Source organism: Phaenicophaeus curvirostris, chromosome 1 (genome assembly GCF_032191515.1).
Source record: "Phaenicophaeus curvirostris isolate KB17595 chromosome 1, BPBGC_Pcur_1.0, whole genome shotgun sequence".
Classification (NCBI taxonomy): Eukaryota; Metazoa; Chordata; class Aves; order Cuculiformes; family Cuculidae; genus Phaenicophaeus; species Phaenicophaeus curvirostris.
Genome location: NC_091392.1, coordinates 95,343,347 through 95,486,988, shown reverse-complemented (window position 1 = coordinate 95,486,988; position 143,642 = coordinate 95,343,347). Strand labels below are relative to the sequence as shown.

Below are 143,642 nucleotides of genomic sequence, written 5' to 3'. Positions count from 1 at the left end.
CTGAGGAGTGCTTCCAGGAAACCAGAAATCTGTTCTAGTTGGTCCCATTAGCTGCTTACACCATTTGAGGTTTCCACATCTAATTTTTCACTATGGCTCCATCTTCCCTGCATTTATCATGAGAATTTTTCTAGATGATGAGGTGTCCATACCACTTTCTAGCACTAGTTTTACTCCCAGGGTTACATTAGCTAGATTAACACGCAAAGCTGTGTCACAAGGGAGAAGGAAATATCTGGGTTGGTTAGCAGAGAGACATTTCCTATGCCTGTGGCAATGGAAAGATTCTATTTTTCTGTAGACAGGCATGCTGTTTACATGCCAGAAAATAAATGCATAATGAGCTTTTTATCTCGACAGTCAGGTGCTACATTTATCCCATAGCAGAGAGTTTTACTTCCCTAAGTCCAACATTAAAGTTTCGCACCCAAATTTGGGATGCACAGCACTGAACAGAAATGTGTCTGAAGGCTCAGAGTCCAGATGTCATGTAAACCTGATCAGCTAAGTGTAGCATTGAACAGTGCTGGTGGAACACTAAAAAACAAGCTTTTCATAGTCCCAAAAGCACTTTAGGAAACAACTGGGAAACTGCAGCGAAACTCTCAACTTCAGGTGTTAGACAAGGTCGGCTGAGTAACTCCTGAAGCCTGATGCTGTAGGTCAGTCACAAGGTGTCACATCACATCCGCTGCCTTACTCATTCAAAGGGGACAGGATCAGACTGGAGGGGATCCCCCCTCAGCATTTCTCAGTCTTTGTAGACACCCAACCACCTCCTGTGTCCACCATATGAACTCGTGTTGCTACACCTCCCTAACACTGGGATTTCTGCTCTTCCAGAGAAAACATTGTTTAGGACGTGGCAAATCTGCTCAAGAATCCAAGCTTTTCTAGTTCCAGTTTTCCAGTTTCTCAAGTGGCTGGTCTGCTTCTTCTCAAACATTGGAGTTCTGCCAGGCAGCCAAACAAAATGTGTCTTATGAACATGAGCAGATTAACAATTTCTCTTCCCAGGGAAGCAAATGGTAAAAGCATCAGTTCATGGTTACTACGGCAAGTTGCAATAAGATTTAGCCCCTCTGGTGGCCAAATCAGTTTGGAAGGTGGGATTCTAAGCTGCAAATTAGGAAGGGCTTCACCAAGACAGGAGTGATGGAGGCAGGAGAGAGAGGAGCTGTTCACTCTAGAAAAATCCTTGCCAACAGCACTCCTATCCTATCAACAATAATATTGCAACTAAAATTCCTAAAATTAAGATACTGATCTCATATCCCAGTAAATACTACACAGATCAGTGGAAAAATACTCCTAAATAGTTCATTTGAGATCCTATCATCACTCCAGATCAAGCAGGATGAGTTTACCTTCATTTAACTCTGAATTCCAATCCCATTCTTCCAAACAGACTGGAATTTTTTTCTTACATCTCTTTTCACATCTCGATATCTGTAATAAGAAATAGTTGTTTAAGGAAGAGTTAGGAGCACAAGGCGGGGAGGAGCACTGGGCTTGCCTGGAGGTGGAAGGATGGAATAACCACTGCAGCTGCATGGTAGCAATCAGACAGTCTTTTGGGCTCCTGTCCAATACATGTGCAGGTTTGCACCCACGGCAGTCAGGACAAAAGAAAAGAACAGCTGAGCATGTGCAAGCAGCTACTTGAATCTGGACACATGGTTTGGAGGCAAAGCAGAACACGAGCAACCTCTCCAGTACAACCACTCTTGTGCACATTCCTGCCAGGACATTCAGGGTTGACAAGGAAAAAGCCCAAGTTTCTCTCATCCTGAGACTTCCCATCTCTCATTCCCCTCTGTTTTCTGTGCTGTCCAAGAAAATATTCTCCACTATTTCCATCTAAGCCTTGTGCTTTTCCCTAGCGCTGTTGTCATCACCGCAGAGTGCTCACTTCCAGGTTGGTTGGTCCAGCAAAGGAACAAACCTTACCAGGTAGATGTCACAGTTATCTTTTGATTTTTTATCCCAGATCGTGCTGTGATAAGGGAGGCAGAACAATGCCATTATTTATCAGCCCTACCTAAGGGTGAATTAGCTGAAATCCCCAGCAGCCTAATACAAATTCCACACAGTGAAATACCAATCACATTTCTCAGTCAGGCCCATAGCTTCACATTCTCTTTTTCCATGCATCTTGATGGGACGATCATGACGCCCTGCAAAGGAAGACAAGACACATCAGTGGGCTTCTCACAAGCTCCAGGCAGTGTGTGCCCAAGGTCTGGTTTCTGTGGAGATGCTGCAGACAGTCACCTCCTGTTTTTTCCGAGGCCTGCCTACTGGTGCCCAAGTTATTTGCCTTTCTTAGTGCAGCTGCCTTCTGATTTGGAAACAAGGATGAACTTTCACCAGAGCTGCTTTCACTGTGTGGCTACTATGACCCAAGGAGATTACGCCTTCAGATGATGGAGTGACTGCTGTGAAGTTTTGGGTATCAGAGAGGGAAAGGGAGCAGACAAGCAAGAAAATAGCAGTCTTCAGGCAAAATCCCTTGCAATGAGCAAGAGAGGGATCAGGAAGTGACTTATCCAAGACTGAGAGGAATAATGAATGGGTCAAGGAAGTCTGAACAGAAAATTCACAATCAAGAGGAAAGGAGCTGAAATAAGAAACACTTTAAGAGTAGGTGAAATCAAATTAAGCCACCACTCCCTCACCGTATGCATCCTTGCTGAAATAATAGTTAATTAACTGACCACTGCCAGAACAGGCAATCTGTTACATGCTTCACCTGCCAAGGAGCACCCTGCTTACATCTTGTTTTAAGTAAGCAGTGGGAAACACCCTGCTTCCTTTTGTCAATACTCAGATACATTGTTTTCCAAAAATGATTTACCAGGCTGCAACTAGTAAGGAAATCCATTTCCTTAAGGAAACCCAGATTAGCAAGGCCAGAGCTGCAATCCTATTCTTCCTGTTTGTCCAGGCAGCCACACTTTCCTCTCGCAGGCAGAGCGACTCAAAGCACTGAGCTCCTTTCATTCTCATTTCCATCAAGCCATCTCTATGTATCTTGTGGCAGAAGGCCCCTTGTTCCCTAAGGGAGATACTGATCCTTGCGACACATGGGAGCTCCAGATTGCCTCTCTCCCTTCAGCAGCCGGGGTGTTGACTAAAAACCATGCTACCCATGCATTTTCCTTCTAAGGCAGGGCAGACAGCCTGCTTCAGACTTGGTCCAGGCAGATTTTTTGTGAAGATAATGCACAAATGTCAGGAGATGTGCTTGCCACCCCAGCACCAGCACTGGTGAGCTTTCAGACCCACTGGAAACACCACAGAGAAAGCTTCTTCTGGCACACAAAATGATCGGCACACCATTAGACAGCTGATTGTACAGAAGCAGACCTGCAGAAGGCTGTGAGGGTTTCCAGCTGGATGTAATGATATTATGGCCATGAAAGTAGGAACATTCTATTCAGAATGAAAAATGGCACCAGGCTCTGGAGAGGCGGCAGCAGGTGATACGGAAAGTGAATGTTGCTCACTGCACATGGTCTCAGAAAACCACATTTAAGTGCTTATAACTTAAAGGCTGAACACTCTTTAGGCCTTTGCAGGTAATAAATACTGGTCATCAACGTGTAAATTCTTGTCCAGTGCCGATTCTGTCACTAAGTTCAGTCCATCTTAAGAAAAATAAATCCAGACAACACCCCCACTCCATACATCCTCTTAGCTTCTAAAATTATCCTGCACTTCCTCTCCTGGCATCTTGTTATGCAGCAGAGTTTGAGAAGAACAGCTGCTGCTATGCTTTCAAAGTAAACAACATTATTGTTAGCAAGGGAGAAGCCAGGTGACACAGGAGAGAAGCAGGCAGGCACGTAGGACAGCAGGACAGGGAAGAAGTCACCTGGACGCATCCAGAAAGTCTGCTTTTCAGACTTGGAAATTGGAACTTTGGTGTGCAGAAGAAACATTCATGGATTAATGAAAGCAGAGGTAAGGATACAGGAAAAAAAAAAAAAACACAAGCATGCATTCAACACTTCTTTGGAGGCAGCTGGAACAGCTGCCTCCAAAAATGAAAAGTCATCATCATACTGCCATCAGAAGTGATAGTTTTTTGCAAAATCCCTCTTTCCTAGAAACCAAGCCTTGCCTCTTGAGGTTTTGAATACCCTCTCTTCCACCACCACAGCAATGCATGGAAATTGTTAGCTCTAGCAGACGCTTTACCATCCTGCCCTGTATGTCAGCACAACATAAAACTAAGAAGGACATCCTTGAGCATACTCAGGACAAAAGCACACAAAAAGAGGACACAGATGTAGGAACTAGACAATGTACTGTGATTCAAATAAAAGAGCAAACATCTTGACAGGTTCTGAGGAATGGGCTGTCAGCCAAAAAAACCAGCTTTTTATGGAAACCTTGAGGTTTCCCTGAGGAAACCTGCTCTTCTGCATTTGCTTAACTTTTGTAAAGTTAAAGGTTGCAAGTTTACTTTCTCTAAAGTAATTCAATGCTACTATCATTCCTCAGCCCTCACTGTTTTTCTCCTACCCAGCTCTGCCAGGACAACTTGCCTGATGGTTGGTAGCACACAATTCTTGACCTAGGTTTGTCAGGAGCACCTGAACCATGGCAAGCAGCCTTTCTGCATGGCAAAAATTCCACTTCTGCCTGGGAGAACCACAACTTGCTCTGTACCATGCTCAGGAAAATGATCCTGCTGGCTCTCTCCCTTCCCTTTGTGTGTGGAGAGGTGACCTGGCTGATCCCAGAGCACCAAATTCCCAGAAGAAGGAACTACTAACTCTCATTACTCAGAGTGACATATATCAGCAACAAGACTTGCACTTCTGGCACACAGATAGTGGAAAGTTCTTCCAAAACCATCAGTAGCAACCTCAGTTGTTCAGTTCTCAGTTTCCCTGAGAAATCAGGAGCAGGTGTTTATGTTGCAACCTCAAAACCTCCAGAGATCATCATCTACTGGCAGAACTCAGATATACAATAAACTGCTGCCTTTCACTCATATTGCAAGACCTAGGAAGTAATCCCATGACACTCAGCTCATTTAGGGAGATGACAGCGTTGCCATTTGCTTTTAACTAGATCCAAGTTTCTTACTAACATCTTTTAAGAAGAAAAGTGCAAGCTGACACCATGACAAACAAAAATTATTGTGGTTTCACAATTCACCTCAAAAGGTCATGTGTCTTAAAGAATACACCAGGTCACTACACTTCCAGCTCATGTGTGACGATTCCCTTGTGGATTTATAAAAGGTCACATGCAGTATCCTAAAAATGAAAGAAATCATATTGCCTTAACATTAAAAGTTTCTTTATTTGGCTTCTTTTCAGCAAAGACAAATACATAAAACAGGATAGTCAATACATCAGTAGATCATATAACTCCAGATAAAGAATAATCAAGCAACAAACGTGACACACACAATACTCTTAAAAATATAAAATACTTTTTTTTGTTTGACTGGTTTTATTTTCAAATCTGAAGTAAACCCCAACTGCTGTGGTCAAAAGTACTTCTGTAAGTTTATCTTTAAAGTTGTTTTGCCAAACCAAGCCACCCTACCAAAAAACCCCGAAGTCCCACTTTTGATACAAAAAGGAAAACCAGCTTGCAATGAGGCATTTCTGGTGCCCCAAATAAGCAGGGAAAATAATGGACCAGTTGATGTTTGGGCTGGATCAGTTTTTTTTGTTTTGTTTTGGTTTTTTTTTTAATTAAAAAATGTGAATCTATATAAATAAATAGTTCATATTGCACCTAAGACAGTAACAGCAACATCACTCCTTGCACCCTCAACGATATATGCAGATATATATGCACACACACACACACAACTTTTTGTCAGACTCCAGAAAAGCCCTTGCTGTGGAACCAACAAAATACTAGTTATGAACACTTAGTCATAAGTCTTGTATATGCCAAATCTTCTCTGCCGATCTTTTCAGATTGACCATTTGTACTCTTCGAGGGCATATGACATCAAAGGCACAATTCAAAACACTATGCACAGAGTAAGACGGAATATCTCAGTTGCACAAAAGACAAGTGGATACTGGTAGCAATCTCGATAGGATGACAGGCATTCACACAGAAGGAAGACTGAGAAACACCCTAAACATTAGCAGTTGTCAGCAGAACAAAAATCACCAGAAGACCCCCTGCAGTCCTCCCATCTGTCAGTAAAATGGGCCACAAAGTCAGTATGCCCAGAGGTAGGATTGTTTTTAGCAACCTTCACCCTGTTAAGCAGACATAGAGCCCTGGCAGGTGCCAGGCGGCAGAGGGTATGCCCTTCACAAATACAATATGCTGCAAGGCAGGGCTCAGGAGCGCTCTGCTCTCACAAGCAGCCTGATGCTGCACAGCAGGCAGTGGGGGCACACAACTGGAGTGTTAAGTCTGGAAATGATCGCATCAGCAGGTTTAGGCAGGCAGTGAGGGCCAACTAGGGGTAGGGACGGGGGGAGAGGAGCTCCAATCCTACCTGGGCAGGTCCCAACACATAAGAGCAGTGCAGTGTCTTTATCTGCCATCAAAACCACGGCTAAGCAGTAGGTCCAGCCTCTGTAAGACTTCCCACTGATGGATGTCATTGCAATCACAATAATGACACATGACAGTTAGCATATAACATCCCACACAACAAGATCCAAGTACAGAAAAGCAGATTTTGATCAGAAGAACAATATGTCTGTATTTAAAAAGATTATAAAAAGGTATGAAGACAAGGAGACTATTCCAAATACTGCATAAGATGACCATGAGAACCGCTGACAAACCCAGCCCATGCATTTTGACAGCTAAGCAAGAAGCAGGCTAGGGTATTAACAGAATTGTTTTGGAGAAAACAGAGAGAGAATGACAGCAAAACATAAAGGAAAGATCGGGATACCATTACCTCCATTGCTGGGCTTTGCTTCTATTTCCTCCTTACTTATATGTTAAAAAAATTCCACCCCAATGTTAGAAAGAAAAGCCAAATAAAATAAAGTACTCATAACTCTTCTTTCCCAGTTGTGGCTGCTACTGCCTTTAATCTGTCACCTGCTTGTAGCCCTATTGCTCTTCCCCAATAATTTCAGCAGATTTGGTGGGGTTTGAAACCTATTTTTTTGAGTCCAGCAGATCTCTTCAGAGAGAGTGAAGCAATAGTGTTGTTGAGACATTCACACACTCACTGAGGACAAGGAGTTGGATCAGCTGGATAAGAGAAGGAAAAAAGGATAATAGGAAGAGCGTGATGAATGCAGTGTTACTGCGTGTGAAATTGCAGACGTACGTTGGTAAAAATTAAACCCCTCTTTACTGCAAGAATAATTAGGCGGGCACTGAAAGAGGATCCTCAGAGAGTCTGCAGAGCTGAAAAAAACTAACTGGAAGAAGGCAAATACATTTTGCACAATAGCAGTACCAGTAGTGGCATGAGCAATGTAGATAGTGTCTGGCAGCAGAGGAGTGGTCCCTCTGGTCTTACTTTTTATGATTAAGTGTCCAGACTGGATAACAAACGTTGTGCTAGTCTTTTCAGTGGCGTCTAGATAGGGTAGTAGATGTGATGTATTTCCCCTTTACTGCTGTTTCTTTCCAGACAGTTAAGTAACTTCTTGTAATGTTGACTTCAGGCTGCTGGGCTGTAACAATCTGGGATGTCAAAGGAAATCTCCTAGGATCCTAGAAAGGAAAGAGAAAACAGGTAAAAGTATGAATCATACCCATTGTGTTGCTGCCTCAGGTCTTGCTGAGCGGTGTGATTGCCACTGGGGCTGTGGCAAGAAATGGACAGTGGGAAAAATGAGGAGGAACAGTCACAAAAATGCCCTTTGGTGATCAACTGTAGGACCTACCCTGCTGTATGACAAGTGTCACACCTTCCTAAAAGATGATGAAACAGGCTTCAGCCTGTGTTTCTCCTTGCTTCCTTTGTTCACTACAGATGATATCTTACCTTAAATTTAAGAACCTACCTTACCTTTAATAGAGACACACCTACCACACAATGTGTTGTTACATAGAAGGATCTGTGGCTAAACTCAGAATATCTCAGCCCAGGACCGTTTGTCTCGAGCACCACAAGAGATGCCTTCAGAGTCAAAGGCACCACCACTCCCAGTGGTCAGTACTCACTCCATCCAGCTTGCCCCACACTAACAACATCCCCTCCCAACTTATCTAAAGGAATACTCAGAGGAATGTTCAGTTCCCTCATTATTTTATTATGCTCCACGGAGGAATATTCTTAAAACTGCTGAGACTTTTTAGCTTCTTTTTCCTCCTCTTTTCTCCTTAAAAACCAGATTTTTTTAGAGAGCATATTTATGATGAAGTCTGAAAACAACAGTTATGGAAATGTCGTGCTATGCTACGCAACAGCATTTCCTCCTTGTTACCTGGATAAGTTACCTGGCTCACCAATATTCAAAGGCATTTATTGCCAGCAGAAGGACAGGAGCTGGCTTACGAACTGTTTCACCCTGGGAAGAAAACAAGTGATTCTGCTCAGCAGTAGCTGCCAAAGGACATTACCAGCGTAGACGAAAGCACAGTATTGATAAAGATGTTTTAAAACACAGGTAGTTTATATTACAGAAAATACTGATTTCTGTTTATGATTGCTGAACAAAAACCTGCAGTTATTACGGTACAACCACAAATGTTTATGTTTACTTAAACTAATGAAAACAGAGAAGGAGAAAACAGAATTACGCTGGAAGATTTAAATCGAAGCTTACTTCAATCACCAAGATTTAAAAATCTGTTGAGCTTACAGTACTTTACAAAAGGTAAATGCTAGATTTTTTTTTGTTTCCCCCTCCCAAAAGACTGTCTTCCCACCCTAAAATTATTCTAAATCACTCCACAGCTCTGACTACAGTGAGACAACGGTCTGAAGCAACGCTGCTATAAAACGATTCCTATCCTTTGCCCCATTGGCATTTGGAGCACACCCTGCAGACACACAGAAGCATGCCTTCAGCCAGTTTGCTGGTTATTCTGCCCTTTGCTTTCCTACCACTTTAAGCAACAGCCAGTCCTCCTCAGAGGCCTGGAAGAGGTCCACACAAACTTCAGAACTACATGCGCGCATCCCACTATAACACGTAGGGTGGGAGTTTGCAAAGATTGGCCTAAAATCCATTCCTGCCTGCAGGTAAATACTGGTGCAGAAAGCATGTTGCAGCACTACATGGCATCATCAGCCAGCTCTGAATCTGGCCACAGCCATCAGAGCTACTGCTAGACAGCACGCCCCACAACCTCGCCCATTGCCTCAACACAAGCACAACTTGAGATTCGCTTTCTTGGATCTCCTGAAAATTTAATTAAGCACCTTGGACGTAACTAGACAATTCTAATGCCCCCTTTTGAATGCAGAAACTGGCAGCTGAGCGCAAAGCCTCACTGTGTATTTAAGCATTAGAAAAAATAAGAAGGCATTTCCAAACAAGAGACATAGAATATGGTGTGACAAATTTTGTCAATTAGCATTAATCAGTTTGCATATAATAAGGATGACTTACTGAAAAAAGGCAAAACAAAGAAAAAAAGGTGGTCTCCATTCCCTACTAATACAATACCAAATTAATCAGGAAAGTTATTACACTGTTCTTTGTTTTTGTTAAACTAAGACCATCAACACCTGTTCAAACAATATTTCAGATTTAAAAAAAAATTCTGAAGTCAAAATTACATGAACATTTTTTAAAAAAATTGCTGCCTACCTACTACTAAACCATTTTTGTTAAATTCTGGAAACCACACACGCTGCAGAATTCACACTGTGACAGGGACATAAGGAACATACAAAGCCCTAAATGGATTCATAAACTGTGAAAAGCAAACTAACCTTCCTGGTTGATAACAGACAAATAAGTTTATTTATTGAGTAAATAGTTTAACATTTGGAACATTTTTCTGATGTTTGAGACCTAGATTATGACACTATCTTTATGTGGCTTGGAAAAAAATAATAAAACATACGATATCCTTAATTTTCACATAGAAGCATAAGAAAAACGTTTCCATCTCCTCATCTAATAACCCTGTATACAGCAAAGTATTTTGCAAAGAAAAAACATTTCAGAACTGAGCACATAACTATTTTTTACCAAGAAAGTAAATGAGAAATCAAAACAGGAAGGCAACTATCATTTACCACAGAAGTGCTTTTTCCCCCTCCGTTTCAGCTGCCAGCCATTTTATTTCCTGGTTAAATACAAAGCCCCATTGTTGGATTGACAAGGAGAATGAAGGACTAGAAAATTACTTCATAAAGAAATATGAGCACAAATATCATGCAAAGGATAGAAACTGTGTTTACCACACATAGTAAAGGCCTCCCTATTTGCAAAGAAAGGGCTCCAATTTTAGTAGCCTACACCTTGACACGTCTCCTTTAAATGGGCAGGACAAGCTCCAAGATGTTTCCTACACCGATACCTTCATCCAGTTGTTATCAAACAGTATTTATTTCATTATTCCAGACAAAAAGTCCAGTCGTACCCCAGGAGACCTGAATTCATCTGTGCGCCTTCCCCTCCTTCCTGCCCTGCTGCTCCTTCTCCCAGCTCTTCTCCGAAATGCAAAGCAGGATGAGGAGTATGCTTTCCCCAGCAAAACATGCTAGGGGAAAACACAATGAGAAAAAGAAAAAAGCTGCAGCTGTCTTTGTCCTCTGCAATGAAAACAGGTAGCACTAAATCACAGAAAGCTTAGAAAGAGCACCCATGCGCTCTATACATGATGTAGACTGGAGGGTACTGCCAGGCACATTTCTGCGAATAGAAAATTAGGTAACTTACTAGGGAATAGGAGTTGGCTGGAAGCAGCATGTGATTAAATCCAGAAAATATCTTCACTTGGCCTGCAAAATATTTTTATCTGTGGGAAAGCTGATGGGCAGTCTGCTAACAGAATTACCCCTCTGCTGACATGTCTTTGTGTGGTTTGTTTGTTTGTCCTTTCTCCCCTCATTATCTCTGTTTAAATACAACATTTGTACCATGTTTGGATTTTTGTTTAATGGATTTTTGTTTAATGTATTTTTGGGTGTTCTTTTTTTTATGTAGCGCTAAGAAGGGTAAAGGAATGAGGCTGCTGTAGCAAAACAACTTCCACTTAAACCACCACATATTTTTGCTATTTTGGGAAGTTCAAAATAGGACAAATATAACCTTCTACTCATGATAAAATCACATATGAGAGGAAAATGAGGAGATTCTAAAATGAGCCTACCCAGCTGGAACACTACTGGCAGTGACCCATTCTTCTGCAAGCAGGGTGCGTTATATCTGTCTGTGTCATGGAACAGGGAGTCATGACCCAAGTTCATCATCTGAGATGCTGGTATTTAGTTGGCATTTCAGGAAAACTTAGTCTGAAAAGTCCCCTAGAACCAAGCTGCTGCTATGTTGTTCTCAACTACCCAGTGTCTCAATAATAAAAATAACTGTACGTGAAAGTAAATCCACTGAAGAAACAAGCCAATTCATATATATAAAATAAGAATTCACATAATTCTTAAGTCAAAGCTTAGAAACACAGCCTTCCTCGAACTTATAAACACTAGAGGATACTGCTATGATGGCTCTTTCAGAAATAATTCCCATCTTTACTGTCAGCAAAACAATGGAAAGCTTGTAAGAACGTGCTCTTGCAAAGTTTCCCAAACAACTGAAATCTCCTGCATAAGACTTCCTTGTTTCCCAACTGTTCAGGACAACTTTGGCCACCAAAAATTAGCTTTCTGATACTTCCGTAGTACAGCTGATCAGCCAAGTTCCTAGTTGCAGCTTAACAGACCTGAATATAGTATTTTTAGCAGCCTACAAACTTCAAAATGTAATAACTGGGATGTCTTAAACCCCTATCCAGGTTATTGATTTCTAGCTAGCAACAGAGGTATTTTCAATCTTTCTTGTAGAACTTCTGTAATGTTCAAGGTACACTGAGGTTCAGTAGCTCTTTGAAGTATGGATAGTTGGCTGTATTCAGACAGAAATGCCTTGAAACAAAAACTTTATTGTTGCTTAGCCCAAGTTCTGTAAAATCTCCACCAGAAAGAAAACCAGAATGCTTCAATTTCCAAACAAGAAAACCCCGTTGCTATGTTGGCATTTTCTGCAAAATGTATTTTTTGGTCTGACTTAGTCCCTTCTTCTATGACTCTTTAAGTTTTCTTCTTCCAGGTTCACATTATCTGCTCAGTGTTCCTAGGTTGTATCATACATATTCAATAACAAGCTCTAAGAACTTTTTCTTGTTTTTATAGCATTTTAAACACAAATACACTATTTGACCATTTCTAAATCTTTCTACATGGCAAAACAGGCATAAGCTACTCAAGGCAGATGAACATACCAATGCTTAAAATAAATAAATAAAATCATTCTGGCTTTTATATCCACTTGTAAAATAGTTCTTTGTCACAGACTTCCATAAACCTCCAAGAAACTGTTTGTGTGGAATTTTATCCCCCTGGAGACTACTGGGTCCTGAGAACTGACTATCAAGATTTTAACTGACCATACTGAAATGTGAGTACCCTGCAAGCCTTGAGATATACAACTGATGCTGTGGAAAGCATTCAGGTTGAGACATGTATGTGCTAGCTAAGTCACAGGACTTTATTCATAGAATCATAGAATCATAGAATAACCAGGTTGGAAGAGACCCACCAGATCATCGAGTCCAACCATTCCTATCAAACACTAAACCATGCCCCTTAGCACCTCGTCCACCCATGCCTTAAACACCTCCAGGGAAGGTGACTCAACCACCTCCCTGGGCAGCCTGTTGCAGTGCCAATGACCCTTTCTGTGAAGAATTTTTTCCTAATGTCCAGCCTAAACCTCCCCTGGCGGAGCTTGAGGCCCTTCCCTCTTGTCCTGTCCCCTGTCACTTGGGAGAAGAGGCCAGCACCCTCCTCTCTACAACCTCCTTTCAGGTAGTTATAGAAAGCAATGAGGTCTCCCTAAAAGCCTTTAAAAGACTAAAAGCCTTTATTTTGCTTTCATCCAGGCACTTAGCTTGTTAACTGGACTGCTTTTTGCTGGCATGTTCCACAGTTAAGTTCTGTTAGTCAGACCAGGTAGGAAAAAAGGGTAACTTTTTACCAAAAGAGTAGCACTGAGAAACCTCAATGAAGTTAGGTCTGGTAATTCACTGCAGCCTGCTTGATGCTCTTAAATCAAGTTATAGGCACAATTAGATTTGCCTCTCTGAGTGGCAGAAGATGAAAATGTGAGTTTTTCCCAAAGCTTTTGCATCAGCTCTCATCACAAAGGCTATTCAGTTTGTTTCCAAACAAGTTTTTTGCTAAATATTCTGAAGATGCTTTATTTGGGATGTTTTCAGGGAGAACAGAAATGTATATATGCTGGTACACAAGGCAAATGCCCGAGGGATGAAACTTCAGCTTTGAGCCCCAGCTCTTCATCTGACTTCAACCATGGAAATGGGGGAAACTACAAAATAAAATAAAATAAAAAAAAAGCAAAAAAACCACCATACTCTTAATGGGAGAAGCATAAGAGAAAAAGCTTTGAAAGGGAAGGGTCCTCAGCCACTCCGATAAAATGCTACTGTTTTGCTTTAAAACCCAGTCATTTTGACAAGACTGGAAAGACTTTGCTGGTTACATAGCACAGAATGAAAAGTACTGAAAGCCCAGGTAACAGCCTCAGACAGACACTGGTATACTCCAGCCAGTGCCATTAGCTCTCTATTGAGCTGCTACAAAAAGTGAGTTCAGAAATACGTAGATAGGTGTTGCTCCTCATTCCAAAACAATGTGAGGATAACAGGGGACAAAACAAGAAAGGGCTTTCTGCAAGATGTTATTCTCTTTTGGGTTAATCGCCTGCAACCAATCCTTTAAACAGCACAAACATATTTCACAAGAGAGGGGGGAAAAAACAAGTCACTGCAAAAAAACCAGAGTACGATCCAGTGTGCTGCGTAGGTGGAAGGTGGCATCTCAGTTAATCAAAACCTATGATAAACGGGAAGGAACACAAACGACTCGTGCTCCTCAAATCCTGTTTTTGTTAATGACTATAATGAAACAGACTTCCACTCACTGCTAAGCACTGCTTGCCTAATTTACTCCCCTCTGCACGGTGAGCAGGTAATTACATGAATTATAGACCCTGTGACATGCTGCCACATGCCTGCAACAAGGAATTCAGACATCCTCCCAGGCAGTGGGGTGCAAGACCCCACTTCTCTTACTGGCACATGAGGGCTACAAACTCTGAGTTATTAGCTAAGGAAGAAAGGGCAGTGTTTTCAGTTTAAACACAAAATGCATTTTTGTGTTTTATGCTTTCCTTTCAAGGCAGGGATAAAGGGCTCTGTTTAAAGATTCCAAAACAATGTGTGGGGTCTGTTGTGTATCACAGCAGTGCCTCCACAGCCAGAAATCATGTCTTTCATGACCCTCGACTTGGCATAAGGATGTGTGAAATGGCTTGAGGGTTCCAAGTCTGGTACCTAGTAGGTAGTGCAGGGCATAGGAAACCTGCTGTGAAGCTAATCGCACTACCTGCTGCTAGCAGTCTTGTTATAAGCTATCACTGGAACCACATGCAGACATTGCCTGGGGAAGCACTAATACCCAAGGACCAAAATCATGCCAGAAGATATGTTAAAGTCCTCAAACTAGGTTAAGCATGAACAACATAGTCTTGTCAAGCAACGTTTCACTGAATGACTCTGCTCCTGCTTCAAGGCATCAGTACAATCAGTACATGGTTCTCCTCTGGCACAAAACAAAAGGGCTTCAAAACTCTGCAAGGCAGTACCTGCACTTTAGTGCTCTCTTTGCATGGCCACTCTCTGATCGGCTCTAGTGAGCAATCCCACACCTCTGCCCCATCAGCTCTACCTCAAATTTTCTCCTTCAAGGTCCCCTTAGTACAAGCTCATTTGTGTCTGGAAAGGTGGTTCTAGAATAAAGAGACATCTTTGCTCTGAACATTTCACCTCTTTCTTCTGATTCTTAAAAAAACCACCCCAAACTACTTAAGAATTAGCTACCTGCCCTTTACCTTCCAGGCTGGTCTGAAAATTCAACAGAAATTTCCTCTTCTGAACTGGTTATAGGATCAGAAGAAAGCTCGTATATGTTTTACAATTAAGAAGTTATATTTGAGGTGTAAGAAGCATTAATTTCTCTTTCTTCTCAGTGAAGAATTTTGTGTTGCTGGCAATAGCATTTTTACTAGATCAGCTCCTGTCAACAGCAAATGCTGTATGTTTAAGTTCACAACAGAGCTCCAATACTCCTGGAAATACTTCTTTAACTTATATCACATTATCATCATGAAAAAAGTAACTAAATAGTCAAATCTAAAGCCAGACACAGCATTTTGATCTAGTTAAGTAAGAGTGAACTACCAATGACCATGAAATTTCAGGATTTCTGAAGCCCAAGGCCTCCTACTTACTTGATTTTTTCCTTTCATTCTGTTATTATAATTAAGACTAGAAAGTTGAGTTGATCCATAATTAGGTTGTCACATATAAAAGGACGTTACACTGACTGAAATGTCTACTTAATTCATCATTAGGAGGCAGACTCATAGGCTGAGTTTCAGTGCACTTCTCCATCATAGTATACTGTTCATCTTAAAAATAAAAAGAGGGTTCTGTGGCCAGAAGAAAGCCTTTCCTTTCAGGGCACCTCACTCTGCACGAGCAGGTTTCTCTCCAGCATACCTTTTCTGCCAAATATTTTCTAAGCATACTCACTCTTGACACTTTTGTGGCCCTCCATAAAACCAAGAAAGACCAGTGAATTACTTCCACTGAGACTTCTGCATGAAAGCAAACCACAAGCAGCATGTTCTGCTCTGCTTGGATCCTTCCCTTATAGTTTGTATTCTCATATTGTCCCTCAGCAGTGGGGAAAACAGCTCTTAAAACTGTATGTAACTGAGGCAACCTCTAATAACTCTAAACACATTATCATAAAATTTACTTCTCAATATGACAGTCCCATGGTCCCCAATGGTACCTCAAAGTCTGTTCTTCTCTGCAGATGACCAGACTTGATTGAGCTGTACAAAAACCGTTGGTTTCCAGGCATCAGTGACTCACCACTTCAAACCCTTCTGCATATCCTCTTCCTCCAGCACAGTGTGATCAGAATTAGAACTATGATGACAATTAAAATCCCCACAGTAATCGTCAGCCAAAGTAACAAGGAACCCTTTTCTGTAAAAACAAAACAACAAGAAATACACCAAACTGAGCTAGTTTATAGAGGTGGTGGTGGTGGGGGAAGCAAAGAGTCAAGAGGATGTCTGATTAATGATAAAGGTTTCTCATCAAGATTGTGAAAGTTATTGCTAAACTACATGAAAGCAACAATTGCTCAAAAGAGAGAGTGAGCGTGTATCTCTTCAAAAGAAAAAACCACTTGCCCACAGAAAATGCTTGGAAAATGGAGAAAAGATGTGCTCGCAATCACCCATAGAAAAGAAAACTTATTTCCGTATCTGATACGGTACTTGATGCTCGTACATTAGCAGAACTTTATACAAGTCTTATGCTTTCTGAAAATTTTGTCTTGTTCATCCAGAATATGAGGTTTTTGTTTGTAAATTAAAAGTTACTCCTTTTACTCTTAGCACTGTCACAAAGGCTAAATTAACTTTCAGAAAAGACAACAAGCTATGTTTTGATGCCTACATGTAGTTCTTCTCAACATCTGAATGTAAATGTCCTTCCCTGGCTTGACATTAACCACTTAATTTGACTGCCATTAATCAAACTGATAATAAGGTGGCTTGTTTCAAATGTTCACTGATGTTAGTTGGAAAACTTCCTGAATTAAAATTTATTTGAATCAAACCAAAACTACCATGGCTTTTAACAAAACTAGGTTGAAATATTCATTTGAATTTCTTTTTCTCTAAAACAGCAGACTATTAAAACAACAAAATATTGGCTGATTTTTCATTCTCCTAGCAAGGAATAACGGTCTTAGTTTCCTGCTTTCTGAGATACACATTTCACTTTTAAGAACCCAAAGCAAAACAATATTGCATTTGAGACAAGGCAAAAATATTTCAGTGTCACTCAGAATTACGAACTCATTTGCTCTTCAGCTTTTAGAAAAAAGATACTAAAATTCAGATGTTATTCTTCTGCTGTTCCTATAGTAATCACTTCTTAAGCATGTACTTCAGGAATTGACACACAATCCTAAGCTGCTTCTCCTGTATTCCTGATTTCCAAGTGGTCTTCCTTTTAAGACTCCAGATTTGGAGAAACGTGAATTTTAAATCACCTAAGTCAATGTTCCTGTGTGAACTGAGAATGGTACTTCAGGTTTTAATGTTTCTATTTCTCATCATATAGAAGTGGAATGGAATGTTAGATGAAAATAAGTTAGCACTACAAAGTATTCAGATGTTACATTGATGTACTTGAGATTTCCTTATAAAAGTGTCTTCAACTGATCATCTTCCTATCTGTCTGAAAATACTGTTCCTCCCTGCCCATTACTGCAAGGTACCTCTATCTTAGCAAAAACATCAGAGAAACTAAAAGGTAATACACAGGTTAACTGTACCAAAACATGTAGTCAGTTTAACTGAAATGTTTCGTTAATTTTTGTTCAAAGATAGTTTGTTATTAATTTCAAAAATTCCACTTCAGTGTTTTTTAAGCAACCCAGAGTTTTATCTTCATCTATATAGGTATCAGGTTAGAAATATTTATATCTAACTTTGGACTGTCGAAGAAACTATGAAGGCCTGCATGACAAATGAAATTCAACTTGCTGTAAAACACATGGTACCTCTAAAACCCATACATCCCTACCTGACAAGTTTTGACTTTTTTCTCTCTTGGGCATGACCTCAATCTGTTATTGTCTCAAAGACAACAATGAAAGCAAAGTAAGATTTTCTTTCTTTGTTTGCACATGCACCTTCCATTTCCTCCTCTTTTCAGCAGATTTCTATCCAGCCACATGATTGCAAAACACGGAGGCAAAGACGATGCTACCAAGTAGCTTGTATCATTCACCTACCTCCTTTCATTTCCACTGGCAATTCAATGTTTTCCTTCGTGTTGCTTACTTTGCAGGTCAAGTCCTGCGCACCAATGCTCTGTGTGCTGGAGATCTCCAGTTTACTGGTGATGGACACTATCCCACTGGCGTGCCTAACTGTCTTTTGTGTAGGAGTAGAATTGAACAAGTTGTTCCAGGTGACAGTGGGCTCTGGGAGGCCAACAGCATTACAGATGGCTATCAAATGACCTTCGGAAATGTTGTAATGGACAGATGCATTGAGACCTTCCAACACACAAATAAGACAATCCATCACCACAGGGAGCATGTGGTTATGAGCAGTATTAGCAGTTAAACCACTATCAATAAGAACAAAGCTTACTGGGTCTGCACTGAGCCCCACGGCACAGGAATACAAGAAGAGTTGATTGGGTCAGATCCACCTCATAAGTGAAGTTATATACCCCAAAAGTTTCACTCAACCTGAAAAGCCAGGTTTTAAAATAATCTGTTAAAATAATATCATTTCTTAGTCCGTGCTGTTGTCCTGTCTGCTAATTCCCTATCAAAGGTAGGGTTTGGCACAGCAAATCACACCATTGGGGTTCTACCTGGCCCCGAGAGAAAACTGCAACAGACAATGTTGGTTTGCTCAAGTTCCAGCTGCGACTGCTCAGGGGCTTACAGAGATCCCACTCCTTGCTTTTTAGCTGCTGCTCACAGAATAACAATCAAGTACAGCCACCAGCCAAAACCACTACAACAGGCTTGAATATGACCCCACAGAGTATGGCTCACAGCAGTAATGCTCTGTTTCTACACCGTGTTCCACTGAGGGATGCTCCTACCACTGCAGTTCCTGAGTTTGCTCAAGGAAATGCTGTGGGTGGGAGAACACCTTTTTCCACTAGAGACATATCCCTGCAGAGAATCTCACCAAAGACACTCAGGCAGGTGCGTCCCGAGAAGGGGCCATGAGGAAAAGTGTTGAAGAGACACGTGTAACAGCCAGAATCATCCATTCTAGTGTCCCAAAAAGTAATACTTGTGTTATTGAGTACTAGACTTGTAAAATTCATTCGGTCTTGATAGGGCTTGTGAATCTTTAATCCATTTATGGCGCTGTATGTAGCTATATTATTGTGTGATTTTTCAGAGTCCTTTTGCCACGTCACTTGCAGAACATCCTTGGGTTCTGTTAGGGCACAGCTGAGAGTCACATTGTCGCCCATTACCACGTTTCTGTGTTCAGCCTGTGGAACCACTGCAATGACATGAAATAGTGAAATGGGCAGATATCGCTCATATTCAGAAGCCTAACACCAATTCTAAGGCCTGGTTTAAATACAGACACAGAATTTCCATCAATTACATATTGTTTCTAGGGTTTTGCCTCACCAGAAAATCCTTCTCCTGCATCCTCATAGAAATCATTGAGTTTAGGTTGATTTATATTGGCTGAGCTCTGGTTTTCTTTTAAACTGTTTAAAACAACAAGATATTCCCTATTTCTGCTCCCATCCCTGCAGACTTCCCATTGAATTTTTATCAAATCAGCTCATGGCTTCCTATTCTCAGCAAAGACTCAAATCTTGTTTCCTAAAAAGCCAGAAGAAGATTGAATGCACAAGGGAAGTGCACACCATGCTATTCTTCGAGAACCGAGCAGCAAAATGAGCTAAAAGGAATTTCTGGACTATGTAGCTTCAGATTTTACCGTGCATTTGAGAGAGAGGGAAAGAAAAAGAGGTATCCACTATATGAAGTCGTGAACTCAGGTGAACAATGGTGCCCAGTATCATCATAGACATGGGATGCTGTGTGTCCCTCCCATCTCCAAATGCTGCCCCAGGAGGTTTTGTGTCACATCTCTCAGCTCCGTGTCTATGTCTCAGTTATCTAACTTAGGTCAACTAACGCCAGCAATCTGTATTTCACCTATTTTTGCCTCTTACTCTGACTGTTGAAACCTCGAGAATCAGAAACCAGTTCCCCAACCATTTCCAGGCGGATTTCTGGAAATTCAACTTACCATTTGTCTTTCCAAGCTCAGCACAAGCCAAGCACAAAACCAGAGCTCGGAGTGTCATTTCGGAAGGGAAAATCTGCTTCATCTGAAGAAACATAAGGAGAGATGGAGGACTCAAAGACAGATCATCTACCAGTGATATCACGTCTCTGGGGTGCAAACATTAATGCTTTGTCATGTGAGAAAAATGTAGTTCTGGGGGCAGATTGAAAGTTTTGACAGATCTCATTATACAGCACAGAAAGAGTTCTGATCATGGTGGGAAAAAAATTGCAGGACAGAAATTAGAAAGGCATTAATCCACCAGTACCATGATGTACTGTTGCTCAGGATTAGCTGTGGCACTGGGAGAGAGGTAGGGTTAGCTTGTGAGATCAAGGAATAATTGAAAGTAACTCCTCTGAGGACTTCAGGGCTCCCCATCTGTTCAAAACTGCATGGATTGGAGAAATTTTGGGGCACACTGCACCTGCTACATAGAAATACATATTCCGAGTTGGGAAAGGGTTGTGTTGCTGCTTTTCCTAGTGAACAGCTTTGACCTTAATATTGCCACAATACAACTGATGCTTCTGTATTTAAGTAGAAAATTTATTTTGAACAAAATACCACTGTAAAGCACATCAGCTACACCTGAGCTTTTTGGTAATATCTGCAAAACTAGCTGGTGTGTCTTGGGTGTGTCTTCTGTCAAGAGCGTAAGTAAAGCCCAACTTTTTAAAGATTTTCACAACATACAAAAATAGATGGGAGAATCAACTGTAAAGCATTTTCTATGTTATCAAATGTCTTAAAAAAAGAACAGTGATGATGGAGGAAAGAAAAAATCTATTTAGGGAGCAAATTCCCAGCAAACTTGTGCACACCACGCATACACACACAACCAGAAGCCTGCCTTTAAATTTTAAACACACTGTGCTGAAACAACTCCTGATATAACTCTGCAGCTAACAAGCATGAATACAGACCAAGTTCTCATGTGTAAAAACAGGAAGAATCCATTAACAACAAGCTCAATGAATAATGAATTTTCCAGATAATACAGGGTAGCCAGATACTTGAGCATAGCTGTAAGAAATCTAGATAGACATTACTAAAAACGTGCAAAAAACAAGGACCAGCACAGCAAGTGGGAAATTTTGAGTTACAGAAGCATTGATAAATCAGTAAAATATACGCCAAGCCTGTACAAAATCACAGTTTTCAATAACATCCTTCTATTTCATTGCCTTAATACCTGTTGAAGTCCTTAGCACACCATTGCTCACATCCAGCACAGCTACAAGCTTTCATACAATAAGGAACCGGGCTATTGTGTAGCCGTATCAGTCACAGAAATAAAAAAAAAAAAATGTCCCTTTAGGTCACAAGCCCAATCTAGCACGTTACAGGGGAAAAGAAGAAGGGGATACAAACATGCACAAAACAAAACAAAACAAACAAAAAACAAAACCCACCTGAAAACACAAAAATCCTATCCGAAAAAAAAAAAGCCCCAAACCTAAAAGCATGTAAAAGCAGGGCAAGTAAAGATCAAATCCTTCACTGTGCCATCCATGCCTTCCCAAACCGCACCTCAGAGGTCTCCTGAGCCACTGGCTGCATCCCTGTGCTGGATTCACTAGCTCTCCGTGAGCTCCTGGGAATCTTCTCCAACTTCTTAAAACCTTATATACTTCTAACTACCAGGTCCTAAAACTTATCCCCGTTGACGTCTGGTGTCACACAAGCTTCAGAGGGCAATTGCTTTGTGAATCCGTTACCTTGAGGATCCTCTTGGTTAGAAAAGGCAGGGGAAGACTCCAGCACCCGTCGCAAGAGCTGGGAGCAGCCAGGACCTTCTCCCTCGATGCGCCTCTGCCTCCCGGAGCCGCCACTCGCCTTCCCAGTAATTAGGATGTTTTTTTTTCCTCCAAAAACCCAGCTCAAATCAGTAAACGCCCCCAGGAACGGCAGCCAGAGGGATGCTTACTCACAACTAGGTAGCTGGAAGAAAGGAGGAAGGGGGTAAACGTGTCCGAGAGCCTCAGATAGGCGGCAGCTCCTGTCCCCGACCCTCCCGGCGGCCGCCGTCTGTGACCAGCCCATCCCGTTTGCACTCGGTTCTCCATCCAGCTGTAAAAACTCAACGCCCATTTGCCCCTGGAATTGGCTTCAAAAGGTTTCCTCCCCTAACAATTTTCTCTTTCCCTCAGGGGTTATTAATATCAACCAAATTAACCAATTGATTTTGGAAGAAATGAAAAAAAAAACCTGACAAACAACTACTACTTGCTTAAAGCAAGGACGCACTAAACCCTGAAACACAGTGAGGTTTCAGTAATAGGAGGCTGTACATGCACAGTTCCAACAGCTCTCCATGTGGAGAGCTCCATCTTCATCACACTGCTCGTGCAAATCTGCAGCATCAAAAAATTCCTTCTAAGAAGTTCTAGTTCCAGGTTGCACCAGAGCTTTTTATTTTCAAAACAGGTTCTTTCCTGGTTTCAGTTCGAAAGTAATGATAGTCATACCAACAATGACTTTTTAGTAAAGACTTTTATGATAAAACACTAGAATTAGGATCCAATGGCAGGAATAGAATGTAATAATAATTATTATTATTATCATTATATAATTATTACATTATTATAATTTTTATATATTATATTATTATTATTATTATTATTACTGTTGTTACTAATAATAATGACCAAGAGCTGCAACATTCACCATCCAGATACTGGACTGTGAATACTTTGTGTTTCAGAAAGTTGTTGGGTGTGTGTTTGTTTGTTTGTGTTTTGTTTTTATCAGACCAGACCAGTTTCTTGAACGTATTTATTGTAAAGCTTCACTGGAAGTTGCATGACAAAGGTACCAAAGGTTTCCTCAACCTTGTAAATGTTTTGTGCTTAATTACCATAAACTGTAAGAAGTAACTGCTGATCAATAGTCCCTTTTTCCTGGATCGTCAACCCAGCTAAACAAAAAGTGCTTTTTTGCTTTTTTTTTTCCTGATGTTAGGCTATACGAAATTAGCATAAAAAAATCAGTGGAAGGTTTTATGGAAAGGAAAGGTCATTTTATTATACAAAATCTCCAGGCAAGTTGATTTATGCCAAATTTTGTACTCACAGGCTCTAGGTGTTCAAACGGTCTGGACAGAATCTTCTGTGTTCCTCTTCATTTGTGGCAAGAAGTTGTTTTTGTGATATGTCTCTTATATCACTGGGAGTGGTCTTCTGCTGCCTTCCTGTTGGACTGAGAGGAAAAGGGGCAGCACAAATGACACAAAGCAATCTCCATGCCACCTTCCTGTTGTTAGACTACAGGATCTTCCACTGATAAATTGTTTCTCTTGTAGCTTTATCAGGGTGATCCCAGGCTTCACAAAACCAACTTCTTTCTTAATGTGATTAATTAGAAACAGCATCCTTTACAATCAATACAGAATGCTTGGTGTCTGCTGTTTGCTGTTTCTTCAGCTGCTTTTCTGCGCACACACACGCATGTTTATATGTCATTAATACCAACTGTAATATTTCTCTTGCAAGGTCCTAGAAGGTTTCCTGTTTTAAAACATTTTTCCCATGGGAAAAATATCAGACTTGGCACAATTTCAAGTCCTGCCAAAATTAATTTACAAACATGCCCACACAGTGTCTAAGGGTCCATGTAAAATCAGAAATCCTTTCTTATTTAAGACATAGATATGTGGGAGTATTTGATGCACTGCTGCCCACAGGAATGAGGTGGTGTTTGTACATTCCCTAGGCCATCCTACGTTCAGCTGTGTATTAACCATGCCCGTTCCATTTCTGTCAGTACCTCAGTACACAAAGCACTGCTTTTTGACCTGCAAAAAAAAAAAAAAAAGCACCGTAGCACCCATCGGATCAGATCTAAGCTCTTGCTGGAGATCAGGAGAGCAGCTTTTCCAACTGGATACAGCCGTCCTTGGAGACATCTTCTCCACCATCGCACTGGATTTAGTGGAGCTCTTGCTCTGACAGCTAACAAACCAAAGCCCAAGTTCCACTACTTTCTTTTATTAATGTCATCTTCTGTCTCTGGGGACCAATGAAGTGGTCTCAAGTCACTTAAATTTCCTTCTGCTAGTCTTCCCCTTTTTGTTATGAGAAGAGAATCTGTTCCCTCTAAAGAAGCTCAGGCCTCATGCAACTTAACATAATACTTGTTATTTGAGACTGATGTTCCTATACTCTTCTCACATACTTTTCTTTTCTAAGAAAAATGTGTTAACAAGCTTCCTGCTCACCTATTTTCTCTGTTGTTGAGGGAATTTCAGAGGTAACTCCAGAGAACTGCAGACAATGCAGCTTAAAATAAATTTATCCAGAAGTGCCCTGTGCCATCAAAGCAACAAAAGCAGGGAAGTCCCAGGGACATCTTTTAGCCCTTTATTGCATGAAAATAAAGGGGACGTTTGAGGGACTTGAGTGATATTTTATATTAGCTCAGCCTGTAACTCATTTCTACTGAAGTGGAAAAGCTCTATATTTATCCAAATGTTACCACTCCTTCAGTGGGATGGGGAAACTTAGAGAAGAAAGAAGAAAATGATGAAAGGGTCTGGAAAGTAAGAAGGCTTTTTCTTTGGAAGAGAGGGAGGAAATCAAAGCTGAATAAGAGGAAATTAGAGCTGAGAAAATAAATGCTGATAATATATTTCTTGGTTCTTCCCTTGGTTTCTGGGCTAATGACCTCGTTTAAGCAGAACCATCTGAGAAAAAAGTGAAATGAATATGACACAGCTGTTGCAAGTTGCTGTTATTTCACAGGGAAAGAAAAAGCAGCAGAGGAAGACCAGGGTCAATGACACAGGTTCCAGTAAAACAGAACCCACTAAGTTCCACAGGGCTTGTTGCCTGCTGCAGGCTTACATCAGGACTGTTACACTCTGTTCCCTTAATCATTAAGTTCAGGCAACACTTCCTCAAGCCAAGAGTGCTCAAATAGGTTTACTAGGAGGTCCAGCCTGGCCCAGAGGACCTGCCACCAGGTGCCTACATTGCTAGTAATTAAACTGGATGATCATGGGTAAATCACATAGAATCATAGAATTACTAGGTTGGAAAGGACCCGCTGGATCATCGAGTCCAACCATTCCTATCAATCACTAAACCATGCCCTTCAGCACCTCATCCACTCATCTTTTAAACACCTCCAGGGCAGGTGACTCAACCACCTCCCTGGGCAGCCTGTTGCAGTGCCAATGACCCTTTCTGTGAAATATTTTTTCCTGATGTTCCTTTCTCTCAATCTTACTTCTATAAAACAAGGAACTGCTAAATCATTTACAGTTTGGTACCCTGGCCAATTTCACCAGCACAAACTGTACCACGCTTCCCAGCAGAGAAAGTTAATTGTGCATGTGGAAAAACCACCAAAAAGTCCTGGGTACCGTTACATGGCAAGAATGGGCTGAATACACTCTACATTTTACTTTGCTTTCCAGCTCTAGAATAGTTATGTAAAATGGAAGACACCTAAACTTAAATTTTGCTGTAAAAAGAGGTTTCATATTACATGGACTTAGGAGGACAGCCACGCATCTTTGGTACAGCTAAGATGCCTAAGCCCTGCCCTGCCCTCATTTTCCAGAGAAACCTGTTGGTCTTCTGTGTTAATGAATGTTCATGTCTCTCTCACTGATCTCTGTTTACATGCCTCTTCTCAACATGATTTTCAGAATACGGGAAGTAGTTGTCCTTTAATTGCTGAGCAATTTCTAGGTTAAAGCATCACTCAAAATCGACTTTTAAAGGTCCCCTGGCCAAGAAGCCTGGGATTGTTTTCTAAAGTTCCATTGACTTTGATGCCCAGCTGCACAAAATCCATCTCTCCAAGGAGACAGCCCTGCAAAGTTCCTTCTGTCAGTCCCTTTCAATACCTTCTCGTCCAGTGAGCACAGTCTTTGTCTGCCACAGGACAACTTTCATACAGTCATTTCGTCATGCTGCTCCTGAATGTCTTTGGATACAGTGGTTGTAGTTTCTTGATGCCTGGGATAAGGTTGCTGGAAACCAAAAGAGTATTTGGAAGTCCAAAGAGAAAAAAAAATTAGCACTCATGAGTTACTATTTTAACAGAAAACTCACCAGATGCGTTTTCACTTCCATTTGTGATCTCTCCCGCTAGAGGGTACTCTGCTATTACAAAAGAACATGCTGTTGCTGAGGCTGCACTGTGACACAAGCTGCTAAAAGAACCTCTGCACATACATTGGAAAGACGTTTCTAACAACCTGGTGTGAGGGTGCAGAGACCTGGAGTGGAAGCCTTCCAGCTTGAATCGTTAAAACCACGACTTTTTTCAAAACACCAATCTCGATACATTTCCATGGGTGTTGCCACATCTGCAGCACAGATCCCCTTGCTTGAGTCCTTGTGAAAAGTTAAAGAGCATCCTGGGACACGTCATCTACTCACTGGCTTGATCCTTGCTGGTGTTCACATGCTCATCTGTACTTGCTTCAGGTGCTGCACCAGGAACACAAGGGCTCTGACCCTCGTCTGTGTTGGTGGCCGTCACTTGGTTTCTCCCATTTGGATCTCTTCATCTGAGCCCTCCAGCCTATGGTACTGACACAGCTGCTGGCACCTGGCCCCCATACACACATGCACACCAACTAGGGAGTCCCTCACCCAGAAAAGAGTTAGAAATTGAATTTAATGAGAAAATAAGAAAGACAGTGGTGATCAGGCAATGGACAGAGCCAGACAATTGTACTGTTCAGCCCCCTGTGTGTGTACAACCAGACCTTTTAGCACTTTATCTCTCCATTTTCCCAGGCTGTTTTCATCCCCACATCCTCTTGAGTCCTCCCTTCCTCGCCTTTGGTTCCTCCCCTAAGTGTCCCATGATAAGTCTTAGGCAGTCCCAAAATGCTTTTGTCCTGCATTCCATACCCCTTTCTGCAGTGATCCACATCAGTTCGAAAGGTGCACCACTGACGACTCATCTGGATGGGATTTACACCCACACCCTGGGGTTGAAGATCTCCTGGGACATCCCTGTGAGGGATCTGGGCAAAGCACTTTTTCCTCTGAGTCCTTAGTCTGGGTTTCCCATCTGCCTTTGGGCCCCTGTGCTTCTCTGGGCTTGGGGAGGTGGGTCTTTAGTGAGCTGACATCTTTCCTTCCTGTGCTGGACTGAGGAGCAGCTGAAGCAGGGTGTTGTTTGGACTCCCCCATCTGCCATTGTCTCTGTGTCCTCCTTTATGGGTGTGCAGCCAAGCTCTTCGGTACACAACCCAACAGGTTCCCTCCTATACACGCTGTGGACACTGTTCAGGTTTTCTGCTTCCTCAGAAAACAAGCGCTTACATTTTTTTTCGTCTCTTGGGTTTTTCTTCACATCTTGTAGCCTTTTGTGAAGTGAGGAGCCTGGTGTCTGCTCCTGCAAAAGACCCAACACAGCAATGTGGTAACTGTGACAAAGTTCTATGTTATGTAGCAGGGAGAAGTGACAAGAAGACAAGAGCGCTCCCCTTCACAGCACAGGACTAGGATGAGCTTGCAAGGAAATCAGGGAACCTGTGGGATGTCAGAGGAAAGTAGCTGTTGGAAGTGACTCCCAGCTGTGGCCATTTACTGGTTTTGTCTGTGTATGCCACCAGTCATGTGTGTGCATCCCCCTCCTGCCCCGAGCTTCACGCCTATTTAACCAGCAGGGCAGGACAGACTTTTTTGGGGGAACTTCCATGTGAGGCTGCTAGTTACAGCACCTGAGCTCTGCCACGCTGCCTCACCTTTATCCAGAAGGGTTATTCCTAGGCATTTCAAATTCCTCTTCCATATCTTTCTACTCAACCATTGACTGACTTTTCTTCATGCTCCAGCCCTTCCCCAGCATTGTTAGAAATTAGATGGAGCACATATGGTGTCATCTACGTGGTGTGGCTACCCCATGCAATGAAGACGTGGCTGCAGGAGCAGACCCCAGCTCTCAATAGAAGGGTGTTGTCACATTCCTGGTAAGTGCTGCCAAGGCATTTGAATGATGTGGATAATTACTAGAAGCCTTAGGTGTTTGCATTACCTTATATCGATAAGCAATGTGCTGGTCTTTTGGCGTGTGCAGGCTCATGGCTCTCTCGTTTATATTGTGGTGTAAGCCCCTCTCCTCTGCAGCTGTTCGACCTCTCTTCAGTCTGAAAAAAACCCCAGACCATTAAGTAGTCACACAATGCCTAGAAACCTCCTAATATTTAGAGTGAATCTTGCTGCTTCAAAGATGCTGTTACCACCTGGATAAGTTTCCAAGGCAAGTGTATGAACACACCAACAGGAAACAAGACAAATTGCAAAGCGAACACAGACAAGCCATGTCATATGCAAGAAAATGAGAATTATTCTTACGATTTCCTTATTCGCTTGATTGGTCCTATGGCACAATGTATCAGGCATGCTGAGAACACCACGGTTGTTAAGACTGCCATGATGATTATGCTCTTCTGTGCATCTAGAAAAAGAAACAAGTAAGTTCACACAGAATGTAGAGGGATGTCAACATGTTTCTTGTATTCAGAGGTTGGGACTGGAGTGAAACATTCATCAATTTTTGCTCATCTATTCTTTGAAGAAGAGAAAGGATCAGTGTAGCGCCATAACGCTGTGTAGGTAAGGAATTATTATCTTTTTTAAGTAAGTACCAATAATTTCTCACATTTCCCTGGTATTGGGTGAACCAAACCCCAGAATTTTCACATCTGATCTATATGCATTCTTTTTCTGTATGAAGAAGCTTTATCATGAGGAAAGTCTCACATCCTTCTCGAGCCATACTCTCCTGAAGGATCTTGCGTGTGAAATGTTGTTCATCCAGCATTTCACAGCCAGGGACCTGTTCTGCTGGTGCACTTGTGGATACTGCTGGAAAGCTGATCGCATCTGCTCTAAATCAGTGACTGTGTAGAAACATAAGCATACAGAGACATACATACATGTGTACATGCAAATCTACATATTTATTAAATATATATGTGTACACACCCACCACACAGAAGCAAAGACACTACAGGGAGGAATCTTCTGGATGGCTTCAAATTGTGAAATCTTCATCCAGCACAAGATCTGAACTCCCAGAAAAATGTGTAGCAAGGCCTATGTAAACACCAGATCCACTCCCACAGCTTCACATCCTTTCGTAGGTGCTCCCCACTACATGCTGCACCTCCCCATACAAAAACAACCTACCTCCCCTTCCTTTTTCCAGGTAAACTGCTTTCATTTTCCTTCCCTGCAGGTGGTCAAGGAAGCAGGTCAAGGCACGGTGGTGGCTGGCAAAGAAGGTAAGTCTGCTTGTGACTGTAACTGTTCCATTTGCATTTTGGATATGGTGTACTTCAGGGGACTCATTCAGGTCTCTCTCACCCAGCCAGGTGATCTGAGGGGCAGGCTTTCCTGTTGCTGAGCAGACTGCAGTGAAGAGACCATCGGTGGGCAGGTGGGAATCATATTCCACTGTCAGCTCAGAAATTGCTGAGACCAAAAAAAAAAGAAGGTACTTTTTACACTCTGTAGCAAGTCAATGGTCAAAGCTGGACATGCTGCCCTTCTGTATGGGGGTTCTCACCCAAAAACATCTCTGGATTCTTTTACTCCACCTCGTCTGAGGAAAGATATGGCAATTCTGGGGACTATCCACTAGGAAATGCTGCTGCATGGAAAGTCTCCATGCGGTGGTGGGGATAATCCTTATCTACATCCTGACTACATCAGACTTGCGTTGAGTGCCAGAAAGTGAGAAGGTGTTAGCGGAAAACTTACTTTGGACATTGAGGTATATATCTTTGCTGAAAGAGCCATGAGGGAACACGTTGAAAATGCATCTGTAATAGGACTCATCCTCAAATGTGAGGTTTCGGAGTGTGATAGCTGTGGCCTTTAGGGTTGCTGTAGTGAAATGCACCTTCTTCTGAAATGAACCTATCAGCCTCAGCCCATGGTGTGGGCTGTAGGTGGCTATGTTGTGGAAAGAAGACCCATTTCTCTTCTGCCAGGTGACTTGCAAAACATCCATCGTGAGCAAGAAGTTACAGTAAAAATTTGCCTCTCCACCAAGGGCTGCTGTAACGATGCTCTCAGATTTCACAGCTTCCTTCAAACCTAGGAACAAATCAAAACCCAAAATCAGAGCAAGGGGGAAAAAGTCACCAGGGGAAAGCTAAAGTGCCTTGAAGCATCCCATCACAATGCTCTCATCTTGCGGAGTGCCGGAAGGAACTCCACTACAAGGCCATGTGGCACATGGAGACACCGCAGACTCCTTGGTCTCATGTGTGGCCATCACTTTATTAGCCTATACTGCACATTTCCTGTGGTGAAGAGGAATGTGTCACAGGAACATAAGGACAGACAGGCTTCTTAGCAAGCACAACAAACTGAAGACCTGGGCCTGATTCTTCCCAGTGCATTAATCTTAGCTCAACTTTGTCTCCAGAAGCTCAGAGGTGTCTTGTACAAACCCAACACACGGCAACCCAGTGAAAGTGACTCTTGCTCCTGAGAGTATCCCAGCTCCCCTCTTGCCATCACCTGTAGCAGGGTTAGAGGAGACAGAGCAGCCCAGGGCATCCTACAGCTGGGATGCAGTGCAAATGGCTGCAGAGGGATATCCCCCTGCCCCAACCCCTCCCAGGAGCAATGTGCAGCGCCCAGACATGTACAATGGAAACACAAATGTGCTCTATCCTTGTGCCAAATGGCTTAAAGACACACAAATAAAGGGAATATATAGGCTGAATATACAGCTTGAGTTAAAAGACACTGCTCTGTGCCCTATCTAACCTGCATTTCCCAGTTTTGCTGCTGACCAGATTATGAGCTACTGTTCCGGTCAACCAATTAGTATTTTTCAGTCAGGATGCCAAAAAAGGATGGTTCTGCTCCAGAGGTAACCTCATGCAAGGAAAGGATGCTCCACTTACCCATTTTTGGCTCCACCAGCTGATAGCCTCCACAGAGCAGCAGCAGGCAGATTTCAGCCCAGCAAAGCAGGGGGAAAAGCATTGTAGGACAGAGTAATTGTCCAAGAAAGCTCACCTTCTTTCCCCACACCCCTTCATGCCCAGGCAGACGGTTGAAAACTTCGCGCTTTTTTTCAAGAAAGCTCCTCGGAGGCCAATCAGCAGAGAGCTGTGACGGCAGTGCTGGCAAGGAAATGCCAGTTAGTTGGGAACCAGTCCTTTTTTTACTCCTAAGAGCCTGGTTAAACATTAATCACAGGAAACATGCTGCAGGTTCGTAGCATAGCATAGCTGTAGCATAATTTTGTACCCTGCTGACTGCTCCAATTGCTGGAACCGGAAACACGCAGCACACACTTTTTGCCCCTGAGTAGCAAAGCCTTGTTTCCCCCTTGTTAGCCCCATGCTGCTGAGCTCTGCTGTGAATGCCATCATGAGGACTTACACCTCACAAGGTGTAAATGTGAGATCTTCCAGGTAAGCATAGGCAGGGAAAGGAGGTTGGACGGGGAGGCGCTCCCAGCTGATAACCACCCCTGCAGCCTGCTCAGCACCACGCCGGGTGCCTATGCCAGGCTCTTTGGGGAGGTTGCTTTCCTCCCCTGGACCTGTCACAGAGAATCCACAAGCAAGAACAGGAGGGTGGCATGGGGACACCTGCAGATGCCACTGCTTCCCCTCAACCTGCAAGAATACCAAACCTACAAGTTATATTATGAAAAAGGTCTCTGCAGAGGGCAGGTTTGCCTGAAGTCCCCTCTGCCTGAGTAAATTTTTATCACACCCAATTTCAGAAGGAGAAGCTCGGGGTACAAAAGTGCTTCTGCACTCAGGGATGAGGTCTTGTGCCCAACTATTTCACTGCAAAACGACAGGGCACAGCTCTTGGCCACATGGTAATCCAGTGGTGAGATTAGGTACCATGTGAAGTTTCTAGTTGTATTTACAGAAGGATATCCCACATGCTATATCCAATTATTCTGGGTTTTTCTGTAAGAAGGGGGGAAGGCTAATTTACAGGAAAATATGCAAAACAATTACTGTATGCTTTCTGTGTTCATCTCTGCTATTTATGAATTTGTGTCTTCCCTCCATCCAGAGGGGCAGCATAATGCTTTAGGTTTCTTGCAGGCTTCTGTGGGTTTAGATTCCACACCCTGCCCCCAAACCTTGTAGATTAATTCATAAAAAGGCAAGATGGACTCCAGAACATCCTTCCTGGCATCTGCACTACAGGAAGGGTCTCTGTCTAAACTCTTGTTAGGCCTGCAGCACCAGCTCGCACTCCAGGCAAAGACCAGGGAAGTGAAGCCAACATACACCACCATGTCAGAGCTTTTCCACAGAGTCCCTTGGGTTTTTTTTTCTTTTCTCCCCATTGCTGGCTCCATTATTGCTCTCCAGCTCCCCTCTGCCTCCTGACTTTGCTTTGGGTGTAAGGGGTTGCCTTACCCCAGGAGAGCAGCCAGGCAGGAACATTTAGGACCCACCTTGCTGTGACTTGGAGTGAGCTCCCAGTGGCCTGCCAAGCTCTGACCTAGCACCCAGCCCTAGTTAGCACTTAACAGCCAACACAAATATCACTGCAACATATCGTCTGTGCCCGAGATACAATAGACAGAGCAGAGCAGATCTGCTCCACTCTTACATGCCCCTGTAACCCCACTGGAGATGGGAAAGCAGACCCACGTGAAGGGTCACACACATGAAGTGTTTTTCTGAAGGTGTGTCTTGAGTCTCTTTTCTATGTGAGAGGGAAGGTTGGTGCAATCATCTTAAATTGTGCCCAATTCTCCCCTTCTACAAACTCTTCCTCATCCAGGCAGCAAAACTGGCTCTGGTATTTTTATTACCCTCTGAATCTCACTGTTTTTTTACCCAAGCAATGATCCTATCAGCCAACTGCACACTATGCATCAAAATATGCACCCACCTTCTCGTATACAATATGACAACATTATAAAATGGCCTCTAAAAGATCTGGTAACCTCTAAAAAGATCCTGATAACAAAGCACATTACTGAAACGGAATCTGTTCAACTTCTTACATTGTTTCCCGCATCCTTCCTCCATGACTTTTACTTTATTTTATGTAGTTCCGGAACTTTGCACACAAAAAGAAACTGGCTGGTTTTTCTCCTCAGGCCTTTATTAAAGGCCCTGGAAGATACTGTTGTTTGTTTTAGAAGAACTATCCCATAGGACTGCTTGTCCAAGTCAGACCTCAATGCTTTCAAGTTTTCAGACAAATCAGCTTGTTTGGACTGTAAGTACTGCAGAGTCTGACCTTAATTAATTAATTCTCATTTGCTAGGGGGAGGGATGGGGGAAAACAAAGTCTGTAGGACTGCCCTAGGATTAAATTGAAACGACCACTTTCTAGGGGCCACACTTTTTTTCAAGCTTTAGTTTTGATATTTTTGCTAATGCCAAAGAGGAGAATTACTAGTAAAGAGAAAGACTGCTCATCAGCAGTTTTATGGTGCTATATTTTCTCCCAGTTTCTCTTGGTTCATGTTTCTTGCTCTCAGTTCTGCCCGAGACCAAGGGGCACCCTGCTGCTTATCACAGCAAGTAGATGGAAGGCTGAGGAAGAAAGGAGATGTTGGCTCACTCCTGGCTGCAAGCCCAGATACTCCAGCTGCTGGGCCAAGAGAGGCAGACATGAGCTGGCACTGTGCAGACACTCTGAGAGCAAGTTATCATCAAAAAAGTTCACCCCTTTTGTTTCCTGTTGGTAGCATGTTTATTTCAGTTCAGAAATTATGGGGATTTTATACTTTTGACCAGAAACTCACAGAAACAGAATGAGATGAGAGCTTGAGTAAGAATCAAGGGGCAGGTTAATGTGGGGGACACTGTTCTGGGTGCCTACTACAGGCTACCTGACCAGGAAGAGGGGTTTGATGAGTTCTTCTACAGGCAGCTGGAAATAGTATCACAATTGCAGCCCCTGGTTCTCATGGGGGACTTCAACCACTCAGATATTTGCTAGAAAGCTAACACAGATTGGCACACAAAGTCCAGGAGTTTCCTACAGAGCATTGATGAAAGTTTCTTACATAAGTTGTGGAGTTGCTGGTGAGGATTGCTGCTGGACCTTGCATTAACAAACAAAGAAGTCTAGTTGGTGATGTGAAAGTTTGGGACAGCCATGGCTGAAGTGACCATGAGACAGTGGAGTTCAGGATCCTGCGTGGAGGAAGCAGGATGATACAAAACTGGGAGGAGCAGTTGATGCACAGGAAAGCTGTGCTGCCATTCAGTGAGACCTGGACAGGCTGGAAAGCTGGGTGGAGAGGAACCTAATGGAAGTTCAACAAAGGCAGGTGTAGGTTCTACACCTTGAGGTGAATAATCTCCTGCACCAGTACAGATTGGAGGCTGACCTGCTGGAAAGCAGCTCTTCAAAGAGAGACCTGGGAGTCCTAGTAGACAACAAATTGGCAGTGAGTTAACAACGTGCCCTCTTAGCCAGGAAGACCAACGGAATCCTGGAGTGCATCAAGAAGAATGTAGCTAGCAGCTCGAGGGAGGTTATTCTGCCCCTTTTCTCTGTCCTAGGGAAGCCACATCTGGAGTCCTGCATCCAGTTCTGGACTCCGCAGTTCAAGAAAGACAAGGAACTACTAGAGAGAGTCCAGCAGAGTGCCTCAAAGATGATTAGGGGACCGGAGCTGAGCCTGTTTAGCCTGGAAAAGACTGAGAAGGGACCCTATCAATGCTTAGAAATACCTAAGAGGTGGGCGTCAAGAGGATGGGGCCAGACTCTTCTCAGCTCTGCCCACTGGTAGAACAAGGGGCAGTGGGCACAAACTGGAAAACAGGAAGTTCCACCGTAACATGAGGAGAAACTTCTTTACGGTAAGGTTGATGGTGTACTGGAACAGGCTGCCAGGAAACATTGTGGAGTTTCCTTCTCTGGAGATATTCAAAACCTGCCTGGACACATTGTTGTGAACCTGCTTTAGCAGGGAAGTTGGACTAGAAGATCCCCAGAAGTCCCTTCCAACCCCTTCCATTATTTGATTCTGTGGGGAATGTGGAGTGCAACACCCAGTGCCACTTCCCTCCTGCAACATCAGCTCTCAGCTGTGTCCAGCCCTCTCCTTCCCTGGCTGCATTACCTCTAGCCAATTTCATGCCATACACCAGCTGGTACCATCTGAGGAGCAAAAAAGAAAATGTCCATTGCTAATTAATTCTTCAGACTTTGCAGAACAGGACACTTATTCGGGTGCTCAAGTGGTATGCTTTCCAAGCACTCCTCAAATTCCTTTTCCCAAGCTCTTGGCACTCTCCTCTGTGGCTTGGTTGTCAAATTGGCCAACCTTTCCAAATGAATCTGTCGATTAATGCCCTGCAGAAGTTCTGAGGTCACAGAGCGGTATAGATCCCAGATAGCCTTCTCATTGAAAAGCTAATGTTGCAAGAAATGTTTCTCCTGGAAGCAGCCAAATACTATGGACTTGTTTTCTGACAAATTGCCAACTTGAAATAATTCCTTCATTTGGCTCCACTTGGAGCCCCTTCCCCTCCCCTCAGGCTCTCTGTGTGCCCTTTTGCCCCAGTCCCCTCTCCTTACCTCCTTACTCCCTAACTCCCACTTCCCAGTTCAGCCTCGTGACCGGCATGGGATGGAGATGGGCAAGGAAGGCGCAGCAGGGTAGGGGTAATCCAGGCAAGAGGACATCATCTTCAAAAGTGCAATGAGATGGAATAACACCAGGGAGAGAAAACAACCTTGAACAGACCAGGAGAGACAAACTGTGTGGCTGGGTCAAGTGTCAGGAAAGCAAAGAACAAACTTGCTCTTTTTTCAGCAGAGGTATTGCACTCGTTGGTAGCACAACATCAGGTCTGGATCCCATTGGCCAGACAAAGAGCAAAGGAAGAAGAGATGTGCTAAGGGAATGAAGAATCAAATACCGGGTCCCTAGACTGTCTTGCTCACCTTTCAGGAAAAACATTTGTCCCACTAAGGATGATTGATGCTGTTTCCTGGAGGCTTCTGGCTTCAGGTTTTCCAGGTTAGCCTCCAAATCCATGTCTGGCAGTTCCACAGCAGAATGATACAGAGTCAGAAATCTGAGACTAGAGGAGTTAAAACTGCACGATGACCACAAGTTCCTTCTGCTGGGCCAAAGCCCACTGGAAAGCCTGGACCATCACCACACTTTGGGCTGGGATATTATTACACATGATCCAGGATTCAGCCTCACTCCTTTTGCATTCTAGTGAGAAGATTTCCGCCTCAGAGAAGTGTGCAAGGAGCTCAGCACTTTCTGTTTGTGATGTAGTGAGGTCTTGGTGTCCTTATGCAGCCTGAGCTGGACCTGAAGGTGGCTTTCTGATTGCCTTGATGTGGTCAGAAATCTTTACAAGAAAAGATTTTCAGAAAGAAATGTTGAAGTCATATGCATAGATAAATACTGAAATACTGAGTAGAGAGCTGACACCTCGCTCTCTAGAAAGGAGAAAGCCTACATTTTATACTCTTAAACTTAAACTTTTCTGAAGTAAATATGCAAATATCTTCAGAAGACTATGCTAGGACATTGTTCATTTGTTTATACATTCTGGCATTGACAGAAAAACCTGTAGCAAACAAAGATTTATTGCTTTTTTTTTTTTACTTGGCTGATGGGCAGCTACAAATACTATTAAAATCTCACTTAGAAAAAAAACCTGTGTTCCTGTAGACAAGGAAGGCTCAAGGCCTGTGAAGAAATTTGGTTTCTTTAAGTGTAAAATGTAATCCTAGGTGTTTATGATGAGATGCTGGACATTCTGCAATTTATTTGAAGGATAATATCAAATTAAATATTCTGATTAAAAAAACTCTCTAATTTTTAGTTTAAAAGTGTAAGGGTTATTATCTGCAAGCTTTTCATTGCATCTCAGTCTTTCCTGTGCAATTTCAAGTTCTCTTTCACTAGACAAGCTGCTTTTTCTTCCCTTTTCCTCAGGGTCATTAAGAACTGCAGCTTCTGAAAGGGAAGTTTGTGTATGGATCTTAGACTGAGGATTCCTTCAAGCTTCCTGGAAATTTCAGGAGGATTTTTTTCAAAGCTGAGCAGATCACAATAGAGTCCACACGCAAACAGCTTGGACAAGAGTTCAGTACTCGTCTCACATACGGCTTTATGTGAGCAAAGATGAAAGCAGGAGAGACATGAGAAGGCCCTTTGTATGGCTTCCAAAATATGAGTAATTTCTGATATACTGAAAGTGAAAACAAAAGTATACTTGATTTTTATCTGCCTGATTTGATAACCTCATTTATGAAAGAGAAAAATGCACTCAATTCATGCGTTTCTCTTTTTTCAGCTGATTTGCCGGAACTCAGTTCTGAAAACTGAAAGACATACAATAGGTAATATTTTCTTCTCTGTCTGAGTTCATAAGAAAATTTACTGGTGTGGTATTTAGTAGATGAATCATTCCCCCAGGGCCACACAACAGAGAACTCATGAATGACGCTTTCAATGTTCTATCACCAAAACAAAGTACCTTTTCACTGTGTAGATTTAGTCCCATGCCTCTGACAGTAGTGGCTTCAGAAAAAGAATATTCTTCCAATTTCAGCCAGTAACTTATAAAATATCGATGGGCAGCGTTTCAGCTACATTTCAAAGTCACATCTTCAGCCAGAGCTTCTGGGGTGATTCCCTTAGACCTTACTACTACTCTTAGAACTGGCAACCCAGTACCCAGGCAGGGAAAAATACTGACGTGGTACACCTCTGAAATACCCTTGTGTGACAAAACAGGATTTTGGATGTTTTATGCACACTTGGTTAGTAGCTCAAAACATTCTCATGTAAAGTAAGCTTTGAAAATATGTTCTCCTTCCATTTACTTTTGAAGTTAACCTGCTTTATATCAATCATATCGGAGCAGCAACACAAAGCAGTTCATTTCACTTTAATTTCTTACCATTTTTAATTTTACTTCTCAAGATCTATTCAAAATTTACAGCATTTTATGACCTAGATACTATTTATTAAGAGAGATAATAAGTATCTGTATAAACCCTTCTGAAACATAACTTCCAAAGAATTACTACTAAATTGTTAGCAGAGAGAACTGAACAGAGAAGCACAAGACAATCACTAAGAAAGCTCAGAAAGGCAGTTAGGATGTTACTCACCCACAGTAAAAGCTTCTGATAACCTCAGTCACAGCTTGTTTGTCTCCTGAAAGGTAGTTTGTATCTATTTCATAGTCTTTTTTTCCTAGCTACCAGCCAGTTAATTATATATAGTCTACATTACACCCATTCCATTAACTCTGCAGCACTAGCATATGGCACTTTATGGCACTGCATTTTAGTAGCTAGCTTTGTATAGCATGAAGGCCAATACATATATTGGTTTTAAGTGTTCTGCCTTTGTTTGCTGTTCTCATTCTAATAATGTGAAAGACAGATGGGTAAGATCTTCCTTTCTTGTACAGCATGTTTGTAAGCTACCATACCCTACTCTTTCAGTCAGTCTCTAGTCCTATTGTGCTCTTAAGGAGAAACCTATGAAAGATGTTCACAGCTCTACATTTGGCTAAATAGTAACACAAATCAGAATTGTGCACATAAATAGATACTTTAATGACTCCAAACCCTGCTTTTCCCCAATCCAGGTGATCAGCATGTGGAAAATAAGCATACATAAACCCTGCAAGCTTCCTGGACTTAAAAAGGATCATTGCCAGCTTTATGCCTTTCTCTCTTTCCTCTGAAAATCCTTTTCATCACCCCTGTCCAGAATCTCCGATTCTGCAAGAGACTAATCTCTCTTTTTTTTCTTTTAAAAAAAAAAAAAAGAAAACCCACCCATTAGTTTAAACTTTAGTGAAAACCTTCTTTTAAAACTCAAAAACCCATCTCCAACCCTGGCCTTAAGTGCAAGTGTGGACCCTGCTGAGTGGCAAAGTCTGACGTTGCACAGCCTGTTCAGGAGGATTGCCAGGGGCTGATATCTGCCCTCTTGCCTGCATCCTGTTCCCCATGAACTGCTAACGTGGGAAAAATCTGCTTCTCCCTCCAGCCACTTTGCCCTGCAGAGGGAGTGGAAATTAAGCCACAATAGAAGGAAAGCTTGGACAAAATGTGGCTTCCTTCTTTAACAGTTATGGGGCTCAAGAGAAAAATTCCCAGTTGTGATGGTTGCAGCCATTTCCCCTTTCCTCACACTCACTAGCTGTTCTATTACTGTTAGGGAACCTAAAAAAGCATTTTATGACAAAAAGTGGGTTTATGCATTCTCAACTTACCCACGCTCTTTCATTTTAGGTTACTTGGACCTCTGGCTACAACTCAGGTGGATTCATCTTGGATCCACATTAGAAACAGATGGGCAAGGAAGAACCAGGTGTCATGCACCTGCTCTGAAAAGCCAAGAGAAGAGGAGACAGTCTGCACCAGCCATTTTCATGCTGCCCACAAGACCACATCAGCTGGGGAAAGTGGTCATTTATGCATCCCTGGTTCTGCTGGTAAAGATTTCATGAGCGTAGGGCAGTATTCAGGGAATTCCAGAACTGCTCACATCTGACCTATAGGCTATAAGGCATGTATTTTAGCAATAGGTAGCTCTTGTTGCCCTGTGCTGCTGTATATCTGCCCACACACAGAATCACCCCCCTTAATCCTGCCTGCCACCAGCCTCCTGCTTCCCACTGCACTCCCTAGCTACTCTACTGTAACATGCACAAGATTCCCTAGGCAGCCTACTGCCCCTCCAACTGTGCTTTTATTTCCCTGCCTCCTTCTGCAGGCAGGTGGGACGTCTGGGAACAAAAGGCATCTGTGAAAGATTAGGTAAATTAACAAGGGCACTGTGGAAGCTGCAAAAGAAGAAAAGGGGAGTGGAAACCTTTAAGTGCTCTCTGTTTTTACATTACTTTCTAGGAAAAGCTGATGAAGTTGACCTTGGCAGCTTCCTCCTTCCTGATGACTCCTGGCTTGAGGCACGTGGCTCCTGATGCAGGGATCACAAGTTCAGGCTGGCCAGTCTTGGCATGATCTTTCATGTCCTTTGGGGAATAAGTTCAAACCCCTGAAGCTCACAGCAGGGCAATAATCTGCTCCATGGGTCTTCTGCACCCTGGCTCCTGGTGGACTCTTTTTTGGCTATACTGTTCCAGACAGTCCCTCATCCAGTTTTGAGCTTACAATCTTAAAATATCAGAAAGGAATAAACATAACATTCAGAATCCCATACAATACAATGCATGAGTTTCATTATGCAGATCTACACAGCCAGTCAGAGCCTCAAATAAATATTTCATAGCTTTTTTTCCACAAAACAGAATATTATAGTGTAAAAAATAAATAAATATCTGTTATAAATTGTCCTTATTGATGTTTCCCTCAGAGTAAGTCACAGCAGGTTTGATGGAATCCCAAGGTGCTGCTGCAAGAAGTTTCTCTCTCACAAACATAGGGTGGGCAGCTGCTCAGTGTCACATCAGGGCTGGGAGGCACCGTTGAAGCCCACCTGCCTGCAGTTCTGTGCTGCCCACGCTTCTTGGCTTTGGTACAGGCATGAAGGACCTGGCAGAAAAGAGGTTGTTGGTGTTTGTTTTTTTTTTCTTCAAGATATATGGATATTTTAAGTGTGGGGGTAAAAATCCAAGCTGTGTGCATTACCAAACGGGTCCTCACATGTCTCTGTGAGGGGAGGCTACTGTTCTCCCCTTGCAACCCCCTCAGCAGGCTCCAGCTTGGATCTAGATGCATCGTGCTGTGGAAGAAGACATTTATCATCTTTCCTCCCACTATTTTTTTTCTCCAAAATACTCGTCAAAAGTCAAGGTGCATGCTCTAGGCATATCCCACATGGAAAATGAGGTGCCTTCATGCAACAGGCTGCAATTTTAGGTGATGCAGCCTTGCTTGGTTTACCCCTGCCTCAAACTTGCATCCTCCATCCCCTGTGCCAGGATGAACTCAGTGGACAACCAGCAGCATCGCAGCCCCTGCTGTGGAGTGGTACCCTGTGTTTTCTGCACAGGGGTACATTCTTCCTCTAAGACCCCATTGTGTTTGAGATGCATCCTCAAAGCTGCTTCCTCTGTGAGCTGCATTGGCTGTGCTGGAGGGTGATTGTTTTATGAGATGCAGAAGAAGGGTGCAAGGGTATGGCCACTGCTTGCACAACTATTTTGTGCATAAAGATAGTAACGGAGTGACACTTCTCCCTCAGCATATCTTGTCATTGAGAAAGTGAATGTTTTCTAGCTGTCATCGCTGTTCAGTGCCTGTGGGCCTGGCTAAGGACTTTCAAGTTTCCCCTTCCCATTGTGCTGCTCCCCAGCTGTCTGGCTGGGAGCTGAATCCTTCGTCTCTCTCCACCCCGGGTGCAGCCTGAGCTGGGCAGCTTGCAGCCAGCCTTGGAGTGTCTGGGCAGAGCTGGATGGCAGCATCGAGCCCTGCAGCCGGCAGGGGTGAGCCCTGTGTCAGCCTGGCAAAAGGACATACCCAACACGGCCACGTCAGGTTTCTCTCTGGCTCGCGTAGGTGTCTGAGGCAGCAGCGGAGGAGGCAGGCAAGAAAGAGAAGGGAAGTCAGGGGGACCAGCACCCCCAACACAGTTGCAATGGCTGGGGCTGTGCTGCTGTCAGGACCTGTGGGGAAAGCAGCAGGTAGTCAGTTTTGCAGGAAGGGGAAAAAAAATCCCAGCCCCAATTCAGACATCCCTTGGCCAGTTCCCAGGGTGAGACAGGGCAGACAGGGACACTAGGAACACGTGCTAGCTCACATACAAGTGGCACCACAGGCAGACATGTCTCTCTGGGGTCTGATGCCATGCTAACCCAAACCAGGATACTGTGTTTGTGCATCAAGCTATGTGACAGGAAAACCCTGCAAGTCCTTAGCAGAGGTAGAGAGGCTGGAGCACATCATGGCATGTCAGAGACCCAAAGAGCAGTTAGACTTTGGATGCCATCACCCAGAACGTCTGACTATTCCTTATCACCTCTACTGCCCCAGCCCCAGCTACTTTTCCAGATGCCTTCCCCACCTGTTCCCCAGCACTCGGAGGCATTTCTTGATCTATCCCAGGAAGGATTTCATGGTCTCCTCTCCACTCCAGGTCAGGAGCAGGGTTACATACTGACCTTGTGCCACGCTATCCATGGGCAGGACCAGCGTCCTGTTTAGAGAAGGATGTTGGATCACACAGGTGATGGGGTATTCCTGGAGGATTTTGGAGTGGGCATGGGTGAAATTGCTGATGACAGTCACAGTCTGGTTGCTGAGCCTGATGTGGTACTCCCTCGGCTTCTGCTGCAGGATCCTGGGGAGATGCCAGGTAATTTTTGGAGCTGGCTTCCCTGTTGCTGAGCAGCTAAACCCCACCATTTTCTCAGAGTCTTCAGCTGTGTCTGGACTGGGTATAAGCTTAGCCTCCACTTTGGGATTTGAGATCACTGCAAACGTAACAATAATATCTATTACTTCCTGCTCACTTTTGAGCAAAAAGCATCTGTATTTACCATTATCTTGGAGGACAACTTTGATATCTAATATTGCCTGCCCCTCCCCAAAGCCTGGCAGTGACATGAAAGTGATCAGGCAGCAGTCTGGAAATGAAGAGCTTGACAAATCAAATGACAAGAGAGTAGAAGCATCTGTGCCTCAGTTCTGTTAACAGCAGCACTGTAGCATCCCAACTGAGAAGTGGTGATTATGGCCAAGTAAAAAGCAACAGGTAGTGAAACCCTGAAACCACATGTCCTCCTTTCACTGAAAGGGCTGAATGGCTCCAAAGAGTGAAAATTCTTGTTCTTTTCCCTTAAACGTATCCACAGAATCAGCTTTATTACCATTTGAGATGTTCAGGCTTGTGGACACGAGGATTAAATGCATCTATTAATGCAAGAGAGTAATAGTGAATTTGTATGTGGCTACACTGCAGGATTTCACCTGTGGAGGTTTTGTGCTTGTACAGCTTCCTTCCCTCTAGTGTTGAGTTTTGGGGATGTAGCTGTATCCCTCAAAGCCTTCATTAAAGATCATTAGTTCTGAACTGCTTCTAACTCACAAAGATTTGTGGATGCTGTCATACTTAGTCATCAAGAAGGATGAACTAAAGGCATCACTCATGCTTATTCACTCACTCATACTAAGTCTGCTTGTTGATTCCTGTTTGTACAAACTCTATTTACAAGGAATAAAGAAAGAGAAGGAGTGCGTGAAGGTGTTTTCATCCTGGGTGGAACTCCAGGGGAGATCTGAACACATAAGGACATTTCTATGCCCTGTGAGAAATCATCTGTTTAATCCTTGGCCATAAAATGGTACCATAATCTAGGTCAGAATGGACCTCTGGAGGTCATGTGGTCCAAGTCCCTGCTCCAAGCCAGTCAAATTTGCTCAGTTTGCTCTATTCAAGATCTATAAAGGCTCCATTTGGAAGTTCAGTCCATAGGTTTCCATATGGCAGCTCACCAGCCTGCCTTCTACTTCAGTGCATGTGCTGATGGCATAGGGGTCCAAATCACACTCTACCTGTTTCCGAGAATGTTAATTTTTTTAACCATTTAAGTGCAGGGACAATCCTAGTTTCATTCAAGGCTGAGTTAATATGAATGCTCCCTGATTAAAAAAGTATCTGTTACTATAATAAGTAGTACTCCATGTGTATATTATTAATATTTACATAGTCAAAAATAACAATGGTCAGGGCAATATTTATGCTGAAATTACTTTTTGTCCCAACACTAGCAAACATGTCATAATCATTTACCAATCCTACTTTAAAAAGTGAAAATCAACTCTCCTTTTTATTCTTCTTAGGAAAAGTGGAGTTTTTTCCCCTTTTGAGAGGCAAATGAAGTTTTGCATATGAATGAGGTGTGGCAGGCTCTGCATGATTCTTTGAGAGGGGGAAAAGGTTTGTTCCAGTTGCATAATGGTCCTATAACCTCCTGGTACAATTCCAGATGCAGTTCATGAGGTTGTCTGAATCCTGCAAGCCATATCTATCAGAAGGCAGAAGCAAGATATTGTATACCATCAAGTTTTTTGGTTTGGTTTTATGGCTAGATTTTATTTATTTACTATAGGTTTTGCCTGCCTAGAAAAATAAAAGGGAGTTATTTCTTAGCTTTTGCATCTCCCATAGACAAAAGCTCAGACTCCAAAGGGTTAGTGAAACCCACTAGTGTTGATCTGTAAGCAAGAAGAAAAGTGTAGAAGGGGATTTCAGCTGGAACGTCTCAAAATCTCCCATGTGTGAAAAGTGTCACAGTTTATGTTTTGATTAACGAGAGATCTTTGAACTTCTTCTTTCACTCACGAGATGCACAAAAATAACATATCCACCCACAGCATTAGTTTCAAATAATAGCTTGCAACATGCAATAACAGTAAAGGAAAGATGTCACATATTTCCAGCAGGGATAAGAAAAACTGCTCAGTATCTTGGCAGAAACACATGCACTCCCACACCTGTTCTTTTGGTGACTAAGCAGTCCTCTTTCTTCCCACATTTGACCCCAGGGAATGATTCTCATGTGAAAAAAAAATCCTATAGGGTTGAGCTTTCCCTTAGCAAGTGCCTGTAGTAGATGTACAGTCGAAAAATGTAAGTGCTTGCTTTTACAGTAAAGTCCTGCTACACTGTTTGTTAACATGTGCCCACTGCTGATGCATACACTTAAATTAACTGCTTCTTTTGACTTTCATCAGTGTACTTGTTTCCAGTGAAAAAAGATATGTGCAAGTACTTGATTTAGTAGCTCCTGCAGAGCAGTAACATGAGTGTTGCAAATTCAAGCTGTGGCACTGTTCCTAAATACTGGACAAAGGGTCCTTCTAGTGAAGTACATTGGCAATGGCCTTCTGCAATTAAAGGGGGGCTGTCAGGTCATAATATGTTTTTTATGTTTAAAGGCTTGACAGTGGACTTGAAGAGACTGATAAAAGAAATTAGGAATTACAGGATGTCTCGTGAAGACAGAAAGCCATTTCTAGCCATATGGGTGTTCACCAACAACACTGTGCCTAAATTCCCCTGTCTAAGAAATAGCAATGGCATTTCTCTGCTGTGCTCAATACTTCCAGATGAACGGTGCCATCTACAATGAAGGCAGAAGGTCTCTGAAGAAGGCCCAGCAAATGCCTGGGGAATTTTGTGACTCAGCAAGTCTTGCCCATTCTCATGTGGTACATCCCACTCTCTCTGTACCTGCTCACTCAATCCCCTTTCTGGGTTTCATTTTCATCCTCTTTGGTGATGAAGGTCAGCAAGACATTTCCAAATCAAAATGGAAGGGGAAGGAGAGCAGGCTGTTCGAGAACGACTCACCACACACGCTTGAAACTACTCTGTTCCAACGAGAGTTTTGCTACAGGGTAGGAAATTTTTGCTTCTTCTTTGGTTTGCTGTTTTCTGCCAGACACGTCTGAAGTACCTCCACTCATACCTATTTCTTTTATTCACAGCGTTATATCCAGTTCTTATGCAGTTTCACTTCCCTTCATCATGCAGTGTTGCTGTCCATCCCGGAACAGTCCCTCTTGCTAAGGCTGTTGTAACCGGGCAATTACCAGCTTGTAAACTCCCTGGCAGTCCCCACTCGAAGGCAAAGACATGGCAGCATTTCATTTTCAGCTGATGACTCTGGCTCGCTCACCTTGCCCTGAATCACTGAGCCTTGGGAGATCCCTGCTGGCTTCATGGTCCATCCCAGAGCATCCTCTGGGCTTGTTCAGACAAGTTGTTCCCATCATTATGAGTTGAGGAGTAAGTCAGTAAAACTATGACTTTTAAGTAGCATCACATAAATTAGATTCAATGAAATAACCCACACGTGAATCAAAATCTTCCATCACAGTACTGACATAGTTTAGTCATGATGACCTCCAGGATATGTTCGACATATCAGGAAAGCAACCATGACGCCCATGAGGAAACTCCTGACAGTGGCCTGTGAGCCCATTCTGGTGCAGCAGGAGCAGTGGGCTCATGCCTGCCTGCGAGAGAAGTGCAACCCTTCTCAGTTGATTTGTTTTTGTCAAAGATGCGGAAAGCAATGCTCATAAGAGTGTGTCTAGCAGCAGAAAAACACTTTTTTTTTGTAGTAGTAGTGCTCTGTTAAATGATGAATCATAGCCAGAAAACAAAACTAACAAACCAAATCCAACTCTGTTCAGATTTACCTGATAAATGAGAAAGACATCCCTTGGCAAGGCACTTCCATATTTTCCACTAGTGTATAAATCAGTGTTTACCTTCTTACTCAGGGCTGGGTGTTTTCAGGAACACCTTCCTCTTCATATCTGAAATACTGAGTAAATTTCTCCTAACTTCTCTTTTCTGCCCTAGGAGCTTTCCCAAGAGAAAGGAAAAAGATTTTTTTTTTGCACCAGACTTGGTTTTCCCTCCTATTTCCCACCCTGCCTGTGCCTTATTGCTTAAGTTATCTTTCTGCTATAAGCCAGGGGCATCGGGGGTTTTTTCCACACTGAGGACTCCTGGAACATGCATGTGGGGGGGTGGGGGATGTGTCTGTGTCTTTGTCTGCAGAAGGTACTAAGGTTAAACAAAATATTCTGCAGGGTTCATACCACCAGCAGCAGGTCTTAGACACTGACATGATCTTTGGCCAGCATCCCCACAGCAGAGTCAAGAATGAGAGAGTCAAGTGTCCGCGGTGCACGTTTAATGTCTCAGCTTTCTCACAAGCAGTAAATCAAAAACCTCCCTCAAAAGATAAACAGCTTTTCACTCTGGTTCTTTTTGAGTTCTTCAAGTTTGTATTTCAGCTTGTACTTGCTAGCTGACAATTTCATATAGAGAATTTGTCAGATATTGCCACCTTGACTTATGATTTGGTTTAACTTTCTTCTCAAAGCTAATTGATGCTGACCTGCACAAGATATTCATGTGGCAAAGCCCACAAGCTGCACTGTATTTCAGCCCCTCCTTTTATTTTGCAATCTTTTGCTGAGACTAGCCTAACTTTTCATTTTTCTTACAGCTTCAAAAACAGTTTCCAGATACTGTGGTCATGCATATGCCTCTCTTCCTTTACAATACCTTTGATTCTTTTGAGATCGAAGGCAGAATAAGAAAAAAGTGCTTGATTTCCAGGCTTAGGAGGCAAAAGCAGCAGTTAAAGTGCATAGAGCAGCCTAGGGTTCACGGTTGTGGCAGGCCACCTGTCAGCACAGTGCATGGCTAGGGAAACATGGAGGACATCATGGGTTACACATCAGTTTTTGGATCTTTCTGTTGTTGACTTAAAAGGGAAAAAAAAATTAAAGAAACATTGAATGCTGGTTTCCCATTAGAGGCAAAACCAGAGGAAGAAGGAGAGCAAAGAGGAAGCTGAGCCACCTTTCCCACAGCAGTTTAGCAACGATCAGTCACCAGGGAAGGTTTCTTCAGGGAAAATCACTTGGTCCTCATATGACAGCCCATATGCAATTACGATGCCTTACCGTAAACCTTGAGACATGTCCTGCCGGTGACAGCCCCCAAGGGGAACGTGTTGAAGATGCACTTGTAGCATCCTTCATCTTGGAGGGTGACTCCACGGAGGTAGATGGCCGAGGCTTGTAACTCGCTCTGGGCAAAGCTCACATGGCCAACGTAACCCTTTGCTATCTTTTGGCCGTTCATTTTACTGTAAGTTGCTATGTTGTCTTCAGCCCCATCCATTTCCTTCTGCCAGGTCACCTGTAGCACATCTTCTTTCATGACTGACTGGCATGAAAATGTAACGTTTTCTCCTACTTGGACCGACTGGACCTTTCTGTGCATCACTTGCACGGAGCCTGGGGAAGAAGTGGGTTCTGCACTCAGCATTTCTTACCACCTTTATGCAATCCACTCCCAGCAGAGGTCCCCCCAGGCCCTCACCCTCCAGCAGCTGTGAAAAGTCACTCTGCCCCCTCTATCTAAGGAAAACATGAAAAGGCAGCTCTGAATTTCCCTGAAAGTTTCACTGGACTTGAAACCTCTCACACAAAGCAGCTTGCCAGCCTGACACCTGCACTGTAGAGAGGGCCACCAAGAAAGGCAGCTGGGGTTTTAGGAATGACAGACTTCTGTCTGCTAAGGCTTTTATCCTGGGAGAGGATGGAGAGATTCCTTAAATGTTCAGCCACCCTAATGCCCAAATAGCTGCCAGTGCAGGTCTCTGAGCCTTCCTACATAGCAGTGAGAAGCAAATCAGTAAAGCTGCTAAAAATTCTCACATGTACAGCTATACATCATGCATCCACAATTGTGAAACGCTGTTAAGAGAACAGAAAACCACAAGGAAAAAGCGAGGTAGGTAGGACCAGAGGCAAACTGCATCCATCCTCCTCTCTCAGGCTTGAGGCCATGGAGCTAGAAAGCAGCAAAGACCCTGCTGAAGGCCCACAGATGGAAGACTTCCATAGCATCAATGCCACGGTATTAGAGGTCTCCAGGGGAAAAAAAAATAACAAACCAAAACAAAACAGTCTCCTCTTCTGATTCACAGACGTGGAAAAACTATCAAGGGGACAGACAAGCAAAACAATACTGCTAGGTTTGACAGCTCAGCTCCACAGTCCCCTTAGGATTTTTTAAAATACGCGTATATTAGCATGGGAAGGGAGAATTCAGCAGGGTCAGTTACAGCACTGAAAACATAATTAAATTTACAAGAAACGGAAATATCTTTGCAGGTTTTAGAGGACTGAGGCTGTTTGCAGTGTTGAGAGGCACTCTTGTCTAACTTTCCCGGCCAAGTTCCCTCAGGTCCTGCCCTCCCCATGGCTGTGGCCATAGCCAGGCAGATCTCAGGAGGAGACCAAGATGCCACCTGTGAAGCTGTGCCAATCATTCTGTTTTTCAGAGCTCAGTAATGCCATAGGTGGAATACAAGTCACAACCAGGAAAGCTAGTTTGAAACAAATTCAGGCTTTTCTACATGATTTTTAATTACAGAAAGGAATGCTACACACCCACGCTTCTAGTGGCCTGAGTATACACCTGCAAGTACCATGTCTATCACTGCAGATAATTCTGTCCTGGCTAAAGCAAATCAGTGCCATAATCTGACCCAAACCCCAGCCACAGCAGGAGATGAAATCAAACTTCAGTCATAAAGGTCATTGGGTGCATTTGAACATTGCCATTGCCCATTATATGGATTGCAAATTGCAATAAATTCACACATCTGTCTGCAGCTTATAAATGTACTGGTAAATGGTAAATTAAGGAGAGGGTGTTGCCAATGCAGCCATCACTGACATATCTGTATACCCATGGGAGCAGTCGTGTGCATTGCCACAAGTACCTTGTTACTGCTGGGCTCAGCCTGGGGGATGCGAGGAGGGGACTGCAGCACCCAGCAGCGAAGCAACAGGCTTTCAGGACCACTGAGGTCCCTAAAGCCACTATAGTTACAACAATAGATAGATAGATAGATAGATAGATAGACAGACAGACAGACAGATAGATAAGGGAGTTACCTGATGCAACAGTCCAGATGCTGGAAAGGAGCAGACAAGCAACCATCATGGTTAGACTCGATGATCCAGTGGGTTTTTTCCAACCTAGTGATTCTGTGATCATCTTAGCTGTACTCTCAGCGAGACAAACAAACAACTGATCCATTGAGCACAGCTTCCCCTTTTTTTTTATACACTTCGCTCTTACTCTAGGGACATTCCCCCTCCCTGCAGATACCGTAAGACTGTCCTCCTAAGAACCTCCTGCCCTCTAGCACTTAGTTGAATAATAAAAATTTCAGGGGACAACATGTGTCAGAACCAGAAACCAAAGATTTCCCAGCTGGGCTGCTGGACAAACAGGGGTAACAGGTTACAAAACTGGGTTTTTCACAAACCCCTGTTCCGTTAGGTTAGGTTTCTGTAAACACCTAAATACAAGCCCAGATTTCTGAGCTGGCTGAGCGCCCAACATCTGCAGAAGGCACACCCCAACCGGAGATCAGGAAAATGAGCTCAGGCCAATAGTCATACTGCAGTGAGTAGCACAGCTGTCCCCAATATGTAATTCAGAGGACCTTGTTAGAGGTCTGCACCCCACATGTAAATCAATGAAGGTGTAGGATGCTACTGTAATGCATTTTTTTTCTCCAGGTAAGGAGACCAGAACAAGCCAAGCTCCCAATCCAAGGGCCTAGGTCATACATTACCACAGTAAAAAACAAAGTCTTGGTCTCCCCTCTCCTCCACTGAGGTTGTCTCCACCTCTGCAGGTCCCTTGTCCCTTGGAAAGGCAGGGCTGCCATCCCACAAGTATATTCCTTCCTCTCCATTCTCACGTGAGCTGACATAAAAATAGCTCACACAGCTGGTTTGAGTCATTGTTTCAGAGCATTTTTGCTTTGTCATTTTTATACACGTTTCTCTTTTTCTGCTGACTGTGATCATGTTGGTCACAAAACCCTCAGCCCTCAGGCCAGTTGTGCACCGCACAGTGGGGCAACCAGCTTGCAAGACCTGATTTGCTAACCAAACTTGTACTGGTAAACTAAGTTTCACTTTTCTGCTTTCTGATTAGGTAGCTAATGTTTTTGCAGATTCTCACTACTCCAAATTACTATGATTGCATTTAAAATGTTTTCTTTTAGTAGAATTGCTGCACAGATCAACCTTGAATCATGCAAATAGGTTGGGGGAATCCAATGGGCCTGAACCGTAACACGACAAAATAACTTTCTTGGACATGCTTACACATCCACAATTCTCCTCTCCCAAGGGTTAATTAATTATCTGAAAGTAGGAACAGCTCAGGTTATCAGCATTTCCCTAAAGAAACATTTTGGATGTGCTTTTGAGTAGGTTCAATAAATCATTGCCATCACTCTGCAAACTGTGATTGCTTCATACTGTAGTCTTTTTCCTTTAAGGTATCACATCTCATTTTCTTTTCCTTGAATTATTTTCACAGCTGCATTTTCCTGCAAGATTTCTGGAAGGGCATTCTGGCCTGACCAAAATGTGAAATTGATGAAAAATAGTTCTTGTGGGGTTTGCCAGATCATTTTACAGCCATTAAGCTATGCAAATACATACAGAAAGCTCTGGACCAAGGCTCTGGGCCAAGTCAGAGAGAAAACTGACAGTCCTGAAAGAGAGATTTGCAAGCAAACATTTAATGTCTGATTGTCAGACCCTCAGAATTTCCAAAACAGGAACTTTCTACAAGTTTGCAGATAGTGTTGAAGTTAAACTTCACCACTTAGTGATGACAAAGGGAACTGTACTTGATTTAAAAAAGAACTGCAAGCCCACTTGATATATTTTTCTGCTCAGAGAAAATGTTCTTCTAAGCTTTAGCCATTTTATTTTCTGCCAGAAAATAAATCTTCCAAAAGTATTTCCAAACAACCCTGAAAACCTGGGTGCTGCTACAGTAAATGCCTTTCAACAAAGAGCAAACCTGCAGTTTTAGCTACATCTAAGCAAATGATAAAGACAGCTATTGTAATTGGAAAATCAGGTTGACTTTAAATTGTTTATAGCATCCTCTGCTTGGTGATAATAAGCCATGCAAGCTGGGTGCTCCTCCCAGGTTCTGTCAATCCCTTGACAGCCCCTGACACCACAGGGCACCCAGGCAAGCAGGGACAATCCCTGGTCTATGTGTATGGGTGCCTGCACGAGCATCCATGAGCTGCTGCAGTATCTCTTTCTGACCTCCATTCTCCAGCCAATGCCTGCAGTTGATTCATTACTTTAGTATAAGGCAAACAGGAATATGAAGTCCACTCATGAACCTCACCACTTATTTCAGTTTTGTGAGTGTTAGTTTAAGTACATTTATTCAGACAGTTTCTGATCTGCTTGTCTTTGCATTGACTTATGGTGGATTACACACCTCCTCCTTGCTTGTCAGTTTAGATACCATGCTCTCTTGCTTCGGTTGCACAGCAGCTTCATTTCTGAGAACTGCACACTGTGCCTGAGCTTCAGCCACTTTCCAAAGCCAGTAAAAGCTTGGGAATAAATAAGGCAGAAGATAGTTCTGCTTCCACTCCTTGAAACATTCAGTGATTCACATTTTACTTTCCTTTCTGTTGCACTAGGATGGTCTCTTTAGTTTCCAGTAAATAAAAAAGGGACATGCAAGAATTAATTGCACAGTCACTAAATGACAACATTTCCACACAGCCCAAGTGAGTAATGATATTGATAAATCACATAGCTGAACTGGAAAATGTTGCCAACGGGAGCCACTCAGCCACAATTGTAGTCTAAAACATGGTTTTGTCAACCATCAATCTAAAACACTATTTTTTCAAACAATCAAACCCAGGGTAACAACTGGGTAGCTGCTACCTTGTCAGCAGGATTCAGCACCACCTCTCAAGGCATTGCCTGTAAAGAGAACAAAACTGAGATGGTTTCATCCACTGCTGAATTGTAGTGACCTTTGGAAGTTGGTCCATTAGTACTAGTAGTAGGTACCAATATTGGGAAGAAGCTTGTCAAAAGCAATTGAATTGGCCTGGCATCTTATAACATGTTCAAAAATAATGCCTGCATATGGCAAAGCCCTCAACATCTCAGCTGGATTGGGAGGCCTGCAATACACTGGGGTAAAGACAGCAGCTGCACCTACTGATGTGTGCTCCAGCCCATGTTGCTGCAACAGGGCAGGCTGTGGCAGAACCCACAGTGAGTAGCCAAGAGATACTTCAGGACCAGACGATGCTCATTTCGCCAGACTTACAGCCAAAGCATCATGTTTGTGCACAGGCTTTAGATCAGATGGCACAAGGGTAGTTTGTACACAGCCACAGCTGTTTATCCTTGGTTATAGAATCACAGAATCATAGAATCACCAGGTTGGAAGAGACCCACCGGATCATTGAGTCCAACCATTCCTATCAAACACTAAACCATGCCCCTTAGCACCTCGTCCACCCGTGCCTTAAACACCTCCAGGGAAGGTGACTCAACCACCTCCCTGGGCAGCCTGTTCCAGTGCCCGATGACCCTTTCTATGAAAAATTTTTTCCTAATGTCCAGCCTAAACCTCCCCTGGCGGAGCTTGAGGCCATTCCCTCTTGTCCTGTCCCCTGTCACTTGGGAGAAGAGGTCAGCACCCTCCTCTCCACAACCTCCTTTCAGGTAGTTGTAGAGAGCAATGAGGTCTCCCCTCAGCCTCCTCTTCTCCAGGCTAAACAACCCCAGCTCTCTCAGCTGCTCCTCATAAGACCTGCTCTCCAGCCCCCTCACCAGCTTTGTTGCTCTTCTCTGGACTCTCTCCAGAGCCTCAACATCCTTCTTGTGGTGAGGGGCCCAGAACTGAACACAGGATTCGAGGAGCGGTCTCACCAGTGCCGAGTACAGAGGGAGGATAACCTCCCTGGACCTGCTGGTCACGCCGTTTCTGATACAAGCCAAGATGCTATTGGCCTTCTTGGCCACCTGGGCACACTGCTGGCTCATGTTCATTCGGCTGTCAACCAACACCCCCAGGTCCCTCTCCTCCAGGCAGCTTTCTAGACAGACTTTTCCTAGTCGTTTCACTTAGAGGTATTTGATCTGTGATCTCTTCCCAAACTGTATTCCTTCCCTCTGCTACCACACTGACATCGGCTGAGATGAAAGACTGCAAATTACAGCTACTGGCATTGAAGCCTGGTGTGGGACTGCCTAGCAAAGTGCAGAAGAGAATGAAAGAGAGGGACTGTTTAACTAAGACCTAGCTCATGGTGGATTATATCTGTCTGCAAAATCACATGTTACCAGGACACAGAGCATATTGTGAAACTGTCCTGTTAACTGCCAGATGCTTTTCACCTCTGTGTTTTGATGAAATTGCTGCAGACTCCTGAATTCTTACAGAGATTTTTTTTCCAGTAATGTTCTGCAATTACAATATGTGAATTAAAATGTAATTACTCCCTCAATCATCAGCCCTGCAAACCGCATTTGTAGTGCTTCTATTTTTCTTCTTCCTTGTAGCTCAGGAGGAAGAAAAAAGGGGTAAAAAAAGACCAAAGAAAAGAGGAGGAAGCAAAACTAGATTTCATTGGAAATCTTCAGTAGCAAAGGCTGTTCTTCGTAAGGGTTTGGGTTTTACCATTCAGGTCGTTGCATCAATTTTCAGAAGAGCAAGATGGCCATGCATGTGTTTTTTCCCTTGCTGAGAGCACCTCAAGTTGTTAATTCAGTTGAGGTATCCTAGAGAGGGTCCAGGCTGCAATGTGCTAGCCTCTTCATTGAAACCACAAGCACTAGTAAACCCTTGCTGGTGCTGACACTTCAGGAAGCCACGTCACTCAGCCATTCCTCTCCTCTTCCCCTCCCACTCATCAGAAGCTTGTCTATGCTGGAGGCTTTAGGTGGCTTTTTTTTAGGTGCACAACATCTGGGTGCTGCGTACACTTAGGGTGTGAGATATTGAGCATCTTTGGTCACTGAGTTTCGTTCTGTAACACAGCCAGTACAGAAAACAGTTCAGTCAGCAGGAAAACCACACCAAAATTGGCTACCCAAGGGTGCAGAGATCCAGTGGAAGGATGGGAAACTGCCTACCAGAAATAAGGTAGGTTCAATACAATTTTGTATTTAATTACTAAACAAGAGGGCTAAGAAATTAATTTTATTAAAAACATGAACAAATAAATAATTCATGCAATGAATCAGCTTTTAGGAACCACTTAAGGCACCATGAGAATCCTCTTGATTAAACATAGGTAATTTTGGAAGCAAATTAAGATGAACAATATAGTTCTTAGTATGTTGAAGAATATTGTCTTACAAAGTTTTCTAAGGAAGTGACTTCATCCATAGCATCCCAGCACGGAGAATCTGAGAAGTGGGGAAGAATGTTGCAGACAGGGAACACGAGGAACAGAGAGTACTTGTCATCTGCTTTGAGTTTCCCGGCAGGAAAACTACACTTACAGGTTCACCTTGCCATCTCTTATATGCTGGCACCATGTCTCATAAAGACAAGCTTCTATATACATTATATAGAAATAGATTAAATTATACAATATATTTAAGTGCTGTACATGGTATATATAAGCATATTACAGTTATGTACAACAGTAAGTAGGAACAGACTGCCTGCTAAGGAGTCGTGAAGGCAGAGGGAGATGTACACCAGGAGTCACCTAGGACACGCTGGTTGCTTTCTGCATCACTTATTCCAGAGATGCTCAGTGTGGGGACCCTGAGAACTGCTGGGCACTGGCCAGACTGCTCTTCTGCTGTGGTCAACAGGTTGCCATCACTGCCCTCCCTGTGGTGAGGGTTTCCAGCAGGATTCACCACTGTTCAGTTGCTTGCTACCTGGATATGGTAAAGAACTTGGATATTTCTGAATTTATCACACCTATATAGGATGCTGCACAGGGCTCTCTTGCCCTCCAACCTTGCTGTATTTTGGTATGCCGCCTGGCTAGCTGTAAACATAGGAAAAGACAACTGGAAAAAGCAACGTAACTTCAGAATAGCAGGTGCTGGATGGTGCTCCCACTCAGCTATCCAGCCTCTCTGGCCATTGCTTCACTGGGTATTCATGTCACAGCCTTGCTTCTGTCCTCGGTCTCAGTCTGTGCAGTTGTGCTTCCAAGGGATGGTCATCAGGTCTCTCCAACACACCTCTCCTAGTAGAAACAACCACAAAACCACTGAGTGGACAGATTATTTCCTTGAATGTCTACAGAGAGAAAAATATCTCATCTTTCCCACTGTTTTCTCAGCAGATCAAAGAAAAAGTTAGGCAGTCTCTGAGTACTGCCTCTTGTCTCTTTACTTGGTCTTAAGAAGCTCAGATGAGGCATTCAATTGCCAAAATCGTGTTCTGCTTGTTTCCAAAGAGAGTGCAACCCTCACCTCCCTGTAGGTTTGTGGCCAGATGCCTAAGGTGTGACGGCTTTATCTGGTCTTGGGGGAAAAGGCAAAAGTCTGCGAAGCATGACTCCTTGCTCTCAGAAGCACTTTGAATTAAGGACAACAAAATCCATGTGAAGCTGGTGGATCCTTACCTGTGGCAGGGAGAAGCATCAATAAGCTCACACGTGTTGAATCTCAGCCTCAGGCTCTTAACTCCTAAGCTTGCTGAATCCCTGCTGCTTTAAGTGCCTATGTCACACTCACAGAGGGGACTCCTGCTGCTTTTGAAAACATTCCTGATCACTTTTTAGGAGCAAGAATCATGACACCATTAGCAAGGTATTCATAAAGCAGATTTTTCCTGCTAGCTGTTGGCAGGGCCATATGCCCCATCAGAGGAGAGGGTAGGAAGGTTCACTGCCATAAAAGGTGGCATTGGCACAGTGCCCTGTCACAGCCCACGCCCACGCAGCTCCACATCCTGCTTTCCTCCCTTTCAGAAACTCTTCTGTAACAAACTACTGCCAGGAGATGTCACACAGGGAGACCATTAGCTAGCTGCTCTTACAGGACAGAGAGAAACTGCAACACATCTCACTCCCTCTCCTGCTGATTAGCAGTGCCAGTTCACGATGAGATTTGTGTAGTACATCACACTTCAGTCTTAGCTGCCTGATTGCTGGTAGAGCTGGGTGTTTCTGAAAAATCACAGACCTCACGGAAGTTCAGAGAGATAGAGAAATGGCGAGGGTGCGACTGTTGTTTTTTTTTTTTTTATCATTCCTGGCAAAGCTCAGTCATGCTGCATGGGTCCAGCCTTGGCTGCTGCTGCTCACCAGACAGCATGAGAGGCAGAGACTGAGGGTCAGCTAGGAAAGGCTCCTCTGCTCCACAGCACAGGGCAGGCTCATGGTCGGGCTAAAGGAAAAGCTCAGGTTATAGCACAATGAGTTTGTAAATATCTCACAGCAGTCAGCACATCCACACCAACATGATCCTGCATTCCTGAAGACACATAGTAATGCTGAGGGATCAAATCCATAGTAATTGTGCTAAGGTCCCTCAAAGTACCCCCGTTTCTTGCCTGAGACACTAAGCATCATCCCACCTCCAAAAATCCTCCCCAAAGCATTTTGTTCTGCGTTAACAGCTTATATTATTATACACTGAAATTCCTCAGGAATGTAGTCACACCATCCAGCAGTCAGCATCTCTCCTCTGTACCTTTAGCCGGCTCTGGGAAAAAAAAAAGTTGACAAGCACCTGTGGGTGGGGGAGTGTCTATGAGCTTTGGGAAAATCTGTAGTCAGGTGGAGGAAATAAATCCAAATTATCACTCCATTGAGGCCAGCAGGCAAAGTTCTGCAGCTCAGGTGAATCAGCCCATGAGTTGGTGAAGACCAGCTGTGGTTACTGGGGTCCCAGGGTTAAGGACACAGGGACAATTGCAAGGGTAGCAGGAATTACAACACACTGAATCCATGGAGTGTCGGGCTTTCTTAGTCAAGCAGCTAGTCATGGAATAAAGGTGGAACTTTTTTTTTGTTTGATGAGGGTTTTTTAGGGTTTGGCAGGTTTTGGCAGGTGGTTTAAGCAGCCAGGTAGCAGCAAAACAATTTCTGGACTGGTAAACTTTTGTTGAGGGAGAACAAGTTAGATGGAGACAACAGATGCAGTGGCTCCCCACTGAAGTTCTCTCTCCCGAGGGCTAGTGTTTCATGTCCCACAGCAGACCAGAGGAGCATTGTATTTCTGAAAGCAGGCAAAGCTGGCATTACCCCTTACAAAGGTGTCTCGGTGGATGCGTGTGTGACCCTACCATCAGCATCCCACTACCTCTGCCCAGGAAGTCCCCCAGGAAGAAAGGACATTCACTGTCTCACCTCTTCACACTTCAGTCTGAAGTTTCAAGTGTGCAAAGTGATCCTAACACAAACTTGAGCTCTTAATAACAGGTGACTTGATCTGCAATTGCTGGGAGAAAACGTCATAACCCAGAGCCAAAAGATATCAGATCCAAGCATTTGTCTACAGACTCTGCTGTAATTTCTTAACCCTATTTTCTTCTTCCTGTATATCCCTGAGTCAACCATTTCATCCCTTCTATTTGGAGAGCTTACTTTTTTAGTGGCAATTCTATATTTGGCTTGTCCACTTCCTGAGTATGACAGCCTGTGGAGACCGCACAGCAGCTCATACAGCTCCTCTGCAAACAGCAAAGTGAAACTATAGAAACAAAATTAATTCCGCTTTTGTTTTTATTTTAATAGTTGAGTTACATTTCTCCTCTTTTGACGCTGCTGGACAGAACTATTTCCCAACATTTTCACTGATAAAGCTGTATGTATAATTACCTCTAAAAAACCCCAACAAGAGCCAACTCTCCAAAACCCCCTCCAACCACATACAAGTCAGGTTCCTCTCCTCTAATTGCAGGGCACCTGCCTGAAAGAAGCCAACACATCTGTGGCATGCATGCAGATGCTGAGAAATGCTTTCAATTCACACCACATATTTTCCCAAAGGATTCCACGTTATTGACTAAATAAGAATTTTCCAAGGATTGTGCAGCAGGATACAGCTCTAATTTACTACAGAAACATATGCTGTTTGTCTTTTAACAGTCAGGGGAAGAGCTAACCAAGCCCATAAACCTGAATCAGTTTTCCTTCCAAATGAGGGACTGAAAAATCAGAAGCCAACTAAATATAAATAAGAAAAAAAGGAATAAATAGATGATAAAAATAAAAATACCAAATTCATGATATCGAATATATGAATCTTAGGTATTATAAATATACATAACATACACACATTTTAAGTAAAAAATGTATCTCATAGGACTTCTAGGACCAAATTTTGTGAGGTGTTCACACGACATCCTCAGCTAAGCTAAAGGAGGTGGCCAGGAAGGCCAATGGCATCTTGGCTTGTATCAGAAATGGCGTGACCCGCAGGTCCAGGGAGGTTATTCTCCCTCTGTACTCGGCACTGGTGAGACCACTCCTTGAATCCTGTGTTCCGTTCTGGGCCCCTCACCACAAGAAGGATGTTGAGGCTCTGGAGCGAGTCCAGAGAAGAGCAACGAAGCTGGTGAAGGGGCTGGAGAACAAGTCTTATGAGGAGTGATTGAGAGAGCTGGAGAAGAGTTTAGCCTGGAGAAGAGGAGGCTGAGGGGAGACTTCATTGCTCTCTACAACTACCTGAAAGGAGGTTGTGGAGAGGAGGGAGCTGGCCTCTTCTCCCAAGTGACAGGAGGCAGGACAAGAGGGAATGGCCTCAAGCTGCACCAGGGGAGGTGCAGGCTGGACATCAGGAAAAAAAAATTCACAGAAAGGGTCATGGGCCACTGGCAGAGGCTGCCCAGAGAGGTGGTTGAGTCGCTTTCCCTGGAGGTGTTTAAGAGACGGGTGGATGAGGTGCTGAGGGGCATGGTTTAGTGACTGATGGGAATGGTTGGACTCGGTGATCCAGTGGGTCCTTTCCAAACTAGTGATTCTATGAGTCTATGATCTGCCACCAGCTGCCAGCTTGTCCCTGCCATGCCTCCATCTGTGGACCTGTGATGCATGCTTCTCATCCCCTGAGACAGCCCCTGCTCCTGCAGCTCCCAGGGCAGAACTCAGTGCCTGCTTGAGGTTGCCTTTTGGGGTGGAAAAGGGAGAGGTTGAGAGAATAGAGACAGAGAAGCCACATAAAGTGTTTTATCCAAAGAGCTGGTGGAGTGGGCTCCCCATGTGACCGCAAGCATTCGGGGGTTGTTGGTAGAAAATGAGGACTAGCGAGCACCAGACCTAATCTACCCACCCTTATTTCCATACTCTAGGTGGAAACTGCGAGTCCCCATCAGAAGAAAAAGATACTCCCACAAGGAAAGTAAGTTCAGTGTACACCCTCACCCATGGCATGTCATGCCACCCCCACCTCCAGGGTGCTCAAGAAGCCTCTTCCAGCACCCAGGATCACTACAGAGGCAGCCAGCAGGCACAGGCACGTCTGTGCGCAGCAGCCATAGTGAGACATTTTGCATATCACCCAGGGGAAAACTCCTTGTGCCCAATGAGGGCTACCTGCTTTCTTGCTGCCCCATGACACTGCATTATTTGGAGCCTCTTTGGTTTTTTTTCTGTTTCTGGAGAAGGCACCGTGCGGGGCTGGCTGCTTCCCCTGGCCTCCTAAACCACACGCGTCTTGGCCACCGCCTCCCAGCTGCCTCCTGTGACAGTGAACTTGGCCTTCGTACACCACAACCAGGCCTGCAGGCTTGCAACATACCAAACTGCACTGGAGGAGCACCCAATCAATGGGGCGTATGTGCTACACCCTTGCTTCTCCCCCTGTGCAAACAAGGCAGAGGGCTGCAGGAGGAAGGGAGATGCCAGCCCAACATGCACTGCATTTAGTCACATGCCAGCCCCCATTCTCCAAACAAGCTCAGTATATGACCTTCCCTAAACACATGTCTGCATGAGGTATTCCCCTAATAAAATAGTTTCTGCACATTAAATATGCAAATAGGGAAGACTCACGTGGTAGTCAGGATCACATGTGTTCATGATTCAGCCTGCCACCTTTTTCATCAGTAGGTAAAGCCATTCATGTAGGCGTGTTACAATACTTCTATCACTTTCACAAGCTGCGGCATTTGCTTAGAGAGGAACATCTTCTTGTTAGTCGTGTAAATCAGCAATTTCATGGTTGCGTCAAGGCAACACAGGAATGTTTGATAACGCTGCAAGTTCTCTAAGACGGCAGCTTTAACACAACATTGAGAGACTGATGTCTTTCCTTCAGTGAGGTTGCAAAATAAGTACATTTAAACCCCCCTTTACCTTAGGCAAAAGTGAAAGCTCAGCTCTGAAATGTTACAGGAGCAAGCAATGGTTCAATCAGCCTAATCACAAGAATCAGATAGGCAGCTAAAAATAAAGCTGTAAGAAAGGATGATACAAACAATAACTTCCTGTCATTTAGATGCTTACGGGACAGAGAGACAAATTTCCAGGAAAGCCCAAGCCCTCTGAACCCATGTGCACAAACACCCAGTGCACACTTGGGCATGTGGCACATCACGTAGTGCCTCTATGTTCCAGCGCCTAGCCAGTGATCCCAGGCAGAATTAAGGCTGCATGGGCCATAAACCTGAAGTACAGTCAAAAAACAAGTACACAGGAATAGACATTTCTAAGAGACATGTAAAACGGATTTCAGTTAAGAAAAAATAAAAACAAAAATAAAACCAAAAAGGTTGCACCTCTAGGTTTTATTAAGGTTGATAAGAAGTGCTGCATGATGTAAGTGGGTGCTAAACTAGGGAGAAGATAAATCTTGAAAAGCAATCAGATTTATTCAGCCCTCAGAGATTCAACCCTTTCTATTACTAATGTCACACTAGTTCATGCTTTTACTCAGCCCATAGCTAAGTCTAAGTAAACCCTGTGCTGCAGAAAGTCCATGTGTCCTGTTGCTCCACTGAAGAATGACAATCCCATGTGTTTTTTTCTTCTTTCCCCAGCACAGACCAATAGCCATCCACCAAGTACCATCAAGGTAATGACTAAAACTGATTGGGGTTTGCTGCTTTTCAGGGGAACTGAGTCCAAAACATCCATGTGTCAGAAAAACAAGGTGTCCATCACATTACCTCAGGAGAGACAAAAGCTCATGATCACGGTATTTGCTTGGGATGCAGAAAACCATCAGTTTAAGTCTACATACCAAATTAATGTACATACACCAACTATAAAAAGTATATACAGCTCCACTTTCAGGCAGCTGGTGGACAAACAGACCACAACACTCACCTGCAAATTCAGAGGCCGAGTATAATGCTGCCTGGCCCAAATCAGGCAATTCAGGAAGCTGTACCTCATGATGATGTCCTAGATAAGTGTTCTGAGCCACCAGGCAATCTATGACTGTGTGGTTACTTCATCCTCCTTCTCCTTTCTTTCTCCCCTTAGCTTTCGGGTAGCCAGCATAACCTCTCTTGCTGATAGTTTCATCAAAACTGGCGTATTTCCACAAAAAAGTTTCAGTTTCAGAATGATATCTTTTAATAAAAAGCCACTGAACTGGACTATTGCCAACTAGCTGTAGTAATTAAAGAAGTTTTCAGCTGAAAGACAAAGGGAGATTTAATACTTGGAGGCTTAAAAGGACAAAAACAGTGGATGTCTCAACGAAATTTGTCTCTTGGAACAGAAAAAGGTTTCCCTTTCCAACAGCCCACTGACTCTACAAGGAGGAAGAAAGGCCTTCAGATATTACATTGTCAGATTGAACATTTAGTTTCTTATAAACAAGAAGGGATCAAATGGTTGCACTGCAGGAGAGGACACGCAGGAAAGACTGGCATGACTAACACATGGCCCAGTCCAGCCTTGCTTTGGGGTTAGATTAAGGCTCCAAGAGGCAGCAGTAGGTAGCAACCTACGGGTTGCTACCTCTTCTTTGTACATAGTTTGTTTTAGCAGAGGATGGGTGAAGTTGGCTCTTGAATCACTAATGACAAGAGAGCACCACAAGCCCTATGTACTGCGGGGCCAAGTGCTGCCATTTAGCAGCCCAATATGGTTGTTCAGTATTTTTATAAAGATGACATCAGTAAAACAAAAGTTGGTGCCCAGCAGATATGTAGGTGTTTAGCAGAAAATTTTGAAGAAAGTGGGAAAGATGACAGCAGAGTGTGATTAAATGAGCTCATCATTTGTACATGTGAGCGTGGGGTGGACTGTGGGGGAAGAGAAGGGGAGGGGGTGAAACTGGAATGGGGAACCTGCCAAGTAGCTGTCTGGTTTTGAGAACTTTTAGTATCCTAAGTAAAAGCCCCAGAATGTGGTTTGAAGACAGTCCCAGGAGGGTTGTTAGTGCAATAGGAGATGCCCCTTCTGAGTATTAAACTTGGCCTGTGAATAATAAGACTCAATTGAAACCTCAAGAGATTTCATGTTCACTCCTATACCATCAATGTATGGGACAAATCACTCCACTTCTGCATTTTCGTCTCCTCACTGATAAGAGAAGGTCAATGACAATAGCCTTTTAAAACTGTAGACTAGAAGCATCCTGGAAAATATGGCTATGAACAAGTCTCAGGTAGATCTACATGTCAGAAGTGACAAGAAATGCTCCAGACTTCACTCAGTTGATTTGGAGCCGGTCACTCGTGGAAGTTAAAAGCCTACCTGTTCACATTTCATAGGCACATTAGGAGAAATGCTGCTGCCCTCCCAGTTCTTTGCAACAGCAATTAGAGGAGGAGAGCACCTGGTCCCTGCAGATAGGTAGGGAATTCCTTTCCTTAAGTGAGTCTGCTTTGATTGCTCTGCTCCTTGAAACTTCTGAAATTTCTAAATCTCAAAATTTCATAAAGGCTCAAATCAAAACTGAGGAATTATTTTCAGTAAAGTGAGGAGATATTTCACATCAAGCAGAATCAGACAAAATGTTTTATATAACCTGAGAAAAATCTGAGATAGATTCTGCAGGAATTAGGTTCTAACAACTATTCTTCACTTCTAGGTTTGAAAAATAAAAAGAACCCTTTGCATTTATTAACCTGTGGAGCAGAGACTTCTGTCCTTCTTACAGAGTATGATAGGTAGATACCTGAGTTCAACCACATTCACTTAAAACACTGCTACTACTGCAGACAATAGAGAATCGCACTATAAAGCCCGTACTTACTCACTGGCTTCATTATTAAGTAGGTTCAAATAAAGATCATCAGGGCAAACAAAGTTTTAACTTCTGGCTCTGGGTACTCAGTGAGTTCACTTCAGATTTAACAAGTCATCCTGCTAGCTATTTAGAAGCACAGTCACCCACAACACATTAGCAAACATTCTCAAGAGGCAAATGGAGGGGCAAGTCTAAACAGAATCTTTAAGGCATTTACCCACACAGTCTTACCTCCTCCTTCATTAATGGCTCTTCCTTCTCCTCCCTATGTTTCGAAGGGGAGGATTAGACAAGAACCACCAGGGAGGTGGTTAGCCATCACTGCATGTCTCATGAGGCCAGAGACCCTTCCAGGATGGTCTCTCCAGCACAGATACATGTGCACACACATGCTTGGGGTCTTAGTTGACTCCCAGACCCTATAGTCTCTCTGGCAGCAGGCTGTGACTCCCCTTCCTCTCCCTTTATCCTCCTACTTTCCTTAACTTTTTGCTCTGCTAATCACCCTAAACCCTCCCTTTAGTTCCTCCTCTAAGCACTCCATAATAAATCCCGTGTAATCCCCAAACGCTTTTCCCTCACAAATATTGATAATATATCCCATACTTCTAGTAACTCCCTCTCCGTTCCCATCTGTAAGGGGCTCTGGAGAGCTGCTCCCATTCACTTACTGGGTAGATGTCACCCTGGCACCATCAGGATGATGGCTTCCCTGGGACAGTTTGAGTTCCCTGCCTGCCCTTGTCACACTGTTTTCCTTCATGCATGCAATGAGCTTTTTATTACATAATCTGCCACTAAGTGCTACCAAGCTCAGGACAACAGCCAGGTCTTCACCCTCGATGCACATCAGGCATGCAAGTGTTGCTGTGTGCTCCTGGTATCCCTCCACAACCCCTGCAGTAGGGAAATGCCGGTGGATTTACAGACTGTCCTCAGAACCGTATACATCAGTCAACACCGCTGCATGAGCGAGTACACAGGCTACACCAGATTTGTTCATGTTGCAAACTTTTTCAGGGTATAATCATGGTGAAACTTCTCTCTCCTTCCCTACCCTCCCCCCCCTCCCCTCAACCAGGAACATTTTGAAAAAAGAGATTCTATGAAGTCTGGTGAACTGTGGTACTCTACTGTCAGCCACAACACGAAACATGAAGCCTCTGTGATTAACACCTATAATCAAACAGAATATGCACTCCTCAATGTGCCCAAAAGGAAGGAAAATGTCTCCACTGCTGAAGAACACAGTGAATATGATTATGTCCTGATAGCTTAGAGAGGGACACTTTCTGCTCCCAAGACACTCTTTTACTTGAATGTTTAATCCAGCAATATACACCTTTGCTAACCATCCTACCTCTACCACCCTCAAACACCTTCCTGTCATTACCAAGCTTACTCATTAGGACACATCTCCTAGTCATGACCCAAGATTTCATAAAAATGAAAGGCATAGAGCCTGTGCTAGGTGCACTTACACTTTTCCAAACCTTCTCTGGCCTGCTTGATATATACCATTGTATACACAACTTGATAAAGTATGGAGTTTGGATAAATAACTCATTTCTCAAATTGCATCCCCACTCCCTTTTAACATAATAGTATTTGTCTTTGAGTGAAGGCTCAACAAAGTTGGTATTAAATTAAAAAAAGCAACAAACTACATGCAAAGCAAAAATTCCAGCCACTTCAAACGAATGCCACTTAGAAGACTATGAAACTGGTGAAGTCCCTAATGCTGCACAGGCAGTAACTGCACATCAGTAGAAGATTCCTAGGTATTGACTTTGTAACACAGCACTTCCAGCTTTAACCTCCCTGTATCCCATCATCCTTCTGCAAGCAACACTTATGGACACGTGCCTAGGATTGAATCCAGTTATTCAACAGTTCACCAGAGCTCATAAAGTGATTACGTGCCTATGTCCTTGCTTAAGCATGTTGTTTTGCTCCCTCCATTTTTGTATTAAAACAATTTGAAAGATAATATTGAATGGTTTTACTGATTTAAAATCTTCCTTTGTGTGATCGCTGGCTGCAGCCCTGGCTTTGCAGTGTGGTGCCATCATGCATCATGCTTGCAGTTTTGGTGCAGGGGGTGGTCTCATGGGTGAATGGTTGTATGCAGCAGTGGACAGACACACTGCTAGGACAGCACTCTTCAGGTACTGCTGCAGTGACAGGCATCTGAATCTGCCCAAAATATGTACTGGCTGCTGTGGAGCACATATGACTGCCTGCCAAGGGATTTTAAAGGTCTGGTTGTACAGTCCACAAGTTGAATTACCAGAATTATCTATTTTCTTCCTTTTTAACTCTGGTTCAGTTGCCTCAGTCATCTGTGTATTATCCACACTCCTTCTATTAAAATCAACATTAAGCATTCACAAAATATCTGACGTGATGAAATAATTTCCTTTATCCTAATGGATGAGGTCATAGCTAGTTAATCAGATTATTTACTTTTATATGGCCAATTTACTTCAAAGAGATAAAACCAGCTCCCACATTTTGTGGGTTTTTTTTCACTTTTCCTAAATTAGAGTTCAAAATATGACTGGATGTAACTGTAAAGTTGGGCATCTCCTCTTGAATATCATGACATCTTGCTATAACTACACCTTCATCTTTCTTGAGAATTGCTCGGGTAGAGGTACTGGGGCAGAGGAGGATGGCTGAAAAAACCTAAATGCTTAGCACCTTCTTTTTTCTGCCAACTCTTAGTGCATGTGGAGTTATCACCATAAAGCAGCTTAAGAACTATGCTATTTTTCAGTTCTTAGAAACAAAACGAAGATAAAGAAGAGTTCAAGGGCAGATTCAGTTATCTTCATAAGAGCAATAATATAAAGCAGCATCTCAAGGGCAAACCATTTCTTTGCTGCTGGTATTTTTATAGCCTGCTGCTTTTGGGACAAACCATACAAACCATTAATTTTATCCTATCCCAACGTAAGAATCAGAAGGAATATCTCATAGTTGTATGCTGCATAGAATATTGCACTAAGAGAAATGACTGCTCTTACGGTCAATGCTACATTGGGGATAGAATAAGCCACAAATATGAGATCCATGTGAAGTACTAATTTGGTCAAGGCTGTTTTCCAAGGTCAGTTAAAACTCAAGCAACAACAAATACAGGTTTGAGTGTATGGCTGTGCGAGACAAATGTTTCATACAGCTCTCAGCATTTAGAAGTCCAAAGCTTATTTTCCAACTCAAACACCTGAAAGACAAGCTGCTGAAGAATAAAACCAATCAGTTTAATAGTAAAAATAAATAATTTAATGAATGGTAAAGTTGTCAGATTACTCCTTAAATAAAATAGTAATATTAGAAAAAGAATCTTATTTTCCCATAAGATATTTCTCACAATACAAAAGCTTTCTTAAAATAAATTCAACTATCCAACAGCACTAACGTTTATACTGGCTATAAACAAATGACAAGAAGCTATACTTCAGTAGCATGATAGTGAATCAATCATATTCTGTGTAAAGTTAATGCTTAATTTTTAATTTTCACATTATAGCCAGTTTCTGGCTATAAGTCTCATGCCACACTGGTGTACGTGATCTCCTTCAACACCTTAGTTTTTGCACTGGTCCATCTCATCTGATCTCTTGTCAACAAGAACAACTATTCTCTGCCTTATTAAGGCAAATGTATTGCATCTGTTCTTTTTTTATCCCCACTGCAGGGGTAGGGAATATAATTAAGGTATAAACTAGTTTCTCTTTGAATTTACAAATGCAGGTCAAATAACTGCCTTTTAACAAGCACCAGTAGCTAACTATTAAAGAACACAGCTAAACTGACCCTTTCAAGATTCCTCTTGCATTTAGATGTGTTAGTGAGTAAAATAAGTTTCTTCACAATGTTTCTTCTTTCTTCATTTCTATTTTACATTGCAAAAGCAAAAAATAGAGCAAATACCATCTTATCCAGGAAGACTGTAGGATGCACAAAGGAATGATGAGAGATGAAATTCACTTAAGCTACTGCAAAGGTCTTGCATATAATTAAAGAAAATAGAAAGGTTATTTAAGTTTTCAAGCTGTTTTGAGAGGAAAGAACAACAGGGAAACACAGCACATGAAGTCAGCAGGAGAAAAGTAACAGACCAGAGCATGGGTGGAAGTGAGCATTAAGGATGAAGCTGCATAGGTCATTTCAGATAAGCCAAGAGCAGAAGAAAGGAGACGTGCAAGACTACTTTTAAAGCTCATGCAATGAATACAGATTTAGCAGTAAGGCAAAGTAAAGCAGAGATTTCAAAGTCAACAAAACATGCATCAGGCAAGAGGCATAGTTTTCACAAGCGTGAAACCAGTTGTTAATATATTAAGAGGATAATAAAGAAGGAGGTAGTAATGTTCTAGGAGTACAACACTGTTATAAATATACCACATTTTCTGTTTACAATACTGCATCACGGACACTATTTACAAGTTTACATCTTTAGAAGTGTTTCTACCAAATGAATAGCTCCCCACCCTGACATTACTGATAGGAGAAGCCCATTACTGACAGGAGAAGCCCATCTCTTCTAGGTGGCGAAGAAGATGAGGAGTCATTCCACCATTACTCTGAAAGTTAAAACAGCACATTATTAACATTAAAATGAAACTTTAGTTAGATATTTCAGCATATTCTTTCCTGTCCCTATTTTTTCCTGCGTTTTCTATAAATCCTGTCAATATATAAGGAGAAAAATGGTGTTGCAAATTAGAACTTAAGTCTTGTTGCTCTCTTGTCCCTTGAAAAAAGTACCAAGAAAAATCAGTATAAGTTAAGCACAAATCTACTTATACAGACAGTATTGCTCATAGGATTTCTACACTGACATTTCACCAAGACAAGTCTAAATGTATTGGAATCACTATCTAGTCACTGCTAGGTATTGGTAATCATCACTACCTAAAAAATCTGGAAGAATTTGGTTTCTTTAAAAAGTATTTCTGCGTGTAGTAAATTTTCTCTAAAAACTCCATAGAGATAAAAATCAGGGGGATTTTTCATCCCTGACTGTGAAAAAATAATCAGGATTTAACACCCAAATTACTTATCCTGTTTCACTTGGACTGAAATTTTTTTTATAAGCATTCAAATATGGATATATAAAGAGGAGACAATTTTAGTTATTTGGCTCCCCATTATGGTACACACACATATGAGGACATATTCTTTGTATGTACAAAATGCAAGAGGAGATCTGAAAAAGTTGCTTGGAGTCTGTATCTAACTAGTCTCATCACTACATGGCTGTTCATCAGAAATAGTGAATCCGGTTAATAGGCATAGCAAGACTTACTTGAAAACTGAATATTTCACGATTTTCTTAATACTGTTGTGCAAAATATATTTCCTAACAAATCTCAACATCTTCTGAGAAATAATTCCCCTTTTTCAAATAAATATTTTCTGTCTTTGTAAAGAAACAGTCCCTCTAATGTACAGCACTTACATGTTAATGTGAGAGAAGTTGGGTCAAGCTTTAATGTGTTGCATTCAGATGTGCTGGGATTGAAAGTATCATCTTCATCATAAATATTTTGACGTAAAACATTCCTTATAAAATCTGGGTTCATTGTGTTTTCCATAAACCCCTCTGTTGATGGTGGTACAGAAAACTCTAGCTGATAAAATACAATGGAGCTTGCATTACTGAAAAACAAACAAAGTCAAGTATGAATGCCTTCAAGTCACTACTGCATCTCTTCTTTTTTGAGAAGATTGACTTTTCAAAGCAATGTTGGTGTGGAATTTTCTTTTTAAACTTACTCTAAAGAAAAGCATTATAAAAGAAAATTGCCATCAAAGATTCCAGTTTCCTCCTTCTCAGAGCAGCTCTTGATGTTAACAGAAACTATGCACATACCTGAAGCCAGCCTGAGACATGTTTTCAAATATAGAAAAGGCAAGTGAACATGTGTCCTAAGGGGGTGAAGTTTTCAGCACTTGTGCCTAAAAAGTACATAACAATAAGAGCAGAGTTGCTGCAGTACCTCACACATAGGTTAGCTAAGAACCTGCTGTAAAATTGCTCTCCTGCTAGAAGTAATTGGCACAACCTAGCTATGATCCTACCCTAGTTCTGGAATGGACTATGTAAACCACCAAATTGGAGTCCACCTCTGGAGATTTCATTGTTTATGGTCTACCAAATCCCCTACTTACAACTTGACAGTTACATTTTGTATACCCAGGATTTAAGACATCAAAAAATAAATTGGGTAAGAGAAGAGAAAAAAGACGCAGAGAAAAAGAGAGACAGATAAGCTAGTAGATATTTATGTAGAACTAGAGCTTTGTGTTTGGTGTCTAAATTATAATTTTTACCTGTAAGGCTCATTCATTCAACAGAGCCAGCATGCCCAAGGCTGGCAATGCAGGGGAGCACATTCTCCAATGTGCCTTCAGAACTACCCCTTGCCCCAGCCCAGAGCTGGCATTTTCCTCTGTCCTTGTTCTTTCAAGGGTCTTGGGCTTTATGAAAATCTTCTTCCTTTTCCTCTACCTTTCTAATCCCTTTTATAGCAGTGCTTTTTCAGAAGTCCATGGGGAAGTTCACTGACTGCCTTCCCTTGCCTCTCTGCTCTCTCTCCATGGCAGGAGCTTCAAGTGATCTTTCCAGACCCACTTTTCCCTCTGCTGTTCAGCCTCCTTCCTATTTTAAGTCTGTGGTAGATCCATAGATTAAAACTTCACCAGTCTCAAACACAGTGTCTCCCTCCAGTGCCAGTTTCTGCCAAGAGTAAACTCCTCCCTCTGTTCCAGCTTGAAGCTTTCTGTTGCCTCTGTAAGGCTGGCCTGGGTGTTTTTCCCCTTCTTCCCACCACGGCTATTCCTCTGTCCCCACCAACCTTTAGTGGCTGAGCTTCTCCTTCATGTGTAAGCAATTCCCACCCAGGCTAGCCTAACCTCCATTTGGCCACCTGCTCTGCCTCTCACTCCTGCTCTATCAGTCTCTCCAACATACTGCTGCTTTGAGACATGCTTCTGTTGTCCAAACTAAAGTGGACCTAAAAAAGATCCAAATGGCAACACAGTATTACTGTTTTGGCTCCCATTACTTGTATGTCTCTATTGCTTTAGCTCTTTTGGGGACAAAATAGTTCTCCCCTCCCCACGAACCCTGTTTATTTATTTTATTTATTTATTTGCATAGGCACATGTATGTCTCACCAGAAGCTGGGAAATTTTGGATAATTTTTGTGACAGAAATTGCTTACCTGTAATGAACAACCTGAGCTGACCTAAAGTAGCGTCCTAGAGCTGGAGATGAACTGTAGACATCTGTTAACTTTGAGAGAAAAAAAAATAAAGAGAAAGAAAAAATATTTCTTCCATTCAGTATCTCTTTTCCCCATGAAAGAATGTATCATGAATCATTCTTACAGTATGTTTTAAGGGGCATAAATATAGTTGGTTGAAGGGCCAGTATCAGCAAATATTTGCCCTGGAAAAGGTACACAATCCTTTTAAGTTTGACAGACAAGTTAATCTGTGTGTTTGAGTGATTACTATATTATCCTAACACAATGGATGCATTCAAGGTGAACTAAAAGTATGAGCTCGTGTTGCTATGTGCAATTTATGTACTTTGGGTTGAGTTTTTATTAAAAAGCCCTGCTACTCTTACTTAATAGAGGGAAGGGACTCTCTATTGAGACTCCCTTTCCACAATAAATCTACATCAGCACTGCCATGTCCGCTGAGTTTATTTCAGCTGTAACTCATAAGTGTGATGGCTCAATATAAACAACAGCTATAAACCCAGGCTGTCATCGTGTACTTCCAGAAGACTGTGACACACAGGATTTTTAGCTGGTGGTGGGCTTAGATGACCTTCACAGCTCCTTCCTAACCTAAATCATTCAATAATTCTATGAAAAAGGTCAGCACTGTGTCCCAAACATTACACAAACGTAGAAAAAAATCAGGTTATGTTTTTGTTTGTTTGTTTTTTAATCAACATAAATTGTTTGTGTGTTTAAAAACAGGCAAATCCTTTTTCTAAGTGAGGACTTAAACTTATCCTAGAAAAAGTACAACTCACAATTTTTTTGGATTTGCAAATGACTGAGTTACTACACAAAGAAACAGAAAATTCTTAAAAGGAAATCTGCATTTCTGAAACAATCAGCTTTGCCAAGAATCACATCAACACATACCCTCTTAGTAATGTCTTCAGAGAAAAGGTGTGGCAAACCACACATTAACTCCAATGTTCCTGAAAAATTGCGATAATTTCCAGTATTTAGTAGTGCATCAGTATCCCAATAGTCATCCTCATCTGTGTAAACATCTAATATTCAAAAGGAGATAGAAAGGGGAGAGAAAAAGTTCCTATTAGCAGAATTATTGAAAAAAAACCCCATACCCTTAGCTTTCTCACAAATTTCCTAGTTAGTGACTCTCTGGAGTAAGAGAAAGAAAGTGCAAGTCACTTGAGGAAAGGTTACAGCATATTGAGATCAATCACCCACCCCCATTAGTTTAAATCTAGTTTAAAGCCCTATCTATGAGCTTGCAGGGCTTTAAACTAGATGTGAAGGGGGATGGGGATAACATCAGGCTTGCCTATGACAAGTGGTGGGAGGACTGACAATGGTTGGAGGGATGGGGTGCTGGTATGAGCCTTCCACCTGCTGTGCAGGGATGTGTTGGGGATACCATGGCACAGTTGAAGTCCTGTGGAGATGACTGGGAGGCTACTGAGGTAGTAGGTGTCAGGGACGAAACTTCTCCAAAACACCTTATGGGTAATAAAGGGTCCATTAAGAAGGTGATGTGATCAGCAGCCCAGGTGAAGTGCCTCTATACAAATGCATGAAGCTTGGGTATCAAGCAGGAGGAGCTGGAAGCTACTGTGTTACTAGAAAGCTATGATCCAGTTGCCATCACTGAAACTTGGTGGGAAGAATCCCATGACTGGAGTGTGGCTATTGATGGCTACAGGCTGTTCAGAAGGGACAGACAGGGTAGGAGGGGTGGAGGCATTGCCCTCTATCTCAGGAAAGGGATAGAATGTGAAGAGCTGTCATTGAAGAGTGGCTATGAACAGGTTGAAAGCTTGTGGGTCAGAATAAAGACCAAGGAACCAACAGAAACCTTGTGGTTGGTGTATACTATAGGCCACCTGATCAAGGAGAAGCCTTCTTCCTCCAGCTACAGGAGGCTTCACGCATGCAAGCTCTCATCCTACTCGGGGACTTCAACCACCCCAATATATGCTGGAAAAGTAGCATGGCAAGCTGTAGGCAATCCATGAGACTCCTGGAGTGCATTGGAGATAGTGACCTTCCAGTGCCTGAAGAGGGTCTACAAGAAAGCTGGGGAGGGACTGTTTACAAAGGCTTGTAGTGATAGGACTACGGACAATGGGTATAAACTGGAGGGGGCAGAATTAGACTAAACATAAGGAAGAATTTCTTTACTATAAGAGTGGTGAGGCACTGGCATAGGTTGCCCTGGGAAGCTGTGGCTGCCCCATCCCTGAGGGTGTTCAAGGCCAGGCTGAATGGGGTTTTGAGCAGCCTGATCTAGTGGGAGGTGTCCCTGCCTGTGGCAGGGGGTTGGCACTAGATGATCTTTAAGGTCCGTTCCAACCCTAACTATTTTGTCTCATTACATTTTCTCACTTAGCTACAAACTGGAATTATAATCTGATAAAAGTTGCTTGTTGCCTGTTAAAATAAAAGCATTCACAATTACTACTCAGCACACCAACATCTGCAGCCAGCATCCCAGTCCAGTGGTTTACAGAAGGATGTTACTAATGAAATCATGTTATATTAGATTGTACATATTGTACATTTTTATTAGAGGATGAACCAAGACTGTGATACTTACTAGAATAAAGAATTAGGCTGATGAGAATGACCAGGAAGAATACTAGAAAAATTGTAGTTATAACCATCCACAGTTTACACTTCCAGAAAACTATTTTCCTGCATGATTTCCAGTGATCTCTCTCCTAATTACAAAAGGAAGGAGCATGTTGATTAATGAAATCAGGTGGGAAAAAATGTTTAAGCAGGTCTCTAATGTAACAATTAGAAACAAACAAAAAAAAGTGCCACATAGATGGAAAAGTCTCATTGCTAACCAATGCCCTACAGAAGGGGTTACCACCCTTAAGTACTAATGCAGGTGGGAATGTAGACCTGCAGAAGGCAAAAGACATTCACATGCAGGCTATTACTTCGAAGAGAAACTTTGCCATTTGTGCAGAAATTCCAGCTCCTGAATTGCCCATTAAGCTGAGGTGCCACAAAGGTACTTTCATGGCCTTCAATTTTTTATTTTTTTTTGTCAACATCTATTTAATTTGTATGTTCTACAAGCTGTAGGGGATGTCCCAGAATCATTCACCTTTGCTATGTTGATGACACCAGTCTGCAAATCTCATGGATGCCACCACCCAAAGCCAGTGTTATTCATGAGATACTATTGCATTAACAAAACTTCAAAAAAAATTAAGACTCTTACAGTAGATTCCTTTTTTCTTCAGTGGATAGAAAACTTGAAAAGTACTGAGTATATTTATCTTACCTTTTCTACGTTATCAACAAACCTTTTCAGAGCAATTATGCATGTGTGATCATATAGGAGAGAAAAGACAATACCTGCCTTTCATTTAATTTTTAGTAAGACTCAAGATCATGGCAGAAATTGGCCTTTTAACTAGTTACTCTAGCAGTACTAATATTTTTTAAAAGAATAGTTTAGGTGACATAGCAAAAATTAATAAAAAACTCCAACTTTTTTTGTCCCACAGACAGAAGACTGAAGGAAGGACAGGAAATCCCAAGTAGATCACCTTGCATTTTTAATTCCTCCACCTCCTTCCCATCCACCACAAATCCAGCTGTAAACTGCATATCGTTTATGACATCAGTACCAGGCAAGGAAAAGTATGTGCTGTAGGTTATCTAGGCCACACACGTGCATGCTGGCAGGAACCAGCTGCTAGCCGGAGGCACTGACCCAGGTTACCTTCCTTTACTTTTTGAACTTTATAAGAGCCCAGCAGAATAGAAAGTCTTTCATTGAATTTACCTGACATCTACTAGCTGGCTTAAAGCTTCTCTGGGGGTGGCAGATGAACAGGGAGAGAAAACAGATACCCATAGAAAGACCTCACGATAATCATTTCTCCAGGAGAGGGGGAAGAAAAAGGGAAAGTGCTCCCTGCAGACACCGCTGCATGCAGAACTTTGCTTTGGTGGAGAACAAAGGGCAAAGGATGAATATGATTTTTCTTACAGTGTAATGTCAGGTGTGGTCATGTTTACATACTTTTTTTTAATTTTATTTTAAAAATATATTAAAAGAAAGTGTCAATATAATCCATGACACTAGCATATAGTTTTGTATCTCAAAAAAGAAAAAAAAATCCAGTAACTACTGCCTAGAGTACAGCTGTGAAATCAGACATAGTAATATCGGTTGAGACAGGCAGTTACCGAGCCCAAGTTTCGATTGAGCCACATATTTAGACTATCAAAAAAAATGTAATTCTTAATCATGCGTAGCAAACTGCTTTGATCTCAAGCAAGCATTCAGTTTTTCAGCTATCCCCCACAAGCTGGGCCAACACCCTCTGGACATTGCCCAGATACATCACAAGACTGCTGGGAGGGAGGAGCAGGAGAGAAAGTCTCTCCTCGGTGGGCAGGGTAGTTCTTCTGATTAACCTGCCACCTGAGCAGGAAACAGGGCATGACTGTTTTCCAGCGATCCCTATAGAGGATCCTTATAAGATAGGAGCCAATTGCCAGAATCAGCAGAAACAGAACCTAGATAAAAATCAGATATGGGAAGGGGAAGGCTAAACAGAAACTTAAGGGTAAAGTTTCTCAAGACAGTCAAGCAGATCTAGCTCACCCCTGCATCTCCTCCACCCTCTCCTGTTCCTCTTTGCACCTCCCTAGAATTTTTCTGACCCTTCAGCAAGCTGGTACAGCTTACCAGACAGGAGGAGAAGTAACTGGCCCCTGACATAGTAGAGTAAAGGGGGGTCTTGCCTAGCTGGTGGGATGAACCTGTGGCCAGAGAAGACCAGCGGGGCTCCCACAAGGAAGCAGTTACTGTGCTCAGCCAGGAGCAGCAAGGGAGGGGGTGGCGTGGCTAATACAGCTGAGCTCTTGGGAAGGCTCAGCTATCCCTAGAGAGAAAAGAGAAACTTCTTAGCTCAGCCACAGATATTCCCTCTGTTCTTGAGTAAGTAATTAAAACCATTGTACAACAGTCACTTGTGAGCATATATTACTCTTCTTCCAGTGTTAGCCCATTACATAGCTTTAAGCTAAATGCTGGAAACTACCTCCCTTAGGACTCACATGCTGGTCTTAACTGAGATTTTGGGACACTCTATTCACACAAATTTATAATTCTTAGAATGTGGAAATTACTCAAAGATAAAAAGAGAGAGAATCCAGCATGTTTTATCGCAGAACATCCTAATTGTTCTTTGGTACTGTTTTCTGATTAATTTGTTCTTAAGGAAATCTTGCTTTTAATGTGGGTTTCAATTTTTCTCTCTTCTGGTTTTGTGCCCAATCCCACTGACAGCACATGAAGAGAGAATGTAAAACTCAGAGTACCAATTGCAGCTTCATTTCCTAAGTTAAAGGTCACAAACATCCAGAACAAAAAATAGAAAAGCTTAAAATCCCTCTCCAGTATTAGCACACTTCAGGGAGAAGAAGAAAAGGAATATGCCTAACAGGTTTTCAACCTTTACTTTCAAGTGAATAACCTTTCCGTCTCCCTGAAACAACAAATTAAACCACCCTTATGAGATGTTCCTGCAAAGGGTTATTCCTCGTGCTGTGTGGTTCCCCAGCTGCGAGTATCAAATGAGCAAGTGAAATTCCTACCTTTCTTGATTGGCCATTTAGAGGCTTATCCTGATCAGTCTCACTTTCCTTCACGTTATCTTCTTGTAATTCAATAATCTCATGCTCCTGACCAGAGCTTTGCCTTTTCATAGCTTCTGTTTCTGTGCGAAGACCTCTGTCTCTGAAGCAAGCACGGAGGCAACTCATTTCCTTCTGGTTTTAGCTGCAGTTATGGCCAGTAGCAGTTCTTGTATTAGGCTGGAGACGGTAACAGGGAGAGCTGGGAGAGTTTTCACTGGAGTGATCTCAAAACACTGATAAATGAGGGGGGTTCCTTGGAAGGACAAACGACGTCATCTGCACTAGCTACAGGGAAACAGGAGGCGGAGGAAGTATTGATTTGCCTAGTCACCAGAACTGCATCCCTCAGCTGTGCAATACTAGGTTTTCCAGTTTGTCCACCTTACTGTACCAGCCACTGACATGCACAAGCAGGTGACTAAACCTTAAGCAATGCTGTCATTTGCTGAGGCAATTTTGAAAGGAATCAGGTAGCTTTCCCTGCTGCTGTCAGCCAAAAGTATGAAACACTATTGCTATTATCTGCGCAGCTAAACTAACAGATGTGGATCTGAGCAGCACAAACTGAGTAAAGGATCCCATAGCTCCTCTCTGTTAGGCTGTGAAGGAAACTTGTAATATCCATCAACATTTCTAATTTTAGTTTCTCTCAATAGTCAATAAAGTAATGAACACTACCAACCTTTGTCCCATGATTTGTCCTCTCACTAGCTGTTATGTAGCCTCAAATCACATCTAGTGTTAAAGAACCATTTATGTCTATTCACATACTACCCAACTTAAACCTGAGAAGCTGCTTCCATGTTAAAAATCAAAAGGACAAATCTGAAGAGAAGAGGAACATTGCCTTCAATTTCAGCCTGTGCTCTAACATGACATATTTTATGAAGAAGATCATGGTGTGAGTTGAGATCTGGTCTACGCTAGCTTCCCACAGGAACTCTCCTGTGCTACTTAGAGTCACTCATAACAACTTACTGCAGCGAGGGGCTAATTTGTCCCACCCCACCTCTCCAGCATCCTTCGTCCTACCTCCTCTCATTTTTCCTGTTCTGAGTGCATCCTTGTGTTTCTCCTTCCTCCCACAGAGCACCTCTCTCCCCTCTGGATCAAAAGGCTTGGGCAGGCAGCCGGCAACTGCACTCTTGCTCACTCTCTTGTCCCAGCACAGAGAGGATCATGCATTAAGGAAGGAAACAAAGCCTCTTTGTCCAACTCCTCCCCTGCTGGCTGAGTATCCACTCACAGCACCGCTCCCTCTTTTTCCTGCCACATACTGAGGATGCTTTCCCCTCCCTGATTTTCTCATTGTGCAACTCATCTGGCTACTGATGTCTGGAACATTGCCAAGGGTTCAGATTCCTGATGTTATGTCACAGCCACCAAGATAAAGGCACTCCACGAAGCTGAGCGCACAGAAATACAAACTGATATCTCACCTTTTGGTCTTGGAGAATCCTTAAAACTCTGAAGGTCTGAGGGTGAAGCTGAGCAGTCATCAAGATCAAAACATGTATCTGGATACACAACATTTCCCCTGGGACGTCTTTACTAGAAAAGCATTTATGTGCTGATTCTCAGTACTTCTGCTGGACAAGAGCTTAATTTATTTTATTTCCACTCACAGGAAAAGACTTCACCCTCTACTGAGTTGTGTGAAACCAAAACAGGTTTTCTGAGTGAAATGAGTTAATGATTATGGATCTCACCCTGCCAAAGCCAAAGTCAGCATTTATTTACAGCTCTGGAGGAGCTCCTTGCAAATTCTTGAGTTTCATCTGGGTGTGCCTTTCTTGCATGTCAAGTAACTGACCCTTCTGACGGATAATGACGAGAAACTCTCAAGGAAACAGGGAAGTCAAGAACTAATCTGAACTTTCTGGCCTAGTCTATTATCTAAAACAGAACAGAAGGAAAACTGTTTTCTTCTGTGGTGAAGACATCTCTGGTTTCAACATAAGGAAAAGAAACTTGTGCCTTTAAATGTGTGCTTTAGTAAAACAGGCAACTTAGGCTCAGCTTTACAGAAAGGGGGAATTCTGACATACAACTGTAGTTTTGACTGCACCTGGGGATTGGAGTTTCAGAGGCACAATGGAACAAATAAAAGATAGCCACTTGCATTTTTAGCACATTTATTAAAGGACCAAGGACATCCAGAAAAGTAGTGCGAACCCACCAGGAGCTTGGAAAAATGCATAAAACGTGCCAGAGCTGGGGAGATACACTTGAAATATACTGAGAACACCAGACCCTACAGCTATGTTCAATTTGTAAAGAGAATGCAAGAAAGCATTAAAGTTCCCTTTTGATTAATTAATTAAAATGGAGTATTTCTTTTGTGTTATTTAAACACCTTCCTAAAGAACCGAAATTATGTTCTTCCAGTTCTTTTATGAAAATTTCTTGCGTCCTAATGTTTGTAAGCTACACACATATGATGTTTTTAGGAAAACACAGGAGAAAGCTCAAAAGTTACAGACCAGAAAGGGACAGTCATGCAGTGGCAGCATAACTAAATAATGAATTATTGATCAGCTATGTCCACTATACTGATTGCAGTATTTGCATCTTCAAGAAACATTACAAAATTATTTATGTTTAAAAGCCTGAAACATCACTAAGGTAATATATTGTGAGTTGAGTATATGTGGGATGTGGTCATGAATATCCAGACGTGCGTATGTGGAAACATATATAGATAGCCAGGGAAGATGAAAGGAGAAAAGAACATTTGCAAAAGACAGATTTGGCTGGATTTTTGTTACAGGTTCTAGTTAATTTTATTTTAAGTCAATGTTATTTCTACTTCTAGGGATAAGGAAGATGAATCTGTAAGGAATCTGAAGTTGCTCTGAATCTGAACAGTTACTGCTAGATAACCAACAAATGATAGTTTCTTGATTAAGAAAGTGCATTCTTCCACAAAGATACAGTCAATGGTGTTTTCATGTTATAACATCAGAGATGGACATGATAGGCTACTGTAGCAATCAGCTTTTATAAGAGGGATAATCTGCATTTTCTCCTTGGCACATCAGTTTGTATTCTGACGAATCCAGTCATAAAGTGCCATTACCTTAGTGTATACACCAGGACGATTGCGCCGAGCACATCCTTCACCCCAGCTCACAATGCCAGCAAGGTACCACCTATTTCCCTTTCCTGTGCAGGCCAAGGGACCTCCAGAATCTCCCTAAAATTAAAGGGGGTTCAGCCATTAGTACACATGCGTACACACACACACACATACAGAGCATTGTAATGAAAGTTAGGTTACTTAAGGACAGAAAATAACTGCCCCTCTCTTCATCAAATCCCGATTCAGTATTAGAATCATATTTCTGGGTAGAATGTACCCAGCTAGATGTCAAACATATTAAGTTTATTTCAACTTACGAAAGTAGCACAGTGATGAATATAAAGCAGCAGCAAGAAGTTTAAAAAACTACTCATTGTTAATAAACCCTTACAGGATTCATAAAGCAACTGATCAAAGTCTGGGTGGGGAGAGGAGAAGACAGGGATAGAAAGTGGGAATTCAGAAAGATACCACAGCACCTCAACCAAAAAAAGAAAAACCAACCCAACCCCAAATCTTCCCCAAACCAAGAAAATACAATCCCCCCCCCAAAAAAAATTAAAAAAAACCCAAACCAGACACAATTAAGTGTTATCAATGGTTTCATTTTCAAGACTGTGTCTACCTTCATAGAAGGACAGGAAGGAAAAACAACTAAGGAATATAGAAATAAGAACTGGCTTCTCAAAGAGAACAGGCAGATGTGTACAGCAATCTAGGAAAGTAAAACTTCCCGTTTAATTTTATTCACGGGATCAAAATGCATTTCAGCTCACAAATTCTTTATGTCTTTAATTGTTTTAACCTTTTATACCTTCTGTGAATGAACCAGATCACAGAAGTCTGAACGGTTATCATAGAATGTTTTGGGTTTGAAAATACCTTAAACATTATCTTTTTCCAACTCCCCTGACATGGGCAGGGACACCTTCCACTAAATCAGGTTGCTCAAAGCCTCATCCTGCCTGGCCTTGAACACCACAAACACCACCAAGGATGGGGCATCCACAGTGTCTCTGGGCAATACACTCCGGTACATCACTACCCTCAGAGTAAAAGGTTTTTCCTAATATCTAACCTAAATCTACGGCCTTTCAACTTAAAACTATTCCTCCTCATCCTACTACTGCACTCCTTGAGAGTGAGGTCTCACAAGAGCAGAGTAGAGTGGCAAAATCACTTTCCTCGACCTGATGGTCACATTTCTTTTGACATAGCCCAGGACATGGTTAGCTTTCTGGGCTGCCAGTCACATGGCCGGCTCATGCTGAGCTTCTCATTCACAATGATTGCAGCTCATCTCCGTAAGTTGACCCTGGGATTTGTTTGCTGCCCTCAGTTGGAACTAAAACATGGAAGAGGTCAAGAAAGCCTCATACTGAGAAAAGGGTAACAATAGAAACCTTTCACCATCCAATGAAACAAAATTATCTAGTGATAAGAGCAGAAGCCAGAACAGCAGCCTTTCTCTTAGGCTGCTGTCACACTGGCAATTTTGATAAACCAAGAGGCTGATCTCAAAGTGGCTTGAGAAAGGAGGCTGTATAGTCTGGCCTCTTCTGGAAGACCAAAGCCAGTTCTAAGAGACCAAAAGGTCTGTAATGCCAGTGGAGAGAGGAAGGATACTAAAAAGAGGAACCAAGACCAAAGAATATGCTAGTGTGAGAAGAAATCAGTATCTGAGAGGGTAAAAAATTATTTTCTCTCTGTAAGTATCATATGATTTAAAGATGAAAAGCCTGGAAGCTTCACATAACCTGTGCAGTACGTGCACAGCTTACGTATCCATGAAGAAATGGAACAAAAGAAGATGCCCACAAGCCTGAAACTGTAGTGAAAGGGTTTCTGTGGGGGTTTCCTGAACTGCCAACATTATTCCTCTCTAGCACCATGGAGGAACAATACTTGTGAGAGAAAAGAAATAAATAGCAAAGATGCTACAGAGACTAAGAACTTCAAGGCCCAGAGGGCCAGCATGCTAAGAGTCAAACACCGTGTATTATGTTGTAAACCAGATCAAGTAGTATGGCATATAGCAGAATCAGCTAAAATGCCATCTGAAAAATCAAGGGCATACCATAAGCAGCACATTCTTTTAAGCAATGTCAAACTTCTAAAACAATATATTTTGCAAAACAATTCCAAGGCCTAAGGTTATACACAAACTGCACACAAAGTCAACAAAGACAATAATTCATTGAATTAGAACTTAGAGATTGCAGAAAGATCATGCCAATAGTCTACTGCATATAAAGAATTTTGACCCATTATCTTATAAAAATTATCCTATTACATTAAAATAGTAACATTTATCTATTGCACAAAAATTCTATCAAATTACCACAATCTAAAATCCGTAACACATTTCTCTCCCTTTACGCAATAACTGGTATAATAACCATGTTTGTAATTTTATGATGGATACTAACCAAAACAAATTTAAATATTGATAAAGTACACAACTAGTCTAATAACTGCGAAGGAGAAAGAAGGCAGAGTCAAAACAGTTGAAGTACATCCAAAGAGCATTTTCTGATTGTATGTGCAAATAAATTGGGTCATATAACTTATGATACCATAATGTAATAAAAACTTGTAATTATACATAGGAATGAACATTTGAAACCAAAAGGCAGCATTGAAACTACATTTACCAAAGCTGAAACCAAAAGGCAGCACTGAAACTACATTTACCAAACCTAGCTTACCCTTGCCTTTTGCATTTCTTTGTAACTGTAAAAATACATTACTCGTTATACTGTTACAGTATTTTATTAATCTCACATCCAGACATCAAGTAAGAAAAAAAAATCAGTATGAACAACAAAACTTGCATATGGCCTTAACTTTATTCCCTTTATCCTTACATCTCTATTCTCTTATAGGAAACTTAGCTGTTGAAGAGGACAATGAATTGGTTTTGAGACATTTTACCACTTGTTTTTGCAAAGCAACATTTTTCAAGATATTCAGAGATTATCTATGCCAAATTTCCTTCCTTATTCTGGACAGTTTTAACTGCTGTGTTAAATTAGCCATATACTCAGGTCATCTCACTCTGTTACTAAGTAAAAAAAACCCCACAAACAACTCTAAAGAGTTTTCCACTGAAAGGAAACATTCCTTTGTAGTTTTTCTACAAATTCCAGATTACCTGGCATGCATCAACACCACCATTAAGATTCCCAGCACACAACATACGTGATGTGATGAGATCATCATACAGCTTGTTGCAAACACTTTGGTTAATTATTTTCACTCGAGCTTCCTGCAGTGTTTTAGCAAGTTGACCTAGAAAAAAATACAAATAGTCTTGCTGAGGTTATGGTGGTAAAGATTTCTTACAGAGATATGATTTGTCAAAAAGCAAGAGAGAATTGTTCCAAACTCAAAATCTACCCTTCGGATGGAAGGAGAATAAATCCCCTCTCTTCAATTGCTGCCTGCCCTTAGCTTTTGAAAACTGTTGTCTACAGTACTTTCTAGATATAGAGGCCCTTAAGCACCACCTTTTAATTTCCTTAATCTTTATTCTTTGAGCTTTTTTTGTCAGAAAGCAGTAAAAAAACACATGCAAATTACAATGCAAGATTCCACACAGTGTGAGTACTTTTGAATGCCATTTCAAATTATGTCCAAAGTTTTTTGTTGTTATTTACTCTTCAGTTATGCTCCAAACATTGTCAAAATCCTAGTAAATTAAATTTCTACATTCCTTTCCATCCTCTCAGTTCCACAGAAGGAGGTGAGGAATGAAGCTAAGAGGGGAAAAACTATTTCAAAACAAAACCAAAAACAAACCAGTAAGTCACAAGTGATGCCAAGAGCTTAATTCTGTAATATAGTGTTGTCACATGGTGTCATTGTGAACTAAATATCCTCAGTCATGTTTTGGATCAACAGGGAACACAACCTTTTTCAATACCTGAATGATCAGAGGAAGTACTAGGATTTGGTTTGTTTGCTCATTCAGCCCTGAGAGTGGGTTGAGAATGAAACAGGTAAGATAGAAAAATACATTTTTTTCATATGCCATTACATGGACTGTTAAATATTACCCACATCATTTTGTTAAATAGCAAGACATTGTAAGAAAGCATCAGCTGTAAAGGCATTATATTCACTAGCCTATTACATTATTATCTAGATTTAAATCTCTTTTTTTAAAGTCACATTAAGAAAGCTAGAATTACCATAGTACATGATTTCTGGTTAAACCTGAGGGATTATGTCTCAGTATGATCATGGGGACCACTGCAATGTTGAGAAGCTTTTTAAGCCCAGGTTTCAAAGCTGGCTCCTGTTTAATGCTGAGACAGGGCCACAATCCCATGGGGTCCTCCATCGCCCCTCCTCAACTCCACTTTTTTCCTGCCTCCCCCACTGCAGCATGCTACTCCAAGCTGCGCAGGTAGGACTCTTCATATGGCATACATTAAATTGCCTTTGGTTAAGACAGACAAAACAAAAACCCCTTCACAACATTTTTGCAATTATTGCTGTTCACGGCCCCATATTTTCAAACACAGTCTTAGAGACAAATTCTTTCTCTGCGATAGTTGCAAGTCACTGTTTTCTTTACCTGTAAGATTCCTTATGACCTATTCCCCAGGAAAAATGTGCCATGAGCATGAAAAAGGCACATTTCTGTAAATCCATGATTATTTATTTTTCAACTGTTTGTGACACCCAAATACAAGCACTGGCTTTATCATCTGCCATCCAAGGAAACACTCAGGATTCACAGGATGTACCTAAAGGGATATTTTCTACCTTTAATAGGTATACAAAATAAACCCAGGTATATTCTCTTATTACTATAAATAATTTATTGATAGAGTTTAAAATTAAGCCAAATTTGCAAGAAGTAGATCCAGGAAATGAACATACTATTTTCTTTTATGGCTCCCCAGCCAGTTACATAGCAGACAGTTCCATAAATAAATACTCTAGAGGTGCTGGGTAAACAAATGGGCTGTACCAGCTCACTGAAGAATACAGGTGAATCCATTTCCAATAGGGCGATATCATAGTCTGAGATAGATTGGTCATACTGTGGATGGACAATGATCCTTTTGATTGATCTCATAGCTACACGACTGTTCTTTTCATTAATAGCATGTAGGCCCATATATGCTCTCCATCCTGATGGACTGGAGTATCTGCAAAAAGAATGTTTTCAGAATGTCCCATTGGAAAGTTATGCAGTGTCAGCTCACTCCATTTTATCTACTGTTCAGTATTTCATGAAATTCATCAAAACCAAAGTGAATGGAGTAGAATACTACTTATAACGAGGAATGTGCTATGGTCTGTCTTCTAAAATATTAAATAATGCTTTTACTTACCATTTTGAAAATAATAATTTCCTGGAAATAGAAGACCAATTCCTTGCAATGCACCATGCTTTGGAAGTCATAAAAGCATATTAATAAACTCTATTTCTCCATGCCCCATGTACGATATATGTCTTTTCAATTTACTCTACTTAAACTGAACACTGGTGAATTTTACAGTACACTTATTAATAAATAGCCCTTTCTGTGGGAGAAAAGACCATAGCTTCTACTCAGAAAATCTCAGACTTCTACAAAAATGGTCTGGACCCTGAATCTAACAAAACAAGGTGTTTGATCATGCAGGATTCACTGGCAATGGTGGCGGAATAATTACTTCAGATACTTAGGACTTTAGAAGCCAGAAGAACTACAGTATTCAGTGTTTGTGTACTGATACCATGTCACAGAGTTATAGCCTGAATCAACTTATCTAGTCAAGGAATAGTCACTGCAGACTATTGAAAGTAACATTGTAAGGTTTTAAACTACAAATACTTTCTGACAGTGTAACTTCTTTATACCTCACAGATTCAGAATCCAGGAAGCAATGCGCAGCAGTTATGAGCCATTTATTGGAAATAACAGTTGCACCACACATATGGCCATGGGCTCCCATCTGTAAACTTGCTTGCCAAGGCCACTTTCCAGATCTTGCATCTTCACCTCCAACGATTCTGTTTTTCTTAAGCTGGCGTCTTCCACAAGCTAATAGAAATAATTGAATAAACTAGTAATGGAGCACACAAGATCACTTCATTTTGCTATGCTTGATACATAAACTTTCAGCCATAGGCCTCACAGCTGTTGGGAAAAAGAAGTATTTTCTTGCTGTACAGCTGGTAAAAAGTTAAGTATACTTGCCCTCACTCAGTAGGTCGGTTAAGAATAAACCAATCATTGACCGTCCTTGATTACCACTTTCTAAAGAGGTTAGTAACTCAATAAGACATTCCAAAAGCTCACTTGAATAAAATCTGATGTCTTTTCACTCCTTTCATACACAGCTCCCTGACTGCATTTCAGTTGAACAAGCACTAAGACATGCAAGCTTATCCACTGTGCAATAAGTCATTGCAGACAGATCAGTGAGTTTAAAATAAAACAGTGCAAAATTCAAGACAGACATGTTCTTACAGACCTTTACAAAGAGATTAATTTTTTTTAAACTCCCATCTGATTTAATCAATTCTAAATCCAACAATCCTTGGCCATAGTACAATTTCCTGACTCAGTTTCCCAAGTCATTAAGTATTTTTTAAATAAATGTTACCACACCACAGCTCATTTCATCAGATCCATCTGTACAGTCTCTTTTCCCATCACACTCAGGATTTGATTTCAGCAAGCATTTTCCATTGAGGCATTTGTATGCATAAGGGGAACAGCTTTTGTAGGCTGAAATGAGAGAGAATGTAGTGTCACATGTTTGGAGCCACAGATTAAAATTATTAAAAAACTTGCATGTTCAGCCTACTCAGTGGTGAAAGTTGTTCAAAGCTACACATTCCAGTCTGCTTGAAGCCATAGTCTGCACTAGTTTAAACCTGTCCCTCTATGGGGAGGGAACAGGGAAATGCACCACTTTTATTAACAATCACACCAATTTCAATCTCCACTGTCAATGAGGAAAAAGAAGAACTTGACTCCCATTTTACTTCACTCTAAACTGAGCAAACCAGGCTTGTCAGATTTTTTGTTTTACCTTCACTAGCGCTACTGGCATTACAAATTCTAAATCAGGTATCATCTATAAGGCAACTTCTTTGGTTTTAAATGAAAGTTGAGAAAATTTTGTAAAAAGTTTTATACATCTCTTCATCAAATTTTTGGTTAAGGAATATCACAGTTTATTATGTGGGAATCCTGACAGATCTTAGCAATAGGCTTTCATTACTGTCATCCTTATTATCAGTTATTTACAGTGATCTTCAAATGGTGGAAGGAATTTTTTAACTAATAAGGATGTACTCCTGGTTACTTCAAGGCAAAATACAACAAGTCGCTAGGGAGACATTAACACCAGCAATCTCCATAAACATGATGGATCTACAATAAGGATACCATGCATCTGACAAAAGTCCCAAAGCCGTTATGTCTCTCTCCCTTAACATTATTTGGTCTGATCCGGCAGCAGTTAGGGAAAATGTGCCCTTCTAGTAAGATAACGAGCAAGCCATGGTTAGGTCATCTAACTAAATTAATTGTTATCGAATTTTGCTTCATTAATTTCTTGTCTAGACTCTTCCAAGAACTAGTTCAACTCGGTATGTTTTGTTTGCGTTGTTATGAAACTTGTACTTTGTGCTAGGAAAAAATACATAGAGATACTACATTTATCTATTAAATTAAGCATTTTTTTTTGTGCTTCTGCCTTCCACCATCTTTTGGAAAATACCTAAAAATATATACTCACAGCAGTTGTTTTCATCACTTTCCACCCCACAGCTGTCATCATCTTTACAAGTCTTATACTGACGCTTACACTTCCCATCACCACAGTTCAACTCTTCTGGATTACAACCTGAAGAATAAAGGTCTGTAAATCCTTTATAATCCAAATAGCTGGCTAGCAGCCATGTGCTACACTCCCTACCAGAGGTCATCTTGATATTACTGTGCCATTTCTGCCAGATATCAGTCTGCCTCCAGTGACATAGAGACTCGTTGCATTATCTAACTTGTGCTACACTTTCTGACCTTGGGTTACATTCTGGTCACTCTGGCATCTCTTCATTGTTCCCCACGTTCTTTGGTGTGCAGTGCCCAATGTCAATACAGTACTCTAGCTGAAGCCTTCCCACTGGTTACTGGGAATATCTTTTGAAAATCCTGTCTTATATCCTAGTGTGATACTTCAAAAAAACAAAAACAAAACAAACAAATGAAAACCAGCAACAAAAAAAAAACTCAGACCAAACCCAAAATTGGAAAAACACCAAACACAAAACATACATGGAAAATTTTATGGCTTTATGAGTCAAGTCAGCTTTTGAGCCACTATCACCCCCCAGCCATTTTTCCACAGAAAAGCAATTTAGCAATCCACATGTGCATTTGATTATCAAGGTTCAGATCTTGTCTTTATCAAATGGAATTATCATTTTCTCCATATCTGTTCTCCAGCTTGTCAAGATCACTTATAAACACATCCCTCTTAAATACACTCTCATTTCATTGTGTGGCACTTCCCCTATTTCATAATCATCTTCTCTAATCTGTCATTTAGATGACTAACAAAAATTATGAGAAGTCTCATAACAGATACTGGCAGAATGACAATGAAAATATCCTTCAATTTGTGTAATGAGTCATCGGCAGCCATTCTTTGGAAACAGTTTTCTATATTTTTTTCTCACTGTGTTTCTTTTACTTACTGATAAATTCGTCACACAAGACAGAGATGAAGTACAACTTCTCTGTTTATCCTCTCACAGCAAAGAACTAAAACAAAATTAAAAACTCCATGCTGATTTTAATACCTTTTCTACTGTTTACAAATAGTTTGCTTTCACTACTTGTTGCATATTTTTTTTTTGACGCTTAACTTGTAAAGATTGGTGTAAAATTACCTTCTTGTGTTTTTTTCTGTTCTTCCACTCTTTAAAGAAATGCATGACACAGCCTCTTTTCCAGACTTTTAGATATTCAACCACATCCTTCATGTGAATTTAAAGACATCCACCAATATTTTAGAGATAATTACAGCCAGGCCCTAAACTTCCTGGAACAAACTGTTTAAAGGAGAATGCAAACAAGAAAAAACAGCCCTACCAAAAACTAATTCAGTACTACCATCTGTGTTGCCTTTCCAGCCTTCAGACTGGTTGCTTGAAGGAATACATGTTCTATCTGTGTATCTAAGGACAAACTAGAAAAGTATAAAATTAATGGCACTAGAAATGCTGCTACAGTCTATACTGTAACAAAGGACTGTACCATGAAGAAACATTAAAAAGTCTATTAAAAATAAAAGCTAGTGCCATTTATAAACTAAATGGAATGTTAAAAAAGGAATTTATATCTGATGAAGATTTTTATCAAGCAGCCTGAATTATATAAATCAATATTCACCTAAATGGACTTCAAAAATCAAATTCACATTCACTACCTCACTCTAAGGGTTGACTCAGCACTGACATATAGTTACCACCAATAGAAAATACCTCTTAAATTTCTTAAGATAATGGATTTTACACAGGAACATCTAAGGAAGAGGAGAGTGGTGGAGAAAATTCAAAACTAGGCGTTCTTCTTAGTACTGGAAATACAAATTTCCTGACGCAATGTTGTACAAATTCATCTCTGTGTATTATATTCCAGCTTCATGTCTCATGTGAATAAGTGTTTCATCAAGCACTTTTCAAACCTAGCAACGTTATTGTGAAACAGCCTTTCGCCAAAAGTTTTCTTCTCTTTCACTTCTCCTCAATATATCAAAAATGTTTCTCCTCTTCCACTTTTTCAGAGGTATGGGGAAGGAAAGGAAGAAGGAAAGGAAGGAAAGGAAGAAAAGGAAGAAGGAAAGGAAGGAAAGAAAGAAGAAAAGGAAGGAAAGAAAGAAGGAAAGGAAGGAAAGAAAGAAGGAAAGGAAGGAAAGAAAGAAGGAAAGGAAGGAAAGAAAGAAGGAAAGGAAGGAAAGAAAGAAGGAAAGGAAGGAAAGAAAGAAGGAAAGGAAGGAAAGATGAATGATCTGTGGAAGAATAAGTAGCCAAAAAGCTTCTCTTTCTGCACAGGCAAAGACAACTTAAACTTTTTCCCCTTCAACACCACAGACAAATTAACAGCTAAAGCAGATTGAAGGACTAAACGCATTTGTCCTACATTTATTTAATGGGTTCCAGTCTGGAGTCATTTAGTCCTCTTCGCTGCCTTTGCATGTGATGCCAGTGAGAGGAAAACACACACTATGTTGCTAGCTCTAGCTTAAAGCCTGAACCTCTCTGTGTTCTCTTCACCACTCCCTGAAGTTATTCAGCTGAAGGCTGGCATTTACTTTCCGGGTCAACTCAGAGCCATGCCTGTGATTTTTAATAACTGTGCTTTGGTAGGCTCTCAACAACGGGAAGAAGCTAATCTGAGGTGAGTGGCTACAGCTACTAAAAATGTGAGAGAAAATGATATTTTTTCCTCCCTCTCCCTCTTAGTATTCATACAGGCACAGCTGTCATTGAACACCACTGCTCTCAATACATTCTGCTCCCTCACAAATGCCTTTGCTGCATTGACTTGATACTGACACAACACAGGTAATCTACCCCTCCTAGTGAGTTTTAAAATTGTGACTAAGGATTGATTTCATGACTGAGCCATCTGCTTGCCGGCTTAGTGCTAGAAACAGAGCAGAGCACACAAAATAAAGACTTGTACACACAATAAAGACTGGGGATTTCCTCTGTAGAAAAAGGTATTCTTAGGCTTTGACTTGTCAGTTTTTGAGGCAGTAGCCAGAGTAACCATGGGGTGCAGTATAGTTTACAACTTTTTCTAGTAGAAAGACACACATATTAATGGAAAAATAAATCCCTGAAAATATGAGTCTTATAGAATGACTGACCACAAAATCTACTGCTTATCAGTAATTAAAGGCATGAAGCAAATGTCTGTACCAGAGATCTTATACATAAATACTTCTAAGTAAGCAATGAACAGAACTACATTCAGTCAAGCAAGCTGAGGATCTGAAGAGGCTTCACAAACTAAACTGATCTCTTGAAATCACAGAGAACATGGAACCTGGACTTAAACTGGGTAATGGAAATAGAAGGCATTTACAAAAAATATATTGCAGATGTATCTTTTCTAAGAAATATCACACGTAAATATGTGTATCTCCTGCAAATATCTGTTCCACCCTCTGGAAGCCTCTCAAAAATCTCACACTGATCCAGTACTGTACAGACTAGGGAGTCAGGAAAGGGCTGTAAGAAATGCAGCCATATTTCTGCAACACCTGCTAGAAAGGAGTCCTCATTAACATTCAGTGAAAACTTCAGTAGCTTGTCTTAATATGGAAACTGATCCAGAGCAAGCTGAATTGTGATTTTAAAAAGAAAACTAACTACTCATGGTTAACTCCTGTTGGCAGAAGAGTCATTCTAAGAGGCTCTCTGCCATACCATTTTCATGTGGCAGCTTGGCTATTTTTAAACATTAGCAAAATGCCAAATAATTAGATCTACACAAACTGGGAAATTTTACTTTTACTTCCCACTTTACAGAAGTGTTGTTAAAAGTTAGAAAATAAGTACTAGTTTCTAACAACATCTTTTATCTGATTTTGTAGACTTTTATACATTAATTAGAGTTAGGGACTAGGGTTAGGGGGTTAGGCTTGGGAGTTACATGTTAGGGTTAGGGGCTGGAGTAGGTTTTCATTTTTGTACATTAGTTTTTCAATTAAATGCATATTAACATTTTAAACATTCATCTCTTGTAATTATATTAAGAAAAAAAAGGCAGCTCAATTTGTGTGTTGTTGGTCTGTCAAACATGGTTATGCCTTAAAAATTAAAATACTTGCTTATTCACTTACGGTCTGTGTGACTGAAGGCTTTGTACTCAATATAAAACCCTCTGTGGGTGACTAGTTCATCAGAATGGAAGTTGATTGCGACAGAATAACCATATTCTCTGTTTCTGTTGTTTTCTGAAAGAGTTTTACAGTATCTAGCAAGGCAAAAGTGAGAATAATTAATTTCTAACTGAACTGGCCATTGTCATCCAGCTATCTCTCCTTTTACTGAAGGGTACCAGTGCCAAAATGCTTTAAAACAGTACAATAAGGAAAACCTATTTTTTAATGTGTTAAAACAGCCAAACAGAAGTATTAGGAAGCCTATTTACAAATATCTTCCACTCCACAACTTTTCTGGGACTAGCAGACTTTGAAACAAAATACAGCAAGATGAACAACATCAGAATCTACCTTATAAGTACAAACCACTTCTAAGCATGCTTGCTTTCAGGTTTCTTATCTGGGTTTGCATACCCAAAAGGCTACAAATCCAGTAATGGGATAATACAGGCAAATCCAGCAGCTGTTGCTCATTTCAATATGCTCCTTTTAAAAGACAAATCACTCCAAATATTTTTTTTTTATGCATACACAATGCAATTCTCTTTATTTGTTTTCTTCTTGTTATTTACGGAAAACAATTACAATCATTGAAGGCTAATATAGAAAATGAAACTTCAGATCATGCAGGCTATTCACCGATATCAAGATGATTGCCAGGAATTTACAGTTCTGCTGCAGCTACATAAAATCCTGCAGTTTTCCATATCATTGTTCTTAAAAGGAACAGGAAGGTAAATAAATGAGTAACACTAGAAAAAACAGGATGCTTAAATTAACAATGACACGTGTTTAGTTCTAGGGCAGGATTAAGGACATAGTTCTGCCAAAATTCAGTGGAAGCATGCAAATTATTATTGAAATTTATCTTTCAGAACTGGAAGTGGCAAGATGCCTTTTTCTTAGGTACATCAAAGTGAGAACTAATATGCCAGAAAAAAAAGTGTATTTACTCACCTAACTCCATCAATTTCTAACCAATCTTTATCACATTTACTGGACCCTGGAGATTTGTCTTGAATTTGTATTATGAGGATTTTCAATGAGAGCTTGTAGCCAGGCAATGGTGCCTAAAAATGAAAGGAGAAATATTACAACACATATATCCACAAAATGAAAAGGCCTGTGCTTCTAAGGTGGTAAATCTTGGTTTACTTATTATCAGATTGAAAATGCTGTACTTTTTATGATGTAAATCCGTATCTTTGAATAACCAAAAGAAATGCTATTTTCAACACGTATAGAAAACGTTTTAGCCCCAATTTTGGCCACGCTGTGCCAGACAAAGGAGTGCAAGCCTTCCTGCAGCTAGCACAAAGCACTGCATCTGAGGTTCATGCTGTGTTTGTACTGCCACCTCTTCTTGGAGTTTATGTTAATTTAAGACATCTATGGTAGCTGGTCAATCAACTGCTTTAGCTATGACCACTCTGGTTCAGAAAGCCTTTTTCTTCCTTTTCTGGCATACAGAAGCGAGTTTTGTACTACAAGCTGCTAATAAATTTCATTGAGCAAGTGAAAGTTAGAGGCTATAACCAACTTGTAGACATGAAGAACATCTTTTTCTAGGGAAAGTAAAAAAAAGTAATGAAATGCTTAATAAAGCTACAGCTAAAACCACCAGAAAATCGGTGGAAACCATGAGCAGATTCTAGGTCATGCTGAAGTGCTTGCTGGAAATCTAGAGCTGAATTTCTGAGCCAGACAAAGTCCTGCTTATTCAGATGGAGATTTCAGGGAAATACAGTCACATGAGGCATGATTACATGACCAGTTTTTCTTTCTGCCATAGAAGCCAAATCCTGTTTATTAGCAATTTCCTCTGGCTGCTACCACTTTGTTTCTGTTATGAATAACACTTAACTTTTTAGAAGCTCAGAATGTTTATTTCCCACAGCTAACATTTTCATGTAGAACAGGGAAGAAATGGGTGCCTGAGAAGTCAGGTGCAGTGATCTTAATATGTTTTACTTTCATTTCACCCACACTGAAAGCCATTTCTCCCAATTTTACATCTGTATCATATAAAGCAAAGTCATCTCTACCCAGAAGAGTTCCCAGCACTTACTTTGATGATCCAGCTGCAATCAATGTTTGGTGGGTAGTAACTTGGGTAATAAGGGGAACTCAGTGTCCCGTTCCAGGAAATATAATGACCACCACACACTGTGAGAGAAATTTATCAGCAAAGAACAATGTTATCTCTGCTGGGCTAAAGTCCAGAGCCTACTTCACTTGCTAGGACCCTTCTGTATGTACAGAGTTAGAATTGACTGTGACAGTATTAAACTCAAATTTTGACTGCATTAATAGAAAATCGTCCAACTTCCACTTCCCCATCACTCTGAATTTATCTTTTTTTTTTTAATGAAATTACAGTTAAAGGTAAGCACAGAACTGTTTGGGATGTAGTTTTGCTTAAAAAATGTTCTTTGATGGTAAGAGGAAGAACTACTTGGGATGTAGTTTTGCTTAAAAAATGTTCTTTGATGGTAAGAGGAAGAAGTAATTAAATGTGGACACTATAGACCTCCCCCTTGCAATTTACTGCTGACCTTTCTGTAGACATTTTCAAAAATTAAAAAGCAATCAGCCCTATGAAATGAAACCTCTGACTGATTTAACGTAAACCAAATAAGTCTGTGTCGGGTCTAAAAATTCATGCCACATTTAAACAACGTCTTTGAACGTAGTAAATATGAATATGAATACAGCAGAAATTAAGATAGTATTGAAAATAACAAAGTTTTATGGCAAAACCAGGGCTACACATAATTCAGAATGTCCCTTTTCAGAACAGGGAAGCAGTTCTAATTTGTGATGTGTGTAGGATGAGTATTTGCTTAAGCAGCATCTGCGGAGACATAAAGCTGAAATGTACGAGCTTTGGAGACATGCAGACATACGCTATCCCCTGTGCTTTGTTCCATAAGTTACAAAATAATGTTATTCAAAGTATTTCACTAATTACAGAACATCTGCAAAATTCATAGTACTCCATAGTTTTGGAATATACACTTTTCTTATACAGTTAACTGCATCGAACAGGGTATTCAGAAAAGGATCAAAGAGATATTAGAAATAAGTGTTTGGTTTTGTTTTCCATTTTCTTTAAACATGTATTCCTTGAGCTTGGGATAGATTGCCAAAACTGATAGAACTGCTGCTTTGCTACTGAGGCTATCGAGCTTTGGCTAGACGTGGAGTGCCTGTCGTGCTATCTGGCTGGCTGATCTGCTTCCACTACTTAATAACAACAGTTCTACCTTTGTAATAAGAGTAATGTCTGGGAAAGATGACTTGGGTAGTGATCAAGAAGAGAAAAAAATATCTCAGACCAAATGATGTTCTCTATTTGTTCAGTTCTTAGACTTTTTTTGTAAGTGTATCAGAATGACAATGCACTGACTTAAATGACAACATTCCCTCCTCCAGATATGTTAGGCAATATCAACCTTTTTAGAGGCAAAAAGAGGAATAAGTATACTTATATCAGAGGACTGTTTCTATTAATTACTTACTGATCTTAGGAACAGCTTGAAAATGAGCTTTTAATATGTTGCTTTCTTCTCTTTGGTCCAGTGTGAAGGTTAGCAACATTACATTACCTGATGATGTTAAACGTATAACAGGAGTCCAGGCACCAGGTTCACACCATCTGAAAAATTACAAAGATTGCATTAAAAAACCCATTTCCCACATTCCAGTTATCTTTGCTAAGGAAATGTGCAGAAACAACACTGATTTGGTCATCTGCATTTCAGAAGCATTCCCCTGGTTACCACTTCCCTCTTATTCTTTCACCCAGTTGATACTACATGAGTGCTAGAGTTTCCCAGCATTGAGGCTGAATCACTCAGGGTGAACATTGCAGATTTTCTTGCCTAACGGGTGCTCGGAAGTTTTCAGACCTGCAGAAACATCAGAAAGGCAGTGCCAGATGAAGTTACTTCAGTAGTGATAGTGCTACAGAGTAGTAGTGGGTAGCACCGAAAAGGCAACAAGTGCCAGCACAGCAGAGTTGTGCAGGATCTATGCAGCAAAAAAACAAGCTCAAAACATTTCCAATCTGTTAACATTCAGCTTGGTGTCATACCAAAAAAGCTGCCACATAAGATCTGGAGACCCATGCATAGTAACTATTTCTTATCATTTTTTTATTTAAATAACGAGGAGTTAATTTATATCTTGAAATTTGAATACTTGCTATCAGTTGTAATTTGAGGTGGTATTTCTTGCATTTGTAAGTTCAGTATTCTATTTATTCTATTTTGAAATCCACAGCATATTTTGGATTCCTTTTCATAAATTTACAAATCTGTGTGCGAAAAATCTCTAACAGCTTTCTTTCTCTATGCATAGCAAATTAAAACAATTAAGATAAGCCTGCACAGTAAGAGAATATTTCCAGCGCAATCCTGCATCATGTTCTTTGACTCATCACTGAGATCCAGAGTGGCAGCATTAAAATCAAATTTTTTAACCTGAAACTGAGAGTAGTCTACTTCCACTTTTAGAAGGCTATCCTCTGCTCCCATTTCATACGAGACATTATGCAATGGACCTGTGGTTTGCTTCTCTTTGGCAGATATTATTAAAACCTTTTTATTGTAATACCTGTCAAATCCCTTATAAAATGGGTGATTTGATTCCCCTCCCCACTGCCATGTGGAAATCTTTCAGCATCTTGATCTTATATCCAGTTGACAGCCTGGGTTATCTTCCAGCTGTAGCTTTTGTTGTAATAGCCTCAGAAAAGCAAGGCAAGCACATATGAAGAACATTGTCCACGAGATGCCTGCTTTTACGGTATATCTCACAATCTCAGCTCGCTCACTGTTTAGTATTTGTCACTGAACAGCTGTATTACTGCAGTTTACAGAAACTGGTGAGAATCCTTTTAGTCACCATGTGTGATCCTAGACCTGGATGTCAGGGAATAATGACTATAATAAAATAATTCCTGGCTGTGATGCATATTGTAGATATCATTATTAGTTCTACTCCATCTGTCCTAGGTATATGACTATCTGCTTTTAGCTTTTTAAGAAAACTGATGCCCACATATTTGCTAGGCTAGACTGGCAATAAAATAAACCAAAAAAGTCAATGTTTTGGAGGCATCATAGGGCTTTTAACATAATTTCTGTCATCAAATTCTGTTCCAGTTCTTTAATAACAAGACATCAATGCACATTCTTGAGCATTCTGTCTGACAACTTAATGCATCAATATTTTCTGAACATGTTACGTCTTCTACTTGTTTTGCTAGCTTCCCAATTCTTTTGTGTATGCAGGTGAATCTATATTTCTGTTTCACAGATAGCTGAGGCATTGCTAATAATGCAAAATGGAGTAACAGTCTTGGCAATAATCCATAATCAGCAGGAGATCAGACACAGTCCAGCATCAGGAATAGGATTCTCTATATTATACTACAATCTAACTCCTCACAAAACCCCTGAGCTCATGCCTCTCTGGTCTTCTGAAAATTCGTCAGCAATGGCAAGACTTTTGCATAAGAAGAGGGAGAAATCAGTTCATAGAGATGAAGAGGACCATCTACTTATTTCAAGTATGTTAAAGCACTACTGAGTAATTGCATTTCAGACACTGCTAACTTAGTCTGCATGCTCAGGTAGTGCCTGAAACTCAATTACTTAGCAATGCTTTAACTTACTTGAAATCATCCATCCTCAAATTCTAAAACTTGTTTATTTTGTTAATGAAGAAAGATGCATGATGGATAATAAGTTAATTCATTAAATTTGAATCTTTAAACTGAGAGTTACTGAAGGTTCCAAGATCATCTGATCTCACTTATGAAAACAGACTACAGGGTGATTCTGAGTATGGAGTCTTCCATAGACACAACACCTGTCATGAATAGGGATTTGCCTGTGACTGAATTACTACAAAACATGTGCTTTGTGAAAGTAATAGAGTACAATACTCCAAGAAAAAAGGGTCTGTATCTTTTTGAGTTGTGACATTAGCTGCATGAAATTGAAACCAGTAAAAATTAGTCATGATATAGGGCAAAAATCCACAGGAATTTATAATTCATTGGGGGAGGGATAATATGGAAGATCTTTTTATAGCCTCATACAAGATTTTTAATTAAGGTGTACGTCTAGCCATACATTTTAGAAGGCTGTTTGATATCATTTTGACATTGCAACATTTTCAGATTTTCTGTACAGCTCAATAAAACATCTTTATTTTGTTCTATCATACCTTGTGATGATCTTGTTCTGCAAAGGAAGAAGGAAATCGTATGCTGATAAGTGGTGTGATGCACAGCTCTCTGGAGTGACACCATGCAAAGTGATAACTACCAGTCTCACCACATAGTTAGAAGGAACTCGGAGCCTCCATTGATAAAAAGACTTTTTGGGATTCATCAGAGTTAGAGTCCTGTTGTTACCTGGCTTGGCATACAGGTCAAAGGATACTGCTAAAGAAAAAAAGCTAGATCACTGGCTGAAAAACTGTCAAGTTGAAAGGTAAATTAAGTTATTGGTTAAAATTTCAGAAGAGGCAGCGACAATCACACTTCTTATCTTTTACAATTCTATTCCCTTTTCCCTACCAGGCTGCACTGTTATCTTTCTGCTCTGGCCAAGGAGGCACAATGCCTCACCACCATCAGCTCATCATACACTCAGCAAGCAGGAGGACACTTGGCTGCAGATGCTGCCATCTCTGCTTGAAATCTACTACTCCCTTTGTCATTTTCTCTCTACCCCTGTGCACATAATGAGAGCACTTAGAATATGAAGCCAATCTTGAGGTGTGCTTGTTATGGAGAAACCAGGCAAAGTGAATTAAAGCTCTAAAGATGATCTACTGATCATCAACTATTAATAATCAAAATTATCCAGTCACAAGGCAAATAAATTATGTATAATTTTATATAGTAGCTTTTTAGAAGTTGCCAAGAGAAGGAGCCACAGCACATTGCAGTTCAGAAGGAGCTATTAAATTTCAACCATTCTATTCAGAACATCAGAATAAAAGCTGTAAGGCATTTTGCTCTCAGCCATTATTTGAAGACTAGGCCAGGGAGGCCTCTAGTCTGGTTTAGTTTGTAGGCCCTACAGATACACAAATAACTGAGAAACTCCCACATTATGTTCTGGATACCACATTATGTTACTGGATCTTTTTTTTTTCCCCCAAAGTTATAGTAGCTGAGATTGAAGAATTACCTGATTTTAGCATCACATCATATTCTGCAGAATCTGAAACTGAAATTTAATAACTATCAGCTACACAAGTCGATGACAAAAACCAGAGAAAGAAAAAAATAGAGAGAATAGGTTTCAAATGACAGGTACATTGTTACCAAATAGGTCCATTGTGACCAGATCCAAATCTTCCTCCCCAGAAGAACTAAACATGCGAGCTGCTTGCTTACTACAGATTTCTTTTTGCTCAACTGGAGTTAGTTTTTTAAGAGAAGCAACTATATCTTGTGGTGCCCAGAATGTATTCCAGTAGTAAGCTCGAAGTCCAGACTCTCCTTCACTGTGGAGGGAAAAAAATGTGTTATATTTTGAACATGCTTGCCACTGGTCTGCATTTTCAGTTTGCACAGTTTCATAGTCAGTTGAACTGCTGTGCAAAATATTGCAGCTGAACACAGAGCAAAGAGCATTCTTGTCTACCATTTGCTGTTTCTATACAGTAGAAATACTTAAAAAATATGTTTCTTAAACAGTATCACACTGAGCCCAAAAAAACCACACTTCGGAGAAGATTCTTGCAATCATTTTTACAGAATTGGATGTTTCCAGCCCTTCACAAAATTAAACACATTTAAGACCATATTAAGGTTCTAGACACATTTTCCTTAACATTTTTAAATTAGTGTCACACCATGTAACAATATAATTATATGTCCATATGTTAACATAACTTTTCACACAGTTATGGATAAAATAAATAACTGTATGTGTGTGTATACAAATAATTATTTAAATGATTCAAAGAGTCTGTCCATCATATTCTTCCTTTCAAAACAGCCTATGGACTGACCTTTCAGAAGCTTCCAAAGCCTGTCAGGATAGTAGCAGCCATCTACTCAATGTATTTACATTTCTTACCAGGAGCTTAAGTAGAGAACCTTGCCCAAAATTATGTCTTTGAGTTTTGTTTTGAGAAGTTAAAGAGTAACTTAATTTAAATAGACAAAACCACAATAACATCATTCAAGTGGCAGAGAAAAAACCCTGCTGAACTGTGATTTCAATAGTAAAAATTAGAGGAAGAGACTACAGCACAATCTGTAATCCAAGGCACAATTAATCAAACTCAGTTCTCTCTAACACATTCTAAAGGGCGAGAGATTAGCTTAGCTCTTAGCTCACGTACTGAAGTACATTTCTACATTTTCATTCCATATTATAGATATCTGTATATTCTTTCAGATAACTAATTTAAAACACACTAAAGAAGTGAAGACAAACAAAAGTGAACATCTCAAGTTTACACAAATGCTGAAACAGAACTTACCTGAAAGTCACCACGATAGATTTCAAATAGTATTTTCCCCAGGAGGAGGACTCATAGGATTTTGCAAACTGACAACAAAAGAACGGTAAAAGAAAATGTAAAAAAGTATTGCATTTTGGTGTCAATATATCTTATGCTATAAGAATATTTGTCTTATTTCTTTCTTTCCCCTACCTGTTCCCCCTCCCATATTACACTGTGCATCACTTTCACAAAATATGTCAAGTAAGACTCATAAATGTGCACTCATTTCCACTAAAAAAATTGCCTGTAATTCATATCACATTTCAAGATCATTGAGATAGCTCTCGATAATTAGCCGTGAAAAAGAGACTTTATGAATACATTTATAGTTTTGCTTTAGTCTTTAAATTTCCAGCATAAAATCTGGACATGAGCAACTTGCATTTGCTGTTCACAAAGCAGCTTTCAGATGCTTGATTAGCTCTTTAGGGAAATACAGACTAACAGAGAACTGCTTTGTATTTAAGACTGCTGTTCACGTGTAGCCAGGAAACAGTATTGATCTCACAAATAGGAACTAGCATAAGAAGGGCAAGAAACCAAGCATTGCTGTTGGGGATAAGGGAAAACACAACAAAACAAAAAAATAAGCATTGAAGTTGGGCTATGATAAAAAAAGAAAATCAGAGAAAAATGTAGTAAGGAAGAATATTTGAATATAGTAAAACAAAACAAAAACCACACTCCTAATCCTTTTAAGAAGAATAATTTGTGCATAAAATTGAAACCTCCAGGTTTTATTACCCAGGAAATGTTTACCTTACTGTCCAACACACAACCTCAGCTGTCTGGCTATATTCCTAAAGATGTATATCATCAAGGTATTTGCTAGCTTTAAACTTACTATTTTTTGAGGGGAAAAAAAGCCCTGTAACAGACTGGAGTCTTCTTCTCATTGCCAGTCTGATTCTGTAATAAATATTTATAAATTATTGTCATACTTCTGTGGGAACTTACATAATTTTGGATTGCTTCTGCTTGCAGGAGGAATTGCTGTGACTTTGGATCATTCAGGTCATTTGTATAAGTTAAATTAGAAATTTCTATGCTTCCACCAATATAAAGAACAGAGAAAGCTGGAGCTGTGGAAAGAAAAAAGGTTAAAAAGTTAGGACACATAATAACATTCCAGAAAAGCTCCTGGAACAAGAGTCTTGCAAAAGCATGTATTTGTCCTTGGCATTGATAGGCATTGGTTCTTAGGAGAAACACACAATAATTGCCAGAGCACAGTCTGTCCAATTGATAATATAATATCCAGAAGAAAAGGAGCAGAGTGAGGTACAGGTTCAGGCAGACCTTTCTGCTCATAAGTTTTAATTGCTAAAATTCCATTTTCCGTAGTGTCATCCTCTTGTAGAGCTATGATTTTAGTGGCTATAAGTCGATATCTAGCAAGGAGCTTACACGGCTATCTGCTTTACTTCGGAAAATGAATAGAAGATGGGTAATTCTTGTATGTTCTTTGGAAAGTTGGCATTTATAGTAATGATGGCATTCATAAGCAGAAATAGAAAAAAATTAGAGATAAAATACATACCTTCAATATTCTTGTGCAACTACCAACAGCTAAATTTTGTGCATTTTTTTGCCTTATAGAAAACATCAAGGAAAAGTCAAAAGTTTAAACACGTTACATGCTTAGCTGCTTTGTGCTGAGCTTTTCACACTGACCATTCACAAAATGCAAAATTCCAGATTGTGCTGGAGAATAACACTTACAGAATGAATAGTGCAGGACTAGCATGGTTACTGTAATTACTAGAGAAATTACAGGTAGTATTCCTAGAAGCCATCTTCTCCAGAAATGCACCCTCATCCATTTGAGGAAACAGTACTTCTGAGAGAAGCCTTCTTGGTAGGATGAACAGTAGTGAATATGCAGGCTTCCCTAAGGAGAGACACAGAAAGTTATCATTTAGTAATAGTAAGATAACACAAGAAGAGCTATTGTACCACATTTTATTATATTTGCCCTTTTAGTTTTCAAAGAAGTTTAAATTAATATAATATCTTTCATATTACAAGCTCTATTACATATGAAACCCACACGTTTGTGACATGCGTATCAAGCTGTATAACTGGGGAGGAAAATTCCTATCACTTTGGTTACAAGCAATTTGCCTCTGAAGAACAGAGGTCAGTACAGAGCCAATACCAGAGTGTGCAGAGAGATCATTTACTGCATTCCCACTGTAAAGCTTCGCTGTTTTTTACTGCATTCCTTCTATAAAGCTTAGCCGTGTTTCTTACCTGCCCTGCAGTCTGCTCAGAGTCGTATGGAGCTGGTATGCTGTAGACAGAAACCCGGCTGGAAGGTGAAGCCTGCATCATGATGCCTTGACAAATGCCTTTTAACAAACCTAATAGTGAAGTCCTAAATCTACCTCATTTTTTAAAAATATAACCCAGACTAACATACTGCTTTCCCCACCACACAGGTTTCTCTCTTTTCTCCTTTGCCATACTGCTTGAAGCTGGAGCCAGCTGATCTGCAATCAAAGAAGGTGGGGAGGAAAAGTTACCATCACTGTAACTCTTTGTTTTCCTAATAGGCTAAGCAGGATAGGGATCCCATCATTTGAAAACAGATCAGTTGCCCCCTTCTTTCAGAAACAGAAGAGCAGGAAATAATTTAAGACAAAATGCAAAGGACACGCAAACAATTTACAGATAAAAGCTTCTAGAGCAAGGTAAATGAAGCAACTTCTAATGAACACCTGCTGGAATCCACAAAAATATTTATGAGAGAGAAGAAATGCAGAATTCCACAGACCATCTAAAATTTCCAGCCTCAAGCTGGTACCACAGAATAAACGTAACTGCAATGCAATTCATGATCACATTTCCTGCTTGAAATTAAAAACAGTTTTAAGTCAGCAAACCAACAAGTTCAGGGTATTCTGTGCGTGATATAAGAAAATTAAGGATGTGTGTGGAGAAATAACATGCTTTAGGCATGTTGAGAGAGAGAGAGCACACAAAGAACAAAACCTAGAAAAACAAAACAGGCCCAAGAAAACTTAACCCCAGAAAATGGAAAAAGAACAAACAAACCAACTCCAACACAGATAACACAGAGACAATTAATGAGATTAATTAAAAGGCAATCCTCACAGCTCAGGAATACAAACTACAATGATAGACAGTCTTTTTTGATCAAGTCCTCATTTTTTGCAACAGCTTATCTCCTACACACAAAACCTGATGACTGACTTATATCAATACATTGCTTCTTTCCTTCATGGAAAAGAAACCCACAAAAAAGCCCCCAGGAAATAAAACTGCTTTTGCATCACCTCTAAAAATTTTATCAGGACTTTTTAAAAGTTGTATACATTCAGAGAACCCGATTCCATAGCAGTACCTCTCAGAGCATAGAAGCATCAGTTTTATTTGAGGAAGGACAAGTTCATTGCAATAACATAAGTCACCATATTTACTTAAGTTGTTACGGTTGCCTGAAGACGAAGAATTCAAATTATCAGGTAGATGAACTTGAATATGAGGAAATTAAGGCAGGAAATAATAGAGCTAACAATCATGCAGTTAATTAAAATGGAAGCTGGAGAAGGAATAAGATAAACATTTTTTTCTCCATGCTTAACTGCAGAACTTCTGATCTCCAGAAACGAGGGCCCTGTGGGTTTCACTTGCTGCAGTCTCCACCACCTCTCTCTGTCAAACGCATCTCAGAGGAAATGACTAAGATTGAAGCTCTGTCTTTAGGTGGTCACCAGCTTCCCGGTAGATGATTGCACATGCACTCAGTGCCTAGAAAACAAAGAGTGCCAGAAGTTTATTGCACCTTCTCCTGTATGTCCAGATATCTGCACAGAACAGCCTCTACAAGAACAGTCTCTTCATCTTTCACCAAAGATTGAAGAAAGGACACTTGTTACTTCTGTTATGTGTACTCCAGAATATAAAGGGACACATGCAAAGAAATTCAACCACTGAACGGTTTTACCAAATATGAATTTTATTGCAGATACCCAGGATATATTTTATTCCAGGAAAAGCGTTTTCAAGTTACAAGGTTGAAGGCACATATTTGTGAATCCATGGCGCAAAATTTGACACTCTTGTGTAGACACCTGGGAAATTTGGTCTTCCACATCCATAACCCCAGCTAACGATGCCAGTTAAAAACCATTTTCCATCTCCATTGTTTTGACAAGATAATGGTCCACCAGAATCACCCTGAAAAGAATACATCAAGCATACATGTTTATAATGCAGATCATTAAAATTGGGACAAAATACCACATATTTTGCCTGAGTGATTCCAAATGTTATTATATATTCCCATTCTCATAGTTCAAACTATCAGATAGTCAACTGTTGGGGTTTTTTGGTTGAAGCAGATGAGATTGCACAATTGTATCAATGTTTGCTCTTCTATAGGAGTGATGGCTAGCTCTCACTCTTTGAAGACACAAAGGCATTACTTTTCATAGACTAGATTTGCAATTCACGTTGTATTTCCTAGCCTCAAAATTACAGCTAAACCCCAAACCTGCTACTTAATAGGTATGTTAATATATAGGTTTCACATCCATTGACTCAAAGAAATAGTAAGCATTTTTTAAAACACCATTACAATATTTAGTAACGATAAAGCTTCCTTGAAATTAAAGATTGGATTCCTCAATGGATTTGTTGGGGGCTTTTTGTTTCTTTGGTTGTTTTTTTAAAAAGGAAAAAAATCAAGTATTGCCCTCTAGTAGATACAAGCCATCATATAATGTTTAGGGACACATAATGTCTTTGTGATTAGGGCAGTTAAAATGAAGTCTATAACAGACTTCAAAGCTTTATACAGGATGATATATTTTCATAATACAGGACAAAGCAAATAGTACTCTTCCTATATTGGATATCCTTGTAGAAATACATTGGCAGAAGTTCAGACAAAAAAAGTGTGCAAAGTCTGGGGAAAGATTCTTGGACTAAGCTTATACTTTCCTGTAAGACTCTGCTGTACACACCTCTCTGAAAAGTCAGCTAGTAACAAATTAAACTTTATGAAAATATCACATGCAATAAGGACTTTCAAAGCAAAAGGTGAGTTGGTTAAATGCAAATGTGTTGCAAGAGACGTTCCTTCCTTCTAGATATATATTTTGTTAGAGCTAATCAAGTACTTTGCTGTAACTTTACTGGATTGTAAAATATGCAAGTTTGGAAGGTACCTCAGGACATAATCTAGTAAAGCCACCTATTGCTCAAAGCAGGATTATCTTGAGTTGTTTCACAAAATCATTAAAGATATGTTAAAAAAGAATTCCTTTTCCACCCTCAGCAACTAAGATTTTGTGTTTAGATAGTCAAATTTTCAACTTGTTCTTTAATTCCTTGGGTAAAATACAAGGGGAATGCCAGCATTTTTCACAAAAGAGACACATCACATTCTGATTAGCTTTAACAACTGTCAGAGTGACATATCATTTGGCCTTACAGAAATGCAGCCAAAAGACTTGTAAGTTATGCCTTTCATTGGTGATATCTTGAGTGGCCAGACAGATAGCTTCAGAAAAAAATTCTGCAGTGAAATTCTGTAGTGAAAATTACGCTTGATGTTAATGGTCTTGCTGAACTCTAAAGTAAGTGTATTATACTTTCTCAGAAAATCCTCAGACGTTGCTTACCCTGAAAGCTATTGTGTTCTTTCTCACTTCTATGTAGGCCAGTGAAAACTAGAACATAAGTACTATGTAATATAAGATGGTATTGATATGATATATGATATTACATATAGTGCATGTGTATGCATATATATAGTTTTACTACTATTCCCTAAAAGTAAACTCAGAACTTCGTGTTTATTATCTTCCAGCATTGTGATATCACAATATTACACATTGAAAATTTATATCTTATTAGTGTGCATCTCATCAGATTATCCTGGAGGGGTTAGGTAGGACGATTCTGAAATGAAACAAGCTAGTTTCTCAGCTTTTTCTTCAACGGGGACACTTATGCCAAAAATTGCCTGACTTCAGCTTGCTATTGGGACTTGTAAATTGACTGGTCCTTGACCTACAACTGAAACTTAGCAATGTTACTCATCCACATTAAGCAACAATACTCTGAGAACACCTAGATAACAGATATGCTGATGGAGAACTCTTACACTGCAGTATTTCAAAACTGAAGGATATGGACCACAAGGTAATCTGCCAGTTCTTACACCTCATCATGCAACAGTGAAAGGCAAAATAAACTCTATGTGAAGTATGCTAAGATACATACTTTGCACCCATCTCTTTTCCCGGACATTAGTCCGGCACAAAACATCCTAGCTGTGATAATCCCATATGTGGAATGACATAATGTTTGGTCAATAATTTCTACTTCTGCTTTCTGAAGAACTGCTGAACCTTCATCGTCTGGAAAATAAATTGAAGGAAAGATGATTAAATGGAATTTAGCATTTTACCCATCTATTTAAATACAAGAAGCCTTCAGAAAATATTCACAGGTACTTTCAGCCTCCAAGTTATTTGAAATTCCAAACAAATAACTGCAACAGCGCAGAAAACCTCCTCTAAGTATTGGGTATTTGTGTAACATGGTCTCGGTCATTTGGCTGACCAAATACAATCACTAGGGTTGGCCAAAAACTTTTTCTAATGCCTCTTGCAAAATGTCTCATGACTTCTTAATTTGTTTTCTTTTTATTTTCAAAAGGAAGTGGGATTTTAAAAAGGTATTTGGATTAGAATAAGATATGTTTGCAATTAGAGCAATGTCTCTGAAGGTGCTGGATCCAGAATTAAAATTTTGAGTCATAGTTACTAGATGCAGGCTGTTCTTCTGGCAGAATAAAGAACTTGACATCTCAAAAACCTGGTTGCCTCTATCTGAAAGCTTTGGTAAAACACCACTTTTCTATAAGATACACACTTCCAGAGAAACAGAATTAAACTGAATTGTTCTCTCATTTCACTACCACAGCTCTAATAATGTCACCAGGTGATCCTCTTAAAATCTGGATACAGATAAACAAATTTCACCAGCATGTTCAAATATGCAAGTGCTGATTTACATGTGGAAACTCTTTTCAGGATTTGATAATTTATTTACCTTTCAAATAATCAGCTTTTAGATTGCCTGGGTGACTAACCAGCAGGCCAAAGAGAGACACTGCACCACACCACACATCCATATCTCCATCCTTTCTTGGTAAGATGGTTGCACTTTGTTCACAACCATATATTGTCTCACAGCCATTTAAAGAAAGAAGCAGACGTGCAGCTTTGCTCTGGTGGCAGTTGTATGATTTATGCTGAGGGAAGCCATCATGCACACGGTTACACTGGAAAGGCTGTAGGAAGATGGCCACAAGATAGACAGAAGGTACCAGCATTCCACCAGGGAAGAGGTGGTGGGAGGACCAGGTCTACCCCTGCAATGGGGCAGCCTGACATTACAGGGTGACCTTTTTGTCAGCGGGGTGGCTATTTTGTCAAGCTGCATCCTAAGGACAGAGCTGGCCCATTGCAACTGGGGTTGGCACTGCAGGACTGTTCATCCTTCAGAGACGGAAGGTGGGAAAAGGAGACCTAGCTTTTTCATCTTCCTACAGCAAGAAGCAAAGGGTCCATTTAGGCATCCTAACACACCTCCAAGAGTAACAAAGGGGTAAAAAAATACCATGTCATCTTGGAGTAAGCATAGCTCCCAAGTCTAAGCTAACAACATGAGCACATGGGACTTCCAGATCCACAGGACCAGCAGTCCATTTTCCTGAGCATATGAAGACACATACACACAGGAGCCTAGTTCCACAGGACAGTAAGTTCAAAATATTATGATTTTCTGCACAACTCAGCCATGCAATAAAAGCAGCAAGTGTCCCACACATACATACAGCTGTGAAAGCTACTGTTGCCCTGGGAACAAAAATTATTGCAACAGAAGCTATAAAACTTACCTGCTTCCTGCTTTTGGCCCCAACCTGTTATCCAGCACTTGTCACCACTGCGGACCTTGTGCGAAAAAGGAGGCACACAAATGGGCTGGATGACATGGCTCATTGTATCTGGCCATGGCTTGCTCAGCTGCAGCAGCGCAATGTCATAGTCATAGTTCCTGTCATTGTAGTACTCGTGGACAACAATCCGTCTCACTGCAGATACAAACTTTGCACGACCTTGTATTTGCATCCCCAGGTGAGCGTGCCATGCTCTGGGATTGGCCAGCCTGGTTGGGAGCAAACAGACAAGCAATCTCTTAAAAAAGTACCCCAAAACAACCCCTGACAGAGGAGCTGGTGAAAGATGAGGACATATCCTGCCTCAATGTGGTTCGGACTCTGGAAGTTAAAGGCATTCAGAGACTCTGGTGATGTTCAGGACAGTTAGGGGAAAGACTGCTTACTTGCTCCCTTGAAAGCAGTGAGCTGCAGAGACAAGCCATTCTTTCGATATCACTGATGCCCCACAGTAAGCAGCTCCCACAAAGTGGAGGCTGGCCTGCCAGGGCCATTCACCTTCTTCAGTGTTCATACCGCCCACAATTCGAGATATGGGATTGCTGCTCTTGCTGCTGCCACAACCTGCAAGGGATATTTCAGGTTATGATCTCAATCCTCACTGCTTTCCTTAAATGAGAGTTCTTCCCACATAGGGCAAGAAAGAATCTCACACTTTGAAATGTTTGAAATCTATTTCCTCTCCCTGCTCTAACCAGAAAACTTCTCTTTTTTGTTACCCTATTGCAGAAACAAGAAGTAACTCCATAAAAAAAAAAGTTTCTTTTCTAGCTCTGCTGCAAATATTGGTCTCCATATATTCATTGTGTCAGAAATCCCAAAGGATCCCTTGATTTAACAGCCATCAAAATGAATGTGCAAAAATAGATAATCCCTCATCTCTCTTTTGAATACTTTCAGCCCTAAAGTGAAAGGATTACAACACAAAGTAATGAAATAAATCATCATCAGGATACTTATTTCTTGCCAAAACAGTCAGAATAATACAAGAAAAATGTTTATAGAGCAGCCACATACGTAGACTTTGGTCATTTATTATTTCAGAATCAAGGTGGTCCAACAATTAATTCACATGGAAAATGTCAGAAAATGTTGGATATTACTAACTCACAGGCAAAGAAGTCATGTCTCAGCACAAAAAGCTGCACAATGTAATTTGAAAACCAACAGAGAAAGAACCTTCAGTAGAAGCTTTTATGAGTCCATAGAGCATGCACGTAAAGCCTCTCCTCAGGAGTTTTCTCATATTCTGCCACACAGGTGTTAGTGCTTCTGGGCACTTTCCAGCACTCAACCAGAGTCAAAGCAACATTCATGTTTCCAAACACAAGTAGGCATATAGCTAGTCTTTTAAATGTTCTACTGGATATAAGGTAGGTTCTGGCAGATTTGATAAACAGGTAGCATGCCAGAAACAGCTGAGGGCCAGACAAAATACTCAAGAATATTCAGTTTAAGCAACTAATCCGAACTCCACTTTTATTGCCACTGCAGTAACAATCACCTGTTCACTTTACAGCAAAACAAACTCAAAATCTTGTATAGTAGTTACTGTAGGAAGATTTGAAACTAGAATCTAGCTTGATACTATGAAATACTGACATCTTCACCATCCAGAACAGACAGAGAAGGGAAAATTTTGTGGTTGCAGCACTGTCACTCTTGAAGTCCAAATGCGTTCTGACTCCAACAGAAATACCTGACATTGCTGCAGGCAATAAAAAAAATAAATACTGCCTTATCAGCTAGCCAAATTCACTCTGCAATTAACCCTGCTTCCCAACAAAGCTACAATTAGACTAAGACATCTAACTAGGTAAGCTCAGTAACAGTAAGCTCACCCTGCCACAAAAACTTCTGCAGCCAGACCTAAAGTAAATTGATAGTTAATCATTACCCCACTGTCACTGAGAGGATGCAATAAAAACTAGATACCTATTGCATGAGTTGTTGCTGCTCCAAATCAGAAAGAAATAAAGGCTTTATTGTGTAAAAAGTTCGAAGTTCAAAAAGATGAACATTTGAGAGGGACTTACTGCAGCTGCTTTCATCACTTCCATCAATACAGTCCACTGTCCCATCACACTTTGCGTTTTGTTTCCTAATGCAAATGTCATTCCTGCACTTAAATGTGTGGTTGGTGCAAGGAATACCTGAAATAGTTGGGGGGGGGAAGACCATTGGTTCAGCTTAGCATGCGAAGACAAGTCTGCACAAATAAAAGGTGCACATTTGTATTAACAGATAGGACAAAATATAGCAAAAGAATAATTTGGCTGGGATGGCTTAAACCAATCTCCAAGTAGAATTAACCGTTAAAGTAGAATTACGTCTATATTAAGGCTTGCATCAAGTTGGCTGAGTCTCAACAGGGATTTTCTCCTATTCTTTCACACAGAACTAATGAACATGGGTATAGTAGCAAAAAGTCAGCTGTAGAAAAAGAATCACCCTAGAAAGAGAAAACCTCTAGTAGCCTGTAAAGAAACTCTCCTTCATATGTCAGTATTAAATATGAAATGAAAGACAGTAGTGAAATTAGTCTTACTAATTGTATCCAGTTAAACTGCAATCCCAGCCCTGGCGTTTTCCTATTTCCTTGAGGCTCACAATAAATGAAACCACCCAAACCGAATCGATTTTTCTTGTCAACACACAGATGCATCCTGTAATCTTTTACACAAACTGCCTAGTCAAGCAGGTCAAAAAAACATTTATTTTCTTTAAAAGAGTTACTTGTACTGCTTCCCAGTTGTGCTTCCTTTCATATGTCCATTTATTCTAAAAAGTTAAAGAAATGTCTGACTCAAAACATTCAAGTGCCCAACGCTAAATTTATAGCTTCCATAGCATTTCAAACACATTAACCTTATAACCCTGAAAACTGCTCCAGAGAAGCTATTATATTTATAGTTATTTTACAGATGGTAAAACAGATCCAGGAAATAATTTGCACAAATTACACTTTAAAGGAATAAAATCCAGGATTCAAGCTTTAAATCCCTAGATCCCTATCCTGCATCCATAATACTTAATTCTTCTGCCAGTATTTTGCTGAAACAGATGTTCATGAGCTCATTAAAAAGAAACCATTTTGAAATCTATAATGGCTTGTTTATAAGTATATCAGAAAACTGAAAAGAATTATTTATTATGTTAAAAGAATTATAATTATGTTATTATAACAGCCTGAGTTAGAGTTCATAGTGCCTCTTGACTCTCTGAATATGGCATCTAGTATTCAAGCCAGGATTGGACAGATGATAGAAGAGGAAAAGAAGAATCAACTGAATAGTCTTACTGTGAGTGCAGTTCTGCTCATCTTTTCCATTCTCACAATCACTTACTCCATTGCAGACAAGCAGATTATCCTGTATTGCGAAGCTGGAGTTACAGTTCCACTTAGGGTCAACTTTAAAAACATAAGTCAAATCAGCTACTGAAGCATGCTTGTACTGCTAACACTACCCTCTAATTATGCCCCAGTCCTACTTGCACAGCTTCACTGCACAGTACAAGGATGAGTGCCACGCTATGCAAGGAGAAAATAAAGTGCAAAAGAGTTCAGTGACCAGTCCTAGTTCAAACATTGGCCTAGGAGTGGTGGCCCAAGTTCTACCCATCTTTCTAACCATGGACATTTATTATCACTCTCATCTATTCTATGCACCACAACTTGTCACTTCCCCACAAATATAAAATACCTGACCTTGAAATAGAATAGAACTTTATAATTACCAGCATTTATCACATGAGGAAAACCTAAAATACAGCCTATTACAGTTATTTTTGTACACTTAACTTTCTTTCTCATGCTTTCCAATGCCATATCATCTTCATTCTTCGAGTCGTCTCTTGCTAATTAACTATGAATTAAGCACTCAAGAGACAGACTGATAGTCTTTACTTTTTACACCACAGAATAAATACTTTGAGTTTTCCAGCCAAGATCTCTAGTAAGTAAATACAAACCACAAAAGAGTTCATCACTTTCATCGAAGCAGTGGTTTATTCCATCACAGCGCTGCATCTGCTGGACACATAAGCCAGTAGAACACTTGAAATATCCTGGTGGACATGCTGGAGGTAAAAAAAGAAACAACTTATGTTTCCTTTTTCTAAATATTGCTGGTTCATTTCAATTCACAGTCACTAAGCTTTCCCAGGGAATTATAAAGTTGATCTAAGTTTAATAGTCTGGTTGCATTACCAGCACTTAAATTGAGTTCAGATGTTGAAAACTGGGATTAAAAAAGAAGAAAAAACATTTCTAAAGTTTAAATTCAGCTGTTACCGCAATATGTACTGCAGGCTTTACACTAGGAGTAGTCCAGATCAGCCAGTGTTATATAGTAGGACACAAGACAGCTTATAATGTCAACTTCTTTTAAAGGACAGTCTCACTTTCAATAATCAAAATTTGCAGTGCTTTGCAACTTCAGTTAGTAACCTGTATTGAGCTGACAAATTATAGAAATGTTTGCATTTTAAAACAAAATAATACTTTTACCATCTCTTATGCAACGCATAAAATTACTGTAATGTGTCAAGTGTCTACGATTAGTGTCTGCTACTTTAACGTGAACATGTAGGATTAACACAAGAGAAAAAGTATCAGCAAACAGTTTCTGTTTCAGGACTTGAAAAAGCTCATTGTTGGAAGATTATTTTATCAAATTTTTGAGATGTATTTCAGCTCAGATTTCTGCTTGTATGCAATTTATAGTGATTGAAATGTTGGAATAAGAAGTTGGGGGTTTGGTACTCTCTGTTCATTATCTGGAGGTCTTTGTAGTAGCAGAAACACTGTAAACAAAACCTTGTAAACAAAACAGTAACAGCAGACTTCGATTGTGGCCAGAGATATACAGGAAGCTTTACAAATTGTGCAGAAGACAGCAGACCATGTGCGTAAAGGAAACCAGAGCACACACCCACAAACCTTAGCTGCAGAGTCTTGATGAGCTAGAAAAGCCTCTTTGATTGCTAGTAAGATTAGAAAAGGAAATGAACAAAAACCCAACAGAGAATTTCCTGCATAAAATTACTTAAATCGTAATGGACCTGAAAATTGCTGCTTCACAGGTCTGAAATGCAAAGATGGGTTGAAAATAACAAAAAAACCATCTTACGCTCACTGATGTTATAGCTGCCATACTCCACCAGAAGTGGCTTCTCTGACACCTTCGAACTGCACTGGAGCTCGATGTTGACAGCAGAACTTGCAATATGGAAGACCGTTTGGTGATCAACATAGTAACCGCAGTACCTAAAGGTGTTCAGTGGAGTTCTAGAGCATCCTTCACATCAAATTGCCTTACATAAAATTTAAATGTCAACATCATCAAAATTCAGCAATATAGTCAGCTGCCATAATTTAAACAAGAACCAAAATCTGAAACAGTACTCGTTCCTCAGAATGCTGGTCACAATCCTTCATGACTGCACACATGCAAGGAGAATATTTTGCCAGGAGGTCTGTAGGAATGGAGATATATTGAAGAAACTTATGAAGACAAATATGAGTATTTTTGTCATCACTTCTGATATCTGCTTTCAATGGAGTGAGATTTGGGGGAATGCTCAAGTAAGTTTAGTGGGAGGAAAAGTGTCAGCAAAGTGGACGGTAAATCTAGCTGCTCTGATTCTGAGGATTGCCCCAAAAGAAGAGCACACAAAGGCATTGGGATAAAATTGGTCCAATTACATTGGAGGCAGAAGGGAATAAATTTAGGGACACTGAAAATATTTCTAGGTAGTCACTCTGCCTTCATCCACCATCTGCATTTTGGAACTTTACCTTTGAAAGTCATATCTTCAATTAACTAGTCTAGATGAAAAAAAGAAAAAACAACAAAACCTTGGGTGTGCATTGACTTTAAGCTGCCATTTTGGCAAAGAGCTTCCTTGGATTTCTGCCTAGGTGTCACTTTACTCAGTGAAACTTAAATGCTCCCTGATGCCAGGAAACATTTAATGCGTTCATTGCTAATGAATTTCTCTTGCTCCTTTGATCAAAGATGCCAAAGATGTTGCAACTGGAATTTAGATGCTACTGTAGCTGGAAAAGAAAAAAAAATTAAACAAAAACCAAACAAAACCCGCACGCCTCTCCCCCACAAAAAAAAGGCCCCAAACTGACCAACCAATGCTTTAACAGGGAAAAGTTGCTGCGTGTTGCTTTAAAAATTGGGGACAGTTTTAAATGTAATAAAACAGTGAACATGGACAGTATAGGTTTTTCGAAAACTAGAAAAAAGGACCCTTTTCTCTGCTCCACTAGGGTGCCCCAAAAATGCACCGCTTATGAGAAAAAATATCTGGCTTTAAAACTCCTGTCAAGAAAAGTATTTATCAGTCTAAACAGATTTAGGATTTAGGAGCAGAAGCAGCTGTATTGATACTTAGCACACTTGGCACACACGCTTGACAGCAGTGTGAAGTCAGACACTGCCGTGAGCTTGAAGAACATGAAATTAGATTATTGTATTGTTAAATGGACTATTGGACTATTATCCAGGGACAGATATTTCCCTTGTTTATTTCGGCAACATCAGGCAGTACACCAGGACTGCTCTTCATGTTAATGAATGCAGGGAAAGTGGATGAGCAGATGCTGCCCAGTGTCTCATGCATGCTACTGAACGAATGCCATAGGGATGTCGTGCTCACTCATGTGTTTCCATATATGCTTTGTTTCACCCTATGACAATGAAACATCCTTTTAATAGATCTATGAGATTTCTGTTCCAGCAATGCAAAGAATAAATTAAGAAAATAATTTTTTAAAATAGCATCTTATGCATTCTGAAAACAGAGGCAAAGAATAGCTTTCTACCAGAGTAAATTTAATCATCAAAAAACCCCCTAACCCTATCAGAGCTAAGACTGAAGACTTCCTGCTACAGGAAGTCTTATTCTCACTCATTTTGGTGTCTCCAACATAACCAGTCTGACAACGTACGTAGCAAAATGTTACCTAACCATCTGATTCCCCTCAGTTAGCCTCAGACCTTTCCTAAGTTTTCTCTTTCCATCAATGATTTACACAACTTCCCACCAACAAACCTTAGCACCATTAAAAAAAAAAGAATTGCAGGATGCATTGACCACTTTTCAACAACCACATAAAGCAACCTCATCTCACCAGATGTACAGGAATCTCCTGTCCATCTCTGGAAGAGCCGAGATGGCTACATCAAGGAAGCTACCTCCCGTACACAGTGAGAAACGCTACTGGGATTTGTAAGACAGAGCTACAGAACCTTGGGAGCCTTCTACTGGCCATTTCTCCAGGTCAAATACAGATTGCTAGACATCATCCATAACTCTGTGCCATTACTACAGATTGAAAATAATTAAGGAGAATTTGTCCCATATGTTGAAGCAGGGACTGGGATGCCTTTTAATGGAATGAGTAGATACATGCATCCTATATCACAGACCATGTGATGTTGCACCACTGGCTTTAAGAAAAATAAAACACTGCCAACCTCTCTGTAACCTCTAATGCTCTGCCTACAGAGACTCATTGATATTTCTGCCTATAAGAATTGCAGCAAAAGCAGTTCATCAGCTGCAAAACCTCTGACTAAGCAGAGGAAACTGTGGCTGTCCACTGGAAGAAACATGAGGGAGAATGGCATGGTTACATTCAATGTCTCTGGTTAGATCAAGTAAGATAAACCCTAGAGGTTTGAAGGAACCTTATCAGCACCATCTTCTCTTCAACAGTCTTCATTTACCAAGATCTGTCTCCTGAAGCTTCTTAATCTTTTTCACCTAAGGTAGCAGAATACGCATGCTATAAGCTGGAATTGCAGGAGGCTGAAAAGGTAGGAACTTTCCCCTCACAATTTCAATACCATTACAGTTTGCAGGGGTGGAGGTGGATAAAATCAAATATCAAAATGTTTCGTGCTTCAAACCATGATTTTTCCATGAAAAGTAGACATGGAACAGAAAATGATAAAGGTTGAAAAGCCTTTTTCAGTGGAAAGGACACTTTCAAAGGAAAATCTGTCTTGGTCTACTTACATCATCAGCAACTTGCAACAGAATTTAAGAACATGTGTTCTTTTGCAGTACTTCAAATGCAACCCCAAGTACATTTCTAAGGGTCACACTATAACATTTGATTCTGTGGATGTGTCATTGGTAAATTATTTAAAAGCTGTTCTTTCATACAGAGAATCCTTATAATATGAACCCATCATTAGTATTTCCAGATTTTGCCTACATTTGATTCACATCTTTGCTACCCCTAACAAATAAAATCTCTCCAACCATGTCATAAAAAGAAGCCCAAAAAACCCCACAAAATGTTGTCTGTTTTCACTAGAATTTTTATGTGCCCACCTAGTGCAGCAATTTATTCCTATCAAGGCACAGTTTTAGGAGAATGGTTTGTGTTGAAGGGACCTTAAAAATCATCTCATGGAGCTTCAGACAAAGTGAGTTTTTTCTATACAAGTACAGCATGGTATCAAAGACTAGTGAAAGCTTTTTCTCCCCTCTGTAATTCTTTCAGGTATGCTCTTAAAGGCCAGGCTGACTTCACTTAATTTCATTAGTGAGTTCAGAAATTCAGTTTCAAGTCTGACATTATGAAGATTTCCACTTGAAGAAAGTTTAAAAAAAAATTTAGAATTCCAATATCCTAAATCTAACCTTGCCAGTGGCTGAAAGATGAGGAAAAAAATAGGTGCACCATGTGCATGGGAAAGTAGCAGTATTTTATTAAAAAAATAGCAGCTATGTTTTAATTAAAAAAACACTTAAGAAATGCAGTGGTACCTTGGCAGCCAATCTGTGTGGTTTCTCTTTCAAGAGCCAGTGACTGGAATGCAGAAGCAGTTACCCTTCTCTTTCCAATAAACTCATTGTAATAGATTTCACTGAAAAATTAATTAGGTTGGGTATCCTTCTGAGCAATTGTAGAATTAAGTTACACTTCAAAGGGGTTTAACAGACCTTGTTCAATGATCCCAGAAAATCCAGAATTATTTTTGGGTTCACAAGACATCTGCCTTCACTCAACTCTTCCAATTTCTTTCCCTCCAGAGAGTAGCAAAGTCTCTTGTTTTCCACTTTCTGGTGCTTGTCTAAATACAATTTTTTCACATGTATGTGTTTTACAAAGATTCAGTTACATCACCAGCCAAAGTGAAAGAATCATAAGAGACACCAGTGAAGTATCTCTGCCTTCATGGAAACTCTCCGAGTAAGCTGCAGTAGTGATGGGAAGGTTTATTTTGGCAATGCTAGTTTAATAACTCCTACAGAAGTACTTACATGTGTTCATTGATTTTCCACCATCCTCGCTCACAGCCTTTAATATTCTTCTCACTGATGGTATAGTTATGAAACTTCAGAGCTATACCAAGGCTCTTCTGTGGAGTCTGTTGTGAGCAAGAAACACAGCGCAGTCTTCTATCTCCGTTTGTGGACATAATACACAAAAGTCTTGTCTCAGCAGTCACAGTGCTTGGCGAATGCCACACTCTGGGAGCCGTGTTGACTTTGCTAGCTCAACAGCAGCACTTGAGATACCTGCCAGCTATTCAGCCTTCACCAAAACCAAAGGTTGGCAAGACCCCACCACAGCTGCATGCTTTCTCCTCCTCTAGCCAAGAGTCCTTTCATCTTCAAAAAGCCACTGGCCATAGAAAGCAGCTTTTGTATGAAGATCAAAGCACTCAGATGCATCCAAATTTACTTGTTTAGGGATACATAGTCCTATCGAAGTGTTGGTTCAGATACTGCACAGAATACCTGTGTCACCTTTGTAATGCTAGGAGTTATTTCTACCACAATGTTACAGTCTTCTGCTAGCACCTGCTCAGCCAAGATTTCTTTAATATTTTACAAAAGATTTTTAACTCCGGCAGTATCATGAGGGTTCATAATTAATTGACATTTCCTTCAATAAAAGGAACAGACCATTTTTGCAAATGAAGGCAGTGTTCCTTTAAAACCAAGGAATGGTTCAGGACAAGAATTCAGAAATGGAGATTTTTCTCTTGCTCTCTTACTGAAAACAGGATTTGGGAAATGAGGGAAGTTTCAGCACTGAACTACTGGAAAATTAAACTGTTTTGTGAAAGAAATCTTGGGGATTGCCTGTGTTAAGTGTCCAGAAAGATTTCTCTCAGAAGTCCAAGATGAATTGAAGACCTGAAGTTTCACAAAAAAAGTGATGGCCTTAGCTTTCTAGAAGAGGAGGCTGTGGGTTATGGCTAGCTGGACTCCATTCAGATGGGTGTGATTCAACACAGGTAACCACTATCTTAACCAGACATGAGTATCGCAAGAAGAAAGATGGTAAAAGGTTGACTGCATCATACCCATTGGAAAACACTAAAGGACAAACCATAAGCCAAAGATCATATTTTAACTGCATTAACTCATGTCATCAGACACAGCACAAGAAAACTATTTTAAACCAATGTAAACTTTCAGTCATTTGTTTTCAGGAAAGTACCTGAAAAGATGGAGGAAAAGGATACCAAGAAATAAAGAGGCTATTGGTTTGTGCTGGTAGGACACCAAGCATAACAAAATAGACTCACAAGAGACATCAGAGAAGTAGGAGTAGTAAGTAGGTTTGAGATGTGTTTTATTTCCAAATTTTTTTTTCCAAATTTTGGGGAGTAGGAAGAGGGGAATTAAAGTCTTATATTCTCTGCTGTGAAGTAATTCTGCAGGCTAAAACACCAAAATTTATCTCAGCTCCATGCCTTTATAACAGGACAGCTTAGGAACCACGTTCTCTTTGTTAAGAATAAGCACAAAAACAGGGTGGGGAGAGGGAGGGAAACTCCAATACAAAACCCCTGAACACAGCCAGACCTTCGTCTATGTAATTTCTATAGAAGTAATTTCCCTACAGTTGTGGGTTACTCCATACACAATTATTTCTGCTATACATACAGGCTCTGTGTGCACAAAACACACAACACTGCCTAAAACAGAAAGAGATCCATGTTACCTGGAAGTTCCATGCACAAAGGCAATTTGGAGGGTAATAGCTTGGGTAATAGGGACTTGTGATTCTCCCTTCATAGCCAATTTTGTGTTTTGTCACTATTGCTTTTCCACACTCTAGGGAAAAAAAAGAAGGCAAAAGTTGGTAAACCTTAATATACTTCCAGCAAATCTCTTCAGCAGGTTAAGCATCCAAAATTATCAGTAGTCTATTGCAAAACAAGGTATCTTAGGAATTATATCTAGGTTTGGGTTGTAAAAAGATACCCTTCCCAACAATGCAGTCAGAACAGGGATGTGAAAGTCTAGGAATGCAGTCTACTGGACTGTGCTGGACCAAAAGAAAGCATTGTCAGGTTTTACATCAATTATTTCAGTGAAAGCAATTCTGCAAACAATTCTTTGGGAACAGTGTTGCCCGATACATTCACACTGCAGCAGTACATCAGGATCACTGGTCTTAAAATGTATCCAGTTAGAAGGGAAATGGACGATGTACTAATGTAACCCGCCTCCTGGAAGCCAAACCATGTTTACAACTGCTCAATGAATTGAGACAATTCATTAAAAACAAGACACACACACACACACAAACCAACAAAGAAAATCAGCCCTGAATTTAAACCAGCCAGCCAAACAAAGTAATAGTCCTGAACTTAGTTACTTACGATAGGGAATTCATCATATCCTTTTATGATGGTATTTTAATACTTAATTACACTCAACATGGAAAATATGCAGTATCTTTCTAAGGAGCTTGCATTTCTTTGCATTGGATTGTGTTAGATCTTACTCCTTGTGCTACTAGTGTGATGTTTATTGTACTATTTATGATTATGATCTAACCACTTAAAGCTTAGAGCAATAAAAAGCAGATGATGAACTTGACACACAAACATAACTGACTCCTCTGTGTTAATGGGGAGGCAGGGAACAAATAGAAAATGCAGACAAATCTACTAACTTTTACTTTCTGAAAACTGGTGCATTTAGAGCACTCTAGTGCTGAACTCCTTCCGCCTTTGACATCATCAGTCCCAAACCAGGGGAGAAGCCAAACCGGGCAACACCTGGAATAACAACTCCACCTACTGGCACTTTGCAGTCCTGACCAACTTGAACTCGGTACTGGTTTCAGCCTTCTACTTTTGTATTTCACATAAGAACCGCTGATCTGCACAGATTAAATTACTCAGAAGGAAGAAAGACACTCAGTAAAGCAGAGGGAGATGAAGGAGAGGGACGCAAATGTAGAAAACAAAAGGAAACTAAGGTATAGGAGTCATTTACCCTTAGGAACGTGACAGCCACTTTGGGATCTTAGAAATAGTCCAAGAAACTTTTCCAAACACAGAATAAACTTACTTTCTTGTGAAATGACCTCAAAATAACCATGCAATTCCTTCTGTTCCTTTATTTGTGCTGCCTTAAATATCACCAGCATGAGATTATTTGTGGACACAAGTGACACCAATGCATCGGCTGGTTCACAAGCTCTGAGGAGGAAAAAAAAAAAAGAGTACATAGGTAAGCAACCAGTGAAAACCAAACACAAACCAAAACAAAACCCCAACATATTGCTAAAATTCTGTTAATTAATTTTCCACTGGTGCAGAGCTTACCTATTTCAAAGCCTAGTTAAGAATCTCCATGCTTTTAAACACAAAAGTATCTGCTACAAGGCCAGTTAGAAACTCAGTATTGGACAGTTACTTCTTACAAAAAAGAAATTGCAAACAGGAAAAGGAAGATGGAATGGTTATTGTAGGAGATAATGATGACCGTCAGCCTTCACTCCACACAAAAATTAACGAAGCCAGCAGTAAAAAAAAAGCTTGTAGAAAGAGAAAATTGATTTTATTAGACCAATGGATTTAGTTTGGGGTTGGGGAGTGGGAAAGACTAGCAAGCTATTCTTCAAATCAGAAATTAAGAACCTGAGCCAAACAACTAGTCTCATTAAAAAAAAAATGTTTCTTTCCATACACATTACCTAGAGGAAATCCTCAGTTCTCTACAGATACTAACATGTAGATGAACACCATCTGCTGTTTTATAGACAAGTGAGTAAGTGATTCAGGTTACTAGAGAACAACTCTCAAAAGGACTGAAAAACCAGTGCTTCTTTTGAGGCTTATACACACAGTAACAGGCCAGAGAAAAGGATTTCAGGGGTCAAAATATTAAGCTCTTTGGCTGTGTGATGGAGATGCTGTCTACACCTTCTGATAAGACAGAGCCCTATGGAAGTAGTTATAAGGAATTTCAAACAAACAAACAAACAAAAAAGTCCCAAGCAAGCGTAATGGATCACTAAAGAGATAAAAGAAAATTAGAAAAATAGTAATTAAAAAAATAGTCTTCATCCCTCAACTCATCACAGCTTCAACTCTAGATTTTAATGACTCACTAAACTACTCACATAGAGCAGCTAAGAAAAGCACTGAACTCGTGAGTGCCTGTAAGTAGCCAAAGGATCACAAGATTTAGTTTCAGAACTTCAGGCTTCATATGAAGAGTACTAATCTTAATATGGAAGATGAGCTTGCTTAAAGGAGGAAAATTTGACATATTCTTTTAGTTAGCATCTGTTTCCTGATAAAAACCAAAAAATTCCACCCAGTAAGGTGTGAACATCTCATAGTTCTGCAACTAGATGAAGATGCACTCCAGTTGAAAGATAAATAAGAATTTAAAGAATATTTTACTGTTTCTTTTATTATCAAGACCTACTTTTCTACTTTTGTGAAAACATACAAAAAATACTTTTGCCAGGTATGCATAACGTATGAAGATCAGAGTATTTTTAAGAAAACAAAAAGCCACCCAAAATGCAGTTGATTACAAACAAACAAACAAGCAAGCAAAGGTTTATCAATGAATTCTCAATCAAAATTTACGCTCACCGGTACAGTATCTTATGTTTGATTGGCATCAGAGAGTCATAAACGGTCAGTGAGTCAGTGATACAGTTATCTGCTTCAATCTGAAGGAATACTATTGAAAGACGAATAAGGTGGCCCACTGATGCAATCAGCTTAAAGTAGCAGATTGTTCCCCTTGAGGCAGCATCGATATCCAGAGGAATGTGCTCATGTAGGCGATCAGCATACAGATCATACATACAATTTGTTCCTGTGGAAAAGTCAGATTTGCAACATCGGACACTCACTGCAAAACTGCTAAATCTTCACAGAGCACAAAGGAAAAAAGAAATCCTAAAAATAATTTTAAACTAAAGCAATATATGGATGCACAGCTAAATGTAAAAACAAAGTAGTCCACGCTACTGCTTGTTTCCATCTCAGGTACAAGTTGGTGGTCAAAGAAAAGTCTATTCGTAAAACTTCAGAACATGGCAAACAGTGCTGAAAATAAATCCTTGTAGGGTATTTACAAAATACCACTGCCATTTTGCACAGATGTTGGCAGTTAAAAGTCTGTGGAGCTCTCAGAAGATAAAATGCTTAAGTAGCTGTTAACTGGGAAATGTATATCAGAGCAGAAATCAATTGCTCACTCCTACAGATGTTAGGATATTTATAATAAATAAAACAGAAATAAAATAAAAATCAAGCTACATTTTTGCATTACTCTGGGTTTTTAGATTACCGTTCTAACATCAGGCTTCTTAATGTTTTATTGTAAAATGAGCTGTAAGTTCTACCATTAAATTCAGATTGACCAGTTCATTCTAATGAACTAATTAGATCCTAGGACTTCTCTTGTTCAACACCCTGCTCAAAGCAGGGTCAAAATTAATTCAGACCAGGAGTTTGCCCTGCCAAGTGCTGAAAATTTTTGCAGCATTACAAGTCACTTTTAGAAATGGAAGCAAACCACATTTTTTAAAAAACAAAAACAGAAAGGCTGCAAGGCTGTGTCATAATTTAGATAAGAATCATTGGAAAAATTATTTCAATTCAGTACTGCAGCTCCCATTCAGCAAAAAACTTAGGGATTTTTTTGTTTGGTCATATCTAAAACTCTTTACATGGCTCTTTGAAAGGTGAGAAGGAGGAAAATGCAAATTAAGGAGCATAATACTCGAAGTAAATATTTGCATTAATGTCTACCTATTGAAAAGATAAGTCTCTGAAGTAGTTACTATCACGGAAAACCAATTAGAGCACTGTGAAAGTTCACTATCACTATTAACCAACAGTTAATCAAGCCAGGAAGTGGCAGGCTTTGTCTGACTTCCACTTCTAATTTGCAACCTTGAAAGTAATGCTATGAATGTTTATGAACAATCTGTAAGGGTCACATACCATTTAACGGAATTACAATTATAACTATTTAAAGCTTTAGTTGAGCCATTGTTATTCTTTCTTCCTTCTTGTTCTTATCTCTTCCCCATAACATTCTTTTTATAATAGTTATTTGTCCTTATTTACTCAACCTTAGCAAATTCAGCTTTGATCCATAATCTTTAGCCTTATGTGACTACCATTATTTCTACTAAGTAGTTAATAAGGTGACAAGCTCACTGCTGGTGAGAAGTGTAATGTAGAGATTTCAGAGCAGGCTCTGAAACTAGAAATAATGTAAGAGTACCATTTTGAAACCAAAGCTGGATATAGTCTTTACCCAATGAGGTCCTGCATAGCCAGGTACCATGGCAATGCAAGTCACTCATGCTAGCTGAATCTCTACAAGTCTCTTCTCCCACCCATTCTTCAATAAATCTGCACTCCACCGCTGTGCCTGAACTAATAACTAGGTGCATCTTCATGCCAAAGTAACTCGATTGCTCTCAAAATACAAGCATGTGATGCACCATCCCTGTCTGCTGCTTCTATGATTCTATTCTATTCATGATCACTACAACCCCTGCATCATATTCTATAGTCTTAAGCACACATACTCAAGGCATCCAAGGACATGAAATTGCACCATTATAAGACTTTCTCAACTCCTGCAGCAGCCCATGTTGTTGTTCCCCTGTAACTTCATTGTATACTAGCACTACACTTCTCAGAAGCCAGTTGCCAAGTTTGGTTGACTACATCATAAGTCTCTGAAAGAGACTTCTAGACATCTCTGAAAGACGTCTAGAATACAACAGGTCATCCTTCTCCCTTTGCGTGAAGGATACCATGTAAATTCTAAAAAACCCATAGAATCAATATTTGTGTTGCGCTGCTCTTATTTTCTTCTCCTTTAGGGAAGGTTCTCTAGAATAAATAGAAATGTAAGATCTGACTACTAATTCCACTGCCCTGGAACAATGAACTGGGAAATGAAATTGCTACACAAGTAAGAACCAGTGCACAACATTCTTCTATACAATTAAAGTGCATGTAAGGGAATGTGACAAATGCCACTGTTGCTATACATTGCAGTTTAAGTCAGGAAAAGTTTTGGAATGAATGTTGTAGCAAACTTTACTTGAATCTTGAGAAATTATGGGCTGATATCAACCTAAGCATTGCAAATGATGGCCCAGTGTCTGTGACCCACAGTACACCCATGGACAGCAGCACTAGGAGACCTTGACTGGGCTGCACTGACAAAAGTAATTGTTGAATTACGAGAAAGCATGCAAATTAAAACCTTACAAGATAACAGGAGCAGAAATCACATACAGAAATGGAATTTTTGAAACAGTACAAGTTAATGTTTCAGAAAAGACAAATACAGACACGGAAAGGCATGAAGCCCTTCAAAAACTGAAAGGGTGGAACTTCAGATGATTAAAAGTAAGCCTGCACCAAAGAACATGGGAGGCCAACACATCCCTACCTGATTGACGACTGCTGGCCCAGAGATTTATCACATCTGCATCAAGTGTAATGAGCTAAACCTTCTCTTCAACACAGAGTGAACAGCAAATGACTAAGCAAATGTTTATACCTTGTGCCACAAGGTATTTATATTTGTTGCACGCAAGACTTCTGATCTTTCTTATAGCAACTCAAGCCATAAACGCCAAAGCTGAATTTAACCCTTTTAAATTAACACTGAATGGTATCGTTAAGCCTAAGCCTTTAACTAAAAGCTTTTTTCTTCACCTTTCCCCTGTCAGGAGGCTGCCAAAATGGTGAATTACCTGTTCCTGTTGTTGACCAATAATCTGACCGAAGACCTGCTGCACAGAAAGAGAGTCAAGTGAGTCTTCTAATTTGCCCAAAATCCAGAATTCAGAGTTTAATTAAATCACATTTCTTTGTTCATAACACTAAACACCCAGGACAAAACAGCTATTGCACCAAGGGAGGCTGCCCAAGCTCCCTTCACTTCTGCAAATTCTGCAGGCAACTTTGGATGTCCTCAAACATCTTAGTGCCTGAAGCAAGAAAACGATGTATGTCAATTAAGCAGTCAAATTTAATTGAAGTTTTGCAATTGGTGTGCAGAAGGACACCTTGTACCCTTGATTTGACCTAGAATTTGGTTTTGATTTTCCTTTATCTTTTCCCTTTTTTTTTTTTTCTTCTTTATAATAATTTTAGTATTAGAAGCTGAAGATGCTGGAGAAAGATTTTGCTTTATCTATAGAATATGCTACTCCAAGATAAAAATGTTTGCATAACCAAGTGTTTCCTCAAGGATATGGGTATGTGTTAAGACTAACCACTTAGTACTATGGAGTCCATGTCAACTGCAAGGCCTTGAAGACTTCCCACTGAGGTCCGGTTAATGATACTTGTCTGAATGGAATCCTTTAAAATGGCAGCCACACAATCCTCACAGAGCACTTGACCTTTCGCCTGTGGTACCACAAATACGATCCAGAAATGAACAAGAAGGCCTCCATTGTTGCTGCTACTGAAATAAAAAGGTCCTACAGATTATCATCATGCTGAATGATTTTTGAAGACTAGTCTCTTAACACAAGCTTCTGAAGTACTAATTTAGAAGCGCATGGCTCATTTCCATCTTGCCTTGTTACTTTGACATTCTGAATGTATTTTTTCTATTTTTTTTTTTTTAAGAAAAGAAAAGACACTCTCTTCACACCTTCTTCACACCCATTTGGGGACTCATTCCCTGGGGGTTCCTGACTTTGGAGATCTAAATCACAGAAACATAGAATAATTTGGGTTGAAGGGACCTTAAAGATCATCCAGTTCCAACCCCCCAGCCATGGACAGGGGCACCTCCCACTAGATCAGGCTGCCCAACTCTCTCAGTCTGTTATCATATGGGAGGTGCTTGAGTTAGACCTGGACTATTTACTAAACATCAAACCAGAAATAGTAGAATTATCATCTCCAGAAATGCAAAACTCTGCATCACTGTGCATCTCACCTTGTACTGTGCACTGCACTATGTGGAAAACAAGTCCTAGATTACTTATGCAACATTAGAGGCCATAATCATCCCAATCTCTACCTCCTAGTGGAGAGAAAGACTTTTAAATCGAATGTACCCTGTTCCTTAACCAAAATTGGATTTGGCTGAAGAGGATTGGAAAAACTAACTCTCTAGCATGAATTGCATACATAATATTGAAGTGTACTTTATTACAGTATAGAGATTCACCCCTTCTTCTGTCAGTAAAACATAGTTTTACACCAATAACATTTTCTATAAAATGTCTGTGACTTAGTCATTAATACAGAGTTGTGCTTTAACAGCATGTTTGTGGCTAAACTTCTGTGTGATCTGTCAGCCGAAGTATCACTAAACATCTTTATGGACATTAGTTCTATGTACTTTAGATTATACTCATGGCAGACAAAGAATTGCTTATGTGACTTTAATTGCCTTTACTTTTGTTAAATTAATTAGGTTATAAATATATTTTGTAATCACTACAAGTGCATAGCAAAGAGATTAAATCACAACCACCAAAATCAGGCTTCTCTTGTGGGCTGTTTACTTTATATACTACTCAGTGTAAACACAATTGCATTAGCCACAGTTTTACCTGACTTCTGAAACTGTAGACTGCTTATAAAATTTGGAGAAAGAAGAGGTTGTGTAGACCAAGTTCATCTGAAAGAGAAAATACTAAGATATAACATTTTTGAAAATCAGCCATACCTAGAGATGTTATATGCCTAGACTTTCCTAGGAATATCCTCCTTTACACCAAGAATATACAATGTGCCCATCTTTTCAGACACACAGCAGCCAAACTAGGCAGAGCAGCAGACATGAACAGACCAGTTCTTCAATGCACCCATAACAAGCCAAATATTCCCAGGAAACATCAAATCTTCTGTCCACGGCCACCTGATGTGTACAGCAATCCTTTTCCCAAATAAATTAACTTTGAATAGGGTGCCCATTCTTTGCTCAGCAAATTCCAGACACAGAGGGCTTCTCTAGCCTGATGCTGAAACTTAGAGCCAGTCTTTGGGAAACAAGCACATGCTTATAACATCTTGCGTGTTACTACTAAGGTGCAGTTAGTAGTGTAAGTCCAATCTTTTCCACAGAATCACTGCAAGACTGAGATCGGAAGGAGCCTCTGGAGAGCATCTAGTCCAACCCCTCTGTTCAAATCAGGGTTGAAGATACCAGGTTGCTCAAGGTTGTCTCTAACTGAATATCCCCAAAGATGGAGAGTCCACAGCCTCTCTGGACAACTGCTCCAGTGTTTGATCACGTTCACAGTTAAACAGTTCTTTCTAATGTTTATGCAGAATTTAATTTATTTTCATTCAGTTTGTGACCATTTTCTTCACTAACAGCTTGGTATAAACATGTTTCTTTCAATACACACAGTGCAAAATACGCGGAGAAGGAAAAACTTCGCCCAATTCATGTTTTGGAACTGCTTCTGGGGAAAGCAAGATCCTGATTCCACCAATTTTTTGATATATGTAATAATACTAGTGTGACAATAAACTTCCTCTTGTTCTTCTTGTTCTAAAGCCACAAGGTGGCATGTCCCTCAAGCTGTTCAAACCTCATCGTTCTGCTTAATGGTTGAAATCAATACCCAAAGGATTATAATACAGATATTATTTTGAAGCAAAGGCTATAAAAATCACATTAATGTTAGTTCCTAACTTCCAGTGTTTGACACAGGGAGTCTAACCAATGGTTTTAAGGGCCTAAATAAGATGAGTGAAGCTCGATCTTTCTCTAGATTAGGCGACAAGGAATTTCATATATTAATTATCGAAGGGGAAAGGAGACTATCTTTAAAGGTTCTTCCACTACCACTCTGGGGGTATCTGGCCCAGCAGCCATGAACAAACAAAAGGGTTTCAAGGAGAAAAACAAACAAAACCCCAAATCCCCCACATTCCCACTAGCAATTTTAGTTAATGGTCACATCACCACAAAACACAATTTCAGCAATGCAAAATCCATCAGTGAGTTCAGGCAAAGTTTACAGATGAAAAATAAATTTCAGATTACATTCAAATAGGAGACGGTGACGTTAGCAGTTCCTACTTGCTGTCTGTCACCTCTCTGCATTATGTGCATCAACAGCAGGATGCTCTGGGACAAAAGCAAGACACGAGGCTCACAGCAGGTTAGAGCTCTCCATGAAGAGTGGGGAAGGACATGTCCTGCAGTGGTTATCTGTCTGAAAGCACTTTAGTAGTTAACATGCAGGACTAGTTAAAACAGACTGCTATCAAGTCTTTTGTGACCCAGCTTTTGGTGGGAGTGAAGACAGAGATGGGAAACAGGAAAATGAGTTCATATTATAAGGTGAAAAAAACTTAGCAATTATTCAAAATTCTCTTGGTTGCACCTGGCATTGCTAAACAAACAAAAAAATAATAGTTTTCATAGTATTGCTTGAATCCTTATGTGGACAGTATTGCATTTTCTGGCACTAATATCTTTTTCCTCCCCACACTAAATGTCTTTAGAGTCAAATTTGCTTTATAACCAAGATTCCCACACCTTTTTTTCCACTGTAGAGCAGCCTTAACTGCCTACAGCAGAATGCTATTTCTGCTTTGACTGATGCAAAGTGTTTGGGAAGAATAATGGTCTTTAGAATAACTAGCATCAGAATGAAATTAAAATGTAAATATGTTTGAAAGGTCTAGGGTAATTATAGATGCTTTAAAGTAGAAAACTGGCAGCAGATACCGATTTAAATGCAAAAGACTTCATCAGTTTGATATCTTGAAAGTGGCAATTAAGTTTTGAAAGGTTTTTGTAGAGTTCTATTCATAGACCTCAATTTGTGGGGGGGAAATATGTAAATTTTTTAGTAAATGTAAAAGTCAAACAGACCTTTTAAAAACTCAGATTGTGTTTAGCAAACTGGAAGCAGTCAGCTTCTTCCTACCTCCAGAACACTACAGCAGACTCAATGGCACCTAAAAGTTGCACTTCTTGTTCACAGCTCTGATCTTTTTGCTAGCCAAGCAGTCCACTCATCTTACCACATGCTGCACATTCTCTGCCACAGAGAGGAATTCTTTTGACTCCTTCTGCCGGTATTCTGGGAGAAACTCTATGTTTGCAATGCGAAAGAGCCCAACGAAGTACAGTACATCTTTGTTTTCTGCCTGAACTGCAATAATCAAAGACAAGAGTTAGCCCTTTTATTTTCCTTTTTTTTTAAAGTATTTTTTTAATAGCAGTGAGATTTTTTCTGATTAAATGTAAACCACATTAATCTATTTGTCCTTATAAATGGAAACAACTACCAAAAGAACATTACATTTTCACAGCCAATCCTTTCTAATATGAAGGTATAGAACACCTGTTCCCTGCACACAAGATAAGATAAAGCCATACAAATGAAACAGCGTGATGAAGGCAATACTAATATTCTGATTCTGGAGCACCCCTGGGGAATCTTAGGCAGCATTATCATCAAGGGTCTAAAGAGGAGAACAGCTTTACTGCACAGTTAGACACACCAGTACTTTATTCCCCTTTAATTTCTTTAAATCTATTCTGCATGAAAGACAAAGGATGTACCAAACCTTCAGCAGGCCATGATACACAGTGGAATTTCTGAGTAATCAAGCTTATAGGAACTGCCAGGTCTGTGCAATTAGCCAACATATAAAAAATATTTTGCATAACACTTAAAAAAACCAGAAAGTCACACTTCCTAAAGCCAGCAGCTACGCTGTTCTGAAAATTACTTGTAGAGTCTTAACAAAGATACCCCAAAGTCTTTCAGCCTCTGTTTAAATAAGAACCTTTTTTACTTATAAAACAGTCTTCAGGAGAAGTGAGGTCCTAAACTCAGCTAAAAGTTCTGCTGTGGACAGTGATGTACAAAATCAGCATGAGCTTTCATTAACTCACCAATGAAAAGCCACAGTAATGTCCAGGTTACAACTCCCAAAATGAACAGAATGAGGGTAAAGAGAATTATTTTGCTTTGAAAATTCCACAACAACTTATCTTTTTTCTTCAATTTGCCATGTTTGGTCCTTGCCAGGATCCTCTTTACCAACTTATCTTCTGCAGCTACCATTTGGACCGAGATGTTGGCTACCTAAAATAAAGTGAAAGACAACAAAAAATGTGGAATGTTTCTAGCAGCAATTGACTGGTCAACAACTAGAAGAGATTCCCACACATACTTATCTGTTATTGCATATATATAACTACAATTAACTTAGTTACAGTTTAAAACTCCAGCCAGAAATTAGGGTTCTTTTCTTACAGAGACTTGCAGATACAACACGGAGTCCTTCCCTACTGCATGTAAAAACACAACGTACCCTCAGATAACAGCTCAACATGCCACAGCTACCAGGCATTAACCATACAAATGCATACCTCATTAGTGTAAAAGTAAATTATCTCTCTTTAGATCAGAGGATAAGTAATGCTGAGTTACCTTGCACTGTCAGCAGCTGAGATATATACACAGACAGGGACTGCAGAACTGTAACTTTCCAACAGCAGCTCAGCAACATAAAAGAACGAGGTGTCTCATGACCCAAATCTTAGCTATACTTATGCTTGTTTGGTACAGCATTAGACACACATTCAGCCATACATTCCTCCCTTTGTATGAGGTGAGAGAGAGGGGTTAACATATTGCTTAAAGAGTCAATCCTGGTTCCAGTACTATGGCTTGTCATCTCCCGGCTAGGGAACCAGAAGTCAGGTGGTACACACACACATTCCAACTCAAGGTCAAAATGACACTGCTGTTTCACCCCCACCCACCCCCCAAAAAAAAAAAATTAACAAGCCTCTTTCTTCTGAGACCAGAACTATCCTAATACAAGTGGTCTCAACCCATTCTTTCCTCAGAAAAAAGGAGCAGAGGATATGGACAGCCTTCTCCTGTATGTCCAGCTCCCTCTAGAAAAATTTCCTCCAGTGAACAGGAGGACACAGCGCAGGTCTTGCTGGGAAAGGACCTGGGCAAGGTCATTACCTGGATACCCAGCCCCTTGACAGTTTATTTTCAACTACAGGCCCAGTTTATTTTTAAGCTAAATTCAAAATACATCCTAATCATCTTCTCTACATACAAAAGACTACTATATGACCATTTCTGCATTTGCAGGAGCAGTGCCTACTTCCTGTAAGTACCTGATCTATCTACAGTTTGTTCCATTCTGGAAAGTCTGTTTGTTCCAGACACTTCCCCAGGCAATCTCCTCTGGAGGAAATATCACATTTAAGCGTGCAAATAATGTCTATCAGTTTCTGTAGGCACAGCAAGAGGTGCCTAGGGAAATCTCTGGAAATCCCATTAAAAAACTTGAATTTCCTCCTTATATCACAACTACAAAATGAGTTACATAATATTGCCACATCAATAAGGAACATTCAGGAAAAATATTCCAAAACCATGTTGATGCTACTGAGAGAGAAGTTCTCAAGAAGCTGTCTCTGGAAGTTATGGGTTCCTCATGACTGGAGATGTTGACAAACACCAGCAATCAGTGGCAAGAGCTTTAGCATGAAGTCTTCTATGAAGCACAAATCAGACTTTGAGAGAAAAAGACCTGGCTCAGGACCTTATATACACAAAGATAAAACTGAACTTCACCACTTTAAATATAAGGGAAAATGTTCTTGTTTGTTTCTTTGTTTGATTGTTTTGGTCTTTATCTTTGGAATAGCTTAGTTCATTTTAAGGGCATTTTCAAAGTGGGTCTTCCCTACCTGGCAGCTGATTTTACGCCACTTGTGGGCTAGGACCTACTCAGACATATGTCATCTCTCCGCAAGGCAAGTCAGGAATCTCTGACAAAGAACAATGAGAGCTGGTGTATGATTTGTTCAAGGTGCTGATAGCTTCACTCTGCTGTGGGGGACATCCCTATCCCATCACCTATCCCCTTCAGTGCCCACACGGAAATATTCCAAAAAGTTCACAATCACACCAGAACAGATGCACATAAAACAGACCTTGACTGGGGCAGATCACTCTGTTCCCTGTGCTCTATAGACCCTTCTTAGCCTCTGCAGAGATATGAAGAGTAAGTGGCAAGGAGAAAGGCTTTAACAAGTTGCCAGGCTATTTACCATAATTTCATTCTTTGAAGCCTCTCTGCAAATACACTGCAAGTCCACGTGTCCTGTTGTAGACTAAAAGTGTGGACACAAACTCATTTTTTTGTCCCTAATACCTGTATTTCACTTGAGAAGGAAGAAGACTATGCAAGGCAGTAAGTACTCGGCTAAGAACTGCACTCCAAGTTATCAATGTGGAATGCTAAGTTTAATATAGTGGCTACAAAAACTATGTGGTGATGGAGCTCAATGCCCAGGAAATGCCAAGTATAATTACGAGTCATTTGCAAAAGCAGTGCTGTAAAATAATGTAAAATAAGTGGTTATTTCCTTCTGCCCAGCACAAGTAGAGCCACACCTGAAAATACTGTGGCCAGCATGGGGGTCATCAGTACAACAGAGAAGTTGATAAGCTGGAGTGATTCCAGGGGAGGACCACCAAGAGACAGGGAGGGTTGGGGGACATATGTAGAGAAAAAATTGAAAGCCCTTGGATTATCTAGCTGGAGATAAGAAGGTGAAGTCCATGTGAGTAAATCTAATTACATATTTCCCTACCTAAAGTAGGTTATGGAGGAGACAGAGCCACACTTTTCTCACTGATGTACAGTGAAGAGACAGCCACAACAGTCACAAGTGGCAGCAGGGGAAATTCCAGTAGGGGCAGGGTGGGGGGAGAAAAGAATAAAGATATGAATTTTAACTGTAAGAGCCATGTACCTGAGCCATGCCCACAGAGGCCAGGACACCTCCATACCTGGAGATATTCAATACTTGGTGGGACAATGACTTCAATAAATGAGCTCCATGTATCCTCACAGTGAGACCATGAGCAACATCATCAAATATAACCTGCCAATCCCATAGTCAAATATAATGGCTGGCAACCTTTAGTAAGACCCGGTGGTATACTTTACAGTTTCCTCAAACAAAACATGAAAATATTTAACTGGAAAGTTTCAGACTCCTATTTTCTATCTTGGTAATTAACAGCACTTGTTTTGCATGTTCTTAAGAAGGACTCAATTGGCTTGTTTTTCTGTATTTTTTAAAAAGTCTTATTGAGTAGAATTCCATGTAAGGATGAAAACCAAATTGCCTGTTTGTTTAAAGCTCTGATCTGTCATGTAAAGTTCCCTTATACACTCAGGCATTCAATAGGACAGTGTGAGACAACCCAATGAATGCTCAGTTCTGACATCTGAAATTTAGGCCGCTATGGATCAATGGAGACAGTTGCCACTTTCATCAACCTTTCCTCTAGAATATTTTGTATTTAATTTTTTCCATGTCATTCCTTTTTATATCTATAGATCAAACCAGATACAAAGTTCCCATCAAGGATCTGGAAAGACTGCTCAAGATTGACATTGCTGGACTGTAAGTATGCATTTTAAGCAATTAATGCCTTAATTGCTTCTGCAGCAATTATAAACCTCTTAAAAAAAAAAAAGACTTCATGAATCAAGGCTTGCATGGCAAAATTCTCTGTTTCAAGCAATTCATAGGAGTATCGAATGTTGTTTTAAATATTTCACCAAGTTAATTGGTTTACCATAAATACTTTAAAGTATGAAAAACAAAGGCAAAGTTAAGATGTTCCTTTCCCTCATTAAGGATCGCAATTCTTAATTCAGCTTTCCTCTCTACTGCAGCCTAGTTCTTGTATTCTAGAATTGCTTTCCAGCTAAAATTGCAATTTGACTATAACCATACACTAAATTATTTAATCATTTCTTTGTCACGAGTTAACACTTGTGTAATAAACCGCTTTTGTATCTTAGGGAAAAACAAAATGTTTTACCTACTTTAATATTGCCTTTCTTGTCTGGAGATTGATTTCTTTTTGGAAAAATGTGCTGTCATGGCAGCAATATGAGATTTTCATTCTGTCACAGTGACATTCTCATCATTTCAATTGTCTGAAAATAGTTGTTACATGGAAATCTGAAGATATAAAATCATATGCTGACATTTTCAGATGGAATTATAAAACAGAAAGTTATAACTGGGATATTAAGTTTATTTTATACCTGAGAATTAGATCATAAGCAAGAGCTAATATTGTCAAGAAAGAAAGAATGCTTAAGTGACCTACTTACACTTAGTTCATCTTCAGGTTTAGCAGGTGGGTGATCAATTTTTTCATCCATTCCAGCAGAATTAATTTTATTGCTTGTCCCAACTGACAAAGAGCCTTGCACCTTTTCCCAGGCACTACTTCTACTTCCAAAGCTGAAGACAGCTAATAGCAATGTCCTGGCATCAATTTACATTGATGAGTTTCCAATTGTAACCTCATCTGCTCTAGTGCTCTTTTGTGAATATTAGAAGGATGTCATCAAGTAACCCTAGACATAAAAGTTGGAAGGAATAAATAGACTTTTCATAGTCTTTTTAAGCTGAAATAGATTCCAACTTGTTAAAAAAAACATAGTGCTAACATTTACATATCATTAAATCTCCACAAAATTAGTTACCATGAACAAGAAAAATAGTACGTAAAATGTGAACATGAGAGCAAAATCATGTAATTAAAAGAAGGAAAATTTCATCACCTTAAGTGAATGTGCCGAAAATATCAGATAACCATGGCAAACCAAGAAGAACATTTTGACTCTTTTCTAGGATTTTGTAACATACCATTTAAACACTCAAATTTGGTTATTTTATTGTAACCATGAAATAAGCTGCTGCAGACAGCAAGTTTCCTATTGTTAAAATAGACCAGGCTTCAAACAGAGAGTCCTTTTTGAAATCAGATGCAGGAAGTCACCTGTACCATAACAGATCCATCCTATTTTCTTTCATAATTAAATATTTATAAAGGATGTGAAACAGTACTTCCCTCAATGGATGCTAACTATAGAGCTGTGTTTACTTCTAAGTGATTAAAAATCTTAATGCCTTCCTTGGGTCAACTTCAGAAATTTCACTGGAAAAATGCCAACTTTTTAGTAAGAAATACACATTCTATTAATTTATCTTTGAAGATACAATGCCTAGACTAACAATTCTAAGAACTTAAGCAACATAGTGGTATGGAGTATAAAACAGAGAACACTTAGCCAGATCCCATAATAGATGAATTCAGGTGTGACCTATGCTCTGTTCGTGTAATCAGCAATAGATCACTTCAACTACCAGGCAAAAAATGCTACAGTTAGATAACGTACTTGTAAACAAAAATATTGCTGTCAGCGTGTCAGTCTTTGGCTCATGCCCTGAAACACAGTATTAATGTCCTTAGTCATTGTTTGTTATTTGTTCTAGAAACTTACAGTATTGTAATCATTTGAAGTGAAGCCCTGGGCCTTGTTAATGCTTTAGTAGCATAGGAAAATCTATTAATTTATTCCGTATCACTATATATAATTGCTTCCAACTGTGACATTTTAAAATTACATTTAATTCTGGGGGACTACTGTGGTCTTTTAAAGTGTTCATGTAACTCCCAAAGCCTTCCAATATCCTGTGTACAGGGAGTTACTATGATGTAAATGTTATTTCAGAAGCTGACTCATATATTAAAAAAGCATTGTACATAAAAAATACTTACTCTTTGTAGGTATCACAGTCTTTTTCCTGCTTATTGAGTGAGTCCTTTATGCTCTGACAAAGCGCTATTATCACCAGATTTCACTTCATGTTTTTAACTTCATTCGTTTCCTTCTGAGAACATAAAAATAACTATGGTATTTGTTATTGAAACAGGGGCAAGAGTCAATCAAAAGGTATAGTATTAAATGTGCTCTTTAAACCTAGTAAGAAAATTATATGCCATTTTCTCTAGCTTACACAGAAAGGCTGATGTAGAAGTTATTTCCATTCCTTAATACAAATAACATTATTATGCACCTTTCATATACCTAAGGTGTATATGGGCCGCTTGTATGACATCAATAAATCAATAATAAATAAATAAATTAAACAAAAATATAGCATTATGGAGAAGGAGGAGGAGGAGTTCCTTCAGGTGCCAGAGCAGAGAACCGTGCTGCAGGGCAGGACATGGAGCAGAAAGGTATTCCTGAAGGACTGCAACCCATGGAAAGCCGATGCTGCAGCACAGAACAAGAGTGAGAAAGAAGGAGAAGCAGAGAGAAACCATTGTATACTAACCCTCCTGCATCCCCACTGCCCTACTCAGGGTTCAGTTGGGTTGAAGGGGCTGGGCAAGTAGAAGATGGAAGCGAGTGGGTGGGAGTTAGGCTAATAGTCACAGCTAACCCACAACACTGTTGTAGTAACTGTTTTTTACTTCTCCCTATCCTCCTTTTAAAATGAAAAACTAGGGTTTGAGGTTTTTTTCAAGATAAGAGCATTCTGTGTCCAAGTAAAGGTAAGACTAAAGAGGCTGGCAAACTGAAAGGACGTGAAATGCATTAGAAATAAAATCATCTTATGAAAGCGAGCACTACTGTTTCCTTCAGTTTTATTAACTGCATGTTCCCTATACAAAAAAAATACCTGAAGATTAAAAAAAATCCAAACCCAATGTAAACTATAGACTTATTCTCAAGTTCCGTTGATGAACACCAGTGATTCCAGGTCAGCTTGAAAAGATAATACAAGCAAATTATTCAATTTCTGAGCTCTGTGGAGAAAAGTGCTTCCACATAGGTCCAACTGAAAGGGCTGTTGGCTTTGAGCCATTGCTTGCTACGCATGGACTGGTATTGAGCATCTTGATCTTATCCCCTCAAGTAATGCATATCAAAACATGCCTTCTGAACCAAACCAACATAACACCTCTATTGATTAGTTTCAGAAGCATCATATTTTCTTGCCTTTGCCATGGCTTCCAGATCAGTTCCACCTCCTCATGCTTTCTTGCTACTACAAATCCCACTGTCACAAATCACTGGCTTCTCAGTTTATGCACACAATGGCAGTGACACTTGGTTTTACCTGCATCATTCTCTCTTAGGGCTGTGGTTTCCTCATGCACGTGTGTTTGGCAGCCTGTTTTTCTGTTCCTTCTCTCTCTTTCAAAGACACCCCCCACACGCTAAACAGGGGTGGCCTGTTAGTGTAATCTGTGACACCACCAGCACCCCTGCCCCCCGTAACCCACTGACTCCCTGATTAAGGGAAAGGCTGCAGCGGACCATATCAGGGTGCTCTAGAGAGCTACTAGCCTCAGCATGTCAATTTTCCCTAAACTGAACATCAAAAGTGACTGTTTTTCAAGATCTTTCTTTGCTACACAGTGATGTCTAATAAACTGAGCAAAAATTTGGGAGGAAGAGTCCATGCAAAATGCAGACTTAATTCTGCTAAGCCCTGGGTTTGGTACCTATGACAATTCTATTGTATGTTGCTTGTGTCAGTGTTTCTTTAATCAGGCAAAACACAGGCATTAATATGTCTGTGATATCTAAACAAGGGTTTAAATGACACCTTCCCTGGGGGTGTTTAAGGCACGGGTGGACAAGGTGCTAAGGGGCATGGTTTAATGTTTGATAGGAATGGTTGGACTCGATGATCTGGTGGGTCTCTTCCAACCTGGTGATTCTATGATTCCATGATCTCAGACGGCATCCATAGAGGTTCTTAAGTCAATCAATTTTCATCAGAACTGACACTAGCACTGTAAACTGCACATTTTGTCCCTTAAATTGTTCTTCGAATTACAGCCAAGATTACTTCTACCAGAGAAGAAAAGGTTTTCTGCATAACACAGCTGATTTTTTAATTCAACTTCAGTTTTAACCTAGAGAAGGTCAAATAGCTGTACCTTCAATAAGCATGTGCTAATAATTAGTACAGTGATGACAGTCTGAAAAGATCTGCATACACATGGACAAATCATTAACATTTTGGACACATGAATTCCATTGCAAGAGACAGAAACAGCACAGAATAGCTGTTTCTGTAAATTTTTTTTAAAGTTGAAGTTGTGAGCAAGTTGAAATGAGTTTTTTACCAAAGTAAGGAAGTGGGTGGCAATTGATTACTAAATACTAACTTATTAATAATTGAGTACTAACACATTTCAGTATCTACTTTGAACCTCTTCACCCCCCTAATGAATGACTATTATGCTGCTTGCCTCCAAGTTCTTTGTCATTTTGAGATTCATCTTCAAATCACAGTGCTCATATTTATTTTTTCTTCTCCTTGAGGTCTTACTTTATGATTCCTGACAATGCTTGACTATGCACCAGAGGCCTCCAATGTAAAAAAATTTTAGTTTCCAACAGATAAAATAATCTTGGAAATTACAGGTAATTGAGCTGTCTTCAAAGATCAAGACATGACACGTGATTGCCATTAACAGAACATATTATCTGAAATGAAGCATCTGACCACTTTGCATAGCAGCTTCCCTGAGTGTTAATAGTGCTATTTTGTCTTGCCTATGCAGATTGAGAACATCTTAGTCATTTATAACTCTGTCAGTTTAAATTAAAACAAAAAGGCTAAGTCATTTGTCCGTGACATCCATTTATCAGTCTGTGGCATTTTAGGAATAGACAAGCGCTGCTACTCCATCAGCTAATGGCCTTGCACCACTTGCCTTATACTGTGGCCACTAGGTAATTTTTCTCTCAATTTCCTTCTTGCTCATATGAAACTGACAGCTGTGTGTGGCAGGCAACAAGACAAGTAATAATGACACAGCACACATGATTCGTACTACTAGATTAAATAACTTGTTAGGAGAATCACAGTGCTAAGAAACCTGCTGCATTTCAAATAAAATATATAATGCATTTGAAAATACAGAGTTTCCACAAGAATGAAGTTGATCTGGTTGTGCTTGGGCTGAAGCCAAGGATAACAGCCTTGACAGAAGTCAAGTTACAGCAGCACTTCAAATAACCCTGAAAGAAAATTAGAACTTTTTCAGGACTAATTGATTCCACCAGAAAGACTTTGGCGGGGCATTTGGGCCACGCGTGCCACCTTTTATCCCCATTCTAACAAGTATCAGTGTCCTGTGATGTTATCATCCAGGCAGTGCCAGACTACAGCCAGCACACACAACTTTAAGCTGTTAAAGGAGAGGAAGAGATTTTTTTTTTCCTAAGTTTTGTTTTAAATCAAGTATCTTGAGTTAATGTTACTGTTAAGCACTAAGATTATTTGCACTTCCAAGCTTTAGACTAGCTGTTTCACTCATCCTGGTGAATTTGGTGTTTCAGTTTCTTTCTTCAGGTATTAAGGTGCAGCTTGACATACCATTCTCTAGAAGTGACTGACAATGCTGTTGTCATTCCTCACCCATAAACAATTTTTATAAGGAACACAGAGTACCTAAAGACCAACAGAGGTTAATTCAAAGACTGAAACACCACATTCTCGACAAGGAGGGACACCAGGAAGTTAGTTTAGTTAATTTGACAAGGAAAAGTTTACATAAAAGAATTTTTAGTGTCTGAATTGCATAGCTCTGTTATTGGCAGGCTCCTCACCAAGACAAAGAAAACTGCAAATGCCTGCAGAGGCTGGGCAGTAAAATTAGATAACTTACAAAGAAAATCTAGTAGTCAGAAAAAAAAACCCGAACAGACAAGCATGGACAAAGTAGCCAAGATGATCCAGTAGTGAAGGTTGTTATCCATGAATACAACTGACCAAGGACTGTACTGACTCCTATTCACCAAATTGCATGGTCCCCTGTTCAGACTTTTTTCAGAGATCCTCTTGATGTTCTAGCTAGGTTACCACAGTCCCTTCTGACCCTGACATCATTGAGTACCTGCAGGCAACTGCTCTGTCTCAGTGGTAAGGATGCTAATCTTCATTCGGAATTGACTGCCAGTTTAAATATCTGCTCATGCTATTAGTCTGAGTGCAGTGAAATAACAGGCAGAAGTTAAGAGGATCTGGATTGATGCAAACAAAAATGAAAGCCTATTTATAAAACTTGTTACTGTGATCCACATAAGCTGCCCTTGTTTCTCTTGCCTGCTTCTAGGTTCCACATTAGAGATTGCTGGTTGTGTGTTGGTTAAAGCAGCAGGACTTCAAAGGGCTGAACGTGGTCACGATCTGCATATGGCAGTGCCCTTACTTGTTAACTTCAGCGAGAACTGAAAAGCTATTAACAGGGCAGATTTACAGCCCCATCCAGGATGTCACTACAAGGCCCTGATGAAAAAAAAAAAAAAAAAGGGAGTACCATAGTATCAAGTACAGCTGAAGATGTTTTGTTTTATTGTTACTTTTTGTGTCTGGTGCCTGGAAGTTCTACAGAGAGAAGCACCCTTTCTAGCCCTTGGGTGTCCTTACAGACTCAACTTGAAAAGCTTATGAACCTTCCTCCATGTCATGTTATCCATCTCCACCAGCAGACACATCAGAGCAACACCACTTGAGCCAGCTCTGTGGACAAAAGCTTTACCTGGGATTTAAATGCTGCATTTTTTCTACAACCAGACTCTACTCCACATTCTTTCAAATAAATAGTCCTATCTCATCAGGTTCAACTCTCTCAACCTCAGAGCCAATCACCTCAGAGAAGATAAAATGAAGCTACTTAAGAGCATTGGAAGAATCAGTCTGAGCAGCAGTTTGCCAAACTGGGGAAGCCACCCAAGATATGCTTAAGGACTTGATGATCAGTACTTGAGGATCAGGAGTTTATTACAGGAAGCAGAAGCTGATTACACATGCATTAGTACAGTCCCTAGAAAAGATAGCAGGTCACATAAGCTGCACTTGTGTACTGTAATGAAATTTTGGTACCTTTTGTTGTCTGGAAAGCACAACATAAGATCCTCACACTAAATCCTTTGTTTACAGAAATGTCAGACCCTGCCAAGGTTCTGCACTTCCTCCATGTAGCAGAGTGCAGCTGAGCACCTGTGTGCCTCCACTTTCAGACACAGGGAGCTCCCTATACCCCGTTCCGTACTGGCTAGTCATCTTCCTACCTGTTGCCTGTCCAGACCTGTGGATTTATTTTAACAGGGGAGATGGATTCATTATGGTGTTTCACTAAGTCAAAAGGAGAGGAGAACTAATTTAGGATCATCTGAGGTGCTGGCGGAGCTAAACTCCTGTGAGCTTTTACTGCTATGGCCACAAAAAAATACAGACAAGATAAAAAGTGCCTATACACTTACACAGACAGTCTGGACCCCTCCTCACATAGTTTAGGATCTTGTGCAGTCTCATGGTTCCTTGGCTTCTAATCTTGCAGGTGACACGCAGGGCTGCCAATACTTAACCTAGAGAACTCTTAACCGGAGGCAGTCACAAGGACCCTGCTACCCTTACACGCTTACGTTGAGCTCATCACATTGCTTGTATCCTGCTTAAAAGACCAAATTTCTGAACTAGTCTTGGCCTCATCATATCTCAAACTTTTCTCTAGTAACATTTTTAAGAACAGAAGATTTAAAATTTTTTTCGCTGTATTTGAGAGGAAGGAGAAGGGCTGGGTAGGGAAACTCTCTATGTAGAACATGATTCGTATTGTTTAAATAGGTTACAGAAATTTTGTTTTTCAATGATGCTTCATGCTATATTGCATTGTCAGTACAACTCTCCCCCTGAAGATTTTAAAGGACTCCCAGATACCATGATAAGTCTCAGAACTGCTTTGCATTTGTAATGAATCCTGATGGAGGAAACATGATTCATCCTGTAAAACGCCAAGCAAGTGGCAGTAACCACAGTTTTTATCTCAAAGGACAAATTGTAGTTACAAGCACTCAGCTCATGAGTAATGTTCTGTAAAGAGCTATTTTTTGAGTTAATTTTCCTCACCACAAGAAGCAAAACAAGTTTTTTTTAAAAAAAATCCTGTTCTTTTGGAGGTATTGGTTTTATTTTGATGGTTAAACACTCATCCATACCAGAATAAAAAGACTTCAGCAGGAACGCTTTCTTTCATTCCTTCAGATCAGCAGCTCCAACCAGACACAGGAACAGCTTATCCCAGCGCAGCAGCTTCGCCTGTGCAGAGGTGAGGTTCTGGAGAGAGCATGTGCATTTTGCAGTGCAGTCTTATTTTTAGACAGCCAAGTAAACAAGCAAATGCCAGTTCTCTTTAAGCAACGTACATTACCGGTCTCTGCTGTGAACAGCTTCCCACTAATGTGAATAAAGATCCACCTTCCCTTGTTCCCAGCCAAGATGACAGGACTCTCACCTTCAGTTACTATATATAATGTACTAAATTAACACTATTAACTGAGGATATACTAACATTGACCAAAAGGACAAGTAAAATTTGAGACCCTTTGTGACCTGTGGTGACAGAAGGAGTGGTATTGATGACATTAAGTCTGAAAGGTCTATATTTCCGTTTGTAGAGGTCATTCATCTCCTTCTCACAAATGAAGGGGATCCTCCTTTCCCCAACAGAGCAGCTGCTTCCTCCTCCGAAGGATCCCCTCCACTCTAGTCTGTTTTTTTTTTTCCCCTGAGAACATCTTTCATTCCATCCATCTTCCCCTGTATTTCATGTGTTATTTCAAGACTGTTCACTGGAAAGAAAAATTTAAATCCATCTGCTCTTTTAATTCACTTACCTCCTAATTTGCATTTTTTCCTAAAGACCCACGTCTGTATAAAACAGGCAAGTCAGTAGCAGGTAGAAAAGTTTGCTTTTAGTTTTTCTTCTCTGCTGTATTGTATTCCCCACCCCTTTTCAGATTTAAGCAAGAAGTCCAGGAACAAAAAAAACCCCCACGTTTGTTTTCTCTACCCATTACGAGGTGTTGCATGCATCATCCCCAAATTACAGCAGTCATGACCGCTGCAGTTCATTCTATTGCAGACTTTGCTGACTGCATAGGGCTGTTCGGGGCTCTCATTTCAACATCATGACATTGTAAGTGAACAAAGAAACCCATTTGTTTCCATCTTCCATGCTCCAATTCTGATACTCTAAAAATACCACTGCAAGGAATGATTTTGAAGTTGAAAGCACACTGACTGTTCTCAGCTGGCCTTAGTCATGCATCTTATACCTACAGTACACATTAAACTAACAATATAATTTTAAGAAGATTGTCCTAAAAACAAAGTGCTCCTTTTGCTTAAAAATTATTATGAAGGTAACGCTTTCTGAAATTCATTGTCTTCAAAACTAAAGATTCATTATAAAGGAATGGTAAGGTTTATGATTCATCCCATTACAGCTAATACACAGCATCTTAAAGTAGACAGTGTTCAGAACAGAAACCTCTTTCCTTCATCCCCCCACTTTTGTGGGAGAGAGCATTTATACTTCATTGAAGGACATGAGCATCACCGCTCTTTCAGTTAAGTGCTCCCTGGGTCCATTTATCTCAAGCTAGCAGTTCAATTTGCCTGGATGTACTTGAC

The 143,642-nt window shown here is 40.5% G+C and overlaps 6 protein-coding genes across 11 annotated transcripts; all 6 read right to left on the bottom strand.

The window, feature by feature from the left end:
- Positions 1–5,338: 5,338 nt before the first annotated feature.
- On the bottom strand, positions 5,339–23,244 carry LOC138726983 (OX-2 membrane glycoprotein-like). Its single transcript, XM_069869103.1, has 6 exons — positions 23,175–23,244; positions 20,061–20,142; positions 18,966–19,292; positions 18,047–18,313; positions 16,105–16,221; positions 5,339–7,677 (listed from the first exon to the last, which is right to left on the bottom strand). Exons 2-5 carry the CDS (start codon positions 20,140–20,142, stop codon positions 16,109–16,111), a joined length of 789 nt encoding a protein of 262 aa, XP_069725204.1. The 5' UTR covers positions 23,175–23,244; the 3' UTR covers positions 5,339–7,677; positions 16,105–16,108.
- A 3,872-nt stretch (positions 23,245–27,116) lies between these two features.
- LOC138716624 (nectin-3-like) lies at positions 27,117–31,089 on the bottom strand. The gene is made up of 5 exons (XM_069849789.1): positions 30,994–31,089; positions 29,834–30,172; positions 29,203–29,545; positions 28,104–28,215; positions 27,117–27,455 (listed from the first exon to the last, which is right to left on the bottom strand). The coding sequence occupies exons 1-5, from the start codon at positions 31,073–31,075 to the stop codon at positions 27,117–27,119; spliced, it is 1,215 nt and encodes a 404-aa protein (XP_069705890.1). The 5' UTR covers positions 31,076–31,089.
- Positions 31,090–37,953: 6,864 nt separating this feature from the next.
- On the bottom strand, positions 37,954–49,541 carry LOC138726963 (OX-2 membrane glycoprotein-like). The gene is made up of 5 exons (XM_069869081.1): positions 49,493–49,541; positions 47,486–47,821; positions 42,154–42,465; positions 41,513–41,658; positions 37,954–40,585 (listed from the first exon to the last, which is right to left on the bottom strand). The coding sequence occupies exons 1-5, from the start codon at positions 49,539–49,541 to the stop codon at positions 40,403–40,405; spliced, it is 1,026 nt and encodes a 341-aa protein (XP_069725182.1). The 3' UTR covers positions 37,954–40,402.
- Positions 49,542–66,597: 17,056 nt separating this feature from the next.
- Positions 66,598–78,076, bottom strand: C1H3orf52 (chromosome 1 C3orf52 homolog). Of its 3 annotated transcripts, none has more exons than XM_069868906.1 (7): positions 77,904–78,076; positions 76,423–76,641; positions 73,391–73,514; positions 71,710–71,843; positions 70,768–70,838; positions 69,000–69,199; positions 66,598–68,121 (listed from the first exon to the last, which is right to left on the bottom strand). In XM_069868906.1, coding segments are annotated over exons 2-7 (699 nt in total). In that variant the 5' UTR covers positions 76,591–76,641; positions 77,904–78,076; the 3' UTR covers positions 66,598–68,119. The 3 variants fall into 3 exon arrangements, with proteins under 3 accessions (XP_069725007.1, XP_069725016.1, XP_069724998.1); XM_069868915.1 differs by lacking the exon at positions 77,904–78,076 and adding an exon at positions 77,618–77,635; XM_069868897.1 differs by lacking the exon at positions 77,904–78,076 and adding an exon at positions 77,497–77,567 and having other exon boundaries at positions 76,423–76,749.
- A 963-nt stretch (positions 78,077–79,039) lies between these two features.
- Positions 79,040–101,797, bottom strand: LOC138726950 (suppressor of tumorigenicity 14 protein-like). 2 transcript variants are annotated; one of them, XM_069869068.1, is made up of 16 exons: positions 101,723–101,797; positions 100,958–101,082; positions 99,977–100,044; positions 98,808–98,989; positions 98,671–98,709; positions 97,697–97,916; positions 94,981–95,117; positions 93,528–93,625; positions 92,417–92,529; positions 91,418–91,551; positions 87,299–87,406; positions 86,161–86,280; positions 85,407–85,590; positions 84,437–84,708; positions 82,701–82,837; positions 79,040–79,660 (listed from the first exon to the last, which is right to left on the bottom strand). In XM_069869068.1, the coding sequence occupies exons 1-16, from the start codon at positions 101,745–101,747 to the stop codon at positions 79,502–79,504; spliced, it is 2,121 nt and encodes a 706-aa protein (XP_069725169.1). In that variant the 5' UTR covers positions 101,748–101,797; the 3' UTR covers positions 79,040–79,501. The 2 variants fall into 2 exon arrangements, 1 of the variants encoding a protein (XP_069725169.1); XR_011338504.1 differs by having other exon boundaries at positions 79,528–79,660; positions 84,528–84,708.
- Positions 101,798–104,000: 2,203 nt separating this feature from the next.
- Positions 104,001–130,351, bottom strand: TMPRSS7 (transmembrane serine protease 7). Of its 3 annotated transcripts, XM_069869040.1 has the most exons (17): positions 130,176–130,351; positions 129,296–129,426; positions 126,862–126,929; positions 125,563–125,756; positions 125,038–125,076; positions 121,892–122,120; positions 120,351–120,481; positions 118,990–119,102; positions 117,294–117,400; positions 113,132–113,268; positions 111,972–112,079; positions 111,301–111,411; positions 110,036–110,152; positions 108,386–108,563; positions 107,940–108,208; positions 106,256–106,392; positions 104,001–104,203 (listed from the first exon to the last, which is right to left on the bottom strand). In XM_069869040.1, the coding sequence occupies exons 1-17, from the start codon at positions 130,345–130,347 to the stop codon at positions 104,033–104,035; spliced, it is 2,412 nt and encodes an 803-aa protein (XP_069725141.1). In that variant the 5' UTR covers positions 130,348–130,351; the 3' UTR covers positions 104,001–104,032. The 3 variants fall into 3 exon arrangements, with proteins under 3 accessions (XP_069725141.1, XP_069725158.1, XP_069725149.1); XM_069869057.1 differs by lacking the exon at positions 110,036–110,152; XM_069869048.1 differs by lacking the exon at positions 125,038–125,076.
- Between the last annotated feature and the right edge of the window lie 13,291 nt (positions 130,352–143,642).

Excerpts from the sequence above, each read along its gene's own strand:
- C1H3orf52 (XM_069868906.1), bottom strand. The coding sequence starts at position 76,590 with ATGAGTTGCCTCCGTGCTTGCTTCAGAGACAGAGGTCTTCGCACAGAA. Across the intron at positions 73,515-76,422 it reads TAAATGGCCAATCAAGAAAG|GAGAGAGATCACTGGAAATC; the intron begins GTAGGAATTTCA and ends TTTTGTAATTAG. Across the intron at positions 69,200-70,767 it reads GCTCAGGTTGTTCATTACAG|TAATGCAAGCTCCATTGTAT; the intron begins GTAAGCAATTTC and ends TTTGTTTTTCAG.
- LOC138716624 (XM_069849789.1), bottom strand. The coding sequence starts at position 31,075 with ATGCTTTTCCCCCTGCTTTGCTGGGCTGAAATCTGCCTGCTGCTGCTC. Across the intron at positions 29,546-29,833 it reads TATATACCTCAATGTCCAAA|CAATTTCTGAGCTGACAGTG; the intron begins GTAAGTTTTCCG and ends TTTTGGTCTCAG. Across the intron at positions 28,216-29,202 it reads GGGAGCACCTACGAAAGGAT|ACTGAAGAGAGGTCGAACAG; the intron begins GTGAAGCTGTGG and ends GGTTTTTTTCAG.
- LOC138726983 (XM_069869103.1), bottom strand. The coding sequence starts at position 20,142 with ATGAAGCAGATTTTCCCTTCCGAAATGACACTCCGAGCTCTGGTTTTG. Across the intron at positions 19,293-20,060 it reads TGAGCTTGGAAAGACAAATG|TGGTTCCACAGGCTGAACAC; the intron begins GTAAGTTGAATT and ends ATGTCATTGCAG. Across the intron at positions 18,314-18,965 it reads CACCTGCCTGAGTGTCTTTG|GTCTCAATGCATCTGTCCAT; the intron begins GTGAGATTCTCT and ends GTGTGTTGGAAG.
- LOC138726950 (XM_069869068.1), bottom strand. The coding sequence starts at position 101,747 with ATGCTAGTCCTGCACTATTCATTCT. Across the intron at positions 100,045-100,957 it reads CAGAAGCAATCCAAAATTAT|TTTGCAAAATCCTATGAGTC; the intron begins GTAAGTTCCCAC and ends TTTTGTTGTCAG. Across the intron at positions 93,626-94,980 it reads TCAAGCTGTTCCTAAGATCA|TGTGTGGTGGTCATTATATT; the intron begins GTAAGTAATTAA and ends TTTCTCTCACAG.
- LOC138726963 (XM_069869081.1), bottom strand. The coding sequence starts at position 49,541 with ATGATGGTTGCTTGTCTGCTCCTTTCCAGCATCTGGACTGTTGCATCA. Across the intron at positions 47,822-49,492 it reads CATCTGGACTGTTGCATCAG|GCTCCGTGCAAGTGATGCAC; the intron begins GTAACTCCCTTA and ends CTTCTTCCCCAG. Across the intron at positions 41,659-42,153 it reads CATGGATAGCGTGGCACAAG|GTCCTGACAGCAGCACAGCC; the intron begins GTCAGTATGTAA and ends CTTTCCCCACAG.
- TMPRSS7 (XM_069869040.1), bottom strand. The coding sequence starts at position 130,347 with ATGGTAGCTGCAGAAGATAAGTTGGTAAAGAGGATCCTGGCAAGGACC. Across the intron at positions 125,077-125,562 it reads GGACTCCATAGTACTAAGTG|CAGGTCTTCGGTCAGATTAT; the intron begins GTTAGTCTTAAC and ends CTTTCTGTGCAG. Across the intron at positions 117,401-118,989 it reads TTTGTGCATGGAACTTCCAG|ACTCCACAGAAGAGCCTTGG; the intron begins GTAACATGGATC and ends TGCTCACAACAG.